We start from the raw sequence: 142,327 nt of genomic DNA on the forward strand, positions 1-142,327 counted from the left end.
CGAGTGGTTGCATTTTCCATCAAGTCAGGACAACATGGAGGACTGTAGTTCAGTTATACAAGGGGAACACCAGAAGAGGCCAGTGCGGCGCTCCATGACGTCGCAAACGTCGATCGGTTTGAAGAAGATGCGCTCCCTGGTCGCGGCAACTAAGACGTTGCGGCGGAAGTGCAGCAGGCTGAAAGAAATGAACAGTAATTTGCATTCACAGCTAGAGAAGCTAAAGAAAGATTTTTTCGAGATGAAAGCCCTCGCCGAGGCGAATGGCGCTCTAACGCTGCAGGTACGCAGTTACGTCAGTGGACGAATGTTATATTAATCCTTTTATATTCGCACTTAATTTTAAATGACTCTGAACATAATAACAATTTAGGAGTAAGTCAATTCTATCAACATCACCCGTACTACGAGAGGACGTCCGGTGAGCGAAGGAATTCTCGAAACTATAAGAGATTGTAAAGGTGGCGATGCTACCCTTAAGTTCTCGCGCATCGGCTAGCAGTGACGTCATACTTTGACGGCCTCAGGTAATGTCTAAGACTGCTGTGTTAGTAGATGCAAGGTCTGAAGTAGCAAGTTTCAAAGAAATGTTCTCAGCCAATGCGGCCAAGTACACAAGGAGCGACGCAACATAAAGCGACGTGCACGTGTCGAAGATTGTTCGCCAAACTCAGAACATTAAACCTAGTCTTAATTTTTTCTGTTCTAATAGTCGTATGATCGGAACAGGAACGATAGAGAATTATCAGGTACTCATTTATCAGTCTATTAACTTAGTGTCCCTATACTTTTTTGTAAGAAACGTCAGAAAGGGGAGGATGGAAGCTTGCAGTAAAAAACCTGTGAACAGGGGTTGTTCCCATTCTTTAATCGCTGTTTACACACACACAAACACTGAAAATAATCATGAACCAACTCGCTTAATCAGTAGTTTTAGCAAAGTTGTTTCGAGGCGGCGTTTCGACAAGCAGGCTTGTTTTCTGAAAGACTGAAATACAATTATAGCCTTAAGGATGACAAGTCCGCTGTCATGATGTCTGCTCGAGAGAAACTCTGTTTATAGATTTTCTTCTTCATATAAATTTACGTGACATTTTAGTGTACGCCGATGCTGGCAATCTTTCTGGTCATACGAAGGTGTAGGCCTGACATAAGGACACGGAATAAAAGAAGGTTGGTGGGTAAGCGCGCACATGAGCAAGTGTTTAAGATACGAAGGTCGGTGTGTACCCCCTTGCGTGATTGGCGCACCCCGAGTTTATTCCTTTATCCTGCGAACAACGAGTTCAAATTTCTGTCGTCGCAAACAATTAGGGACATTGGACTGACAACTGGAAAGACAGTAATTTGCAAGCTGTGTTGTGTTGGTGCTATGGGCCGATCGGTTTATGCTCGTACAGGAAGCCACGCTTGACGCACATGTGATGTCTGCCTTATAAACTTGAGCGAGCAGCATTGCATTCAAAAAGGAAGGAATGGTTTGGAAAGTGTAAGTGAACAGTTTCCGCTAGTCCGTATGTGTGAGTCGGTGGCCGGTTACTGAACATGACGCAAGTCTGAAGTTGCGCAATTCATTAATGTAGCATAGCTGCAATTGAATGTCCACGTGGTGACATGAAACATCTATTATTGTCTTAAGAGTAAACGCATATCTTTTCTCGCGATTATGAATTGTTGAATAAGGAATGATGCCAAATGCAAGGTTTCGACAATCAGGTGCACTATTCTTTGTCAGGACAGCAACAGCCTCCTTTAGTAGCGTGTGTGTGAACGTTTGCTCACTCTCCCACAACATCTAAACTTGTCTTGACAAGGGCAAGTCCAGTACGTAAATGTCGAATTGTTGGATGCGCCGGCATTCCCTGCTCTACGATGTTTCAGCGGGTCAAGCTTCCATTCTCCCCTGCACTTCCGCTTTCTTCCAGTATGTTATCTTGCGCGTGATTTACGCATTTCAACTGCCCTTTCATCATCAGGAAATGCTGGACGAGAACGACAAGAAGGCTGAATTTTTGAAGGAGCAATTGCAATGCCTGCGTGAGAAAAATCACCGTTGGAAAGAGGTGACCATCAGGCAGGCCATAATGTGGCAAGCTAAATCACCCTGCGGGTACGAAATGTTGCGGAGGTCTGGGTGCCTCACCCTTCCAAGTCGCATGACACTGAAGCGTTACATTGGCTACTGTACTGGAGCAGTTGTTTCGTCGCTAATGAAGCAAAGGCTGCACACGGAAAGCACACACTTGTCCGAACGGGTACGTTACTTCGATCAGAATTATTTACAATATGCACGCGAATAACGAAGGAAGCAGCGCACGCGGCAGTGTTTGACTGATCAAAATACATGCTAGTATAGCCGAATGAAAAGTGATTTAAAGTGAATAAACAGGGACCAGACCTGTGGCAAGGATTACTCGAACGTAAGATGTATTGTTTAAGAGTATACGGCAGTGCGCTATGTTTGCTCTAAACCCTAATCATTTCTGTTAAATTATGGGTCATGTACGGAACAACAAAGAAGGTTATTTATATAATTAACTGTCTCCGCCGATATATAACGCATGTCTGTTAACAGTGAATTCCCCCCCCCCCCATTTTTTTTGTTAGGAAAAAATGGGCTCTTTGATTGTGGATGAAATGTCTTTAAAGCAAGCACTGACGTACGAAAAAAAAGGAGACAAAGTCCATGGCCTAGTCGAAATGGGAGGCCTAGAAAAAGAAGTGGGCATTCAGAACGAGCTGGCCACACACCTTCTCGCCTTTGTATTTGTAGGCTTATCAACGCACTACACGTAAGTGAATCATCACTTTGTCTATCACTATACGTTTCGCTGTGACTGAAAGACTAACCCCACCTATAGATATAAAAAGAAAACGTTGTCTTTAATTAACCAATGATGTGCTATTCCGCGACCAGGGCTGAAAGTCTGGGGAGGGGCAGGGGGAGTCGTCTTCTATTTTTTAAGGAGGGCTCCCCCCCCCCTTTCCCCCGGCAAGTCAACTTTAGCATTGTGCACTTATTTGACAAGCACTCGAGATGAGCAATTGGCTCTCCTCCTCTCTCCAACGGAGTGAGATTTTAAGCCCAGCTGACACCGACGCTACAGAATACTGCTAATTTTTATCTTTTTCAGGCTACCCGTGGGATATTATTTCACGCAGTCAGTAAAAGGAGACCACCTGCATCAACTAACACTTGAAGTAATTAAGTCCATCGAAGAAGCAGGATTCCAAGTGGTCCGACTTGTAGCTGACAACCACGCTTCGAACAAAAAGATGTTCACCATGTTAGGGAATGGTCGTATGATGCCAGTTGTGCCGTAAGTTGCTAAGTATATATTTTTGCTCTCAGCTCGCATTAAGCTGTGCGCAATGCCTAGTGTAAATATTTTTTTATATGTATTCGCAGTGTGCCCTCAATGTATGCATGGATCGAATCCCAGCTGCGGCTGCTGCTTTTCCGATGGAGGCGGAAATGTTGTAGGCCCGCGTTCTCAGATTTGGGTGCACGTTAAAGAACCCCAGGTGGTCGAAATTTCCGGAGCCCTCCACTACGGCGTCTCTCAAAATCATATGGTGGTTTTGGGACGTTAAACCCCACATATCTATCAATCAATGTATGCACGCGCATGCATGCCGTGTTTGAGTGAAAAAAAAAACAAAAGACTTGGTCGCACAAAAAAAAAAGCCTGTATCAGCATCAGAGCCCCCCCCCCCCCTTCTTTTTTTTTAATCAGCGCTGCCATATAAGAAAGCCGTGTCCATAACAAGATTGCTATCAACAGTACAATCGCTGTAAATAGCCCGTCTTTACAAATCAATTGACGTTACGCGTTTGCGTAATGTATGCGCACCTGCATGCGACTGTATGAATGGGTGAGTATACTTAAAGTTTCGGAAGATTTAAGGTGTAGGTAATCTCAATAAAACACACACACAGACCTGCAGGATCATGGCATGAGTGGAGAAATTTTATAATAAGGTAATAATTAACAACGCACACGTCCTTCGAATGGCTAACATTTACATTACTTTGGTAAAAAACAGAAAACCGTATATGCAACTAATTATTCACACCGCAAACGCCGCCTTTCTCCAATTTATTTATTCATTTTTTTTTGTTGTTGTTGCAGACATCCAATGGATATGAATCGGAGGCTCTTCCTTTCTTTTGACCACTGCCACATCCTGAAAAATCTCCGCAACCAGATGTTGTCCACCAAACGCGTTCTGTTCAACAATGGGCATTACTACAGCCCCACGTATTTGAGAAAGTTGCTGGACATAACAGAAAAACAGTCGTCGTTCAAGCTTGTTCGGAACCTTACGCAGAAGCACGTTTACCCGACGAACTTCGAGAAATTAAGCGTGAAGAGGGCCGTTGAAGTGTTCTCTCCACAGGCATGTATAAGAAAAGGTGTAAACCCATTTAGCGTTAGTGTCACACACTCCCAGATTCTCTGTATTCCTTGTAGACATCACAATGCGTGACGCACACAGGTCATGCAGGAAATGCCTTTTCGTTAGCTGTAAATTATGTATGCTTCCTGCAACCTGTATTACACAAAAAAATACATCTAATTGAGCTAGAATCATGCTCGCAGTTTTCTATCAGTAGTGACGTTTATACTTCTCAAATTCTTTGGCGCGCTCGGGCAAACTTTTATGCGCTAATATTACGCCACAACTCATTTTACATCATATTACGTCAAGTGAATGTTCATGCAGAAGCAGAAAAAATTTTGCAGCTTTTCGTTCAAATGAAGCAGTACAAAAACTGCCTTTTAATAGTAATTCACCGCAAACGATACGTGAATATTCATGTTAGTTTCTGGTTTATTTGTTTGTAGAACCCAAACGGAAGCAAATGGTGAAAATGTAATTCAATACGTATATAACTGCTAACATATTTATCAGTATGGTCACATAAAAACATGCACATGAGCTGCTGCTACTGCTGCTGCTAACAGCGCATGGTTATCTGAACATACAATTTCCCTTTCTTAACGAATGTACCTGCGCGTATTGCTTACCACACAATAATTACGTATCATTAGAGCTTCTATAAATATATGTTCACTAACACAAACTCACTTAAAAGTGCACGTTATTGATGACTGCAGTGCCACTTGTAACTCGTCTCACTTGCTGTATACGAACGTCCAAGCTTAGAAACCTCTCTCTAAATAATTCCGATCATTTTTAATATGTCGCGTCTCCTTGGTTTCTAGGTGACATCGGCCTTACGATACCTCTTACAATACGGCCGCAGATTTGGCATTTTCGGGTTTGAAGACTGCCTGCCAACCATCGAGCTGATGGAAATGATATTTAAATGGTTCACCATACACAACATAAGAAATACAACCTTCCACGTAGTAAGCCGGGACCAAAACAGGATGCCGTTCAGTTCCCCAGATGATGACAGGTACATTCCATTTATCCCGCTAGGTTTCATATTTTCTACAATAAACTGCTTTATTTTCAGGTTGATATGGCTGGAGCAGGAATTTCTGCCCTTTTTCGCAGCATGGAAAGCCGCGGCACCACATAAGAGGGCATTCATATCTCTTGAAACATACGAAGCTCTCCAACTGACCACAATGTCCACAGTACAGTGCACACAATTTCTCATCCGTTCAGGTTTCCTATACGTGTTGACTGCCAAATTCTCCAGTGACCCTGTCGAAGCACTTTTTTCCACCATCAGACAGCTTCAAGGAAGCAACGATCAGACAGACGCCCGTGCTGCGCTTTCATCACTGCAGAAAGTCCTCGTGATGGGAATGATGCACTCATCACCAAGCGGCAGTACAGAGCAAACAACGTCTCCTCTTGGATCGCCCAGTGCAAGGCAGGCGTCGTGCTCCACAGCAGTAAAGCAAGCCGGACAACCTCTGGAAATGCACTCGCTAGTAAACCAGAATCAAGGGTCGTCAGGCGAGTGCGCGGCATCGACATCTGCTACTATAACCCAGACGATGCGGCCACATCTAGAAGCCCTGCAGACTTGCCGTGGTGCGCTTTTCATATCTCGTTGATTCCGTGTAATGGAATGATTTACATTATTTAAAAATTATTACACACCGTCCAACAATTCCCCACTATACGATATTATGCATATATTATAAACTCTGCGCTGCTTACTGTGTTACATGCAAGCCGCGTGAGGCAGCGTTTGCGTCAGTGCACGATGTAGATGAAAACATGCTTCTCAATCAGTTATACTGTGTATGTATGTAACGATAAGTCCATGGTACAAGCAGGTACTATGGCTTACATTTAAAAATATAACATGCTTTCACCAGGCGCCCACACAACTCGACTAACCGACGTCCCTTTCCCGCAATCGGGGAAGAAATTTTCGGCGGTTTTGAATCGCTGTCATAACTGGCACACAGATGATGGCATGGCTCGTTTGCGTTCGCCTTACTCTCTTGAGATGCTGTCCCTTCCTAATCCCGTCGTCTTTCTCTTGCTTCTTCTCCTAGATTTTTTTTTATTTTTAAACGTTTCTCCCTCAGTTTTTTTTATGTTGTTGTTTATACTATTCTCCGGACTTCTTCCCTCCTGTCGTGACAAGCTATAAATCGACGCGGAAAATGTGTAAATATTATTATACCTTGAAAAAGACGGGGCTCTCCCGACGCAAACGTCGGCTGAATGAACAGTTATCTTGATGATATGTGGGGTTTAACGTTCCAAAACCACCATATTATTATGAGAGACACCGTAGTGAAGGGCTCCAGAAATTTCGACCACCTGGGGTTCTTTAACGTGCGCCCAAATCTGAGAACGCGGGCCTACGGCATTTTCACCTCCATCGAAAGTGCAGCCGCCGAAGCCGGGATTCGGTCCCGCGACCTGCGGGTCAGCAGCCGAGTACCTTAGCCACTAGACCACCGCGGTGGGGCAACAGTTGTTATCTGAAAGCGCATTAACATCCATATATATATATATATATATATATATATATATATATATATATATATATATATATATATATATATATATATATATATATATATATATATATATATATATATATATATATATATATATATATATATATATATATTTCTCATATTTTGTATACGGACACGTGTCGGTTTAATCATGCATGCTTATCTATATACTGATAAAATTCTTGCACACTTTTCATTTCTACCTTCCCACAGGTGCCCCACAGCCAGGCATAAGGGCCAGCACGCTTGGCCTTATAGCGGGCTTCCTGGTGAAAGCAGCTGAGGATTGCATTACTTGCGACGACTGCATCGGCAAAATCAAGGCTCCCAGCTCATCTGGACCAGCTACTGCTGTGATATTTAATTTAGACAGGGGAGGGCTTTCATACCCAACGATCTCATTTCTTTCCTTTGTGAGCACTCTAGAAAGGGCCGCGGAAGCATTTGCGCCATTGGCCATTTCCAAAAAGAGGCCGATGGCACTTTTTGTGCAAACTGTGCTACCTGCAGTGGCCTTGAACCCTCTTTTCAGCCATAAAGGCGCTACTAGCGAGCACCGAGAAGCCATGGCGCGGCTAGTGTTGCAAAAATTTAGCCGTCCTTTCTTCTCAAACTACGTGCGGGACAAAACAGCCAAAGAAGGAAAGAGAAAGAGAATAGCCGAAAAGCCAAAATCTCGCAAGATTTTAAAAGTTTAGTTGCATGCCTCCATTGTATCATGTACGCGCCCAGAACCTTGCTAGCACATTTTATTGAACTATGACCCAAATGCACGCAGCTCTGTACGCGTACATATGTTTTTCTTTATTGCAGACACAAGCCGTCACTGTGTGCCAGCAAGTAGGATATTCTTCGAAAGTGCAGAAACTTTGTTTGAAACATCAGCTTTAACTGGCATATTGTGGCACGCATAAGTAAAGCGACAAATGTGTTTTGTTTCATTTTGAAGTGCTGTAACATTGCTCGAATCACACGCATACACTCGCCAAATTCTTTTAGCAGAAACCTTGATATCACTTTGAGGGATCTGCTTTTCATTGACAAACGAGTATAATGGCACATTTTCAGCATGTGTACGCGCCCCAACTGCGGGTGTCGCCCTTGGGCGCTATCAATCAAACATAACCACTAGTACAACAAAGGCGGTACTATTCCGCCCTAAAAATAAGTCTGTTAATGAAAACATACATTTCAAGTATGGCGATACTATTATTGAGTTAGTAAATTGTATAAAAATTCTTGGAGTTACATTTTCGAGCAATATGCTTTGAAACGATCGCATTTACAGTGTGCTGGGTCAGTTATCTCGCGTAGAGGGCACGGTGTACAGTGGCAAAACTGTTCTACTATACAAGGTAAAATTCTTACTTTATAAATGACTGTTCTGTTGGCATCTTGCTTATTGTTTCTTGGTATGAAGGACTACGACTAACACGCGCTTACAAAAACTGTACCTGATGCAAAAGACGTATATTAGAATAATTTTTTACTGGTCGTATGATGCTCGCAGAAGTGAATTGTTTCAACAGGCTGGAATACCACCCCTACATCGTCTCTACGATTTTAAGTTAGCATTGGTGGTCAGGCGTCAATTTCAAGAAAGTCGACATTATTTGTACGACCTCTCGAAACTGCAGCCAAATAATTTGTTCGAAACATGACATAAAGAAACATGGAAAATAAAAACTTCGAGAACAAACTACTCCACAGATAGGTTGTTCTACACAGTTTCTACGTTAATTGATAAATATGTGAAAGCTGGCATAGATTTCTTACTCTGTACCCGAACTCAATTGCACGATATACACATGTATAGTTTTCAAGATTTCTTTGCAGTTGCTACATTGTTATCATGGTTGCTATTTTTATTTTTAGAATTTGAACTTGATATTTTTGTAATTGTTGCTTAGATAACATTGCTAACTGTTTGCCAGTGCTGTCGTGCTAAAGGCGTCTGTGGGCCTATGTCAAGCTGCCTCTTTCGAAGAGCAGCTTTTACCTGCCGCTGTCCTTCATCAAACTATTGATGAAAAATAAAACATTATTATTATTATTATTATTATTATTATTATTATTATTATTATTATTATTATTATTATTATTATTATTATTATTATTATTATTAACTATGCTCGACAAGATGATGATAATGATGACGATAAAAACTTTATTGGGGTCGCAATGTGTTGCCCTCGATAGGCACATCACTGCCTTTACCATATCGTCTCATCGCACGGACATATAAAATCATAGAAACGCGCATCGGCCAGCGCTCCCCGTTCCAGCAGACAAACTCCCGTAGCGAAATTTGACGCACAATTTTTGTTGTGTAGGTCACAGTAAGAGTTAAAGCTTCAATTCCTGTGTCTCTCCTTGATATGCGTCCGTGGGCGTATGTGCATTATTCTCTTCTATCAATTGACTACAAGTGTAACACCTGTCCAGGGCGAGTGTCCAAGGTAAGTGCTCAACAGGGGCACTGCGTTTCACCTGACGCGTCCTAAACAACCTAAAATCAGTTTGATATTCTATTACCAATGAGTACATTATTAGTCAAAAGCTTTATGAATACTAAATTGAAGTTTTTTTAGGCTGGAATGGCAAAAACAACCATGCAGCAAGACATTTCTACGCAAATATACAGCTTTAGAAGTCAATCAACCAGTATAGCCTAACTACTAAAATGTAACACATAGCACACGTTAGCCTTTTCAGCAAAAAACAATCACACGTATAGGCAGTTTGTCACAGAAGCAGACGCATGGTATCAGTCCGTCGCCCTCCTGCCGGCCGCACAGTAGCAGACGAACAGGTTATAGGTAGCGCCACCTACGGCGAGCGATTGAACGAGAGCGGGGACACGCGCTCCCATAGGAACCCCGCTATCTGAACAGGTCAGGAGTGTAGTAGGTCATGGTCGTCACATTCACTTCTGGTCGTCTGGCTGATTTGGCGCGCAATCTGTATGGCAATATGAGCCCGTGCGTGCATTAGTGTTGCTTCGACATCAAGCGCTAAACTAATTTACAAACTTGTTTACAAGATCACAGACTGTGGTGCGCGCCTCGAAACGAGAATGGCGCCCGTCGTAAAGCCCACCCGATTCGCCCACGCCGAAGGCCACACCGACGTCTGCTACGGTCTAACTGGCAGGTAACGTCTCGGAAAAGGCACAGGCGTGTGCTTCGAAATACGCACGTTGAAGCGTTTCGTCTGATTGATGCAGGCATTTAGTGACGTGCGGTTCGGACGGGGAGGTCAGGACGTGGGAGGGCTTTCAGGACGACGAGCCGAAGTCTTACTCCGTCGGAGAGTCCGCCCTGGCGGTCGCCTGTGGTGTAAGTTACGCTTTGGGAACTGCCGCCGGAGTAGGCTGCGCAGAATTCTTCCGCCACTTCGTTCCCACTGACTGGCTGAAGTCGTGGTGCCCAATGCCACTCAAGCAGAAATGCCGGTAGTTTGGCCATGCAGTCAGCCAATGGGGATGAAGTGCCGGAAGCACGCCTTTGTTCTTCGGCAAAGCTTGCCGGCTGGTGGCACCATAGACGGCTGCTACATTTTAACTAAGCAGTGCATGGCATGACGGGTTCTCACTCTCTCTCTGCATTCGACAGGGAGGCTCGTTTTTCGTCGCCATCGACGATTACACCGTCAAAGCGTTCGAGGCCTCGACCGGGCAGCAGACCAGCGTGGTTGCTCAATTCCCTTCCGATGTTTACGCAGTTGCGTGCAGCAGCGACGGAAAGACTCTGGTCGCAGGTTCCGGGTAATGCCCCTATACTTTCGGTTCTTCCATTGCCGCTGTTTCTTTGAATACTTGTGTCATTTCTATGCATTACTGAATAGTACTTGTGCTCTGTGTTATGCAGAAACTAATACTCCAACTATACATGTCATCTGGTGTAATAGTCTCTATGTATAAGATCCTCAGGGAGCTATAGGCCACAGATGACATCTTGTAAGTTTTTACTACGTCAAAAATGATGCGGGCGGTTAGCTGTGATATACTTTTGTACGTTAGGTGACATATATCCCAGAATGTTTATATTTTCGCCGATTTGAAAATTACCATGGAGAAATCGAAAGCAAAACTATTGAGTATGCACGAAGTGGCTATGTGATTGTCATAGGCTTTTGCACAGGAGAGGACCCCCCCCCCCCCCCTCTTCCCCGCTTGTCACCTAAAAAGGGGCTGGGGGGGTGCAAAAGCTGCCCCATACATTGACTTAAGCACGCCTATGACTATTGTGTAAACTACCACATGCGTAAAATTACGATAGTAAATGCCAAAACATTTCATGTTGGCCTGTGCTTTAGTTAAAAATTTCTTTGTGCAAATTCAAATTTTTGTGCTGTCATATTCGAACTCGGCAAGTCTTTTCGTTGTAGCATTTGGACAACTAAATCGACAGAAATGTCCTGCAACGCACAACCCTAAATATAATTTGAGTATAAAGCCGGCTAACACGTTAATCATACAGAAATTGGACATTATCACACTTGAAAAACGCTCAGCCGCCAAAAGGTTTAGACAGCGGAATGGTGATTTACTTGCGTTTTGTCTCCGTTGCTAGTCACGACGGTACGCCTGTTGTATTATTTGTTACAGGGATTTCACTTTGAAGGTCGTGGAAGTTTCATCTGGAAACTTCCAATCACTGGTGGGCCACAAGGCGCCAGTGATTTGGTGCTGTATAGACCCTCAAGCCGAATTTGTCGTGAGTGGCCTTCTGTTAATTTCTGCTCCTCTCCACTTCTGTTCCTCTTGCACAGTAGTGTGAAATGATGAGAAATGTTGCTATTTGGTGAAACATTGTAGTTAGCTGCAGTTCATTTGACAGAAGCTCAGCACGAACTTGAGAGAGAAAACATGAACGATGACGCACAAGAATGGAAACAATGGTGGGTGAGTTCTAAATAATGTTGTGTCTAACAAAAAATAATGAGCCCTTAAAGTTTCCCTTTCGTTCATTTATAGCAAAGGTCTCATTCTGGAAGAACGCCTTCAGGTAGTATGTGAGAGGTTATGGGTCATGCGAGCTAGTAAAAAGATCACACGCTTCGGGATGCCAGCAGGCATTAAAAAAATAAAAAGGTTGCAGCATATCCACGGAGTCAATGAAGATGAGTGGGCGAAGATACATTGGTGAACCGTGCATCCCACTTGCAGCCGTTTCAATGTTTCGAGGAGCCTGTCCCAGTATACTTCTGCGGCAGAAAGCGTGACGAACGCGTGCGGTTTGCCCAGCTGGCGAATCGTGGCAAAGATTTTCTTGCAGCATTCTCGCCAGTGTTGCACCGTGTTGGGTATGCCCCACGTGAAGGCCAGGTCTCGGTTGAGCACTTTGTTCATGAACTCCCGCCCGCCGCTCTCGAGTTGCTGCCGTGTGAAGCAGCTGGTGGTGGATGGATAAATGGATGGATGAATGGATGGATGGATATGGCTGTACCCTTTAGATCGGGCGGTGGCTAGCGCCACCAAGCCGTAATACTTAATGAACCAAAAACTAGATTTATTTTTCTTCCCTTAAATAGTTACGTTGAGGATTCGTACTTTGCAGTGAAGGGTTTAATTTTCACTCGTGCCTTGACTTTAGCCACCAATCAGATAACCTCCTTCTAGTTAAGTCTACCCGCTTAAAGTCTATTTTGCCCTCCCTGTCCCTAAACCCCAGTGCTTTGAAAAACTCTGCGCCATCATCCAGAACTATAGGGTGAAGCCCTTTACAAAACATTATCAAGTGTTCGGCAGTTTCTTCTTCCTCTCCACACGCACTGCATACAGTGTCTACCCCTTCGTATTTGGCCCGATATGTCTTGGTTCGCAATACTCCCGTCCTGGCCTCAAACAGTAGAGAACTACCCCGAGTATTATCATAGATCCTTTCCTTGGCAATTTCCTGCTTAAAAGTTATCTCTAGTGCGGACTTCTTAATCATGCCAATTCTCCACATATCGGTCTCAGCTTCCTTCACCTTCTTCTTAGCCGATAATTCTTTTTGGTTTGGCCCCCTGCTGTTTTCCAAGTATTTACCAGTCAATTTTCTGGTTCGCTTCCTCCATTTTGTATCGACATTCTTCATGTACAAGTAACTGAATACCTTCCTAGCCCAACGCTTCTCCCCCATTTCTCTCCATCGCTTCTCAAATTTTATCTTGCTGCTAGCTTCCCTGCCCTCAAATGATGTCCATCTCATATCACCTTGTACTCCCTGATTCGGTGTATTCCCGTAAGCTCCTAAGGAAAGCCTACCTATTCCACGTTGCTTAATTCTAATCTTGCTTGAACTTCTGATCTCATGCATAAGACCGCATTGCCGAACGTCAGACCAGGAATCATGACCCCTTTCCGTATTCCTCTCACAACATCATACCTATTGTAATTCCAGAGTGCCCTGTTTTTCATTACCGCTGCATTCCTGTTACCTTTAGTCGACACGTATATTTCGTGTTTTCTTAGGTACTCGGCCCCATTGCTTATCCATACGCCCAGATATTTGTATTTATCTGTTATCTCTAGCGTGACCTCCTGTATTCTAAGCTCACTACCTTCGTTGTCATTGAAAATCATGACTGCTGATTTTTCCTTACTGAATCTAAAATCTAACCTATCTCCCTCATTACCGCAGATGTCCATCAATCTCTGCAAATGTTCCTTGTTGTTGGCCATTAGCACTATATCATCTGCGTACATTAATGCTGGTAGTGCCTGATCAATAAGTTTTCCTTGTTTGACTAAAGAGAGGTTGAAGCCCAGTCCACTTGCCTCCAATTTTGCCTCTAATCCTTGTAGGTACATCATGAATAATAAGGGTGACAGGGGGCACCCCTGCCTAAGCCCCCGTTTTACCTCTGCAGGCTTGGATACCTGTTTTTCCCACTTTATAACTACCTTGTTACCTTTATAGATACTCTTTAAAAGATTAGTGACTACATGTTCCACGCCTAGTGTGTCCAGTATTCCCCACAATTCCTCTTGAACCACGCTATCGTACGCTCCCTTGATATCCAAAAATGCTAGCCACAGGGGCCTGTGTTCCTTTTCTGCTATTTCGATGCACTGCGTCAGTCAGAACAGATTGTCTTCCAACCTCCTGTGTTTCCGAAACCCATTCTGCAGTTCGCCCAGCACCCCCTCATCCTCTATCCACGCCTGCAGTCTTTCCTTTATAATCTGCATCGCCAGCCTGTAGACCACTGATGTCACTGTTATTGGACGGTAGTTGTTTATGTCAGCTTTGTCCCCCTTTCCTTTATAAATCATGCTCATCCTGCTAAGTTTACATTCATCGGGAACTTCTCCATCGATTATTATTTTGCTCACTGCCTCTCTCAAAGCCTGCTTATACTTCGGACCTAATGTCTTTATCAGCATAATTGGAATGCCATCTGGGCCTGTTGATGTACTACTAGGAACCCTTTTTTCAGCCCTTTCCCACTCTTGTTGTGAAAATGGAGCCATTGCACCACTTGATTCATCCTTGTCTATTGTGGTGCATAAAGCACTTCTTTGTTGAAATTTTTCTGCCATCCGTGTTCTTATATATTCAATAGCTCTCGTCCCCTTCTAGTCTAGCACCTTGAGCTGTAGTTATAAACCTCTGTTGTAGGCTTGTGTCATTTCTTAGGGAGTTTAGATGGTTCCGAAATTTTGCAGCTGTCTTTCTATCCTTTTTATGTACTTCTGCCAGCCACTGAGCCCCCTTTCTTCTAATCTTTTCATTGATCAGAAGGGATGCTTCCCTTCTACAGTTTAGAAAGATGTCTCATTTTCTTTCAACATCATCTGTCAGTTCACCCAACTGCTTAGCATGTCTGTGTTCCCTAGAGGCTTCCTGATGTTTTGCTATGACTCTCTTAACTTCCTCATCCCACCAACTTTTGGGTTTGTGTCTTCTTTTCGGGGGTGACTTGTCACGTGCCTTAGCAAGCTCTAGCTCAAACAGTCTAATTAGATTCGTGTATGTCCACACTGTATTATTATCTTCAGTGATTGCTTTCTCAATTTGTTTAGTGGCTATTTCAATTTGCCTTTCTGAATAAAAATTTTCCTGTAGTTGCTCATCTGGTCTCTTTCCCACGTTCACTGCTCTTCCAAAACTTAGCTTGATGCGTTTGTGATCACTACCCAGACTTCTGGAGCCATCTTCATCTATGTGCATTCCCCTGAGCTTATCATACATCCTATGTGACATCAGTGCGTAATCTATCGTCGACTGTAGCCTTCGTACCTCCCATGTTTCTTGCCCTTCACACTTCTCGGTACTGTTGCAAATGATCAAATCAAGCCTTTCACACATATCCATGATCATTTTGCCTGTCGGGTCGGTATACCCATCTATATCTTCTATGTGCGCATTCATATCTCCTAGTATGATTATCTCGCACTCTCCTCCTAACTCCTGAATGTCATTTCATATACACTCTACCATTGCCTGGTTTTCCTTTCTGGCCTTTGCTCTCGTCCACAAGTACACGAAACCAAGGAGTGTTATTTGCCCTGCCACTTTCCCTTTCAGCCATAAATGCTCCTTGCACTCCTGCTTAACCCTTTGCCAGTCTGTACTTTTATGAATGAATGCTCCAATACCACCCCCCTTTTTGCTGCCTTCTGTTCTATTACAATATTCCCACGCGTAATCCGGATTGTTAGGAGGTTGTTCCATGTCCCTGAGATGTGTTTCTACAAAACCGTATACCATCGGCCTCTTCTTTCTTAGCTGTTCTTCTATCTCTTCCCACTTCAGCCTGTTCCTACCACCCTGCATGTTAATATACCCTATGTCTGAATTGGCTCGGCGCTCGTGGCTACGTCTATTTCTGCCCCGGACTCTACCTATCTTAGACACTGGTGCCACTTTTGAATCGTATTTGTCCATACCACCTGTCAAAAAGAATCTCCCTGGTTGTTTTCCTCGTTACTAGCTATCCTGCACCCCAAAGGGCCCGCTTGTCCCCCAAGAAAGCTACTGCGCGTCTTGCAAGTCGCCAACCCACCTCATCACCTAGCCGCCCATCGAAGTGAATTCTGTCTCCTTGAAAACCACCCCACCTAAGCACTTCTTTGTTTATTTCCACCACCTCAAAGCCTTTCTCTTGACTCATCCGCCATATCTGTTGGTTTGCGTTGACAACCGCTCTGTGCAGGTTGCTATCACGCACCGGTACCTCCGGTATCGTGCATATCACTACCTGTACCTGAGGAGAAGTGGCGTGCACGTCATCGACGCATTTCGCCAGTGTGGTTGCTAGTCCTGCTGTATCTTCATTTGAGACATCGTTAAAACCGCCTGAAGTTATCATGAGGTTTCGTCTATCAGCTGTAGTTTTGAGTTTTACGCTCACTTGCCTCTTGTCACCTCTTACCCTCTCTTTGATGGCTTCTGTGTATCGATTTAAATTCGAGTCGCCGGCGATTATCACATGCTGTGACTTTTCAGCTGGAGCGTCCTGCACCTGGGGGTTTCTTGCACCTGTGACGCCGGCTGCTTTGTCCCCTCCCAGCCCCACCACTACTTCGCTGAAGCTGGGCTTTGCGACAATTGAACCGGCTGAACCTGTTTTTTCCAAACTTGCTTGCTCTTTCTTCTCCGCTGTTCTGGTTGCCAATTCCCTACTGTTCTCTCCGTAGGCCGCTCCTCTGTTCACCTTGGCTAGTGCTTCCTCGGCGGACTTCAGCCTTTCTCCCATAGCCCTCGTTTTCTCTTGCCCTGTCCCCAACGCAGTCTCGAGCTCGGTGAATCTCATCATCAGGTCACTCTGGGTAACCATCATTTTCTCCATTTTTTCCTCGAACTCACATTGCCTACACTTTGCGTCAGCCTCTTCTCCTTCCGCTTCTACACTTGGGTCCACTTTCAAACCAACCTCACATCCTTAACACTTTACAGTCTTTTTAACCATGTCTTTCCGACACCAATTGTCCCTATGACTTGTCTCACTCGATAATTACAAAACTCAAACCCTGCCCTACGAAAAAGAGTAAGTCTAAGCTCTACTACAAAAGTTTGCGTGTTCAATGTACGTGCACCTCCCCCACGAGGTGGCTAAAGAAAAAAAATATTCAAACACACACGCACTAACTAATAAATACTTGGTGACTGGCCCCCAAAAAAGCCGTACCATAAAATAAGTACTATGAAGATTTCAACTGCTGCCCTATAATTATAAAGACAAGCTCAAAACATGCAAAACAACTTATCTGCGCAGTCGATCGGGAGCGCTAAAAAAACACGTCTATCCACCGTGACAGTCCGAACCGAACCGAGCGAGCGAGCGTTGAGCAAGCGAGCGAGCATTGCAGCATCATCTAGTGAGCACTCTGAGTATTAGGGTTGGCTACAATGGACAGTGACGAACAAGCCCACACCCTAAGGAGCTTTGCCCCTAAAAAAAAAAGAGCGTTCCACATTCACCGTTGTAGCTCCTGGTGGTGCTGATTGGCACTTCTACGCTTGAGTCCATATATATCTAGGCTTGTGTGAGTAGTGAACTTGTGTGATTAGTAAATTTTAGGTTCGAAACAAATTCGAAGTAAATAGTGATTTGGGTAGAATAATTTTGAATCCAATTCAAATAGTATATGTATCGTATATTATGAATAAAAAGGAGCACATTTGTCATGACCAAACTAACCTTCACAATATTTAAAAAAAATTGAAACAAAGACTTTGCATAGGCTTTTTTTTTGCATCAAAGGAAGTGGCAACAACTTTGAATAGTAGCAGGATTAGCCTTTCGGTACAGTCCTAGTGATAGACAGTAAAATATGATACGTTTCAGAACTTGCTATACTTGGAGCATATAGGTTGGTATAACGAGCTTTTAAACTGAAAATAAAAACAACAGGAAAACGGAATGGATTTTAGGGTAATTTTTTAAAACCTTGAAGTGGGGTTTTGCTGCAGTGCCTATTTCTTGAATACATGTTTTGACCGCTTAGGATCACTTCGCTGCGGTGAAACCACTTGTACATTCAGGCTAATGCATTTAAATAAGTGTTTTCCGGCTTAGCACCCCTACACTGCAGTGAAACCACCTTTACAAAGCGTTTCATGTGGATTAATATGTGCCTATTCGTTAGTTTCGAATAAGTAGAAACGTCCAATAAATGAAGTTGGATTCGAAGCGAATTTCAACACTACATTATTCTTCGAATATTTGAAGCATTCGAATATTCCCACAAGCCTATATATACCCCTCAAAGTGAAAAACGGGCGGGGGGGGTGAACGTTCTTGCAGCTCAAATTGGACACAGTATTCAAAAGCCACGGGTTCAGTCCGTGCTAGCGGCAAGTAAACCTTTCATCCATTTTCTTTCTTTACATTTACATTAGAAGTACTACTACTATCATCCACCTCCGTAAAAGGCCGAGCAACGATCCCCCCACCCCCTACGGTAAACGATAATTTAGCCAGATTTGGAGGGGGAGTGTTTTCACGGTGCCAGACCGAGGTTCGAAATGGGTGCGTGAGTGCCGCTAAAGATTAAAAAACGCCCATTCATGTTGATAATGAAATGCTTCATTTATTCACCGTTGTCATTCTCCTTCGTCACTGTCAAACTCGTCAAATTATTCCTTGGAGCCGGACGCAAAAATTAAATCCGTGCACTTGGCCTGCCGAAGCCTGCGGTCTTCTCATGGTAGATTGCTGACAAGGGGGAGCCTGGCGTGCAGTGCACCACCCTCTGATCTAGGCATTAGATGTTTGCCGCACCTGGTGTGCCAAAATGGCTGCCCATGCCTGGGATATGAAGGATAAGACATATTGCCGGGGGGGGGGGGGGGGGTTAGGGGGGGGGGGGGGTATATTGCTTGAGGGGAGGAGGTTTTTTCAGCATTTTACTGTAGTTTTTTTTTACAAGAGATTGCCTTTCTATATATGTTATAGACTTACGCCGCTTTTAACTGTTCAGTTTCTAGCAGCTTATGCTGGGTAAAGCGCAGCCATCATTGTTTTAGTGCTGCAAAAGCTGATTCAACTAAAGTGCTTCTCTTCTAGTTGTTCGCACTTGTGTTCTCCGGCTGTGCAGGCTTCTTCGAGCTGTGATGGCAGTGTTAAAGTCTGGAAGGTGTCGGACCAGAGTTGTGTCAAGACGTGGCATGGCATCCTACCGAAGAGCAACGATTTTCGGTATATACATTATGAAGTTGTCAACTTCATACAGTGAGGGAAACACCATAGGCTATGCAGCGCAACATAAATGGCTTATATGTCACTGTAAGCATCACATGGCGGTCTACTGTGCTGCCTTCCTTGCGGTTTGATACAGTCACACATCACAGTAGCAAACGCAGGCATAACATTATTATGCATGATTAATTCAACCCCACCACAGTGGTTTAGCTGTGGTTGCAAAGAAAATTATGCGCAGTAAATTAGGTATATAGCAAGCTTTGATAACCAAAGGTGGTACTATCACGCTGCCTGTATTTTGCTTTTGTTTACTTTCAAGTGAAGGTGTGACGACAACGGACTAAAAAGGGAAAGCCGTACACACACAGTGTCTGTGATTATCTCTTTTGCCCGTCGTCATCGTCAAGCCTATACTTCAAAGTATGCTAAACTGCCGTGGCCACTCTGTCATCCTTATTTCTTTTGCTGTTGAATTTCGCTGAGTCATCTCTGTTATCTTGTGTGAAGTCAGATGTGCTTGCTGCATTGGGAACTTTAATCGCCATTGTGATCACATAAGTAGCAAAATGAATTTATCACTAGTATAGGGGTGCATTCTCCAGCTGTAGGGGAAAACGTTTACAGCTTCTGTCGTATGCATGTGTAATGGTTTCAACAAATGCTGAGCATCATGGCAATAGCTTTCAGGTCAAACGTGGCTTTATTATAATGATGTTAGATTAGCAGCTGATTCTCAAACAGTGTGACTTGGGTGGAATCTTGCACATGTCTGTCTCTGTTCGATTCTCAAAAGCTTTATTTTGACTAATGCGCTTGGTCAGCTGTCACAGTCAAACAGCTGGCTTCCGGTTGGGCACTTCAGCCAAAACTGATCGAATTCCAAACATGCGTGAAACTGTGCCGTTGATTCGTAAATCCCCAACATTCGCAATGAGCAAATTTCTTTCACCTCATTCTGTGCATATCTTAAGGTACCCAAGTGTTATGCTAAAGCTGTATGGAATGTCTTTATATGTGCAGGACCTCCAAGGTGCTTGGCCGTCTGGCCTGGTCCCCTTCAGGAGACAAGGTGGTGCTCTTTAGTTTCAGTTTTTTAGTTTTCAGTTTTAGTTTATTCATTCATTCAAAATACAAAATTTGTAGAATGTAGTATGCAGACGAGGGTCCCAAAGTCAAGCGACACCAGTGGGACCCTCAGTGTTGCTATGATTGCCTTTAAGTAAGAGGTATAAGAATGCCTAATGTAAATGCCTATTTTCTCCATTGATATGCACACAATACGTTGAAACTAGGGATGCTCAACACTGCACAAAAGAAAGATTTTTTTATGGAAGTTTTTTCAGCAACACAAGAAAGAACACTGCAAGTGGGCTTTGACCCAAGCCAAACGTTGCTTTTTGTGTGATCCAGATTCATAAAGATTGTTGATGAAGTGTGCGAAATAGAGGCATATTTTGCCTCCTTACGGCGTGATCTATCATAGGATACTGCTGCCGCCATGAAGTCTTTTGCGTCTAGCTGTGCTTTCAGAAGAAAGGCGAGTGAGGTGTCAAATCTGCTTTTCGTTGACCTCTGTTCTCCTTTTAATAGAAGAAAAATTGCTGCCTTTATCAACTGGCATTGACCAAAGATGTTTTGTAGAGAACTTGTACATATTAGAAAGCATATTGTGCATATTGGCGCTATATTAGAAGATACCCAACTTGTAAACACGTGAACTGCGTGGAACAATTGTTGCGCAGAACACAAATGAAGCGGTAACGGTATGCATTTGAGCTGCCTTATCTCTCTGTGTGTACAGGATTCTGGATAAAAAGGCTTCTGGTGAATGTGATGTAGGCATATAATGCTTCTCATAGCAATATACCTATCGGGCTGCAAACACTTGGGCTGTTATTTTTCCAGACTTCTTTCGATCTCGACGTTTAGGCGTTCCGTCTTCACCAAGACTGTTTGTCCCAGTGTGGTAACTGGTGCGTGTCTGGTCGCGTGCAGTTGGCCCTGCCCGTAAAGTCGGCGGTGCAGCTGGTCCCACGAAGTTCCTGGGACAAGGTGGACGTGCTGGTGCACGATTCAGTTGAAGAGGTGAGTGTGGGCTGCTGCTGTTGAACTTGTGAGCTACCTGAACACGCGTACGGACAACTCCTCGTGGCACCGTTTTGTCTCGCATTGCAAGCTGGCCAACTTATTGCGTAGCAATTGCATTTGCTATTTGTTTACATTCGTTATTGTTAGTAATGAATAAACACTTTGTTTATTGCTGACAACTAGGGAGTGAAACACTAAAAAAAATAAAGCGACAATAATTCAAGGAACAGTGTGAAAAGAATGCACAGAGGACATGCGTATGCTAACTCAACAAAGTCAATGTATGTGCAACCAAGAACCCAACTATTTATACTTTTGTTGCTGGTAAGTTGTTTTAAGACACCGCGAGACCAGAATATGGATACGAACTCAAATCGTGTGGGAGAAGCATTGGTGCTGTTAGAAGGGGGACTTGGGGTGGGGGGGGTCCCTGCTCTTCGGCCCCCCTCCTCTGCAAATGAACAAATTTCTTTCTACCGCTCTGATGAGTATCACACAGGCACTGTTCACGTCACCATGCAATAACAAAGTTGCATCGGAAATGCGCAGAATGCCAGATACAGGTAGTAGAGGCAAAGGTTTGGTTCGTAGGCTCTAGCGAGGAATGGTGCACGAAAAACAATGACAGGTACGGCGAGGGATGACGGAGCAATTCACTTTCGCGACTGTGCAATTACGCAGGAGTTATCGATTGTGGCGTTCAGCGGATGTGGCAAGCTGCTGGCAGCTGCCACCAGCAAAGGACAGCTGATGGTGTGGAACTGGAGTGCGCACCAGCTGATGCACACGTGAGCAACTCTCTCGTATTTCACAACTAGCGGACTGCCTCCACTCCTACGGTTCTTCGTCGTTGTTTTCCTTTGACATGCATAGCAACTCTACTGCATGCATCACAATGGAATAAAATTTATTCTATTTGCCATGTCGAATCTCAATCTTTTTTTGTGAGCATCTGCATACATTTTTGTGTGCATTTTATATTTTTTACTGCAAGTTGAAGGTGTCACCTTGTGACAGCTGAACGTGCTGTACATCTAAAAAAATTGTTTTTGTCAGGCATTATCTCTTGTATTACTTAATGTCTGTTTATAATTCATGGTGTGCTATAGTTTGTTTTTTTTCGATCTATCCCACTTACCTGCCATATACCAGAGAATGTTCATAATTGTGTCTTTTGTTCATTTCATTCTCTCTGTTATTATTCCCCATTAGTTGCAATAGCTGCCTCTATGTAGTACCCTCTCGGCCTTTAGGGGTATTTTAATAATAATAATAATAATAATAATAATAATAATAATAATAAGTGGCAAATGTTAAGCAAATTAACATTGTTTCATGATTTGAGAGTAGTGTGCAAATATTTACATAATTTTGAATGTTTGCAAAAACATTTCCGTTTGTTGGTCTTCAATATCTTTCATCATCTATTGTGGCTGTTGTGTTGCACTTCTACGAAAAAGGACGCAGGTTCGATTCCCAGCTGTGGTGGCCGTGTTTCAATGAGAGGGGCTTGCTTAAATGGCTGTGAATTCAAATTTAGGCGAGCTTAAAGAACCCCAGGTGGGGGTCAGAAGTGTTGCGTAGCCTCCAACTACTCTGTGCCTCATAATTCTATTTTAGTTTTGGTATGTTAAGCCACATGATCTAATTTCAATCTAATCTCACGATAGAACTCTTCTGATGATAATATGCAAAGGGGGTGGTTGGTAGCAATCAGCGAGTTCTTTCAACCAGTTTTCCTGTCATTGGCTGTCAAATGCAAGGTTGATGAAAAACTTGCTGTGATCTAAAGACGGCTCATCACTTATTGCTCCTTTCTCCTCGGTGTCCACCACTGCTTGTTTGCTGCATGCAGAAGTAAATAATTGTCAGGGTGTATCAATCACTTCAAATGAGCTCATACGATACCCAGTGCCTGATTTCAAAAAACAGTGTGTTGTGAGGGTTTCTGCTGTGGTGCTTGAAATTTTCACTCGCTCTCCAGATAACCCAAGGACACATTTTCACAGCCAGCATGGAGGTCATGTGTCGATTCTAATGCAGGGTATCCTGCGGTGAGAACATCTGCAGCCTGAGCTGGAACCCATGTCGGAAAGAGCTTGTTTACTGCAACGTCCAGGTGAGCCTCTCGTTCCTTGAAGCCGCGCTGTGCTTTCTTTGTGCAATTCTGCGCTGTCGTCACAGCTGTCGTCAGAGCCGAGCCGTACCAAAGAACACGCATGTAGGGGTTTTACTTTAGCAAACGCTTGCTGTAAGGCCAGAGTGTATCATAGAAGAGACGAGTGTTAAGGATATCTGATTAAGGGAAATCAAGAAAAAATTAGCATGGGCATAAGAGGTGAGAGGGCAAGTTAACTGCCGGTCATTAAGGGTAACAGGCTGTGTTCCAAAAAAAGGCAGGTGGACCAGCGGCAGGCAGAAAGTTAGGCGGGCAAATGAGATTCAGAAGTTTTGCGGGGATCACGAGGCCGCACCAAGCACAAAACCAGGTCGTTCGGCGAAACGGGAAACGCTTTCACTCTGCAGTTGGTGTAGTCAGTCTGATGGCGATCAAGGTGCTGCTTCTCATGAGGCTGATCTGTAAGGAGTAAGTGTCCAATGTCTCTGAAGCAAGACGCATTTTAAGCTACCACCTTTGAGGCACTCCTGAAAGGACTTCCCATTTTTTTCTCGCACTGACAGCTGACGGTTTCTGACCTATTCTCACATCGTTTACCTCATATCACTTGAATCTCGTGTGCTTACCGCCAAGATATTGCCAGAGCAGTGAGCCATCAGTTTCCTTAGCATACCAGGGGTTACCAATATTGGTTGAAGGAGTGCTGTGCCGGTGTTATCTATGGTAACGTACCTTGTTCCTGCCCTGCAGGGCCAGTTGGGTCTCGTCGAGGGCATCGAGGTTGGCACCAACAAAGAGCAGCTGGCATCTCCAGCAGTCAGGGTGAGTGTGCTGGCAGTCAGTGCAGCGGCCATATTTGTTCACTCTTCAAAGCAAAGCTTTCTTTCTTAACCTCTTTAGGTTTTTGATTACAGCGGATACGGCCTTTGTCTAGCCAAATGGGTCCCACTTAATCAACGACACACTAAAGATAAAAAGCGATGCTTCTCGCGTTAGCATAAGACAGTTTCGCTATTCCGAAAGCACCACTCTTACTGAGAGGAAGCGCTTAGTAAGCGAGGATACACAAGAAAGGAAATGCAGGTGGCACCGTCATCCTAAAGCACCAGCTTGTGGTGTCGTAAGTTTAGTGGTGTCTGCCGGGACCTGCATAGTTGAGTGTTGCCCAAAATCGTTCACATTGTGTTCTGAGGAACACAAAGCCTTAACATAACAGGTTTCAGGAAATTTCTTTGAGCCACTGTTACGAGAAAAGACATTGAAATCTGTGGCATCGTACCGAGGTTTGCATGCTGAAGTTGTGGTGTGAAATTCAAAAGTGAGACTTCGACTTTTGATTCCTCTTTTATTAATTAACGTATCACAAAATAATCATGATAGTGGGGATGTGTGAATAGTTGTAAACGTTATGCTCCAAGCGAATTTGAAGCGAGTAGTGATTTGGTCTAACAATTTGAATTGAATAGTTCAAATAGTATATACTACATATTATAAAGATAAATGTATTTGTCATGAACCAATCAACTTGCAAAATATATATATTTTTCATTTGGACATGTGCGACATGTCCGACACAACAACAAGACATGTGCGACACACAACAAGACATGTGAGAGTGTCATTTATTTCTTGGTTCAAAGTGAAATGGAAGCAACTCTGGGTAGTGGCAGGATTTAAACTTCAATAGGATGCAAGTGATAACCAGTAGAATATGTTTTAAAATTTGTCATACTTACAGCATATGAGCCCACGTAACAAGCTTTTCAACATGAAAAATGATTAATCGATGTGAGGGTAATATGTTCATTTAACCCTGAAGTGATGCTTCGTGGCAGTGCGGATTTTTTTGGACAGGCCTTTTCGTGGCATAAAGCTCCTACGCTACAGTGAAACTACTTTCACAGGGACGTTACATGCAGTCTAATATGCACCTATTTGTTCGCTTGAAGTACCTCGAAATTTCAAATAGTTTAAATTTTGTCAGATTTGAAATTATTCGGCCAACTCACCATTTGCATTGGCTTTGATTCGAGCCTCATCTTTTAGTATTTGCACATACCCAGTCGATAGCATGCCTTGTTACAGGAAGCGAGTGAAAGAGTCCCAGGAAAATAATACGCATCGCGCAGATCTGAGCATTGAAAAAGTCGCGAAGGAGCTTCTCTGTGTGTGTCTGAATTCCAATAAAACACAGTGGATCTGCAGCAGTTGCTTTCTGTCCAGAGTATTTGTAGTCTTTTCTTACATAGAACTCTCATTGATCACTACTAGGAATATTGTATGTGAAGGAGTTACACAAGCACACCATTGGCACCGACCACCCCTGCAATCGGCACCACAGCTGAGCTGCAATGTGCACTGCTTGTTAATTTCACTCGGCTGCACTTCGGGGGCTGTTTCACTGCTGTATTGCTCCTCAAGGAGACTCGAATGCTCTTGGTGTGAAAAACACTGGCACGAACAAAACTCCAGTAGTGTATGGAATACTAGTATCACTGGTACTCCTGGAAAAGAACTTGTCAAGTCATTTAGTAATACACTTCTGCACTTGTCGCACTCTTTCGTGGGCATTTTGTTCCGTCTGGTCTTCAGTTAATGAAAAGTTGCTGGAACAAGGTCAGTGGAACCTACATGGCACCAGAAAAGCAATTTTTTAGGACAGTGAGCACATGATGTCACACAAGCTGAAATGATAATGCTCGTCTCTTTCCAGGCCCTGCCAGAAGACCAAGGGGACGGTGAGGATGATGGCATTGGTGAGTGCCACCTGTGTGCAAGCCAAGCTGTGCTGTTTCATTGATGAGAATGCTTACATGTCGTGTGTGCTTCTTACTAGTCTTGCTGTGTTATTTCTTTAGCAAGAAAGGAATAGGAATGAAAGCAGGAGATGGGAACAAGAAGTGGTGAGAGGTCATAGATAGGTGAGGCAACGACACAGAATAGAGTGCACTGTTGGGTGCGGAATAGATGGATCTAACAAAAAAAAATGGCATAGGGAGGAAAAAGAATCGCAGCATATCCTCAAAGTGAATTCTGACGAGTGGGCGATGCTCCGGGGGATCATTAACCCCTGTACATTGCCCACTCGATCATGCAAAGATGTGACATGTGCGTACAGTACATACAAAGTGGTTTATTAATCACAATGGCCACATAGTGTTGAGATGTCCAAATGGAAAGTTCATATGGATATCCATACGGGTATCCATAGCCAAATAAAGTCCACATTCATGTGGATATCCATATATTTACCTTATCTATCCATATAGATATGGATATCCACATGGATGTGGATACCATATGGACATCTATCGTAAAAGAACTTGTTTGGCTAGTTGGTAGAACATTTAAAAAAAACTAATTTGAGCACAAACACACGGCACATTCATGTGCGTGTGCATGAATGTGGCAAGGGTTTGTGCCCAAGTTAGTTTTTGAAATATAGACGTCAAAATGAATATCCATATGGATAACTATATGTATATGGATATTCATTAGGGTGTCCATATAGATATCAATGTGCATATGGGTATCCGTAGCGTGTAACACCGCGGACGCTGATGGCTCGACCCTAAGCAGCTTCGCCCCCTAAAAAAAAAAAAAGACTACGAACAAGAGGTATTGGCCTTCTACCGCCCCTTTTTGTCCATGTTCTACACCTTTTTTTTGTGAAATGATATGTAATAAGAACTGCTGGTACAAACAAGGCATGACAGCGCAGATGTTGTGCTGTGCTTTGAAGATTTTTTCTCTTGGAAAATGTTTTGCAGTATGATTAATGCAGCAATGCTGATCCTCTGAAAAGATTACATTGAAAGAAAAAAAAGTGCCTCTAGACTGGATGAAACAAGGAGCTCATAGACATTGCTGCGTCTTGTTCTTGCTTGTCGGTTAGTACTGCATTCTTTCTAATGTGAAACATTCTATGGGGAGTAACATGTACTTTCTTAATTAGTGTTTGGGTCAGCACTAACATTCAGCCATTCCTTTATTAAAGCTAGAATTCGTAGAAAAGGTGAAAATCAAGATGAAGTATTATATGCGAGAACATTAGCTAACTTGGAAAAAAGAAAGCTTTATAGTTGTAAAGCCTACCATATTTACACGCATGAAAAGGGGTGTTCAAAGCATATACTCCAAGTAGGAGTATGATGTGTTGCTGCAATGTTCGCTAGTGGGACCTGTCAGACTATGCAGCTTTCACTGGGGAGCAGTGCAGAAAATATTTTTGTGTGATTATCAAGCAATATTTTCTGATAAGCTCTGTACTTCTGGGACTCTAGACCTGGGTCAGATCAAAGCGACCTACGAGCCACTCATCTTTGGAGACTCGGACGCCGAGGGGGAAGACGCACCTGCGGTGCCTAGTGCAAGGGCAGCTACGCCTGTACAGCCAGAGTACCGACCACGGCTAGTGCAGGATGCCTTCCAGCCGAGCTCCACACCTGTCCACCTCCAACACCGTTTCATGGTATGGCTCGCCTTGAGCCCGTGTGCCAAGTGTTCAATATACTCAAAGGTGTTTGAGGAATATCAGGTTACTGGGTGCCGATATCTGCATTGGATGCAATGTGTAATTGTAAACCAATCGCCCTGAACTCGTCTCTTGACCCCACGGCTTTTATTTACAACGTAGCTGCTTTAGTCTGTCCTGTGCAGTCGTTATCATCGTAATAGTAATAGTAGTATTAGTAGTATTAGGTAGTCATCATGCAGGTCACGTGACTTGAGTGGGAAGTAATTAAATAAATAAATAAATAAAATGAAAATGGTGACGCTCTATACTATCACTCACATGCTTGCAGCTTCGCTGTTTAACGATTTTCACGGTTTGGAAATTTTTTTTCTCCCAATTTACTCTTTACCTCCTAAAAAGGTGTTAAAGGAGTAAAATGCACACAAAATATGTTGTTAACGAATGCTGTTACTGCCTTGGTTGAAGACAGGTATTCTTGTCGAGCCTCAATCTCTAGTGACATTCCTTGTTTGACAATTTTTTCATTGCTTAATTTTTTATCTTCCCCCTGAACTTCTGTCTTTATTTATTTTTTTTTTATTTAATAATATTGTCAACCCTCGCTTGAGGGTCATAACAGGGAGGGAGTACAATATGAGTACAAACAGAACACCTAAAAAAACCACTAAGCAATAAACACAAGAAAACAGAATGGGCAGTACTTCAACCATTACCAAAATATGCATCAATTTCTCTGTCAAAAGTTTGTACATCGGTACTATTAATAACATGTTGGGGTAAAGAATTCCATTGTTCTATAGCATCCGGGAACCCCCTTGTTTGTATCACAAACCTTACTGACACATTTACGTGTTTGTTCAGTTTTTTGGTTGAAAAATAGTACATTTAGAAAGTAAAAGACAGCAGAAAAAACAATGCAAAGCGGAATGTAGTGCTGTCTCTCTCATCTTTAGACCAGAACTGTAATACTGGTACCTTGGAGAAATGTGCAACAGTAGCTGGAACAGGGTTACTTTTGTGTTCGTGGTAACTCTAGGTGTAACACCATTACCACCACCAATGTGCTTGTGACTGTTTGTCAGTCTTGATGATGAGGTTGTGTGGTTTCCAGGTGTGGAACTCCGTGGGCATGGTCTGGGCACACAACACCGCCGAGGAGAGCAGCATCGACGTGGAGTTCCACGACACCTCAGTGCACCACACCCTACACCGCGGCAACCCCCTGGGCCACACCATGGCAGCACTCAGCGACCAGGCCCTCGTGCTGGCTGGTCCCCAGCAGCTGGAGTGTTTTCACCTGACATCGTGGGACAGCAACAAGGAATGGGCTGTCGAAACGCTCTCTGATGGCATCCAGGCGAGTCACACAATCAGGAACAGCCGGTTGCGTATGTGTGTTGCTTGCCTAAAGGAGCTCTGACACAATTTTGCACTTTTTTTTTCTTGTTGGAGTAGGTAGCTTATGATCCACTTATCACAGCTGAAAACCATGTTTGCGCGAGTGCACGATGGTTATTTACTCAGAGACGTCTTTATAGTGCGCAGTCTCGGTTTAGGTTTCAAAAATCACCGATCTTGGCAGGAGCAGTTCCGGGGGCAAGGTGACCTTGCAAAACTCTAATGTCGGTGCCGCGCTTGAGACCGTGCGCTGCGGTGCACTGACAGTCAGCACAGGTGAAGCCCCCGGCACGGAAGAGGAATTCGCAAGTAGCGCAAGCGCAGTGTGCGTGCCAGCAACCAGCCCACACAAACTCGTGGCGTAGGTTTGTTTACATTGCCCCTGCATTGACGTCGGTGTCGCAAGGGGCTCCGCATTTCGTTCAGTCGCACGGCGTGCTCTTTAAAATTGATTTTAAATATGTTTTAGGCTATATTTGCCCTCGATATCTCGTAGATGTTGTGTATATTTCCACATAAATATATCTCGCTCGTTATCTTGCCTTTGAAATTTTGTGACAGTGCTCCTTTAAACAGTGCAAGGTTGCAGTGCCACTGTCGGGTATGAGTGAGGTGGAAAAGTCACATCTCCTGTACTTTCCATAAAGTGGGCCACTCTTTGATGCTTGGGATGCTAAACCCTACATATCAACTACTCTTTCATGTATAACAGTTGAAATATGGTGCAACAATGTGATGACCGTGCTCAAATGGTATTGTTAAATCGGGAAGTTCATAACATCGAGAAAGGAAACTTCTAGCTCTTTGAAATCTGAAATTGTAACATCGTGGGACTCGAAAGCTACCGCAGCATTTCACTTGTCGCTAGCACTCGTTTACGCGTTGTAGGGGGTTCGTCCTATGTACGGCTGAAGCAGAAGCCTAGCTAATGTTCCAGCCGCACACAGTCGCACCATGCATCAATGATGTCTTCTATCCGTAGCTTGCCTCATTGCAGCTACAAGGGTTCAGGCGAATAAGGCAACAGGCTAGGTCAACAAAACAACACTTTATTGTTATACGTTAGCAATAGCGCGCAAATGTCACGAGGACATAGTACAGAAACAAGAGTAGACGCTTACTCCTTGGTCGTTGAGGTCCTCGGCTCACAGGGGGTTGCAGGTTCGACCTCCTTCGTTCTTGGCCGGTGTCAGAGAGAGTGTGCGGCCGTCCGCACGCTAGTTTTGTTCACTGACCTGGTTTTCCTCTCCCTGACGTTGTGGGGTCTCGAAATGGCGGAGCGCCACGCCAAGCTGACACCCCCACAACATGAATAATACCCCTGTCACACGGGCACCCGCGAAGACCGTTTAACTCCCTCGTCCTTACGACAACGAAGATGCGGTTTGTGTCACACGGCCACCCTTACCCAAACGAAGGTAAACGGAGCGTTTTGCAAAGGACGTTCAACGATCTCCCTTCGCAGCGAAACGAGGTACTCTCGTCCCCAGCAGTCTAGAGGTCAGAGAAAAATTTCGAGCACTAAGTGGCCGCAGTGAAAGAATAATACATTTTGGCAATCTTAAACGTTCTTTCGTTGTAGTACTCATTCACAACGCGTGTTTGTTTACATATATTTACGCCCACCAGAGTTCACTTACTCTCAACACCGATGCTCTACACTCCGTGCCTCGAACGTGGTGCCTCGCGAGTCGGGCCGGCCGGCGCCATTGAAAAATATCTCGTCCATGCGTGTGGTTGTGGTCGTCGCTTTGTCACTCATGGCTGAAGAACACAAAATGTGCGCTCACGAGGCAAGGAAACGCCCACCAGAGTTCACTTACTCTCAACACCGATGCTCTACACTCCGTGCCTCGAACGTGGTGCCTCGCGAGTCGGGCCGGCCGGCGCCATTGAAAAATATCTCGTCCATGCGTGTGGTTGTGGTCGTCGCTTTGTCACTCATGGCTGAAGAACACAAAATGTGCGCTCACGAGGCAAGGAAGCACAAGAACTTTCGTACACAAACATGAACACAGGCAACAAAACAACTAAAAGCACAATGTGGCCAGCGTCACTAGCAGCATCGCTATATTTAGCGAATTCGTTTTTATTTGAAGATATCTTTATGGTTTGTTAGCCTCTTACCTCCTTAATAGTGTTTTTTTTAGTAAAAACCCCAGAACGAGGATTCACGAAAAAATCGATAGAGATGAAATTAGAATACTTTTCCGAAAATCAAACAGCGCCAGCTGAGCTCCCTCGTGCCAACTGTTACAACCTTTTCATTGCCATGTGACACTGCCACAACTCCTTCTCCGTCGAACCACCTAGGGGAGATTTACGTTGACGGTGTTCAACGGAGTTTAGTGGTGGCAGTGTAACAAGGGTATAATACCTTTTCTCACTGAGGGAGGGGAAACCCGTTCCGCGCGCCGAGAAAAGGGGAATCGCGAGTGCTGGCCGCAGGGGTGTTCCATCCCCTCGCAAGAAGCTTCATTGACTCTCGAAGGGACAGTGATGTGCCCGCAACCAGGCTGTTGTGCTGCCGTAAAAGGGAAAGGGAGGCTAGGCGCATGTGCTCCCCACAGCGTGTGAAATGTATGCAAGGGCAGCCCAGGCGTAGAGCCTCCCACGTCGGTAGGACATGAAGTCTCCCCCGTCCAGTCGATGCAAACTATGTAGATGGTTACATGAAGTCAAGACAGTGTGCCAATATGCAAAAACAGAGAGGACGAATGCAGTGAGTGTGTGAGCGGGCAGAGCACGTGAATTTGCGAGGAGACTATCAGTGTTATTTGTTGCGTATACCAACAGATAACGAAAGTTGCCAACATGTTCTTTTGGGGGCATTTACTGGGACAAGAAACCACCACCTCCCCTTAACATCATTTGGTACATAAAAGCGCAGTTGACTGCTAAGTCCATTGCTCTGTGCACGGGTGTGTGGTGCAGCCTTTCCAAAATAAAGCCAGGGTTGTGACTTGGATTGCTAGATGTTGTAATGCAATAAAGTTGTAGCTCATGCCTGAAGGAAGCCCCCCACCTGTGTCAAAATTAGAAAGGAATCGCTGCATTTGTTGACTCATTTATTTTCGATGAAACTTTAAAACGGGTTTTATGCCATGATAGCTTTGTCGATTCAAGCTGATAATAACTTTGATCCCCATGGAAGCCTGCGAGGGAACGAAAATGTGTTAATGAGACCGGGAAATTTGTAAAATTGGGTTTTGTTGTATTGAATTTTCAGCTCTTCAGCTGTTTATCAAAATTCACAAAGTATTGTTGTGCGCCGTGAACGAGAATGATCGTGAGCGGCCCCAGCTCTGAGTAAAGCCGCACATTGTGCAGGCAGTGGCAGTGGGCGGCGACTGGCTGGCCGCGTGCTGTAGCTCCGGGATGGTGCGTACGTGGACGTTTGGCGGCTTGCAGAAAGCCGTGTGGCGTGCACCGGGACCGGTGGTTGCGCTCGTTGCGAGCGGTCGCTCTCTCGCCCTGATCTACCACCAAGGAGCAGGTGAGTTTCGTTGATGTCACATGACCACATATTTGACTGCATTCGTTGAAGAAAAATGCCGAGATCAAAACTAAGTGTTTTTTATTTAGATAACTGGCCTGGTTTTATTTCACCTGCTTAACATCGTACGAAAGCATTTTAATCTTTACGTGCTTGGCATGTCAATTTCTGCTTGTCAACAACAAATAAATCTATCTACCCAGATGTGCATGAAAATATGCATATATTTTCTTGATTATATATATAGTTGTCAAAGCCCATCAAAATCCATGGACTTTTTTTGTCTCGATCTGTGTCAGTTTTTGTGAAAATCTATGGTCCACATCCTCTTGTTGGGAATGTGCAATGGGTGCAGTCGTGCGATCTTAATTGATGCGCGGTGACGGACATTCGTATCGGTAACGCCGTGCAGGTGTCACAGCCGAGCGCCAGGCACTGGCCGTGGTTCAGTACGACGTGGGGGCTGGCGTCCTTGGACCTCCCGTCCCGGTGCCCTTGGCCGAGAGGCAGCGGCTTGCTTGGGCAGGGTGGGTGTACACAATTTCGGTTCCTGAGATCCCCACGACACGGCTGATAGTTTTTATAGTGGAGCTGATAAGATCGAATTTGCTTTGCCGCATGCCGTCAGTGGAAAATTGTCGTGATCATGAACTGGCGCGCTCTCTCTTCGTCCTCTTTTTTTTTATTTTCTGCTTCACTCCCAGAACACGTGCGCAGGTTTTGTCTGCCTGGGTGGAACAGCAACTACGGTGCTCTGCTGCTGACCAGAAGGTCGCGGTTAAACTGCAGCCGCAGCAGTCGCATTACGATTGAGGCGAAACGGTAGAGGCCCGTGTACTGTGCGATGTCGGTGCACGTTAAGGGGCACCAGACGGTCGAGATTTCCGGAGCCCTCCGCTAGGGCGTCTCTCATAAACATATGGGGGGTTTCGAGATCTAGCACCTTACATGTGCAGACTTCTCCGGTGCCGTATTCAATAACTCTGATGGGCGAGACAAGCACAGAAAGAGAGAAATTTGCGGCAAAGGAAAGATCTTGGCCATGTGCGCCTTGAACCCGCGCACCTGTGATCCGAAGATGGGCGTCGTAGCCGGTCTGATATCCAGGCATGCTGCATTGCATAGCATTGTATGGTGTGGTATAGCAAGGGATGGGAAAGGAAACTGTGGCTGAAGAGCAAGAAGGAGGAGGGTACAAAGTAAAGCATTGGCATAGAAGTAAAGAGAAAGTGAGAAATAGAGTGTTGTGAGGGTGAGGAAGAGGGTATAGAGTAAAGCATAGTGTAAAAAAAAAGAAAAGAAAGACAAATAGAGAAAAGGAACGATAAGAAAGAAAGTCAAAGATAGAGAAAAATAGAGAATAAGAGGTAGGAAGAAGTATAGACGAAAGAAAAAAAAATTAAACAGTGAAAAATAGAAATACCCTCAAACCTCGGTATAACAAACCCGGATATAACGAAATATCAGTTATAACGAAGTAAACTAAGAGTTGTCTTGCAATAGATAGTGTTCTGGATTTATCTTTATCGCAAATTTTTAGATGTAAGGAAGCTATTTTTGTGTAAGGTGCAACTTCGTTATAATGAGGTGTGAGTGTAGAGGGAGAGAGACAAATAGAAATAGACACAGAAAGAAAAACAAAGCAAGCACATCCATGTATAGTGTGGTACAGCTAGCTGTGATGAGGAAGGTGAGAAGGAAGAAGTCAAGCCAAGCCAAGACCAGTTAGGAGCACATCAATTCTGCTGTGACCAAGCCTTGTGCAAGCTGCATTGATTTTGAAGACATTTAGTTGTGCAATATTCCCGTCAGCCATTTAGACAGAGCCTAATGAGAGAAAGCTTCTTTCAATATTATTAATAATAATAATAAAACATCCTACTCATAAGAAATAAGAAGTCAGTTTGCAATACTTGAATGAGGGAGGGAATATTATTTTGCGGGCAAGGGTAGCCCGATGGAGCCTTACATTGAGAACTGTACACTCAAAGCTTAAGAGGAACGGAGAACTGAAAGACATGATGAAGTACATTAAACTTGCTTTGGCATTGCTTTATGTAGGAGTTATGCTGTTGCAACTGAAAAGAAAATGCGAGGTTCAAGACAATGTCATCTCCACCTTGCTCAGAATATGCATTGTGGTACCTAAAATGTCCAACACTTAGAGTGAGCAAACGCAAACAGCGCTTTCAAAAGCCTGTGCACATTTCAGCCTGCATGGCTCCGTTTTACAAGAGAGCAGTTCGCAAGAAAAGAAATTTACAAAGCTTTAACTTCGCAAAGCTTTAACTAGAACCAAAACTTCATGAAATTGATGACACAGTTGCTTTTTTTTTGGTGAAATCACGTAAGCAAATGCTTATTGTAATGCAACGAAGCATTTCACAAAAGCACTAATGGCATGGCGGAGCCTTTTGTAGTACTTGTTACCGGTCTGTGTGGTAGATGCTTACCAGAACACACAAGCGCGGTTAGTTCAGCACCTTGTCTTTTGTTCACTCAGTGCGCTGTGTCTAATGCTGCTTGTTCTTGGTTAAAAATGTATCAACCAGCCTAGTTACGACCACTCCTGGCAGTTTTCAGTTTATTTTGTAAGTTCCCAAAATCAATGCAACCGGATGTCATTGCACTTGTTTGATTCAGTGAAACGGTAAAGCCCCGCGTACTGTCTGATGTTAATGGATGTTAAAGAACACTGCACGGTCTTCATTTCCAGAACCTTCTGCTACGGCATGCCTCTCATATCATGGTTTTGGTACGTAAAGCCCCACAAGTGATTATTATTGCGCAGGTACACCGACGAAGGCTCACTTGCGTATGTGGACTCCGATGGTGTCGTCTCCATACTGGGCTCCTCGTATGGCTGGACTCCCATTTGCAACACCCGGGACAATGTACGTACCTCGAGCTGTTATGCCTGTCTGCTCGTCACTGAAGTACAAGCCTCTACGGTCAACATCTGTGTTGACCGAGGCTCGCATGCAGTTGGCTGTTGAATTGATACCACTGAAGCACACATGTGCCCCATGGTGTTGATGCAAAGTTCATTCTACGTTCGCTTGTATAAAATAAAAAAATTTTTAAATGCGGCTTGTCACTGGAGCCGTTTTGCCAAGTCGTCCTGTAATATTCAAGGCAGCGAGAAGACAAGACTGCTTGTGGAAACAGCTTGGGACACACCTCGTGTTCAAGGATTTTTCGCACTGTTTGCATGTGTCTATTGAATGTATTACAGATATCTCAAACCTCGATACAACTAACCCGGATGTCACGTAATGCTGGTTATAACGAAGTAAATGAAAAATAGTTTTGCAATAGATATAGTGTTAGGAATAAACCTTTATAACCAATTTTTGGATATAACAATCTTTGTTTTGTGTAAGATGCAACTTTGTTATACTCAAACCTCGTTATAACGAAGTTGCATCCTACACAAAAATAAGTTTTTTATATTAGAAAATTTGTTATCAAGTTTTATTCTTAACACTATATTCATTACAAGACTATTTATCACTTATTTTATTATACCCTATATTTCATTATATCCAAATTCGTTATATCGAGGTCTGAGTGTTAACAAGGCTTGCCTGTGTACGACATCTGGTACACCAAAGAGACCACTTCTGTTTTCTTCCATCTATAGGGTTTTTCATCATCATGTCTGGTTTTGCAGGTGAAGAATCAGTCGGATCACTACTTTGTGCTCGGTGTTAGCGAGACACGCCAGCAAGTTCGGTAGGTTCTCAGCAATGTCCTTGCACACGGAGGGCACCTCAGTGGCGTGCATCCTTACTCGCAGGGCCTTGCTGTGCAAGGGTTCCCGCTACCCGGCCACTTTGCCGCGGCCTGTCATGGTCATGTTGGACTTCAGTTTGCCTTACCTGGGGACGGAGTCCGAGAAGGGGCAAATGGAGGTGCAACCCCCTTTCCTTTTATTGCCTCAACATTTACACTGCACTGCACTGTAACTAGAAGAATAAGGATGGGGTGGATCACATTCGGCAAGCATTCTCAAATCATGAATGGTAATCTGCCACTAACCCTCAAGAGGAAGGTATATAACAGCTGCATCTGGCCAGTACTTACCTATGGAGCAGAAACCTGCAGTCTTACATAGAGGGTTCAACTTAAATTGAGGACAACACAGCAAGCGTTGGAAAAGAAAATGATAAAAGTAACCTTAACAGACAAGAAGAGAGCAGAGTGGGTCGGGGAACAAACAGGGGTTGAAGATATCATGAAATCAAGAAAAAGAAATAGACATGGGCCGGACATGTAGGCAGGATAATTGGTGGTCATGAAGGGTAACTGGCTGGATTCCCAGAGAAGGCAAACGCACGAAGGGGAGACAGAAAGTTAGGTGGGCCGATGAGATTAAAAAGTTTGCGGGTATAACGTGGCAACGGAAAGCACAAGACCGGGTTGATTGACGGATCATGGGCGGGGCCTTTGCCCGGCAGTGGGCATAATCAGGCTAATGATGATGATGATGTTCCGGGGGTTGCCACCTATTCGACGACCGCTCTCCATCACACGGCAAACGATTTGGAAAATGTGTTCAGAGAAAACGCGTGCAAGTCAACTGTAAGACTACTGGCACCGTAACAGGAGTTTCAATTTGTTGCTTTTGATTCCTGTGCAGTAGCAGTGAGACTTAATTTTGTAGTTATAATTAAGTCCCGTATAAACAAGGTTTGTTATATTGAGGTCACAAATACATCATGCTTTATGGACTTCGAGTCATAAAAACTGAAATGCATCGCTATATTGATAACTTTATTTATTCAGGTTTGTTGCATTGAGGTTTAACTGTATGTAGCAATTCTCCCACAACGTAACACTAAGATTGATTGATTGAGCGATTGGTTGATTGAACTCACTGTGGTGGTCTAGTTATGGTGCTTGGCTGCCTACCCACAAGTCATGAGATTAAACCTCAGCCGCGGCGACTGCATTTCAATAGAAGTGAAATGCTAGAAGCTCGTGTGTTCGAAAGAACCTCGTGTGGTCAAAATTCTCATATCTCACAAGAATATGGTTCTGGGATGTAAAACCCTTACAATTATAATTATTGTTTAGGCATGTGCGAATTCGAAGGCTTGAAGCGAATTCAAAGTGAATAGTGATTTGGTTTGAATAATTTATAATCAATTTTGAAGGTTCTAAGCGAGTTTGAAGCGACTAATGATTTGGTTTGAATAATTTATAATCAATTTTGAAGGTTCTAAGCGAGTTTGAAGCGACTAATGATTTGGTTTGAAATAATTTTTAATCAAGATCGATTAGTATATGTCAGTTACAAAGAAAAATGAGTATATTTGTCATGTACTTAGTAACCTGCATGATATTTCTTTAAAAATTGACACAAGGCCTGTGCAAATGTCATTATTCTGTAAATTGTAAAGAACTCTGAATAGTAGCAGGACATGACTTTTGGTAGAATGCTAGTGATAACGTGTAAAATATGTTACACTTTCAAATTTACTATACTTAGAGCATATAGGCGGGCATGACAAGCTCTTAAAATTAAAAAAAGAAAAAGAAGAATCGATGCAAGGGTAGCGTGTTCGTTGAACCGTGACGTTGACCCTCAATGATCAGATCGGGCTCATCCAGAGAGCAGGGCAGACAGCGAAAGACAGTGGAGCCCTGAACTAAGGACCGTGACCATGAGCAAAGCTCCTTTGGGGAAAACCGTAGAAAATTTCTTTGCCTGTTTACATTAAGTTTGTCATCATCATCATCAAGTGGGGATTCACGGCAAAGTGGATTTCCGCCGGAAAGGTGTATTCAGGATGTTGCACTCCTCTACTGCAGCGAAACCACCTTTACAGGGGTTACATGCAGTTTATTTGTTAATTTTGAATATTTCGAAATTTCCATTAATTTAAATTCGAATCGAAGCGAATTCGAATACGCCAGTAATCATTCGTATATTCAAAATGCATGAGTGATTGCGCAAGCCTGTTATTGTTGTTTCATTGATTGAAGAGGACATTCCCGCTGTAAGTTGCTGCAGCTAGGCTTTCTCGTCGACAGGAGGAGCTGTGGCGTGCCTGGCGCCTGGAGGAGGCCCTGAAAAGAGTGGGCGAGGAGGGACAGCAGCTGGTTGATGTCAGCAATCGGAGGCAGCTGCTCCTGCTCAAGCTGTTTGCGGTGCGCATCATACTCTTATTGGCATTTGCTGATCTGCCAAGCACTTTAGCTTGGCGAATTCAGCTCCGTTTGTTTGGCGGTGCTTTTGTACTGTAGCTTCAACTAATGTTATGCCGTGTTCTTGTTTTGTGTAATATGTGCTGCCTTTCGTGCCACTTCATTGTAATGCAGGTAATAATAGAAGGCATCAGTACGCTAGAAACTTCGTGTAAATTTCATAATAAGCTACTCTCAAGAAGCATTTGAACATGCTCAAAAAGTGCCAACAACTGCTAAAGTAAACAGATCTTGATGAAGATGCCTGTAAAGGATTTTTATAAATGAGAGCATCTTATGAAACATCAGAATGTCTTGGAAGTATCCTATGAAACAAATAGTCGTATTACTGTTTTTACAGTAGACTCCAAGTAAACGGAAATCTGTTAAGCGAAACTACTTCCTAAACGGAACCATTGCCTCTGCAATACTTGACTTCGGGCATGTATACTGCACCCATGTTCATCTCTCAGTGAACGGAACTCCTGTTAAATGGAATATACTTTCCCAATTCTTAAAGGTTCCGTTTACCGAGAGCCTACTGTATATCAGTGCCACGAAACATTAATTCTTTCCGTTATTCATCCAAAAACTGGTGTTCTTTGAAATTTTTCTTCAAAAACGTTTCACTTACCGCATGCAGCTGGCAGCCAAGGCAGAGCGAGAGGTGCGAGCGCTGGATGTGGCACGTCTCATGGACTCTGAGCAGCTGATCCAGGGAGCAGTGGAGTACGCCTCCAAGAGCCGACGGCTTGTGCTGGCACAGCGCGTCGAGCGTCTTCTACTCGAACAGGACTCTCCGTCGCAAAGTGCCCCTGTGGCTCGGTAAGTCGAGAGCAGTCTGTTGTTACATACGACCGCGACTTGGATTGCAGCAGTGTGGATCCCGCTCTTGATGTGAGCCAGAGCATGCGTGTCTGAGCTAAACATGCAGTTGCTTGCCAGAGCAGTTGGAGGCTGGAGGAGTGAAGACGTTAGCCCGTCTTCTGTTCCAAACAGACGAGGTGCGGGAGTTGCATGATTTAACGACAATCACTCTCTGAGGCCAAAGTGAGCACGCCTTAGCGCACTCCAAGTCTGAGCGTTGTGCTTCGAAAGAGCGAGCTTAACATATTCAGAGAGTTCGATTTTGACCAGCGGAATTTTACGTGGGTAGCTGCAAAAACTCTGTAGTGCTTTGTTATTTGGATGTACCGTATAAGTTGTCAGGTGGGAGGGTGCCGCCTACTGCCCTACGTGGATTGACGCTCTAAAAACTGTTGCCACTGCACACATGGGCCGCCGTCCCTATCGTGGATAGAGGTCCTCGCAGAGTAACAAAGTTTAAACGCTGTAACAAGACGACTAGTAGGTACAGAACGTGTGCACTCTTATGCTGTCAGTGCACCTGTTTTGTGTTTTCTCCAGTCCTCGTCTTGTTCCTGCGCCAAAAAATTTACTCTGTGATACCAACGAGGCTTAAAGACTATCGTTTTGCAGTCTATAAGGCTTCACTGCACGGTCTAGTGGTTGTGGTGCTTGAATGCTGACCCGAAGGATGCGAGATCCAACATCGGTCGCCGCAGCTGCGTTTCGGTCTATGGAGGCGAACTGCTAGAGGCCGACGTGCTTAGGTGCGCATAAGAAACCCCCGGTGGTTGAAATTTGTGGAGCCCTTCACTACGGTGTGTCCCATTATCATATAGTTTCAGGACATAAAACCCCGAGAGTTTTTGTAATTATTTTTCAATTATTTACTCCAAAGTACCAGCGAGGCTTAACATCTGTGTTTGTGCAGTCTATAAGACTCTTTCTACAGTGATATTAGTCTAAAAACTGGCACACAAATGCATTCTCCTAGCAGCAGCTTTCGTAACTGAGAAATCACTATACCTGACTTGACTCTCTGTATGTACCACGTGTAAATTTAGTGTTGCACTCGCGTTATTAACTACTTCTATGACACGCATAAGTTGAATTTGTCTGCGCTTTAATGGTACAAAAGAGATCACTGACGAGATCAGTCTGCAAAAGAGATTTTCATTTTGTGATGCAATCTTTATTTTCTGTTGAGTGATGCACTTCACTTTTTTCTCTCTTTCACTTGTTAAGGTTTGTTACGTTAACTTCGAAGTGGCCGAAATTAGGGTAATAACTTGTAAGTTCTTTAAAATGCCATCCACTTTGCTTTTCTTAGAATAGAAAAGTGTCGTCAGAAGTTCTGTAATTCTTGGTCAGATCTCAGCATATGACGAATGAACACAGTTCACGTTTGGAAACATATTGTTGGCACAAACCAGACAGGTGTGCCGGTCCATCCCACCTATGGGCAAGCGTAGGCCTGACCCACCATCACATGCGGTACTGAAGCGCAAGCCGTTGCATCTATCCTGGAAGCGGCCAGCTGACTGCGCGAGTATAGATGGTGAGTTGGCCGCCTGAATGCCGAGGTTGCACTTTTTTCAATATAACTCTGCGAGTATAATGCAAGGCCAGTCTGTTTTTCTGTACGTTTTAAAGGGCCCCTCACTAAGGCACTGCAAACGGAGGGTACACACGGAGTCCACTCAGAATGTAGACAGCTCTCAACGATCATGTGTGCGAAGTATGGAATGGCTGCGTTGCATGAAAACTGGCAAAAGTTTGTGCGAAAGGTCGCAAACCTTTTCGAAAGAGGCATTATCTGAAAGAGAGCGAAAGTAACACAAATGCAGGCCCATAGGCATCTGCAAGGTTCTTGATTAGGAGGAGCAAATATCTATGGCAGACCCCCCCCCCCCTGTGCGTGTGGGAATGCCTATTTGCATGCCTGTGTAACGCCAGCTCCTACGTAATTTTCTTGCAGTGTCATGGAACGTGGCACATCAGTTCGATTCTGCATACAATGTAGAGGGTACAGGACAATGCCCTACAGATGTGCCGCGTTAGAGCTGCTTGAAGCAGAGGACAACGACAGAAAAGGACTAAGTGTCGACTTGCAAGCAACGCATTATTCTGTGCAAAGAGAGTTTAAGTCGGTATTAGTTCATCCACCATAGTCTTGTGTATCGAGTTGCTTCTCATTTCCTCGAACATATATCAGCCAGCCCAAATAAGCACTTTAGTGCATAGTAATGTATAAAGAAATAGAGGGGGGGTGGGGCTTTGGTCACATGAACAGGACACGCTGTTTCGCCTCTGACAGCGAATAAAAGCGTGGGAAAAGCTACCCGCTAGACGAGAGAAAGGAAGAGTGTATCTACTTCAGTACTATACTTGGTTACAGCACGGAAAAAAAAAAAAGAAAACAGATGTAAGCTTTGTCCGCAGATTTGCGTTGTGCCTGCCCTTCACCTGTGAAATACAGTTCTGCTAGCTGGTTTCAGCTCGAACTGTATGTACTCTTTCTTGGTTAATGTGAATACTGCGCATATTAAAAATGAAAGGATTGTTCTCACTACCTAAAACCTTATGTTAAAGTGAGCAGCAATGACAAAATCCCTGACAGAACTGACCAAGATGTTCCAGTTTCTGACCTATAACCAGCAACAGAAGTGCATCTGTATGCACAAGTCATATGACTGCCTATCGAACAAATCTGAAAACACCTGAGGAGCGCTTGACGTCGTGAAAAGGAGCATGTCAGAGGTACAGTGACGGATGTCGGCGGCACCGTCATTTTTTGTCATGTTGTGGCCGACTTTTGTGAACCTCACATTTCTGAGGCACGGTGATAGGGGCACTTTGACTTCTTGCTCTCCCCAATAACGATTCAGTGTAAAAGAGTTATTTGAGTAAAACAATCCCTAGATCACCAGCACATAACCAAAATTCACACTACAGGGAAGGTTGAAGGGCCCTTAAGGTTGCAGTTGGGGCTCGTTGATATGTCTTCATCAAGTAATGTGCTGTTAGGTAAGACACGGATCGAGAAAAAACAAAAAAAAAACAAAAGGCAACTCCTCACGAATCACCCTGTGCCATCTCATTTTTTCTTTCTCTCTGCCCATACCATACCTGGCAGTGCATAACATGATGAAAGACCCCTTTAGGGTTTCCCACCTCACTAAGTTGCTGTACCGGTTCTTTCCTCAGTAGCGTCTTTGCCTTCCGATGAGCATCGCACCGCACCAGAACCACCCGTGACCAGAGGGAACCCGTTCAAGGTGACCAAGGTGAGCCACCAGTTATACGCATCAGTTATTCTCACATTGCATTGTTGCTGCAAGGGCGGTACACTCTGTTGGCGCTGCAAATGTTGTAGCGTCAGTGCCTCTCAGCTATGCAGGCACTACGTCAGATGTTCCAATTTGTATATGTGCGGGGAACTCCTAGTGGACAGGTGAAAGCGATAGGCGGGGGGGGGGCACTTGCACAGAGAGGAGGAATGTGATTAACGCGATGCGTGGAATGAAGCCATGTGGACTTTTGTGCCATCTGGTATGCAGCCTCTAATGTGGCCTCTAATGCGGCCTCTTAAGCTATGTGGCAAAGAATGGTCAAACAAGTGTCACAAAATTTAATCTCAGCAGCATGTAAATAAGATGTGTGCTCTGCAGCTTCATTCAAGCTGTTTCTGTATTTGCTTTTTAGTGTGAATATCTGAAAAAAGCGTGCTCGTATGCATATGTCGTAGAAGTTAGCTTTTACGGCCATAACATTGGAAAGGAGAAACATTTCTGCTGTCCCCAACCAGAATGCCTTAAAGCTTGCAGTAGTTCACTTCGCCTTCATCTCTTTTTCTTTTTGAAAGCTCGGAAATCAAGTCTGAAATGGCATTACCGTATAGTGCCGCCACTGCTGGTGCGTCACTGGCTGTCGTTAGTTGGGCTAACTGCATTTAACGAAGACTACAGGTTTTCCCACTCACTTTAATCTAAGTGCCAGCTTAAATAATCTGCTTGCCATTGAAATAATCTGAGCGCCGAGCTATTTAATCCATGTGCCAAACATTTAATCCAAGCGCCAACATATTTAATTCAAGCGCCAACTCAATGAGGCTGTGTGCAAGTAAGTTTAATCCAAGTGCCACCATGTTTAATCCAATTCCCAATGACTTTAATTCAGGTGCCAGTCAGTTTAATCTATGCACCGAAAACACATAGTTGGCCACTTTATATAGTATAAATGTCAGAATAATGTAAACATGAAGTCACAGGAAGAACTTTTCCCTCGCATATACATGCTAGCGCTTATGAAATGAAGAGCGAAGTGCTTTTTCCCACCAACATTTTGGTGTCATAGCTTCAAAATAAAAAGTAAACAGTGCATATTAATTGCATTTACAGGTACTAAATGTATTTACTCATAGTCCATGTTAGTCTTTCATCGCTACTGCATTATTCCAACTAACCATGTACACCATCGCATGTGCATAGATTTGTGTCGTCTGCTCAGCAGACTGAATTTGGCTACTTATCCGCAGAGGCATTTGCAGCCTTCTGCCCAGGCCGGTGAGAACAATGGTGACCGACAGATGATATTCATTCGTTCTTGAAATCAGAAATAACCATTTAAAACTGAACTTGCATTTATTTGGGTTCATGTAGAATGAAGTTTTTTATAAAAGCATCAACGGAGATACTCCTGTTTTCACGTAAAAGACGACGCTAGTGTTGCTGAAGTGTGCTTAAAACCCGCGTTCATCGTATACACATAACTTTGTTGATGATGATAAAATAAACATTTATGTTCCGAAACAGTGTTCCCGAGCTTGAATGAAAAGATAACAGCTAATACGAATGTAAAATATGACTTCCGTTTCCTACATCAGGATCATGAGTTTACGTCTTATGTGCACTGCAGGACGAAAACCTCTTCGAATTATCTCTAACTCGCTCTGCCCTGAAAGGGCTTCCTATTTCATTGAAGACATACTTGCTTTTGACGCATCACTGCCAACAGCCATGTTTTCCATATCTTGCTATGCATTCCGGCACTCCGATAACCATATTCTGTCTTTCACATTACATGACCTGGCCCGGTCAGGTAATGCTATACAAATCCAGTTATGAACTTTGTTGATGAACACAAAATATTCGATAACATGCTCCTGCTTTTTCTTTCATTGCCACTGAAATGACTCCACCCGGGCCAAGCACTGATCTACAAACTTGTACACAGCAAAATATAGGCGCTCCAAACAAGGCCTAAGCGAACCACAACAGTAATTTTTTTTTTAATACTAGCGGCGAATTACAATAATAATGATTTTTTCTACCTTCCGAGTATTGTCTTTTATAATATAGGCACTGCATTTCAACTGAACTGTCATTTTTACGTCCCACATTCTGCTTTTTGTGCATGAATTAAACTGACTGGCACTTGAATTAAAGTCATTGGCAATTGGATTAAACACTGTGGCATTTGGTTTACATTCACTGGCACGTGGCCTCATTGAGTTGGCGCTAGGATTAAACATGTTGGCACTAGGATTAAATATTTGGCACATGAATTAAATAGCTCGGCACTCAGATTATTTAAATGGCATGCAGATTGTTTAAGCTGGCACTTGGATTAAAGTGAGCGAGAAAACCTGTAGTTTTAAAATTATAAAAAAGCTCTATGGCAAATTGCACAGTCAGCTCCGCCACCACGCAGTAGTGTCATGTCGTGAAGCGCGCTACAGACTTGAAGGGGCTCTTGTCACTGGACATAGCATTAACATGCCTTAAAAAACCAGCTTTTTAAATATTTTTTATTCTTCTAGAGGAGGAGGGGGGGATTGGGGGGTGGACAACCTAAAAATGGCTTTGCAGACCCCCATTTGAGAACCACTGGATTACATTGAGTAAGTATGGAGATACTGTTCGAACGTCTTCTTGTTTTACAGTCTCAGGAGAACCCAGTGGTGGACGGTGCCACTAATTGCGTGAAGCCGCGAGGAGATGCGGGCGTTGGTCGTCGGCAGATGACGCTGCAGTTTGGGGCTGCCCGCAGCGAAACTACCCCCGCACCCACCAAGTCTGGCGTGCAGCTGTACGTGGAATCGATTCGAGCAACTCTGCTCGAGGAGGAGCCGCATCTCGCAGAGGACCAGCTCGTTAGCCGGGCAGTGGCCCGGTTCAGGACTTTGTCTCAAGAAGAGCGAGCGGTGAGCCTTGACCCTTTCGGCTCTGGAATTTATTCATCACACCTACAATTTTTTTCAATGTAATATTCTGCTTCTTAACACGATAAGTAAGTGTCATTCATTGAAAAAATATGCGTGGTTGGCTTAAAGTTTGGAACCATGTCCTCAAATGAGGACATCAGGGCCCAATGGGTGCAGTGGAGGCAGAAATGATTCTTAGTGTCACGGTTTATTTTCATCAGAAACACCACTGAAATCAGTCGACGGCTTTTCAAAAGCTTTCCTGCACCATAATGTTTCTTTACACGCCTGTTCCTCATCCGGCTCATCTGACGCTTCCCGCGTTTCTAGGACGCAGTCATCGCTCCCAGCCTTTTGTTTGTTTGCTTGTTTGTTTCCCTGGCCTCATGGCTCACATCCACTCAGAGGGATTGGCCAAGAAAGCGTAGTGTATTTTTCTGTGAGCATTATATTATGTGTAAAAACGAATTTGTGTTATAATATGACTAATGTAAGAAAAACTACATCATATGACTAATGTAAGGAAAACCACATAAAAAGACAGCAAAAAAAAGTGGAAAAGTCAATTTCAGAAATTCTGAGATTTCAGGTGTTGTGACTACCACTCAGCTGCGTTTACTTCACCTCATCATTTAGATTAAAGAAATTTTTTTTTAAATACCAAACAATAATTATTCAAAAATGAAGTCATCGTCTTCTTCATCTTCACTATACCTGATGTCTGATAGGTTGCCATTGTCCAACTGAGGGAACATTTCATCCGCGTATTCGAGCGGCACTAATAGGAGCCTACGGGCTCTCGTCACAGAGTAGAAGAACTGAGGTGTCATTCCAGCACCTAAAAAGTAGACAAAAACAGCTGCACGGCCACGAGGCGCCACACAATCACCAGCGAAACGTGGCAACCACCGAGCCCTCGTGTACTCAAATGATGACAGATGCTCTTGTGCCCGCGATCGCTAAAATACACATTTTCCGAGAATGTCTGCAGTGATTATATCTTCTATATAGAGTTAAAATAATTCTGTTAAATTTTTATTGCGACATCAACAGCGGCTTACGAGCAAAAAAAATATCATAATGCACACCTAATTGGCCCAGCGTTTACTTCCTCGTCCTCAATCTTTTTTATTCGTCGCTGCTGCTCTGATGAACCTGACAACGCGAGAACTGATGTCAATGCCATTGGGGATGCTTTGCGGCTTATACAACTTAGATTTCAGTTTCTCTTTTTTTTAATGGCGTCAGAAACACCTTTTTTGGTCCTGTCCTCGCTTGAGGATACCAGTGCCCAAAGGGTTAAGTTGATTACTGCAGATTGACTCTGTACACCTGAGAGTTCAGCAGAATCTGATTTATGCGTATGTGGACAGGGTCGTCCACATCTAAAGTGACCACCTCATTATTATTCAAGACCTCGTGTAGCTGATGCTTGTTACACAATTTGAAAAGCTATTATTCCACTTATTGACACCACATGGCAGATGTTTTTCTTGTGAAGTAGAAAAAATGCTCTAGATTTAGTCAATTGAGTGCTATCAGGTGTTCTCCTTAAATGTGGCCAACCCTGCACAGTGCCGAATGACTGACACCCGACACTAAGACTTTTGATGCGACAACTGGCATGTCGCAGAAATAATCGCAACATGTTAATACCAATCTGGCCTCTAAAGGTAATGTAGGCTCCGGTTTAAGCTAGTCGAAATTACGCCAATGTGACGCTAACTGAAGACTGTGGAAATTAAAGTATGTGCATTACTTAGCCCTAAAATGTCAAGTTTCTATCCGTTAGCTCGGGACATTTCACCATGTCGGAATAGAAGCACTGCTACTGCGTACACGGGAACGAGCACATTTCGCTTATTGGGAAGAAAAGAAAGGATGGGCAGTAATATAGGCTGGCTTGCTGAATCGGGTCACTTCAGCAGAGTTGACCTGCCATGCCAAAGCCATGCCATGACAAGATATCCTGTCAAAACATTGCCTCCAGCAGCAATCCTGTTCAAGATTTACTGACAGTTGGAGGCAGCAACCATCGTAAAAGCAGCGGTCTCTATTAGGCTTGTGCGAATGTGATTTTGTTCGAATTATTTTGAATTGAATTTTATTAGTATATATATCACATATCATGGAGAAAAACGAAGATATTTGTCGGGCCCTAACTAACCTGCACAATATCTGTTAAGAATTGAAACAAGGCCTGTGCAAATGCCATTTTTTTTTTTGTTCGTCTTAAAGGAAGTGGAAACAAAAATATTCGCAGGCGTTAAACGGTAGCAGGATTTTATTTTCGGTAGAACGCAAGTGATAACGTGTGAAATACATCAAGTTTTAAAATACAATACTCAGAGCATATAAGTTGGTATAACAAGCTCTTGACCCAATGACGAGTCGATGCGAGGGTAATGCGTTCACTAAACCCTAAAGTAAGGCTTTCTGGCAGTGGGTATTCTTTTTGGATAGATGTTTTCACGGGTTAGCATGCCTCTACTGCTGTGAAGCCACCTTTACAGAAGGGTAAATACATAGTTTTGCAATATAATAAAAAACAATAAAGATAGTATTGCAACCTAATGTTAGAAATAAAACTTCATAACAAATTTTCGGATGTAACATTCAACTTTGTTATAATTGAGGGTCAAGTGTATATTTATCTGCTCATTTCGAATACTTCGAAATTTTCAATAATTTAAATCAAAGTAAATTCAAATATTGTAATATTTGTTTGAATATTCGAAGTATTTGCACAAGCTTAGTCTCTGATGTTTTGTTAGTAGCACTCACACAGAGCAGACAGACAATAAAGTGAAAGATAGAACTTTTTATTCAAAAGTAAGAATTAGGCAAAAAAAAAAAAAGGAAAGCAAACGGAAGCCCAACTTCTGGAAGATTCGAGGCTAGTAACTCGCATATTCTCCGGGTACACCTGCAGTAAATTAGCAATTAAGTTACTTTCTGGGTCGATAAAACAAATGAGCACTGAACCCATTGGTTTCAGCCAGAAATCCAAGGCATTTCACATGAGCGAAAGTTTGAAGAGTTAAGGCTTGCTTGAAGAGTTAAGGCTTGCAATGACTAGTGTGCTTTTTAGCGATTGCTAGATTCCCTTTAAAGCCCAGTGTTGTGTGGTGCTGGAATTAATGCTCGAATTTTCTGTAAGGACTAGTCGTTTCAGAACTGACTAAGCAGGAAAAAAGAAAAGACTGTTTTCAATTATGTAACCAAGATTAGCATGTTTGAAGAAACTTTCTTCTCAAGCATTAATTTTGTGTGAGCGAAACTGCTCACGCACAAAAAAATCTAGTTAGCCGTCACGTCACACATGACAACACTTGTTAACAATTTTGTCGGCCGTCTTTGAGGTTGCATCTGTCGTCGAGCTTGCCGATTCGCATCTTAACAAAACATGCCGTCACAAGTTGAAGCACATGAAATTTTCGTTTTTCAACGAGAATGTTGCGGAATTTGGTGCAAGTTGTCGCGGTGGCATGCGCAGGAATGGAACGGCCGGGCCAAGCGGCGGTCTCCAAGTCCCGCGCAAGCCTCCAAGAGACAGCGACCGGCTTCGTGAGTGCGCCCTGGTGTTGGCCCAGTGTCAGCTGGGCAGCGCGTACTCGTCCACCTTGTCCATAAAGCTGCAGACTATGGCAGACTCCACCTGTAAAAAGCAACGATTAAACAGTGACTCGCTTGTATGCACATGATGCGAGTTTGTTTCCACTAGTGATGATCGGGTCGACTTACTCCGAGAATGTACTCGCAGGTGCGGGGTTCAAGTAAGTAGAGGGATACGCTGTCGACGTTGCCCTTCGCCTGGCGGCACCTGCGATTGGTTCGAGTATGCATCTCAACAGCCCAGGCCCAACTTATAGTCGTCTCATAACGCAATCGCATCACTCATCAGCCTCACCATGCTCACTGCAGGGCAAAGGCCTCTCCCATGATGCCCCCATATGAATACACCGCAATTATATGGCCACATTAACCTCTGTTACGACTAACCTCAGATACCATAATACATAGTTATGTTCAATTAGAATGAAAGCTTAAATGCAGTTATCCCACTAACTGCGGTTGACTGCCTTGGTTAACTAATATGACAAAATGGCGACGCCCATGTCAACGGTCCTATGTAATGTGGCTCTACTGGAGGCCCAAACGTCCCCCTAAATGTGCATGAAGTTATGTGTCTCTGACAAAGATCATGACATCTATAGTTGCAGACACCCATGGTTGCAATTAGTCTTAACTTATGTCAGAACACTTGATACAATACGCTCGACATTTGGAAACTGTGCATGCATACAGGAAGTATTTATTTTAAACAAAATACATTTTGCTTGCCAGTGTATTTATGAAAAGCAGGTAAATATGTATAGTATTTTTATTCGTGAACTTGAGTGTAATGTGACGTCTTTCACAGCCAATCTCCTGTGCAACAGGCATGCCAGTTAGCCGAGGTTTGTCGTATCCGAGGCTGTAGTGCCCATGTAACTGGTGTATTACACAAGCACATTCAATTACCATTTTGCCATTAGATTGAGTTGTACATCACCTGCTGCCCTACGTGACAAGAATGAAACATCCCACGGTATAGTGTGAAGTTTTACTGATACTACGTCTTCCCCATAGGAGCATTGCATTTCTATATGGTCAATGCAGTCCTGTTTTCACCAGACACCACGTAATAGAATTGCCGATGAAGTGAACGTAAAATGGACCATAGCATGAGATGCATCAACAGATAGCAAGGTCATTAACTATACACTGATATATACAGCAGTTCCTCGCTCCCAGTAGAGATGCATTGTATCGAGCTCCAGCTGCAGATAACTGCCGAAAGGGTTAAAACTTACTTCAAGAGAACTTCCACTGTGCGAGGCTTCTGCGTAAGGTCACAGGTGTCCCCGGATCCGTAAAAGTGTGTCAGGTACCTGCAGCAGAGAGTGGCGTGTGGTACTCTGTGCTCTTCACAAGTTGCCAGTCAGTAGAGAAAAGCTGCTGCGAACCCAGCGTTTGAAAGATCTACTGCATTGCAATGACAAGTCTTGAATACGAAGCAATAAAATACCAGTAAGTTACTATTTGAGCTGATCAACACTGCAGCCAAACAGTCTCGCTCATGCAGTCGGCATTGTTTCCGAAGGCAGGGTCTCTGGCCGTCCGTCTCATGGCGGCAGTCTGACGAGACTTCCAAATTCGTACCCGACCAAGGTTGTTCTAACAGCTGAAACAGCCCTGCAAACGACCACAGTAGACGCTTCGTACAGTCGCCAACCAAAAACACAAAAGGTGCCCAATTCAGCCTTGCTCACTGTGACGTGTCACGAAACTCCATTGTCTTGCGATTTTTAGCTGCCGAGTGTGCTCTTCATCTGCGTTGTTTCCTCGCCAGAAGAGCTCTTGTCGAACCCAAGAGTTTACTGCAAACAACTACCTATCTAACCTGGGCGTGCGGCCGGGCTTTCGCTCGGGGTGCTTGTCGAGCCATGTGACGTGTGCCTTGTGGTCCCAGGTGCCCAGCAGGATGCTGATCCGCTCCTTGCCTTTCTCTTCGTGGAACTGGCTCACACGCTTGCCGTAGCAAAATTCGTACTTCCACCAGCCTGCGCCCTGTCACGGAAAGGTTTTTACCGGAGGAAGAACCAAAGTTCAATCTCTGGCGGCACACGTCAACTCAATCAGTCAGATTTATTAATACATAACACAATTACAGGACATAAAGTATAAAGACAAGGGTCCCATGGTATGAGACTGCAACGGGAGAGTGCTAGACAAACAATACCTTGGCTTTTGAAAAGGCGCCTGCACCGTGCTTTCTGGCAGCTAAAATGATTGGTACATCAATCTCTAGAGGCAAGAGATTGAAAATAGCTCCAAGACTGAGACCAAGAATAAAATACAGGCGCCAACTGACGAGCTTATTGATCGGAAGAATGTACATGCATCTGCTTTATGCTTTCACGCGAAACCTATAAATAACTGTCAGTAAATGCGCCTCCAAAGGCACTCCATATTCTATTGAAACAAAGATAATGTAATAATATGTTGATTTGTATGTTTCATAGTAATTACTATAAAATTTTAGTTAGCCAACCGTTTATCCAGAAGTCATTCGTATTTATCTTTACATAAGTAGAATCCAATCTCAAACTAGAAATGTAATGTCATTCCCATTTATATTCATTTTGAGCAAAGAGAAACTACACTTCCACACGGCCTGTGAAAACTGACATGTTGAATGACTTGTCAAACATGGTGGTGCTTACACCGTAGTGATCATATTCAAAAGTACACTGCAAAATGAAGTTAAATGAACGAACGAACTTTATTTAAAGTAAGTCTGGAAGTTTCAGGTGAGGCGGAGGAAGAAGCGATCGACCTCTGTTTGGTCTCGCCTTCTGTCTACCGTGATGACGATGGCTCGAAGTTCTTAGACACACGCTTTATAAAGAACCTTTGATTTGTCTAAACCTTGATGAAACTAGCCCTCTGTTAACTACTAGTCCACATATCGTATTTACTCGATTCTACCGCGCCCTCGATACTAACGCGCACCCGATTTCCACCACGAAAAAAAAAAAAAAAAAAAACGTAAGACATCGATTGCAACGCGCACCCATTTTTTTTCGCTGGCCCGCACGATCACACCACTCGAAAAAACGATTCCTTTCGGGATTGTCTTCCATTTAAATATGAGGTACGGGCGAAGCTTGTGCCCATCTGACGTGTAACAGAGCATTGCCGTCACTGTAGTTTTACCGTGGACCGATGTCAGCACGGGAACTTGCTTCGCCCCCTTCTCGACAGTTGTGGTGCCAGGCATGTCGAAGTAAAGAGGCGTCTGATCGGCATTCCAGATTTGCCCAAGCAGGTAGCCGTTGTTGCGCCGCAAGTTTAGGACGAACCTCTGAAAACTGTAAAGCTTGTCATCGTACTTCTCCGCAAAAGTTTTCGCATATGCATGTTCCCCTTCGGAGGGAAGAGCCTTTCCTCTTCATATAGTTAATTAGCCAGCACCTGCTCGCTTTAAACTGGCTCCGCATTAGACTTTTTTCTAAGACTAATTGCATAGCCCACACTTGGAGCAGTTCTGTCGTCACGGGCCGCTGTGCCGCTCGCTCCTCAAGCACATACTCGCGGAGCAGCTCTTTAATTTGCGGAAACCGACCCTGCTGTGGTTCACTGAAGCCTTTGCGTGAAGCTTTGCTGTCGACAATCTTCTGCTTTTGTTCCCGCCAGTCCCGCACGCACGTTTCGGGAACGACCGCGCTGCGGCCCGATTTCCGTCCGTTTCTGCACACGCGATGACTTTTCTTTTAAAAGCGGCATCGTGGTGAACTCGAGTTTTTGGAGTCGGCCCTTTCACGTCGTCGATGCTAATGCACTACTAGATGACGAACTCCTCAGCACACGTACGAAGTGCCGCACATGGTAAACACATAGGCAGAAATAGCCGACGCACCATGCCGACCACCTTCCTCCGTGATGCCGACGCACGTAGGGGGCGGCCATTTTGGATTTGCGATGGCAATAGATTGACCGTAATTTTTTTGTTCGTACTCGATTCTAACGCGCGTGCAATTTATGAACTCGCTTAACCGGAAAAAAGGTGCGCGTTAGATTCGAGTAATTACGGTAACTAGCAATAATAATTTGTGTACACAAACTTATACAAAGCGCATCAGACGTTTAAAAATGTAATGGAGCACTGTACATTGAGGGCCGCCTCCACCCTCAAAAACCAATTTTTTTTTTCATCCATTAGCAAAGATTCAGTGGCGCTCTCGGACGAACATCTGGAGGCGCCATCACGTTGCACAGATATTTTTTGTATGCGTTGTAAGACTTTGTTGACATGTACCCGGAAATCTTTTTTTAGCTGTCAACGAAGACCGACTGTAGTACCAGCCAGAATTTGAATACCGTCTACGGGGTGACCGGAGGAAATTGCGGCAGACATTGAACATTATTATTGTTCAGTACATTATTCACATTTTCCAGCAGAGGGATTTCTGAAATCGTGTTCAGAGTTGTTTTTTATATAGAACTGGCACTCCTACTGTTGTTGGTGTCCAAATTTATTCAACGAAGAATGTTCTCAGGAGCCTTGATCTCTCAGCTGGTGCAGGAAGTCCTGCACCAGCCGAGAGATCTTCTCGGAAGTTGGTGGTGGCATAATACAAGCAGGGTACCATAAAAGCAGACACTGCAAAGACAGACTACAGCGTGTCCCATATCATCATGTCCAAAAACGGTTTTCTGAGCCAGGTGGCATCAACCAGCAGCAAACCAGGAATTTATCAAATCCCTATGACATAATCTGGAATAGGAACAGGATAAGATCCCCCCAGAATACATTGTGGCTACTTTGAGAAATTTTCAGCAGTGTCTTCAAATTCATGTCGAAATACAAGGTGGACATTTTGGAACTAAAATTTGATGTCCTTATACGAGACTGAATGACATGTCAAACAAAGGAAGGTGTCCCTCATTTTAATTTGTTGAGAAGCTATGACTGTTTTCAAGAGCATAGTTGTTAATGCCCACACTTCGTTAGTAGTGAACAAAAGCTATCATCATCATAAATGCATTAACTCGGCCAACGAACGCTCTCTTTGCACTGCTCTTCATTTTCTGCCTGACTACCCGAACGCGTGTGCCAATTCGTCCGATGTGGGATGCAATAAATTGACTGGGCAAAATGAACATGTACCGGAGGAGAAAAAGAATGATAAGGAGGACAGTATAAAGATAGGTATAAAGACAAGAGAAATACACAGAGGGAAACACAAAAAGCGATAGAAAAAGGCAGAGAGACAATCGGAGGGAGAACACAAGCATACCATGGCCACGTGTACCTAGTATACAGAGGAAGTGGGAAAGGAAAGCGAGAGTGAGGTATTGGGAGAGTAGGGAAGATATTGAAGTACAGCAGAGTACAGTATATCAAAGAGTTGGAAACGGGAGTGAGGGCAAGGAGGACGGGAGCGTCGCCAAACCAGCTGACTTCCTCAGTCTTCGCACCGCTAGCGCATAACCGCCCCAACTTTTATTTCGTGCAATGGTATTTCTTGCCCGACCTGTAGTTTTCCCGAGTCATCGCAAAAGGGCGAGCCGTGCAAAATCCACTCACCCCCGTGAGGCAGTAGCTGCCTGCAAGGAAGTCCTGCACCAGCTGAGAGATCTTCTCGGAAGTTGGTGGCGGCTGCGGTGGCGACGGCTCGGGAGGAATCGGCTGCTGCTGCACCTGTTCTGTCCACATGCCCCTGGGCTTTCGGGGGGCACCGTCCTGGGCCACACACTGAATCGGATTCTCTGGCGATGTATCTGGACTGTGCAGGGCAGCACCAAGTTTGGGCTTAGAGGGAGGCTATAGCAAAACACTTGATTAGCATAGATTGACTAGCCATTATTTTATCATTGATTTTCACCATGATGGGCTCATTACTTAAGACAGGGCGAGCTGTGTATTAGTAGAAGGTTAAAGTGTTGTTTTTTTTTTAGTTTCATGCCAGAAACTCCATGCCCAACACTACGTGTGACATCACAGGTTCCACTTTTTTTGTTATATATATTTTAGATCACCCTGGCTGAATAACATTTTCTAAAACTAGCTATGTAATACACTTGCTATGTTCTGTTAATTAATTATCCCAATGGTAAGTTCACCCTGTCTTAAGTAACCTTATGCTCTGATATTATATATATCCAATATACCTCATAACTTGAATCCAAACCATCGATTTCGCACCAGTTTTACTTTCCAGAAGACTTTTCAGCATTTTTTTTTTCCAAAGAGCTAGAAATCATTGCTTAGCTGGAAGTGTTCAGAAGAGAAATGAGAGTGACGCGAGGTGCCCGAGCCACTAAAAAGCATTCGTTCACTTCAGTAAGTCTTTTTTCAGTTGCAATGCCTCCATAGTCGGGCAATCTAGACCCATGCAAAAAGCTGCGCTCTGCAAACAATCGGCACTGGCTCGACACACCTGTAGTCCGGATGGGCACAGATGTACGGTGTCAGCACCACAGCCTGGTACTCGCACGTCGAGAGCTCGTCGATGCTGAGCACTTCGTTGCGGGCCTCCTGGCTGCACACGTAGAGCACACGAGTCGTGCGTTGCGCTCGCTCGCCCAGCTCGCAAGCTGTGCCTCCCGTCATGTTGACTGCAAAGTACGGGAGCTCCAGGCCCCCTTCCAACCGAATGCGGGGAGGTCGCTGCACAAGGTTGTGGTGCTATAATGAGCGGTGCGCTTGGACTGTGCATCTGCCGTACGGCATAGCAGGCGTGTGCGCTGTGTGTCCACTACCATGCGAGATATAAACTCTCGCTATGGGGACACTTCTCGGCTTCTTGTGATGCACATTCGACCACATCAAGTGAACAAGCGCGGGTCAGCTCTCTTTTTGTGCATTCATGTTTTTTTCCTACGCTGGTGAAACTTTCTTGCAGATCAAGCAACAATGGCAGCAACTAGCCCCGGCAATGGATATTCGCTCTAGCATTGCACCTATCCCCAGTCGTTGGGTGTGAGCCCACCTGGAGCCGCCGCTGGTGCAGATCTTGGTGGCAGTAGCAAATACTCAAATGAGAATCTTGGAGACTGAAGTGGAGAAGGGTTCCGTGTGAACAGCAGTAACAACATAAGCCAGTCGGGCCTTTCGCTGCCATCTACTACCATCTGGTGATGGCAGCGGATACCTATCAGCAGGACGATGCAACTTAAAAACAATTTTTTGTACCTACAGCAAATGAAGTGGTTTACAGCAATGTTGGTGTTTGCCACACATATTTCTCATGACCATAAAACAAGGTATGTGGTTTTATCTTTACTTTCCAGCATGCTATAGTCCGAGTAGCGCCTTTTTGTCTTGGAAGAGGCGTTGCTCCTTGGTCAGGCAACTGCCATAACCGGACCAACGGTTGTGAGGTGTTGTTACTTCACTTGGTCAACCGTGTTTCGCAGGGTCCCCACCTAAGTGTATCTATCTTGCACTGTGGTCTTGATGCATTATTTTAAAGCCCCTCTAACAACCCTTTAACCCTGTTTTAACGGTTACTTACCCGGCTTCGCGTCGATAAGTAGGTCGAATCTGAAATGGAGCATTGGTGTCAGACATGGTCATCGCTTGTTGTCACAATCTGCAATTACCATCGGCTTCCAGCTTTTTGGAATCGTACTTGCCAAGGAAGTACTCCTGAAGGACAACCTAGAACAAAAGAGGTGCACAAGCATAGAGTAGCAAAAGCTAAAACTGGTACAAGAGTGCTTTCAGCATGTCATACATTGGTGGGCTAATTGTGTATTCATAAATTTTGTTAGCATGAGCACAGTCCTTTAATACCGTTCTGGTCACGAAACTTCTCCGTCACTCTATGGGAGAGCTTGATATGGTGCCAAGAGCGGCCGCTACGCGGCGCAAGCCGTCCTAGGGGGGGCCATCGCCCCGCTGCGCCCGGCGGAACGCACTGGCCACGGCGGCATCCCAAAGGCGTTGTGTGGTGGCAGCTCGCGGTTTCTGCATCAGCGAAACGCGAACTTCATGTGCCAGTGCACCGTGCTCAAGGTGGACGGCATGAAAATTCGAATGAACAATGCCTAAGACGTGCTGTGTGACGGGCTGCAGCTCCGGATACCGAAGCAACAAAGAAAAGGCGTCGCTCTTCTGTTTCCCAAGTAGCGCCGAACTCCGAGAGAAATAGAAGCGAGCTATACCACGGTTGGAAGCTGGCGCTTTCAGCTTCGAAAGTAAGAACGTTCGGGTGTGCGAAAAGCATTTTGATGCTAGCGACGTTGTGAGAACCGATGAGCACATTGTGAACGGGGTGGTCGTGTCGCTTCAGCGAGAGAGACCGAGGCTTTGCACGAACGCTGTTCCAAGAATTTTTGACGGGCTCCCGGCGTACCTGACAAAGCCGAAACCGCGTTCACGGCCTGCGACTCAGAGGCAACCAGCGAAGAGGCGGCACGCCTTTCTTCTCCAAAGTGTTGTTCTCAGTGTATTTTGTGTAAATAAATGTTTTCCAACTTTCTCCCCATTACATGCACCATATGTGAATCTCCCATTCATAAGTACACACCTGACTACTAGGCGGCGTATCATTAGCACCAAATTTAAGATTTATTGCATGCCTTAAATCATAACCGCCCTTCCCCCCCTTCCACCGAAAAAATAAAAACCAATGTGTAATGAGGTACCTCGGTAGTGACAGAGGCGGCCAAGCGGCTAGCACTGGCATCAAAAAGAACTTCCAGATTAGGCTGCTGTACTTCCGTTCCCGGAGAAATCATGGGTTGTCGGCCGGTAAATAATAATGCCCTAAACAGTAAACACAAGGAAACATCAAGCGGCGGGTGTCCCGTGTAAACTGCGTGAAAAGAAATGATCAATCAAATGTTGGGCACGTTTAGAGCGGTCGCGAAAGCCCTCGGCATCGAAAGTCCCCGCGTCAAAAAAGCGATCGGAGGTCACAAACGTGTGTCCAAAACAACTGCGCATTTGGGTATAAACTCAATTGAAAGGTCTGGAATAAAACTTCTGGCTCAACCATTCAGTTCATTTGAATACTTGGGTAGTAGCACGCGAGAGGCGAGCCGGATATAAACGAATGTGATTGCTCCTGTACTACCCAGTCGTGTTTCATTTCGTTCACCTTCCTCCCCCTATTAGCGGCCCTACCAGAATATAAAGCTCACCTAACGCACAAACATAATCGCCCTTTGGCCGGGCGCAAATACAAACATGTTGTCGAGCAGATCAAGCAGTAGCTGCTCGCATCAAGAGCATGGAGCATAAGCATCGTCTTTCAACACTTGCGAGCTATAGCTCGCAAGTACTGCTTTGAGGCATCGTAAGTATGCATATAATTGGGCTATGAGACAATTATTGACACAATGCATTATCGCGCGGTGTGAGAACACTTTTAATGCGTTGCTGTTTATAAGGTGGGCCGCACTTCCAAGTAAACTACGCGTGCGTTCCAAAGTAAACAGCTCTCATTCGTCGTCGACACTGGATGCCGTTTCAACTTATTTATCTGGTGGCATTGATGCGTTCAGAGACGTTTAAAACAAGGTAACAGGAAGAACAGCACGCACATAATCGCGCCGAAACGTCGGGCGCAGTGTGCATACAAGCCCAGCAGTGGCGGCGGCTTGTGGCCCCCATACGACGGGTGGCGCCTCTAGCGACAGATTTTGTCCCTATATCAACCTTCGGGCGGAGTTTCGTGACCAGAAAAGCATTGAAGGACTCTGGCATGAGCAAGACAAAGTAAAAAAAGCAATGGCATGCACCTTTGTTGTAGGGTGAGAGACTCATTTCGTGGACCAGTCACAAGCGTCTACAGGAGTACTTTCTTTAGTTTATTTTTATTCCTTGAGTCATCTTGTTTGTGCAGAGAAACTTATGCATGTACTTGTGAAATAGCATGCAAGATTTAGACATACCTTGTTGTCAATGCTTTCCTCATGGTACTGCCGAACGCTCTTGCCATGGCACAGCTCATAGGTCCAGTATTGCTCAAGCTAAAAAAAAAAAAAACAGTTTATGGTCAATGCGCAGGGCACAAACACGAACTTGAGATGAACGAGGCCAAGTCACACATGCACCCTAAACTTGATTTAGTGTCTCTCAAAGAATCAATCTGGTCGCACGTTCAAATTGTAAACTGACGCTCCGCTAATGTTGTCAAAACCTGCCCAGCGTCTAAACGCGCGGGCTTGCACGAAAGGAACTATTCAGGTAACCAGCAGCGTCGTGAAAAACGCGTCGGGCGTCTGAACTCGCTTGCACGCCAGTGATTATTCTCTTTCGCCTGAAGGCCCCATGCGCCATCGGCGTAGCTGTTACAGCATCGGACTTCGGTAAGAGAGGCCCTCAGCTAAAATTCAACCATCAGAGCAGTTATGTGGCGTTTGCGCTGCGCAGCGTCACCCGTGCGCAGGTGTGCGTTTGTGACGTCTCATGATGTTAGATTATGGGTTCGCTGTACTGGCGGGTGAGGGAAACAGGTGAATGTGGGCGTAGCTGACGAAATACGAAACGAATCGGCAGCGTGCACCTGTACGTTATCTCACTTACGCGGTAGGAGCAGAACAGCCGGGAAAAGAGCGGCTTCAGCAGCGCAAGAGGCGTCGGCCCCGCGTACGGAGCAGCAGCTTCAGCGTCCTGCGCAACAAAAAAATGTCAGTAATACGGCGGTACAAAAGGAAGAGCCGCGGGCACCTCTCGCGATACTGGATTGGCGGGTAGCAGGCACTTGTAGCGCTCCTTTTCGGCGGAGACCATCCACAGCGTTTCGAGCTGGAACAGCAACGACCGTGGGGAAACATCATCTCGAGCGTACCGCTAAATCTTTCAATCTCTCGACCGTCCTTACCTCGACGGGTGCCAGTTTCTTGTCGGGCGATGCACCTGGCCAGTTTATGCTGAACAGGACCGAGTCGTCGGCGATGTTGCCGCGAACCGAACACGGCAGCAGGGCCAGGCTAGCTGCTCCGTAAAGGAGCGTAAGCCAGACTGTCATGTTTCTCGAAAGCCGTAGCAATGTTTATTGTTTCGTAGGGAGCAATCTGTGGACGCGAATCGGCTGCTACATTTCATGTTACACGTAACATATCTTCGCCGCCTCAGCTGCGTTTACGTTGACCCACCAGCTGAAGCGGCGCTCGCGACACCTTCTGGTGGTTTCGTGTTTCGCTATTGCTGGCTATGTAGTTTCGTAAACAGGGTGTAGTTTCGTACAGCGTAGCCTCAAAGATTGCTAGTTATTAGCGTTGCGCGCCGCAGCGATGTGATACAGCGATCATGGAGCAATGAACCGCGCTCAGCGGTTTCTCAGCAAAGCAACCTTTTCAACTCTTTTCTAATTCATCAAATGCGGGTTGAGCGAACCTGTGGGGCTGTAATTTGTCAGCTTAGTTTACCTGTACAAAAGTCGAGTTGAGATGTGTCAGCTTGACAAGGGCAACACATCCTAGGAGGCGTTGAGAAGGGATTCACTAGCGCTTCTAGAAGCGTGCACTAGCTAGACTACGCGAGAAATTCTTCACAAAACTGGCACTCATGTTTGGCGCGCGGTAAGAAATCATCCCGTCCCACATACGATGCACAGCTAGGTGAATGTGGAAGGACCATCGCTGTCGCCTTGTCGCAAACTGCTGTCCGAGTCCAACTCGACCCCCTCTTGAAGAGTTCCTGTGAAGATGTCTCCGCAATACAAGCGCAACAAAACATTTTTTATGACGCCTCGCTAGCGGCACTAAACTTTGTAGACGCTGGCTGCGCCGAAGCAACGCAAGCATGCCATTTTCTTGGCGCTTGCGTTCACAATGCTAGACTTGTAGTTTCGGTTTCGCTTCCAAAAGCAGAATTGTCACGTGATTCATACCAGTGATAATTGAATTACCTCCATTATGTGCAACATCTGTATTTAAATGCGCCAAGAAGCCATGTATGTGCAGTGACTAACCGAGCTAGAGAAAAGTGCGATAGACTTAAAACGTGCCGCAAATGAGTGCAGCACTAGTGCACTCTTTTTCTACTTTTATTGCGCTCTAAAGGAGTGCTCCTCGGATGAGCTTTTCTTTCTTTGCTTTGCTTTTGCCTTCTTTTATTATCCTGTTAGAATGGAGCGTGCGTGACAGCACAGGGCTGCAGCAAGTACAGGCTATTGAGCTCGCACCTTGCGATGAACTGTGAAGACTGGGCGAGCTCTTTGCAATCCTAGCGGACATGTCTTCGTCCGTATGTCTACGCTCGCCGTGGACATAGAAAGTGTACGAGTCACGAAGTAACCCAGGGTTTTTATGTGCGCGCTCTTCGAGTCAACCCCGTTCCTCGTCCGTTACTGCTGACGTGTGTGCGTGCGTGTGTTCACCGCTGGAACAACGCTGGCTGGCATCCGTAGTGCTGTCGGGCACCGTCCGCACACCGGTGACATGCGTTGATGTGCCACACCGTCGATTCGTCGGCTGATGCTTCGGCTTGCAGCGTACCCGCCTGCCGCCACTCCAGCAGGTAACCGCCTCCCACCTCGGGGTCAATCACGACTCGCGGGAGACACGACGGGTGCACTACGTAGAAGCTATCACAACAAAACCACAGTAGCTCACACACGCGCGGACACGCCGAATGATGGAAAAAACGGGCGTCAATAGTGTCGTTCTGTTGCAGAGATTGGAAGGGGGGGGTAGCGCCGTTCGTATCACTACTACCGTGCCGATTACGCCGGCAACTTGACAGATCGCACCTGTTTCTCTAGAGACGACGTTTCGTCTTACACATTGGTTTTCCATACACACAGTGGTGGTCTTACGATTCTCTCCTGCGCCGTGAATAGTGTCCGATTTTGCAAGCCGCGACTGTTGGGATGCAGAACAGAACCCCTTGTTGGTGATGCTGAGGGTTGTGCTGCAGTAGTAGTACTCGGCCCAAGTCGAGCTTCACGTCTTACGCGTGTTCCCAGATGGAGGATCCGTTGAGCGGTGTACCACGCTTGGTGCGAGCGCCGGCCCTCAAGCGCGGACGTGCGGATGCGACGCCACTCTCCGAGCGGGTAAGTTTTTGCTTCCATCCGAGCTCGGAGCCACCTGTTGATTTCACGCCATGCGCGCAGCCGCTGTCGTTGCGGCGACCGCGCGGTGTTCAAAGAAAGACGCACGTCCGTCACTGGCCCCAGTTTTTTTTTTTTGCGTACTTGCATCCGAAAGTTGTCGTCGCCGCGTCCCTTGTCGGTGCAGTGCGAGCTGTCGGTTTCAAAACCCCGGCGCACGGACACACCAGGCACGTCTGAAAAGGCGTGGTGGCGGAATGAGAATGTAGCGGTACTACACCAACGCGAATGGCCTTGTTGACGGCAGCGCTGCAAGGTTGTGGGGGGGTGCTTCTTTTGCAAGAGCGAGGAGTCGGGCGCGCGTTGGCGTGCTTGTGTGGGCGGCGGCTAGCGCGCGCCAAGCATGCGTACCGAGCCGAGATTGCCCGCCACCCCCGAAGAACCATCCTCAGCCGAATCTGCACCCCTTCTGCAGGTCAAGCTAGAGCGGGTGCTGGGACTGACTGTCACGAGCAGCGCGGCGCTTGACTGCGACCCAAGTTCGGGACTGGTCGCCTACCCAGCCGGGTGAGTGATCGCACTGGCACACCTCTGCCGGTTCGTTTTCGCTTCTTGTCGCGTTGTGTTCGGACGCCCCTGTCATGTTCGCGGTGCGTTGAATGTTCAATTCGCGGCGGTACGTTGACGTCTCCCGCCTGGTTTCGGAACCGACCGTCCGCAGATCCACTTTCGATCTCAATCGAGACCCCACCTTTTACTTTCGATCTCGATCGGGACCGATCGGAATGTTATTGCTCAACTGCGATTGACTCACATCCGCGTGGTGGAACCGTTGAAAGGTGGTCTATGTGGCTGGTGTATTCGAAATTAGTCTCTTGCATAGTTTGCATTTGCACTGAATGCATAAAGCTAATGCAAGTCTAGTAAAAAAAAAAAAAAAAAGGAAGTCCCAACTTTGTGGTTTACAAGAATTGGAATAGCAGCTTGGTGCGCAGGCATTCGAGTACGTCATATTTGATGTCCTAATTTAAGACATCACGAGGACGTCTTTCTGGTTTACAAGGAATGGAATAGCTGCTTGGTGCACAGGCATTCGAGTACGTCATAGTTGATGTCCTAATTTAAGACATCACGAGGATGTCGATAGCTGTGTATTCCATCTTTAATAGCACGCGTGATTCAAAGCAAATGCGCTGTTATTTCAGGAACATGTGTATGACTGTTACTGGGGTTTCCAAGCAGGCTCTGGCATCATTCCAAGAGTTATACTGGTCGGTTTAGTACGTTGCATTTGGTTCATTACTTTTGTTAGCAGTACCACACATTTCTGAAATCAAATTCAGTTGTTAGTAGTGCACGTCTTGTCCTCTTTAGTCCCCATGTTTTCAGCACTATGGCTTCATTAAATGAACCTAACATTATGCTTTAGTGCTACAGCCTATGATGGTATAACCTGTCAAGTTTGCAAACCATCTTATACTGTAGTAGTGTCACACGGCACATTTGGTAAGATTTTCAACGTAGTACGGGAAGTGCACTTGTGCGGAAAATTTGAAAGTCCTAGGTTGTTAAGTTTCGTCACCTCTGGCAGCGCGAATGAAACAGGCGCTAGCAATGTGGACATTTCACCCAGCATGACAAAGGAAAAAAGCACTAGCAGTATTTGTGAAATAGTGGCGTGGATGACATGTTCTTTTGTCGCACAGCTCAGTAGCTTGGCAAAAACAACAAAAGCCCTTGTACATGGGCTTTCAAATGACAGATTTGATCTAGTTGGTAGTGTCTCATTGTAGAGAAAGTTGGGCAGTATCCTTCTCATGTGTTTGTGTCTCCACACTTAATTTTCGTACTATGATGATGATGGAACTTTTCAAAGGCACTCCTAATATGAGCTAATACCTATGCTAATTATCAATGTGAAAATTCTTATCTTCTTTCTGATTTAATTCACATAAAAAAGGTTCATTTAATTAAATTGTACATTAGCCTGATGCTCACAGATCTGGGAAATCGAGCGAGTATATGCTCTTTTCACTTATTATGTATTTTGGGGTGGAAGTGTAAATACAGGTCATCGACATTCATGCTATTTTATGTTCATTACTAAAGGGCTGCATGGAGGATGTTTCACATATTGTACACTTGACTTACAGAAAGGCAAAGCAATACTGTTCAGTAGTGCAGAGCATAACAAAACAGTAAGTTTGAAGTACTGTCTGGCAAGACAAACAAGCTTAGTCTGGTATGATCAAGAATGTGGGTGCAGTCCCTACCTGTAGGGGTCGCATTTTGATTGAACAGGAATGTAAAAACACTTGTAGCGGCGAGAGAAGAGGAGACGTATGATGACGTCGAAGGCGGCCGATGGGGCCGTGCCGATCTCGCCACTTTATTGCAGGCCTGAAGCGGAGCCACGTCGGCTACCAGCGTCCAAACCGCCAGGCCAGAAGCTCGTTCTCCTTCTCGCGCAGCTCGAGCTCGCGCCAGCTGCGCGAGAGACGCGGCGCGGTGATGGAAAAAATGATGATGATGATGATGGTACTACAGGACTCCCCCCCTAGCGCTTAGCGCGATTTGAACGCATATGAAAAAAAGAAAGAGGGCGACAAATGCTATGTACATGAACTGCAGTCCATAAAGTGTTCCTTTGGCAAGTCCAGTTTGTCAACGTGTAAGGGCCATCAGTAGGCAGTGTGTCTCTGGTGGGCGACTCTGGGAGTTGCGCAGAGGACGAAGGAGGAAGTGCCGGGTCACTGTGGTAGCCGACAAGCGGGTCTCACGGTGACCTGGTCGGACAGGCCGAGAGTGGACCGTGTGTCGCGAGGTCATGACAGGATGGTGGGTGACAATGTTGGCGCTGGGTGCAGAGGACACTATACTACCGCCTGTCGAGATTAGAGGTCCCGACAGGGCCCCATGATGGTGGTGGTGGTGGTGGTGATGGTGGTCATGCGCCAGTATCTGCGGCTGGGTGAACGTCGGTATCTGCACCAGGGATTGGTGCTGGTCTGTCTGGAACGCACCCAGTGTGGGCTGGGCCAGCATGGTCTGCGTGGGCAGCATGGCCTGCAGCTGTTGCAGCGTCAGTGGCTGTCCCGGGACTATGGCAAACGAGGGGGGTGACATCATGCGTGGCGGTGCCAGAAAGATGTTGGGCCTTGGCCCCTGGTTCTGTGGGATGACAAGCGTTGGGGTGCCAGGCGGTCCTGGATGTTCCCCATGGGGCCTGGGCCCCGTCTGAGGTCCCAGGGTCAGGCCCGTAGCATGGGGTGGCTGCAGAGCCAGCTGGACCCTCTGTATCTGTCCCAGAGAGCTCTGGGTCTGCCCCGATGCGCCTTGTATCAGAATCGGGCTGTGGCCCAGGCCCGGAATGTACTGGTTCAGCAGGAAAGTGCCCTGCGCAGGTCCAACCGGAAACATGCCCGGCTGCGCTGCCGCGGGGTTCCCGGTGAGCAGCGGACTCCCCGTGTTGAGCCCCATCGCGGCTCCGCGCTGCACCGTGGTCGCAGGCTGCGGCGCCAATACAGGCGTGGGCCGCGGTGTGGCCTTGTGCTGGGCCGCCCGGGGAGACTGGGACCGGGTGGTCGCCGCTGCCGAAGGCGTGGTCATGTTCGCGCTGCCGCTCGACAGCTTGGGCAGGATCTGTGGCTGTTTCGGCTGGATGACCCGGGGGGCACCAGAGGTGCGAGGACTGGGGCTGGCCGAAACCACCTGTGCGACGCCGGGTCTCGTCGCAGGTGCCTGCTGCGGCGCCACGGGCAGAGGGGCGACGGTGGCAGTTGCTGTGGTGGTTGCCGGTGTCAACGCCGACGATGAGGGCAGGCTCTGGCTCCGCGCAGGCACGGCGCTGGGGCCCGTCGTAGACCACGAAACAGAGACAGGGGCGGGGAGCGGGGACGCCGAGTGTGGTCTGCTGCTGGCCGGGTAGGTGCGAGTGGAATGTGTCGAGGCACCCGGCAGGCCATTGCTGGCACCAGTGGCAGGTGGCGGAGCGGCAGGGGGCACCGTCGAGGAGCTGACCAGCAGCTGCGGCGAGGAGGAGGCCGAGACGTCTGAGCTGGTGGTCGCGGAAACGGCGAGGGCCACGGTGTCGCGTGCCGTCGCTTTCCTCTCGGAGGGAAGGTCAGTCGCAGTGGGGAAGTCTTCTACCTCGCGGTCGTGATCAGGTGCAGGAGTGGATGTTTCTGCGACCGGATCAGGTGTAGAAGTAGTCGAAGCTGGGGTACCGAGGTAGCGGTCAATGGAGGGCTGCGGACCGGTTCGTACCTTGCTCTGCGACGCCGGGGAAACCTGCCTGGTGCGGGTAAACGGAAGCGGACGGTATGTGTTGCCGCTGCGGGCGAGCACCGCAGTGCAGAGGGCATCGTAAGGCTGCGGGCTGGTGCTTGAAGTGGCAGCGAGATGGCGCAACTCTACCGGTAGGGCATCGAGAAGAATGGCGTGCATCAGCAGCTGGTCCGTGACGCCATTCACCGCAAGAACGGCGTCGAGTTGCATAAACCATACCTTTGGGTAGGTCGATTGGAACGGCGGCACTGGCGGGCAGAGTTGCGGGAACATGGCAGCAACCCGTTCGGCGAAGGGCGTGTTCTCCGGGTCACCAATGTAGCGGCGAGAGAAGAGGAGACGTGAGATGACGTCGAAGGCGGCCGATGGGGCCGTGCCGATCTCTCCACTTTATTGCAGGCCTGAAGCGGAGCCACGTCGGCTACCAGCGTCCAAACCGCCAGGCCAGAAGCTCGTTCTCCTTCTCGCGCAGCTCGAGCTCGCGCCAGCTGCGCGAGAGACGCGGCGCGGTGATGGAAAAAATGATGATGATGATGATGGTACTACACACTAATGGGCATAGATGTAGTTTCAAGTGCAATAGTCTCCATTGGTCCCAAATCAGCCTGGTGTTACCCACTTCAACGCAGCTCATAGTCATGTCCTAGTTTTGGCATGCAAAGTTCCTGAATTTGATAAATAAGATTTAGAAGTGATATGTATATAGGAATTAAACAAAGAATCAAGACACGTGTTTCATTCCTTGATTACCATTGGGGGAGAAAGATAACTATATTAGAAACGTTGCACTTCAGTAGTGGCGCACTGTTGTAATGGATGGTCGGCCGCTGCCTAAAGTGTTGATTCAGTGAAGGACGTAGCAGCCGGAGACATCAAGTTTAGCTTCTGCGGAAATAATGAGAGACGGTAAAGCAGAATGATAGTGATGGTATTTAAAATAAATCAAGCTTGTTTGTAAGCAGTGCGTTGAAACCTTGTTGCAAGGCAAGTAACCCCACAAATGTAAAATGTAGGACATTGTAGTGGGTGACAATTTTAACGCGATAGCGTTAGAGAGCTAGTGTCGCAGAAATTCCACCGTTGGCGTCGGCACCGTTGGTTGTGGGCGAGAAATCGAGAAAGAAAAAATTCAAATAAAGAATAAAATTTTCGTTACCATTGAGGATCGAACCAGGGCTGTTCGCGTGGCAAGCACGTGTCTTACCACAAAGCCATGATGTTACTTGCAGCTGCTTTGAAAAAAAACACTACATAAATAGTATGTAATGGAAGGAGTCTTCTTAATGCATTTTGTTCGACAGGTGTCACGTCGAAAACGAGCTCATTCGGCGATTTGTAGGCGTATTTGGGAGGCCATAAAACTACGCCAAAAAAGGCCGGGATAGTGCAGCCATCGCTGCTAAAAACACACAGCAACTTTCAAACAGCTCTAGAAATGGACAACTATGTCCATCTATTGGAAGACATATCATGCCTCTCCAGAGGTGTTGATCAAGCAAATAGCAAACGCTAGATACTGTGCCGCCATCTGTGAGGCATTGCGAGAATCTTTATGGCCTCCGAAATAGCGAGCGTGCGGTGTGTATCTTGGAGGCCATGAGACTCTTGCTTTAGATCAAAACTCTGTGTGTACCATTAGCTCGTGCACGCTGGTACAATCTAATGTGTGTGTGCGTATGTGTGTGTAACAAAACATATTAATAAGTACGCACTTGCGGTTGATGGACGCACTAGGGGAGGGGCCAGATTTTTCTATCGCGTTCAACTCTTAGAGACGAAGCTTAAGTGTCCCCCAATTTTTTGTTTCTTATGTATGATTTGAAAGAAATAGACATTGAATATGAAGTCTCGTCAAGAAGCTTTTCATGAAATGGTCTTTAGCTGCTGAGCATTTGAAAAAAAAAAAAGAAAAAAAAGAAGTATTTGGGCAGTATTTCTGCCGCACAACTAGTGTAATGGTCGTCTACCTTATGCACTTTTTTTTATTATCACCATGGTCGTGGCACTTCCCAGTCACTAACGGCTTGTGCGCTGTTGGCATGACGTAGCATGCTCAATAGGAAGGTGGGGCGAGCCGGGTTTTTAAGAAAGGAAACGTGAGGAAGCCAGGTGACAGTTACAGCTGTGTGGCATAAATACTCTATTTCTTCTTAGAGCATCGTATTTAGTGTCTAGTGCCTGCCATTCCAAGTTCCATGGTTATGGAATAAGGACAGCCTGCCAAAATGTGCATAGAGACAATGGTCGGTGCGTCTTCTCACGGTGAACAGTGGTGGCAGCGAATGCTACACAGTGATGTGCTGGCGGAACAACTCAGGGCTGTCCAGAGGGCCCGTGCGGCGGCAGAGGGGCTTGGCCTCTCTGTCCCGATGTGGGAGCAGCCAGCATCAGTCCTGGACTGATCCTCAGGACCTTAATAATGTTCCTCATACCACATCATACCAAGAGGCACACTTCTTGCACTGCCTGTTGTAAAGTCCCACTCGCGCCTTTTTTTTTTATTCTTTGAGTGTAATAACATTCAACATTGTCATGTAATCCTAATGTACCCGTTAACTTAGATTGACATTTGAATGGTTTTGGAGTGAGTGATCCAGAACCTGCTGTGTCTCGTTTCTTTGACATCTACACTTTGTTTAAACGTGTGCTCATCGTCTCCAGTTTGCGCAGTGGGGTTTTTTTTTTGGCATGCCTCCAGTTACGTTTGAGTAGTGCTGTCAAACGTCTGCAGTGTTACAGGTACCTTGTAAACGTGATGATTTTTTTTCACTTTCTGCGTGTTGCCGTATGTTATGCCCTGATGTAACCGTGCTTATTATCTAGTGACCTCCTTAGCATTCCCTGATGAAACCCAGTCTTGGTGTGCTTTCATTTCTCAGGTCTTGTTAATCCGTGTTGACGTCTTGTTGAATCCTTGGTCAAATAGTTTTTTTTCCCTCTTTTCGTTCTTGAGAGTAGTTGTTTTTAACATTAGAAAGGTTGCTGATACTGTAAGGTCTAGTCAAGGGGTCTAGTATGTAACATAAAAAAGGGTCTAAATGATCCATCATTTACGGCAAGAAACATAGGCAACTTTGAAAACTTAACTGTTTTCAAATATTGCAAAGACTTTGCTTCGGCAATAACGGTTATGACAGACATGTTGGCACTGCACTCGGTTCGTCAAGGAGCTGTTCGTTTTCCAACGACTGCATGGCTACATCTATACAGGTGTGTGCTGGTTTTGTACAACACGCGGAAGAACCGGCAGCAGCATATCTTGAATGCATCCAAGAAAACCATCACGTGCCTGGCCTTCTCCTGGGATGGCAAGTACCTGGCCACTGGAGAGGTAAGGGGCCTTGACCTTGTGAGCGTTTTTGCCGTAAATGTACGGTGACAGTTTTCGGTCTCGCAGTGCCTTCGCGGTACGGGTATGTTTCTGACCCTCCGTTTAAATTTTGTGCCGAAACGACCATGCAGACTTACTGAGAGGGGCTGACTTACAACAAGCATGGGGAATGATTGTGGTATCTTTTCGCGAAGACGAACAGAACTGATTTCTAGCGTCTGCACATTGCGCGGTCTGCAGCAACGCCGATGGCCGATGAGCAGTGTCCTTTCGTAGTTTCGGTTTGTCCACGTGATTGCAACGGAGGTGCACAAAGCTTGATTTTTATCTTTATCAGTTCTCCCTTGCAAGAGAGGTTCAAGTTGATTTTGCATCTTTATTGGCACTTCTCTTAACTTGTTTATCGTCAACACTAACGAGTTTTTTTCTTCGCCTTGATTGTTAAGTTTACTCTGCTCAGGCAGACAAGACGTGTGTTTGCCTACATAACTCATTGCTCCAAGATAATGGAGACTTGTGTTCTGTGTGCAGACGGTAATAAAGCGCTGCACGTATACCCCTGTTTCAGTGGATATCACACTCTGAACTACAAGTGGTCGTTTTGCAGTCCTGAGCAATGCTTACACCAAGAAACTGTTCGTTTTTTTTTTTTTCACAAATTTTTACCAACCTTACACACGTTTTGTATATTCATTAACTGCAATAAATGATGTGACCATCTGCAAAAGTTTATCTGAAAAAAAATTTGACACTCGGAGGGTTAAGCTGGCTCGCTCGTTCTTTTGACGGCTGACCATTGTCCTTGCAGTGTGGGCATCAGCCGCACGTACGCATCTGGGATGTCGCCGAGAAGACCCAGGTCGCCGAGTTTCCGGGTCACAAGTTCGGCGTCACCTGCGTGGTATGTCATGCCAAGTTATCCCAGCATTGTCGATATGGCTCAAAAAGAATCGTGCATCTATTTTTGCCTAAAAGGAAAGCATACAAGTGTCTGTGTCTTTAGTCACAAGGCTAGTAGGTGGCATACGGCAAAGTAGGCTCACTAATTTATTGACATGGCAGAAAAGCTCACCAATATATGTCACATAGACATAAATGTTGAACAAACTGAAAAATGTCATGGGTGTATTAATGAAGGAACCAACTATGCAAGGGTTGAATGGGGAAACTCCTGTTTGCTGTAATGTCTAGAAACGGGCAAGGAAGACGGCCAGGGAATGTGTTAGTGTTTGCCGAAATGATCTCCATATCTAGGCATAGTTCACATTTTTGTTTGAAATCTTGTCTCCTGTGCAGGCATTCTCACCTAATCTCAAATATGTGGTGTCGGTGGGCACCCAGCATGACATGGTTGTCAACGTGTGGGACTGGCGCAGCAACACCAAGCTGGCCTCCAACAAAGTGTCGGCCAAGGTAAGGGGGGGTGGGGTGGCGGTTCACATCGCTATACATGCCTAGACAGAGCCTCTCTTTCCAAATACCTGTTGCAGTAGTGTAGCAGCTGTGGAGTTGCACTCGCATGCATAAGGGCTCAATTTTTAGCCAATGTGGCTACTGCTGTGGGGGCCAAACACAATGGTGCACCTATAGGTGCATGTCAAAGTGCCCGAAGCAGGCAGAATTAATACGGAGTCCTAGATATCGAGGCTGAAAAGTGAAACAAGCAAAAGTTGCAAAACTCCCTGCATTGCCGCTCGAGGGAGTTATTTTTCTGGCTGCGAGGTTCTCTTGTAATGGCATTGGGCTTCATATTTTGTGCTTGTGATAATATAGCCCTAGCTGTATACTAACAGCTGAGGTTATAGTGTCAATGACTGGGCTGCCGCCCTGTTTATTCTCTCCCCTGATCCTTTTCTCTTGTCCACCTAATTAAACAAAACATCAAGTAATAGTGTTCAATACTTTTTAAGCCTCCACCACAGCATACCTTATAATATTTGATATCTTGCTTTCGGTGTGTAAAACTTAAGAGCACGAAAACAATATTTTCTTCTCCCTCTGCAGGTCAAGGCGGTGTCCTTCTCCTCTGGTGGGCACTACTTTGTCACCGTGGGCAACCGCCACGTCAAGTTCTGGTACCTGGAATACTCCCGGGGAACTAAGGTAATTTACATTTGATCTGCGGGCTGTTTTTATCGTGCCGTTCTGCTGTTGGAAAACTGTGGCCGTCCTTGTAACGCACCGGTTGAAAGCTCCTGCGCGTGCCAGGAGATGTTCTGTGCCAGCAGTTTCTTAACCCTACATTCCTCGCAGTACAAGCCCGAGCCTGTGCCACTCATGGGTCGATCGGCCATTCTCGGGGACCAACGCAACAACTACTTTTGTGGTGTTGCGTGTGGCCGGGGCGACTGCCAGGGAAGCACCTTTGCCATAACCCGGTCGGGCCTGCTGTGCGAGTTCAATAGCCGCCGCCTGCTCGACAAATGGGTGGAACTCAGGGTGAGCGCTCCCTTACTTTAGCTTGCTGTCAACTAGTGACACACATTGGAACGTGCTACTATCGATGAGGATTCGAACACAAACAGTGCGTGGAGTGTATGCCTGAAGCATCATTGTCAAGATACAACAGTGTGCCTTAGAAGCGTGGTGGTTGGGGCTTTACTAATCTTGGGCTTACTCCTCGTTGCATTGCTCATTTTTTTTTTGTCGCATGGTTTTTCTGTCTGCCATATATGATATCGCGTTCTGCACGATAAACTAAGTTGGAAGTTAGCGCTCATCTTCTTGTCCTTTTGTCGTTGTTCTGAGCTCGCGCTATGCCATTTACCACACATCACTACAAGCAAGCACGCATTTTTTGTTTTCCTGCTGGATATCAGGCTGCTTGAACTGCCATCATATTTTGCTCCTGTTAGATCGCTATGGCTAAAAAATAGAAGCAATGCTATTGCAGTGGAGCAGGTGTTCGGGCATCCATCCAGCAAGTGAAACCCAATATGTATGACCTACTCTGGTAAAGACTGGCCGACTGCATGCTATGCACTCTCGGTTGTACTTTGTGCACACGCTCCTCAGTTCAAATCTCAATTTTTGGTATAGTATACACGACAACTTTCAGCTAGCAATCAATTCGTAAATGATGTTCGAAATGGTATTGTTGCCATTGTAAGTAGCAGTGAAGTAGGCAATGAGAATTGGGCTAGAGGAACTGTGAGCTGTCATTGTGTACGAAATTTTGTTGTTGCTTTTTTTTTCGTGCTCCCACTATGCAGAGTACCTGTGCAAACTGTATCACCGTGGGTCGGGACTGCCTATTCGTGGGTTGTGCGGACGGTGTAGTGCGCTGCTTCAGTCCGTCGACGCTACACTTCCTGGCAACGTTGCCACGGCCACACCCGCTGGGTCTGGACCTGGCCCTCGCGACGGGTGTTGGTGGTGCACCCCCCGTAGTAGTGGGCGGAGCTTCAACACCACCCCGTCACCCCCACACAGTCGCTGTGTGCTTCGACGAGGTGCACCGGCGACTGACATGTGTCTACAACGACCACAGTCTGTTCGTTTGGGATGTTGGCGACTTGAAGCGCATCGGGAAGTGTCACTCGTACCTTTTCCACAGTGCTTGCATCTGGGGCATTGAGGTCAGTGGATGAAATTGTTCACGGGAAGATTACTCAATGCTGTTTGTTGGCTTTCAGTTGAAGTTTTTAAATATCCAATGTTCTAGTTTCTATTCTGATGGTGTCGGGCATGGAAGTTTGCAGCTTGGAGCAATGTGTGAATTCTGAATGCTGCACAGTAGAGATGGGATTACAGTCAAGCTTTACTTTATATCGTTGGAGGCTTGTTTTGTAACGACTTTTTATTGCTCTGTCAATTTAAACCTGCATGAGGGTCACCAAAGGGCACTCGAAGAGCTCTATTTTAGAATGTTAACGTCTGATAACTGAACAAGGAGGATTTGACGACCTCAGAGTTTCATGCAGTAGTCTGTATCTTGTGGACCACTCTTCATAGGTTTCGCTGTCCAGTTGCAGTTTGTTGCTTAATGTGTAAATGTTTGGTTGCTCAGATACCCGTAACATGTCACCTAAAATATTTGTTAATAGATTGGAAAAGCTAAGGCTGGGGCTTGTTGGTTACACGTAGCTTTACGTCTGTTTCCGTACCTCCTTTTGCGTTTTTAATGCGTATCAGTATCATGTTCCATTCTATAGTCAATGATATGTTACCTCATTCTAACTTGCTTTTGAGTTCTATTACGTTGTCTTGGCTTAGCATGGTGGTACTTGATTTTGTGTGTTGCATAGGCTTTTCGAGAGTCACTGGTGAAAATTTGATTGATGATGCTGCACAGAACTACCCGGCCAATGGAGATCTGCTGCCGGCAGGCACATTTCTTACCTGTTCGAGTGACGACACGATCCGAGTGTGGAATCTGGAACGAGGGACAGCTGGTAGTCGCAACATCTACTGTCCCGTAAGTACCGTCGTTACCTCGTACCTCTTAGATGACGTTCCTCAAATTTATGTGCCTTCATCCAGGAGCTTCTCAGTATCCTGTACATGGACCCGAACCTGACCTTCATTTGTGATGCCGATGTCCAAGGTAAGAGTGTAGCAGTCCAAGGAGCAGTTCGAACGACCTTTTTACAGGATTCGAACAGCGAGCTTTTTTTTTTCTTTACCTTGGCTACTTACTGCATGCCTTTGATGGACGGCTTTGGGATGAAACCAGGATGTGAGCAGTTACATTATGCAGGTGGCAGCAGTGACAAGGTGGACACAACGTATGACGGCAAGAACGGTGTGCGCTGCCTCTGCATCAGTCCAAACGGGAAGCAGCTAGCCTCGGGTGACCGAACGGGCAACATTCGGTACGTTGGGTGTGTTTTTCTGTGTGAACATTAACATTTAGCTCCCACACGGTATTATGGATAGTAAGGTGACAGTTTAGTCGGTCCTGTTGTGCTGTTTATATACCGTTGCTAAGGAAAATTCACCGGTCTCTGCATCGCAGCAGGTGCTGTTAGGCTTGCCTAATGTTCCTACATTTTTCCCTTTAGATCTAAGTGCTGACAACTGCCACCATGTTCCTCATAACTCAGAAAACTTACAAAGCCGCCTACATCTAACTGCATTAGCCATGTGGCTTTCATCTGACTATATGCGAACTCTACACGCCTTTCTCGTCCCACTAGATTACCATCATTAGTGACTGGCGACACACTTCACTAGATGCTGGAAATGCGTTAGGAAGGACATGCCTACTGTAAATGAGTGTTAACCAATGTGATTCGTCAGCGGCACCTCAATGGTTGTCTTGTTGGCACTTAACAAGGAAGAAGAAAGAAATCTAGGGACTTTAGTCTCGCTTAGGCAGTAGTCGCTTAGGCAGTAGTCGCTTAGGAAGTAGTCAACTCAATATGATGGAGCTTTGTGTACCCCAGGCACTCTGACAACATGAGATTTGGCATATTAGGGGCTTTTAGCTTGTACGCATACTTCTTTACGTTACCATGTTATCGTATACCTCATATAATCTGCGCATGTGCATGGCTTTACGGAATGTAAACCTTTACGTAACGTAAACTACCCACTGGATAGGCTTTAAGCTTTACGTTTTCCCCCTTATCTCTCAAATCCACCTTTGTTTATAGGAATTCTCGGTATGCACCCTGCATAGACTCGAGCCATCTAGTTAAAATAAGCCAAAGTGCGAGCGCCAATAGTGATTACAATGTTTCAGCCGGATTACCAAAGCTAGAATTGCCTAGAACATAGACTCTGTAGTTGTGCGAGCCCCCAACAAAGTAGATCGCTGTCGCCATCTAGCGGGGCCATAGTGAACCAGGTAATCACAAAACTGTTATTGCAGAAACATCATGCATTGTATGTCTGGTGCAAAAACCGCGCGGCGGGGTTATTACAAATGAGTTACCTTTTTATTAATTTTCACCTCAAAAACATTACGCGTAAGTCAACGTGTTCATGACTGTGGTTGCACGAAATGTCTCAAGATGTTGACACTATCGTTGCAGTAACCTGGTATTTTTCACTTTTTTGCGCATACGAGGATACTATACAAGATAAAAAGACGTCTTGTGGTTTTGCCGCAATGGTGATTCAATTCTATGTAAGTTAAATGGAGTTAGCATCACGATCTATTGTTTGCAAAAATGTAAAGGTACACGCATTTACATACGTGTGTGAGCATTAACGTATGAGGATCTAAAACAGTAAACACAAAGACAGTAAACACAAATCGGTATCCGGTAACACGTTAACGTAAGGAAGTGTACGTACAAGCTAAAAGTCTCTATTAACTTCAGGTCCGAAAGTATGATGAATTGTCGGTGAATGTGTCAAATTTACACAACTTAATTTCAAAGTACTCGATATTCTATCGCAAGATAGAGAAGGTGGTAATATGTTTATTTGTTAAAAAAAAAGGAAAATATACAACCACTTTGTTTGTGGCACGAAGTCGCAAGGAAATTAATACGGATTTGTCGGAAAGAAAAGCTTCTTAGTTGCCGAAAAATTCATCCTGGTCCGGGGATCGAACCCGGAACCAACACCTTTCCGAGGCGGTCGCTCCACCAATTGAGCTAACCATGAAGCTAGCAAATGGATGAAGCTAGCAAATGGCAGCGCAAGAGTGAATTCGTGCCAAAAGTGGGTGGTTGTCTCGCAGGGTGAATTTGTGCCACAAACTCTTAAATCTTCTGCCACCTAGCTGGTCTCTGCAGAACTCATTTGCATTACATATTTATTTATGCTTTTTTAGTAATTAATATCAATCAAAATATAATTTAATACCTATTTATTCTAAAGGCGTTCATGTTCTATTTTTGTATAAAAATAATCAACTCTCAGGCTTGAAACGCATGGGCGATTGGTTATGACATATATGCATTCCGAGCAAACAGAAAGAGAGAGAGAAAGGGAGAGAAAAGATGTGGCAGTCAAAGCGGGGCACGCTGGACAGCTCGTCGAGCACAGCAGTGTCTTCAGCAGAGTCATACACTGCAGCTACGCTTAAACCTCAATATAACAAACCCAGATATAAATAAATACCGGTTATAAGAAAGTAAATGAAAAATAGTCTTGCAATAGCTATAGTGTTGGTAACAATCCTTTATAATGAATTTTCGTATATAAGAAACTTATTTTAGAGAAAGATTCAACTTTGTTATAGTGAGGTTTCAGTGTATACACAGTACAGTGTAGTTAGATGAGCGACTCGGGAAGCGTGCACGTAAGTGCACACCCCATTTCAAACCGATTGAAGTGGTGCACAGTGCATGACAAACCTCTAGATTTGATAAGTACTGTTGTACACATCGCCACTGAATGGGTTGTATCTTCTTCTGGTGAAAGTTATGATGCTCTGTCTGAAAATTCATTTAGCTCATAGAACATAATTTCAGGGAATTCAACATTATATCCCAAGAAAGAAAATGAGATAATACGGTGCTTCATGTGAGTTTCAGTAATAAATTGTAATGAGCTTGCAATTAGGTATCTTAATGTATTCCACAATCAATCAAGTTTGATTCTTGCATGAAAATAATTACTGTATGTTTAGCTCAAAATGGATGCCCTTATTGTTTTTGACTGTACTATTCGTTTCAAGCTAAGAAAAAAAATTATATTTTTGACGTTGAGAGCGGCACGTCATACCACTGTCGAACATGCCGGTGTCTTCAGAAAAGTGATCCTCTGCTGCGATACGCAGTTTAAAAAAGTTAAATGAGTGTTTGTTGTCCACTCAGGAAGCCTTTACAATGTGCGCACTGTTTCACAAGCCATTTGAAGAAACACACCGTGTATGACATGCCTCTGAAGTTGGTGCGTACAACACACCGACGTTGAAAGGGATGTCTTTGCATTCGCATGTCTGTTGGCTTAGCAGCACATTTGTGTGGCATAAATCGGCGCACCCACTAATGTGTGTACTGTTAGCTAGAAATTCATTGCTCAGGTTCAAACCCATAACTACTGCTACTTAGCAGCATGGTGCCAGCTACACCGTGAATGTAGTAGACTCACAATGATTTAAACTCTGATAATTCATACTTTTCGTTAACTAAAAAAAAATCGAATTTTTTGATTGGCCCTCTATTCTTTCAATGTATTTAAAAGCCTCTTAATTCAAACTACATCATTTGGTTGATTCATACTTTTTTTCAGGTCCATACCAGAAAATATCTGTTTCTTCCCCACTACTATTTAAAAATTTGTATTGGTATGCTTATATCATCCTAACAGTCTAAAAATGAAAAATAAGCACCTAAGGCCTTCAAGGAAAAAAGGCTTTGCAAGTAGTAAACAACTTTATTATTTGAACAACTTTATTACCGAACAAATGTTTGAAACAAAACAAAGTACAAGCATGGTGCTTTGTTTCAAACATTTTGAAACGAAGCACCATGCGTGTGCTTCTCAACTGATGTAGAGAGCTTTGTGCTGAAGGCACATACCTATAGCAATAAAACAGTTGGCGATTCACGATTTCTCTGAAAGGTCTGATCAGCAGTAAATGGCCAATAAATTGTGGACTTTACACCTCTGCTTTCTGTTTACTGCGTGCAATTAGGGCTTAAAAACACCTAAAATTTTTAAATGTGATGAAATCAATGCCTGATCTTAATGTGTGGTGCCACCTGACCCAGAGTCATCTATCTGAGAACTTCTGACAATTCAAACTTCTTGATAATTCAAACAAAATTCAGAAACCCCTTCGTGTTTGAATTAACAAGAGTCGACGTACGTCATAGTTTTGATAGAAGTGTATTCTGTCATCAACTCTCGATTGGGCTGTTGCCATGGATACGAACTTGGTTTTGTATTTTATTGTAACAGGCAGCCTAAAAAAAGGTGCATAATATAATTGTGGGGACGGGCTACTGTTTGTGGGTACGTGAATAGACATATTAGGCCTTACATATGTTCAACTCGAACACCAGGCCACTGCCGACGACACATTCCAAACTCGTTTGGTAAGCGCGTGTCAATACATGGTACAATCCCTTCAATATTTGCAGAATGATAGCCTATACGTTCCCAATTTGCTTTGTATGCTCAGGACGGTAGAAAAGACATTCTTGGTAGATTTTTAATGCACCCATGACAATAGCCAATGCATTCCATATGTGCAGGCCGCCAATACGTTATACTTTTCCAATATGTGAAATATGCACGTAATGATGGATGATAAATATTTAATACGTTAAATATTCACAGGCCGATAGCTGAAATCTATCTGATACAATATACGCTGGATAAGAGGAGGTACATTTGTGATACGTCAGATATGCGTATATGCATTCCCAATTTGCGAGATATGACTGTACATTTCTGATATGTTAAGTATGTGCAGGAAAATAAACGGCACATTTCCTACATCTCCCACATGTGCCGTACAATGCACAATTTCTTCAGTATTGTCAGGGCAACAGATGACGTGTTGTTTATACATCCACCACGCGCAGCATTCACCAGCTGCAGAGGACAGGTGCCCAGGAGGTCTGCAAGATCGAGGCGCACGACTCGGAAGTGCTCTGCCTCGAGTACTCGGGGCCTGCGGAAGAGAGTGGCAGGCTGCTGGCCTCGGGCAGCCGCGACCGCTTTGTGCATCTCTTCGACGTGGAACAGGAGTATGCCTTCCAGCAGACCCTGGATGACCACTCTTCCTCCATCACAGCCGTGCGATTCGTGCGGGACTCTCCGCCGGGCACACTGCAGATGATCTCCTGCGGTGCCGACAAGTCGATAGTGTTCCGTAAGGCGCAACAGGTACGTGCGTCTCATGGGTGCCCTTTGGTTTGGGTGGCCAAAACTTGGGAACCTGATATTCTTTGAATAGTCTGAATATTTTTCATTGACAACCATTGATTAAAATTGCCAACTATGCATGGTCAAGTATAAAATTCAAGCGAAACTGCAATAAATTTTACTTCAGCGACCGTGTAAACATGAAAAACACAGTCACTTCAATGCGGAGTGCACCAGTTCTCTCGGAAAGTAGAGTTCTTGTCTAAACCACTGTCGTTTGTGATTACTGATTAGTCGTTAGAAAGTAATGGAACTGTTTATTGGCTTCTAGTGCTCTATTTGTATTTTTAACAAGCAAATATTTGTAACATGTGCTGTAAGTGCATAATATTAGTACTAACATTGTCTATATACAGAATGTGAGGGCCCTTTTGTACATTTTACATTTGACTGTGGATGTTATTTATTCAGTATTTGATTCGTGCGTGACACTGCTTGATCAATTCACGTTCGGTTTGGTCTTGGAATGTCGTGTTGACACTAGTCTTGTTATAAAATGTTCTAGGTGATTGACCATACAAAAGCGGAATCTGAGTAAACGAAACAACTTGAATGGGATTACTGCTTAACCTGAGCAACAACCTTTTAGTTCGTAGGTTTTGCAATAGGTGAATGTAAAAAAAAAAGTCGTTAATCATTACCAAAATTCTTTTTACTATCCACGAACGAGATCACGGAATATCTCAACAATTTTTCCCCTAAGAAGAACAATTTGAAATATATTCTAGCTTCACCTGCTTTCTATCAAAAAATGCCATATTTAATAAACAGTACACCCAGTAACATTCAAGGTTGCTGGATCAGTCTCAGCTGTTTTTTACAGTATTTTCGCCCCACGTATTTTCGTCCCACGTCCCACGCTGCTTCGCTCAGTTAACGAAACTCCTGTTAACCAGAACAGATCTTTCCAGTCTCTTGAGGCTCTGCTCAAAGAGATTGTACCGTAGTGCATCTGAAAAGTGTCCTCCCTAATTGCCCTACTAATGCAGGGACAAGGCCCGCCGGTGTTTTCGCGGAAACACCATGTGGTGGGCAAAAGCACGCTTTACGACATGGAGGTGGATAGTTCGCAAGAGCACGTACTGGCCGCCTGCCAGGACAGGCAGGTTCGAGTCTACGCGCTGGCCTCGGGAAAGAACACGCGCTGCTTCCGTGGTAGTCCAGCCGAGGAGGGCACGCTGATCAAGGTACATTGCTGCTTCTTTCGTGCAGTCGATGTTTGGAACAGAGAAAATTAGGGTCTTCTGTTACTGAAGTGACTTGGAAGGCCTAAGCATAAGGCTGGGTTTTGAGAGTGTGCCGTGCTATCTATCAGCTGTGCTGTCATTCTGCGAAGTATTGCATGAATCGCAGCACTTGTGGGGTCCCGAAATGAGCCACCCTCTCGGAACACACGGACACAGCAGAGGTGGTTGAACCTAACGATACAATACATTTGTTGAACTAATTTTTTATCGACGATATCGTCAGATGCATTATATACTTAACTAGTGACATGCTAAACATAGCTTTATACAACATTCCTTTTAAAATGCTTCTTTTTTTTTCTGTTGTTTATATTTAATTCTCCTGCTTTTTATATGTAATATTGATCGTTTTTTCTGTTTCTCTGTTTTATTTATGTTGTATGATCCTGCAATTATAGACAAACCAGTTAATGAGAATTTTCATTCTTGGGCATTAAAAGTAAATAGTGAAAGAGAGAGTAAAACTTGTTTCATGTTGAATGTTGGTTAAGTCACCGTGTTGGCGCACATTTCCTGGTACCAGTGCTTACTGGTAAGGCCATGTTAAACAACGGTTCTCGCGGCAGGTGGCTTTGGATCCGACAGGCACATACCTGGCGACTAGCTGCACGGACAAAACATTGGCACTGTACGAGTACAGCACGGGCGAGTGCCTGGCCTCCATGCTGGGCCACTCGGAGCTGGTGACCGGGCTGAGGTTCAGTCACGACGGCCGGCACCTCATCTCGGTGTCGGGTGACAGGTGCGTCTGCTTGTCGTCTCCGCTTTGTCTCTGGCTCGAGGCGGCTAGACCTGACGAGGTGGCCACTGCCTATTTCTTCGCAGTTGCATCTTCGTCTGGCGGCTGCCCCCAGAAGTGAGCCAGGTGATTTCTAGCAACCAGGCCGGTGTACCCTTGCCCACCACTTGGCAGGATGCAAGGTACGTGCCAAAGGAAAAAATTTCCACTCTCGGACTCGGGGCATAGCTTGCATTCGTGTGGCCCCGGTCATGCCTGTACTGCTTTACTATAGTAACAATTAATTGCCACTCTGCATTTAAAAAGTGTCGTTCTTGATGCACATTTCACGCTTTTCTCTGTTGAGCTAGTAGGCCTTCATATGCAAATTCTTTTAACAAAAGTACAGTGAACACGGGAACATTGTTAGTTCTTACAAAGAAATGCAGCAAAGCAACACTTCCCTGGCAGTGTAAGGCACACGGCTTGAGCAACGTTCTGCATTGCCTGTCAACCTACTCTACATAAATATGCTCTACTCTGAAGTTAAAAACATAAGTGTTTTAAGGGTGTGCAGGTATTTGAAACCGTTGGAATAGGAATTTAAATTGTTGTATTTGATTGATGTCGTTAATTGAAACTGTCACTAGCCCTATCTGTGAATTTGACTGTGATTTTGGATTTTCAAATCAATTGTGCATGGCCAGATGTATAAATTGGTGCCATTCAGGGACAACTTCTATCTTAACAGCTGTAATAAAATAAGGTTCTAAAAGTTGCGTGTGGAATCGTGCTTAGCACTCGGAGAGCCAGACTTTTTCTGTGAAGCAGTGTACAGTGCACAGGGATCGGAATACGATAATTCAGGGCTAAGCACATACTTTAATTTCCATGTGCAGTTGACGTCATATTGGACTGGTTTCAACCGAAACACTTTTATCGGAGCTAAAATTACCCTGACAGCCAGATTCGTTGTAACACTGGGGTTATTTTGAACAATTGGGAATACCAGTAGTCATACTAAAGTCCTTGATGTTGTGTTTAAATCTGCCGGCACTGTATGCTCTCACTTCCCCCCAGAGCTCCAGTTAGACTATATATTAGGTCACTGTATTTCGTTTGTGTTTTAGTGAACAGTGATTCATAATATGCTTGACACAGCGGCAAAAAAAGCTGGTAATGACTGCAGGAAAGGAACAATACATCTGAGCACCTCCCGCTCTTTCTCGTGCAGCGCTGCCCTGGAGGCCGAGCGAGACCCGTGAGTGCAGACCGCCGCTGTAGCGCGTAACTTGTGGGCACGGCTGCTCTTCGGACGCTAACTTCCTGGCACTTCCCGCTCGGTTGTTGGCTTCCCGGAGACGAGTGCCGCATTCCGCATGATGTCATAAACCGTTGGCGCCGTGTCTGGTGTCGATTATACGATCTTGCGAAGCAGAGACGCCTGCCTTGCATGCTCGATCCACAGTGTGCATAGTAATGTTCACTAACAGTAACTCATTTTGCGCTTCTTGTAGCGTTTCTGCGCATCTCTCGTGTCTTGCTACTGGCAGCCTCACGAACACTCGGCTTGACAAGTTTCCTTTCTTTTTTTATCGATACTGGAATTGGACGATGCAATTTCTGTGGGGAATTACAGCAACTTGGAAACACACATCTTTTTTTAATATGTCCGCTCACAAAGAGTAGTAAGCTTACTGCAAGGGAAAAATCTGTAAAACACCCTATAAATTATGCAATATCATTCTTAGCATTGCAATTGAGCGAGAGATGTAATTGTGGCTTTATAAAACTTTATTGTAAGTGCGTTCCGGTCACCAATAGTTTGAGGCAAAGCAGAAATTTCTACACACCTGCATTCACGTAGTTACTGTGCTTAACAGGTAATCGTTAATGCAGAATTTTGAGGAACATAATCCAGCCAAAATTTTGCCTCTCGTTTGTTTGGACACGACACTTAGCATTGCACAGACTCCAGTGAGCCCAAACGGCAGTTCGGTGAAGCAAAAGGGAGAGGCAAGTGAGTTGGTACTGGTACATTACGGCGTAGGCGTGAGTAAGCGCTTGTGGTGTACACTTTCTTGTCCTTGTATTTTACATAATACATTCAAACCGTAATGGTAGTTTCGGGTTTTAGTCCATGTTCAATGCAATGAAGTCACACGTTCAGCACTATACTTGGTAATTGATAAATTTCATCATGCCAAGGTTTGTATTTTTCAGCTGTACAACTTACCTGAGGGCTTTTGGTAACAGCACTGGCTGGTAGCAATATAGTCGGTAAACATTTGTAAAAAACAAAACAAAATTAACTTCTGCTAGAAGGTTTTGAAGTGTAGAGAAGAGGCTGCGTGTGATGAACAGGTCATTGGTACAGTCTTGACGTAGTACCAGTGGCTGCTGTAAAATGGCACTAGGTAGGCTGTTGGCAAAAGCCATTGCGAATATAGGTAACAGTGCTGTATACAAATAGAGGCTTGAGTGAAAAAAAATATAGAAAGAGATACCTTATACTATTAAACTTGCTTATAACGAACCTCTATATAACGAATTCCTCAAAGTGCTTTTATACTCGTCGTTACTTCATCAAAGCACATGTACTTGCAAACTCTATGTAACAAAGAAACAGCCGGAGACATCCTTCATATAATAAATTTTTGCCATGGCCAATCTAGGAATTTCGCCCTGGATTTTGTCATTTTGGCATGAGCATGCATCAGGTTGCTTAGCCTTTTGCAATAGACCTACGCATACACTGTTTGCAAACAACTTTTTTGTTGCACTTCACTCATCTTCGACGGATGATGGCGCCATCTTATGCAAGCTGCCCTCGCACCGCCTGCGCACTCCATATGAATGTTTTGCGGCTTTCCTTTGTCGCAATCATTTAACAGCAATAATGGTATCTGGTGTGATCTTGAGGGGCGTCCAGAAGCATGTGCTATGACACACTTTGCCAACTTCGTGACAACCTTGCAAGATGACCGCATCACCGCCATTGACATTGCAGCAAGCTACCATCAAAGGGTCAAAACAAACCATTGATAACAAGATTAGCGCCGAATATACCGCCGCCGCCTCGCTGTCCACATGAGAAGTGACTGTAGAAAAGGTAGCCTGTACCTAGTGTTCTTTAAAGTACGCCCTGATAACAAGCATGAAAAGGGAATCGCGACTGAAGCGAGAAGCAGGGGTGTTGTTATATTTTCCTAAATCATCATGCTGTTTTCTGGATGACAAACAATGTTCACTGGTTTTCCAGAAACCTGTGACGCAATGGCCACGAATTTCTCTTCGTGGCAGCAAATTCTGTTGTGGTTGCTTGAAAATCGTGTGCGTGTGGTTGGTCTCTAATGTTTCGTGTTTGCAGGACGTGACCGTTGGTTGGCACGGGCAGTTTCATGACCTTCGCTAGCTGTGTGCTTGTCAGCTATGATGTGTCTACACTCGCACCGTTCGTGAACACTGTGGCGTACGGATAATTAAAAAACATCGGGGGACGTGCCATGCACAGATCGAAAGAAAGTCAAAACTGCGTGCGGCAGTGGGCAAGGGGGAATGGGGTAGCGAGCCAAGGTGGCCATTAGAAGTTGGCATGATAAAAAACGGGAAAGATCCAGCGGGCTAGGATGCGCCATGTGTCGCTTTTGCGAGACTGCAGCGGATGAATGTAGATGGGGAGTATATTAAGTGGGAGAAAAAAATTCAAATTATGAAAAAAATCCAAATTATGACGACTGAGTTGTGAGATGTATTTTATTGTGAGAGTGTATTCATTAAGGGAGTAAATACGGAATTGAAAGATTCTTGAGTGCTGTAGACGCTAAGGCTGGTTGGGACAAACGGCTAAGTTGACCATATGTTGCTGCTCCACTTAAAGGGCAAATGCCAATGAACATAATCCCCCTCAGATTGATCAAAAGAACTAGAAAAATGAAGCTCTAACTTTTATTTTGTGTTGTAGTAATTCGTCAATCATTTCATGAATACTGAAAATGGAGACTTTCAAAGAGTATTTTATCAATGTTTCCAGTTGGAGACTTTCAAAGAGTATTTTATCAATGTTTCCAGTTAGTGTCTTTTTGAAAGTACATGAAATATTCTACAATGTCATGTTTCTAACTGTCTCATTTTGGTGCATTACATATACCATCTGAATATCTTGGGCAACTGGACAGAATTTAACATCGCTGAGCAGTCTTTTTGAGCTTTTGGAAAATAATGGCTTGTTTGCAGCTTTAACTTGCACCACAAAAGCGGCAATTACTGTCATGACATGGCAACCGCTTAGATAGCCAGAGACTGACTCGGGCTAATTTTGGTTCCTTCTTGACTTGTCAGCAATATAGGCCACTGTCCACGATCACCTCGGCAATCTCAAAAAACGAAGACAGCAGTTTTCAGGGCTCGCAGCAGACGTTCAGTGCCTTTTGTTCAGATATGCACGAAGGTTACTATAGCGGTGCCGGGAGTGTTTTTTCATCGTTATATTACGAGGAATAACGCTGTTGATAGGGTTGATCAAGAGGTTCACGGCATTGTACTGCGGGCATTTAGGTGTCCCTCGGTGTCTTGGTTGCTCTGTACTGCGAAATACTCTTCCAGTCCTGGCTTTAGTAATGCTTGTAGCAACATCCTCTGTAGGCAGCTATGACCAGCTCCTCACAGTCTTCTCAAAGCAAGTCTGGCTCTGAAGGACAGGTATCCTAGCAAAAGCAGGCTGGTGGCATTGATGTTGATACACAAGCAAAGATTGAATGCTGCTATCACAATCATGCTAATGGTCCAGGTGGATAGCACGGATTTCAAGCTATCTAGAACACCAGTGCCAGTATTTCGTTCACATTATTTTGAGGATTGAAAAAATGAGCTCGCAAGTACAGAAATCTAGAAATGCATGTTATTGCTCAAAATTTTAATTTTGCTAGTTCCAATTACTTGCAAGGAGAGTTTGCTACAGCTAGCTACAATATGCCGAGCCACTGTGCTTTGAAGTAATGTCGCTTTCTGGCACCGTTTCTGGCTCGTCTTAACGCATGGCACTTAATCTGAGGCTTGTGGTTTTATTCATGTCACCAAGCAATCCTGCACAAAATGACAGGGGCAGGCATTTTGGCTCGATTGAATAATGTACTCATAAGCTGAAGTTAAGAAAGACTGTGGCATCAGCAGTAAAATTGAATTTCTTCTAGTAGAGCTCTGCAACAAATGGGGAATCGGCTCAATTACCATATGTGTGTAACCTGTCCCTGTGTACGTCTGGTCATAGATAAACAAACAACAACGAAATAAAGATCCCTGCATGTTTTTGTGAAGGAGCCTTTCTTGCGTTACTGTGAAGCAGTGGCACGAGACTAAATTTCGCAGCTAAACTTGCATGTAAGCACTCTTCGAATTTAGCTTTGCAGTTGCTGTATACTTCGTGCATGTTATATGCTAGAGAATGTTAGTGTAGGGTAATCAAATGTCAACTTGAGCAGTTATGTCCTCATTTTAAAAACAACTATTGTGTTATAATTTCTATATACCCTCATAATTTCTAATATCTATTTAATACTAATAATATCTATATACACAGTCCCATAGAATGCTGCACAACACTTTGTATGCTCAGGAGGTGGTGACTTTAGAAAATAACCCTTAGCTTCTACGGAACAGAATTATTTGGTACAGTACAACAGCCCACCATTGCACCTCCTTTGGGACTCTAAAAAGTGCCTCCATTTTTCTTACATATTCTCGCAAAGAAATGAATGTTTGGGAACTTTGAACAGTGAATTGTCAGATCAAACTCAAATCAACAAATGTGGACTATTCACATTGTGCACTCGAACCTCATTATAACGGAGTTGCATCGAATACAATATTAAGTTCGTTACATCGGAAAAATTTTTATATAAGGGTATTCCTAGCATTCTGTAGATTGCAAGGATATTCTTCATTTATTTTGTTGTAACCGATACTTCGTTATTTCGAGGTACGAGTGTACTTGAAATTTCAAGTGCTTAGATATTCCTGGCGACTGGGGAGCCCATCTGTTGTTTATTTGGTTCTTAGATGGTGTTCTTGTGAGGCATTCGAGGCTCTCTGCGTGCAGGCGGTCGTCCTCTGTGGCCGTGGCACGACCGTTGGTGTCTGGCAGCCCTCAGGAGGAGTCGTCTCCCGAGTACCGATTCTCGCTGGGGCCCCTGCCCTCGTGGGCCAAGAAACAGGTGCCGCCAATGATTTTCTTGTCGTCTTCTTTCTGTGCTCTATTTCGAAAATGTACTGTATCTGCATAGGTATTGAGCAGCTGAGATTGCAGTAGAACTTCTGTCACAATAAACCATGGTTAACAGGTGCGACAGCTACATCACTGCAAAAAGGCGAAAAAATGCCATCACAAGCACCTTGTTGTCAACTGCTGCTTTACTGCAAACATGCGGCTGATATAAACACCGCAGTTTGAACTTTCAGGTGGAAAAAATACACAAGTAACGTTGTCACAAGCTTACGCCAACAACACATGCATGTGACTGAAATCTGGCGTGAACAGTTTTGTCTTGTTTAAAAGCTCGTTCACATTGAAGGCGGGGCGGCCAAACCGGCGAGGCGGCAACGCAGGAAACGGGAAAAACCTCCTCTCCAGATGGCGAAAGCGGGAGAAAAGCCAGGCGGCAAGGCTGATTGCTCTCGGAGCAATTTTTTGCCGCCTGCCGAGGCTCGACGCTTTGCCGCAGCCAATCGGAACGCCACGCAGCGGAGGTGCGGTGGTGGCCCGGGTGTACAAATGGGAGAAGCACTGACACTTCATAGCGACACGTGCGCACAATCGCGAGATGCCCGCATCTTCTGCCGCGTGGCCAGACGAAGAAGGCATGCGGTCTGAACAGGTTCACGCATTCGCCACCTCGCCACTTCAGAAATCGGGCTTCGCCACGTCGCCTTCGGTGTGAATAAGCCTTAAAGGTATAGAGCTTGTAATAGTCCATTTATGTGCACACACATATATATATATATATATATATATATATATATATATATATATATGAAATATATCACCTGTATCACGTGTACATTGATCTCTGTACTTACGTAGAATGTCAATACCATAAAAGATAGCCATTGTCTAGCTGTTCCACTGGTTGGTCATCAAGATATTTCATCTGCCTTATATTTCACTACTGCTCGGTGCCAAGCAAAATGTTTGCTTATTATGAACTATATACAAGAGAATGATGATGCAGGCAAGGAATTGCAATGATGCTGTGCTCTCACTAATAAAAAAACGTTTCTTTTATGTGGAATAATACTGTCACATTTTTAGAAAATTGAAAAATTGGCATTAATTTAGCAGTACATTTGAGAGAAATGAACGAATATTACTTTTAATTTCTTAAACACTTCTCTACGAAGCAATAGTTGTGTATCCTTGATAGCCAGTACTAGCTTGTATGTGCCAGCAGAACTAATAACATTTTCCAACTATGGCGGGCTTTATGCAAGCTCGCCCACTTTTTGACAGTCTACCTTCTGATGGAAACGCATTAAACTAAATGATAGCTAGCTTAGGCTAGACAAAAGTAGCCAATTCATGGCTACTTTTGTCTAAACGATGTTGGCCAATGTAGGTTACCCGCTGTCATAACTGGAACTTCGTCGTGCAGTCACCATCCAGTCGTGCTCCTGCGCATACATTGGCATCAGCCCGGGTTTGTTCTCCTGCAAGAACTTGCTATGACCTGTTTGATTGGAGACACGTGATGATGATGGTGATGAGGCTGATGATGATGCGAATGTTGCAGATGATGGAGCAGCAGCAGCCAGCCATTAGCAAGCCGCCTTCTGTAGCGCCACCACCTGTTCCGCAGCCGCGAGGTCGCTGGGCCCAGCGCTTCGACGCCGCTCGCGCAATCTTTGAGAACGGCAAAGAGGTATCGGCCGACTTGCTATTACCTGCCTGCCAGTAACTTCAAAGCCTTAACGCTAATTTACTGGCGGCCCGCCAACACCTAACTTTGGACAACCTGTTAGTGATGCACTAAAGGTAGAGCTAGGTTAGTTATAGAACATCGAACAGTTCAGAGTAGTCCGGTGTGGAAGGACCAAATCTACAACAAATGAACAAAATGGAGACGCACTAGCATACCTTCTATTTCCTAAGAGGAGGTCTGACCTAAAAACAGTGCTTTTGCTCAACCTGCGCGTGACACTTTTCTTTTCTGGCAACATCTACTGTATTAGTTGTGTATACCTTGGAATAACTTTTAAAAAGTCATCTTTATCCACTCACTTATTCTGTTGCCTCAGATAAATTTTGTTTCAATAAGAGTCTGGTTCTCCTAAAAGCTGTTCTGAAAACTTCGAAAATATAGCTATAAAACTCGTTATATAAATATACAAAAACATTTCACGCTGCGTGATGGTCCGAAGCATGGGTAGGTGAAGGCCGACAATGTAGCATAAACAGGCCTCAATAAAGCCTTCATTGAGCCATTATCATTCATCGTGAACCGACAACTGTAGTCGACTTAGACAAAAATGCACTGAAACCTCGATATAACGAACCCTGATATAAAGAAACACTGTATATAACAAAGTAAATGAAGAATAGCCTTGCAGTAGATATAGTGTTATATACCTTTATAACGAATTTACAGATATAACAAACTTATTTTTTTTATGTGATATGCAACTTCGTTATAATAAGGTTTGAGCCTATACCGAGTCCTGACTGTGCCTGCATTTGTGTTTTGGTTTTTAGTTTCACAACTTAGGTAGTGTGCGTTGTACATTTCTTTGCACTCTTTGGCATTTGCTTTCTACCCTTCATAGATGTTAGAATAATGTGCTTATTCTCTTTCTTCTCTTCATGCTGCAGTGCTTTGCAGTAGCATGGGTGCTTTGCGGATGCTTGGGTGCTACTCCGGCTCTCCTGGCAGACTTCTTAGCATGTTTGTCCTTTTATTCTTCTCTCATATTTCTCTCCTTCTCTGTTTGAGGCTGAATAACGGCTCCACGATGTTGAGAGGAGCTGCCGATGCATGCCTAGGTTTGTAGTCTACAAGGAAACCGCGGCATAAAGTATGCATGGTATATACATACTTTTTAGGCGAGGACATTTGCAAGGTGCTATGTACCGTCTGAAGTAGCAACGGCGTGTACTTGTCATTCCACCGAATGCAGTGACCGGGTGTTAGTGGGACAATGAAACTTCTAGGCAGAACAGGTTGTAGTACAGTCGAGCCCACATATAACGGCCCCACTTAAAACGAACTTTCGCTTAAAACGAACAATATCGTGTGACCATGAAAATATACATTGGTTCAATGGCACAACATCGCACTTACAACAAACGTCTCCGAGCGCCGCTGATCGGTTACAGCGGAGTTAGTGGTCTGCCGACTTCCCGGAAAACTACTTTCGACCACCGATCAGGCATCGGCGAGGTGCCCATACAGGGGCCCAAACGCCGACCCTGCCTCCGCGACCTTCTAGTTGCCGCTCTTCCTGACCCGTAGAGGAAGGAAAGCTGTTTCCTTCCTCCATGCCCTGACTGCTTTTTGTTACGCACCCCTCCGTCCTTTGTCCCCCATACTACTCTGAGCACCTCGCATCGCCAGACGAGGCCCGTGTTTTCACACTGCCACCAATCTTTCGAAGACCGGTCGGCCATCTACCCTGTTTTTGATTGCTAGTACTGTCGTTGGCGTCGCCGGCCTGGAGTGACCAGACCATTTGCCAACATCGTCGACCACCGACTGTATCCGATAGTCTGCGTCTAGTGCACTCGCGTACGCTACCCCACCGACTCTGATAAATCGCGATTCGTTTTGTGTTGAGGACTTGTTCCCGCTCACTTCGCACTCGGCTCAGCAGCCTTTTGCGCGAGTTCAGAAGCGCGAGAACGGCTTTTAATTAGCGCAGAACGAATCGCGAAATATCGAAGTCCGTGAGGCCACACAAATCCGCCAGTGCGACGAAACGATTTTTTGACCACGGCCGCCTACTCTTCGAACGCCGCTGCGTGCACCGATCCAGGCGGCCGTGTTTTGACTTCTGCGCGCGTAGGCACTCTTTCCAAGTTTTTTTTTTTACGGGCGAGTTTCGCGGACCTTTCAAGCAAGCTACCCAACCTGCCTCCTTCCCGTGTGTTTTGGTTTTTAAGGTTGCCGTTTTGCCGCATCCTCCCCTTTCTTTATCACAACTCCTTGCCCTTCTTTCGTAAGTCTGCTCTCCTCTCTTGATCACAACCCCTTTGTCCACGGAGGAAGGAAATGCCTTTGCCTTTCTCCGCCGCTCCGCAACGCCCGCCACGCTGGCTGGAATTAGTTTCGTTTTCTGACTGGAAACGGACCCAGACCTGTTCCACGCCTTCTGGCATGTGTGTCATGTGTGCGCGTTTTGCTCGCTCTTGGTGTGCGTGTGTGGTCATGATGGCCGCCGGGAGACTAGCACGCTTTTTCCTGCCGCTCAACAAAATGTCGGAAGTGTGACCACTTGGCTTGAGTGTAATCCCTGCGTTAGGTGCCACGTTGTGGAGCGCTTGCTCATAGCTGTTGACCACCTGGCAGCCAACTTGCCACTTCAGACGGTCCGGTATTCAGCTTTGGAGATGGTGAATATTTTGTGGGCTGTGGTGACGGCTACATGCGCGCGAAACTGTTTTCGTGAGGCCGACTTCATCCACGTCGGGCCCGATGCCGAGCCTGAAGCTTCTGAACAGGACCATTGCGGTGGCGATTTGTGGCAGCTTATCGTCGACTACGACCTGGGAGAGCGGGAGGGACATCTGTTGCGATAGTTTAATTACGGCTGATGATGATGCCCACACTGTGAAACTGTGCACAGATTGGGGCATTGTGAATGAAGTACGTGACGAGAGCGATTTGAAAGAATGGGATTGCAAGAACGACAAAACTTCGGAGCCAATGCCTCATGCAGCTTATGCCACGGGCCTGGGCGAACAACCACCCTGCCGTTTTAAATGAACTCGAGACCGCCCTTATCGCTTCTGCTCTTCGAAACACGTGCATCACGGACTTTTTGGGGCAAGAAAATTTTATGTTTTCACTCAACTTGTTTAAAAGCTGTGTTTCATTTACTACGAACTTCTAGATGCAGCAAACGGATGCCGCGTCACGCTCAGGTTCGTTATAAGCGGGCTCAACTGTATCTTCGATTCCTATAGCAATTGGCACTTCACTGGGAAGTCCAGTGACAGGCGAGCGCCCTTCTGACCAATTGTTGGGCGCGCATGAAACTGGCGCTTTTCTCCCACTGCTAGTGAACTACATTTGCCACACAGCTCATCATTGCAATTTTCTTTTAAGGTATCAGTTGCGATAGCGACGGGAGATCAGAATCTTTTCTGTCTCGAAATACATTCCCCCACTGGTGACTGCCGTCAGTGGGTCAATTGGCGTGTGCGGTTTGTACTTCAGCTGGTCATTTGCATCTTGCAACCGAGTCTTGATTTGACCTTGCCTAAAGAGTGCTACGCCGTGAAGGCAACCCGCTATTGGTGATGGGTGCTTCCCTCTTCCTTTTGTAGACAAGCTCTTTGGCTTCATTACAGTAATAATTCGTCTTCTCACGTGACTGAGCATGCTGTGCAAGTTACGTGGTACTTCTAGGGCGATAATCTCAGGTTATTACTCTTGCACATATGTCTACATGCTGCTTTTGCAGGATTTCATGTGACTTAGCACGAAGCATGTTGACGTATATGTACGGGCAACAGGCACTGTGTAGAAACCGCAAGCTTGGCATGGCACCAGGAGTGCCTTTGGCCAATGCGCCTGATGAGAAGTTACATCAAATCTTGGAAAAGCGATTGCGGCCTTAGAACAGGTTTGTTCGATTCGATGGCACCGCCTGGTCCAGTTTCACAACGCGCTGCACCTCACTACCCATCTCGGTGACAAAGCAATGTCATCCTTGGCACTGCGCTATTTGTTTCAAATGATGCTAGGCTGGCTCAAGAATTTGCCGATTCTTGTCGATTTGTGCTAGCTTTGTGCAAGGTTCTGTCAGTACGTAGGAGAGACCCCACCTGATGACTAAAGTCATGGAGCTTATTGCATTCTCGACTAAACAATTGATCGTGCTCATATACTATGCAATGGTCTCCGACAGAGAAACTACTGAAACAGCCTATTTTATGCAAGCATTTATGCGGGCTTGTGCGTGTCTGCCTTTGAAGTAAACATTCCATTGCTTTCTAAAGTTATACCTGGCTGTAGGCACCATCAGAACACCAGCTATGTGCATCTGCTGTGTCTATGCACCTTGGGGTACGTATACGTACAGGAAACTGATTCATGTGCAGTTCACAACTGCCCAAAGTTACGTGGTTGGAGCGCATATAAGCGGATAAGGCATGCAGCGTACAATTGGCAACTCTCCGTTACTACATAGTGTTGCATTGTGACTGCACCGCTAACCTCGAGCTGCACAACTTGTCAACTTCATGTGCACCACAGTGAACAAGTTCAGAGCAGTGCAATGTGTAGTGCCGCTGTGACGGCAGCGGGGCGGCAAGATGCCGACGAGGACCCGTGTGAGACACAGCGGTGCTGGACGCGACGGGTGCCATTCCTGCACGGCCCCTCTGCTCCGTGTTCGCGACACCACGGAAGCATAAGAGAAAGTACCAGAACTCCAAAGCCCAAAACACAACTCGGCCGACCAGTGGCCATTTATTCACACAACATACGGTAGACACGCATACACACGGCATCGGTACATGTCAGTCACGTGTGCCAGTCAGCAACATCTATAGATAACACACAGCACTACGCGATACACAGTGCACATCCTACTCACGGATGGCGCCACAACACCACACAATGTAGTCATATGTACCCAGTGATTCTCTGAGAATATCGCCCTGGTACTACTTTGCACCTGCTCGCCTGTTCTTCTCAACATCTTGGAGCCGCTTACACCTGTGAGCAAAGTTACGCAGACAGTGGTTAGTCTGGCAAACAGTATGGCCACCTAGTTGCACAGCCTTATGAGGGGCAAGTGCATTGTAGGACCCAAATGCAGACTGTAGACAAATTAAGGGCTGTGTGTAGATTTTGGAGTGATTCTGTTCGTGGAACCCACGGTCTGTGCACTTTCGCTTGCAAGTGTATTATGGGCGTGGAAGTGTTGTAAAGGCTTGTTGAAGTTGTGAATTTTGTGTGCATGTACTGACGATGAGAAGGTGTTGGTACCTACTTCCTACTTCACGATGGAACCGACCATTTCTAGCATTCAGTACTCTTTGAAAAACAAAAGCAGCATGAGAAACATAGTGCTGTGGAGCCCAGATAGGTCGAATTTTAAATGCCAAAAAAGTAGCGTAGCTTTGCGTTAAGGCTGTGTTCACATACTGGTAGCACTTTTATAAAAATATTTTTTTCAAATATTTTTACAGTTTCAAATTTCTTAGAATATATAGTTCATGAAAATGGCATCAGTATATATAAAAATAATTTGTTTAGTAGGCTTTGAGTTCTTAAAGGCTATGAAAGGTTAGACAGTGTTTCTGCCCTGCTTGCATACTGACCGATTACCAAGGAGGCTGGGTCGTTTTCATACAACTTGGGTGTTGTTTTTAATATGCACACATTTAAGCACCGCAAGGAGCTTATTCACAGTGTGTTTGAACCGATAAATGCCAGGCGATATATACTTAGGTGAACCATATTTCAAGCTGCATGGACCATAGCCTCACACTAAAAGAGGCAAAGCAAAAAAATATCAATAACAAGATTTTTTTCATAATTAGAAAACCCAACCTAAATTGATAAGTTCGCTGTAAACTTTACACTGCCCACTCTGGACTGCAGTCCTCAGTTTTAAGTTACATACGTAGATGGACAAGAAAATTGTTTCAAACAAAAACAAAAAAAGTTGGACTCTGGTCACACAAAACAGGGTAAATTTGAGACCATTGGGAGGGGCCTTCGTACTGTAGCAGAGATAGAAACAAGATGATGATGATGATATAGTGTAGCAAACTGGACCAAGTCTGGCTAAACTCTCTGCCTTCACTTCTCTTCTTCTCTCTTTTTCTATCTGGCTTTGTAACGAAATCATCTATTTGTGTAATTTCTCTTGATACAACTGCCTGCAGTTCTTAAAGAAGCATGATCAATTGTTGTGTTGGTAGTATCATTAAGCTGCAATGTATTCTCCTGGTGATGCCATGAGTATGTAAACGTTAGTGAAATCTATTTAATACTAGTCCTTTAAGCTCTCCCAGGTATTTTCTTAGGGCCTAATACTGTGATAAAGGTGGTTCTATACAGGGACATCCTTTGATTCTTCGTTCTGACTCATTTTCAAAGTATAAAGAGATTGACGATCTCGACGTGCGAGCTTTCATGTATACTCAAGTGCTCGCTTCTTGCATGTGGTCTTCTGGAGACTCGTTTGATTGATTGGTTGATTGCGGTCGAGAGCAGCTCCCGTGTGGAGGTGCCCGGGAAGGGGACTCAAGCAGTGCAGCGAGCGGCAGTGTACGTATGGAAGACGGCGATGCCGAGGACGAGCATTCTGACACGGAGGGAAGCGGTGGTGTCCTCTACCCCGTGCCTCAAGACGGAAACGGTGCCGAGCCCGTTGGCAGTTTCAGGGTCACAGAGGCCGACCTGCCCCGCCGTCGTCCGCACCGACGTGTATACAACAGTACCCCAGGTTTGTAGAGCAGTCTTGATCGATGACCTCCGGTACATTCTGTTTGCTTGCACCAGATTAGGCCCCGGCAGTCCCCAAAGTGTCTCTGGCTAGGCTTTTCAATTGGTAACTCCTGTTGTACAGTGAGAGCTGTTATTTGCCTGGTGTGCGACTGATAGCTGTGCTGCGAATTGCGTCTATGACATGAGAGGGGGGATTCGCACACTTTCGTCTGCTACGTACGCCAGGTGCCATGCAGAAATTGCCGCCTTGGTAAAACTTGACAACAGAGCAATTCAGTTGGTTATACGCTGTTCGAACAACTGTGGGTCTCTGCCTTTGACGTTCGTTTTAGAGGCGCAACGCTTCGTTTCTTGAACTTCAGCCGCTGGTCTCTGCGTAGAGTGCTGGGCTGTGGTGAAGTACTGCTCTGTGCCTCGGTGTACTTCGTCTGCCCATGAAAAGAATGCTGTTATATTTTTGCCTATGTCTGTTACCACCATTTAGTTCTAATTGAACTAAAATGAGAAGCACTACCACATCTATCGGAAATACACAAGAAGTGCTTTATGTCATAAAAATAGGTAAGTGTTATTGGTCGGCGCACTTATGCATATTCTCTCTGGGCTGTGATTGTGGGCGAAACGTAGATTTTTTCTTGGGTTGTAACTGAGCATTCTTCATTACAGCCTATGAACGTTCTGACTGCGATGCTTATCGCTCTTTGTGGAAATGCTGGCTTCACGCTGCAGTCGTTGCCTTGCAGATCTGCAAAGCGAAGCCAACAGTGAGGACGAAGACTCAAGCAGCACGGCTGAGCTGCGGCCGCTGTCGATGTGCGTGAGCACCGAAAACCTGGACAAGCTGGGCCAGCGGGAGCACTTCATGCGCGCCAACTACGAGAGTCTCGAGCAGCCTGTGACGCCCCCGTCCCTGGCATCGGCGGGTCCCAGTCCCGGCACTCGCTCGAGCCTGTCCGCTCGCCACCACCGACCGGAGCCTTCCTCGCTGGGCTCGGGCAGCAGCCGGAGGCGGGAGGAGATGGCGCAAGCCTTGAACCAGGCACGCCAGAAGCTGAACGCCCTGGGCTGGTGTAGCAGCAAGAGTAGCGGCGACCTGCTGTCGGCCAACCCCGAGGAGAACCTCATTCGCCGCACGGCCTCCATGACCGACATCTCAGCCAGGCGTCGGCTCACATACTCTTCGGGTATGCGAGCTTCGGGTATCAGAGGCACCCCTTACAGCTTTTACTTTGTACACAATTCAGTTAGTTTGAATTCAATGCGATTGCCATCTTTATTATTAAACACAATGTTAATTAGAACTAATAGACAAGAAAGCCAAGGAAAGTATGGGGGATGTTTGTGGGAATTGTGATGTAAATATGAAAAAAGTGGATGAAAGGATAACTTGCTTCTGGCGGGGACGGAACCTGTGGCCTTCAAATAATGCATCGCTGAGCTCGTAGAGTTTGTAAAGCGTAGGACACGTTATTTTTCCCCACCCCCTTTTCTTGAGGAGGGGGAGAGGCCCTACAGCAGACCTCAAAAAGTTTAACAGTTTCTTTACTTTGCTCCATAGATAGTACATTCACCAAGGCACCTTTAACTAATTGCACATTTTCACTGAGGTTGTTCATTGTCCATCAAAACAGCACAATTTTATTTACTGTACCAGTATTATATATGTATCATGTACTTATTCAGTATGTATTCTGCATTATGTACGTGTTATGTACGAAGTGTTCAATTTTTTCTGTGTTATTCCTTTGCGGTGTTTGATACATGTGTATTTTCTTGCTCAATAATGTTATTTTTAGAGCCCCACTTACACATTGCCCGACAGGCCTCAAAGGAATTTCAAATAAAAAAGCAGAGATCTGTACCATTGCAATTCTGCCGCGGATGCAGTGAGATTTGAGCAAGCAACCATGAGAATGTGATAGTCAAACTTTGTTCTGGTGATATCCAGGTGACTCGGTTGGGCTGTGGTCCCAGCAGCAGCAGCAACAACAACAGCCTCAGCAGCCACAACAGCAGCAGCAGCAGCATCATTCACTGACACCAATGCAAGGCATGCTGCGCAGTGCCAGCCTTGGGGCCCTGCACATGGCCGGCAGGCGGGCAGCTCCTGTGCAGATGTCTGACGACTCCTCTTCTTCCTCGGATAATGAGTCGGCAGTCAAGGGTCCCACCCAGGTACGAGTTCACGTGGCATTGCTTGGTGAAGTGTTTGCCATTAGAGTTAATAAGGACGCAGCATTCAATGACAGTGCACATCCCTTTGTAACACGGCATCATTTTGGAAATGCGACTGTCTCTCACTATTTTTGCGCACTGTTTTCAAGGAAGAAACCGTGGGCATTGTGCTAATAGTAACTTGAGCATATTTGTTGCCTGATGTTGCTTTAATTCACTTCTAGTCGAAATATTTTGCTGCGCACCACCTCTCCGGGGAAAGCAATGCTATGTTTAACGTGGGGCAGTTCGAATGGAGTTTAAATTTTTTTTCTTTTTATATGAATTCTCGCTGCCAGCAGGTAACTAACACACATAATTTGAGTGGGTCATTGAAATCAGTTTATGAAAAAATATAGCATGACTTGCTGCACAGTGATGGGGTAATTATTTTTATTGTAGTTTCTTTCAATTGCTGTAAAATTTGCTGTAATTTATTCTAACACCTCCACTTGCTTTCAATTTGTTGTTTGAAACCTTGGCAACGTATTACATCTGTTTCACACAGTTATAGACAGTCAGTCATAATGCATGTCGCAAAGAAATATAGGCATAGTGCTCATGAATTGAAACGCTGCACCAGAACGACTGCTTTGAGCGATTGCTTAGAGCAGTGACATTGCGACGCTATGAATCTCGCTACTAAGGGTAATGTTGGCGCCGATGCAAGTGTTCGAGTCAAAATCATGTCAATGTGAAGCAAACTGATGATGGTGGAGATGAAAGCATCTGCATTACTCCATCCTAAATTGTCGAGTTTCAATCCACGAGCGACGTACGCACACAGCCTTGCCTTGCATCGCACCGACAATTTGGTCTGGCGCTATGAGTAATCTTCAAGCACCAAATGCTGTAGTGACTCGTTTATTCCATCCCAGTACCATGTACAGTACTCACAGTTTGAAATAGGGCAATGGGGCTACATAATGAGCACAATCTCATTTTTACCATTTTCAGTGCGAGTTCTGGCACGCGATTTCGACTCGAACGCATGGAGCAGAGCTAGTGTTTGCCTTTAGAGACCTGATTTGTCGCAACATGACATGGTTATCTCAAGCAATTGCGCTCGAAAGTTGTTCCCTTTGTCCACATCTTTTCCGTCTCATGTTCTGGTGCTCTATGGCCTTTACATGGCCCTTGCGCCAGTAAACACCATATAAGTCGATCCTGGATATATCAAACTGTGATCCTGGATATATGATTATACTGTGAGCTAATAGTTATGTTAGCGCTTGTAATGATTTCCAAGGCCTGAAATGCTATAATTTAGGCTTTTAATACGCATATTTTGTATTTGGAATCATTGATATGTTGGAGCTATTTTGCGATCCCCTTCAAGTTTGATATATCCAGGATCGACCATCATCATCATTGTTATACTAAAAATGTTGATCCGCGAGTACTGTACATGCTTGTGGTGGAATAGTTTTCACTACAATGCTGCTGCCATTAAAAACCTTTCAACATTGACTTTCAAACTGCTATATGCATAGCACACATTTTGCCCAATGACTGCGTAAGTGCTACATCGTTTAATGATTCATGTAGTCATTATCATTTCTATTGTATTTTCTGTATTGTTATGTTTGGTAACTGTATCTGCCTTGTCACATATGCCCTTGAGCCGTGAGGGTAATTGAATAGATATATATACAACACATGTATACTTCATATGAATCTGAGACAGGACAATCTGTTTTGAATACAGTGCCAGTAAAAATTTCACCCTCCTTTCTTTTTTCATTCAGCAAGCCTTATTCGAATCTCTCGTTCGACATCTTTATAGTCCTGGAAATAAGTGTCGCTGAAAGAAAAGGAAAAATTTTCACATTTGAACAAAACATTTGATTGAACATTTGACATGGGCAGTGCTTGTCTGTGTTACCTCTCTTCGTCCATGCGTTCTTTGTTGTTTCTTTTGTGATTTTATTGTGCCCTGATGTGCCAACTCTTTTGAAATTTCATATAAATCAGTCTGTAAAAGAAACTTGTATGGTACCCCAAGTTTTTCAACTTTTGAAAGCTAACTTTTTAAGAAGCACAGTGCTTGATGGGCTGCCATCAGTGGAATTGATGTATGCATGTACGTGTGCAGGTTGTGACCCCGAGCAGCGGACGAGAATGGGGCGGAAGGGGCCACGAGGGCCCACGCGCCCTGGTGGAGCCCATGCTCCACGGGGGTCGCGGAGGTGGAGCATCCACGCCGGGCACGCCGCGGCCCCTTCCCCCGAATCCGGCCGTAGCACCTCTCACTCGGGAGCTCTGTGATCGCGTTGCTCAGGAGCTGGCACGCATCACTTCTTATGCCATCCACGTCTTTCAGAGGGTGAGTGCGTGTTTCAGAGGCTGTGAGTGACAATGATACCTGTGGTGTAGCAGGTGAAGGGAAAGCATGGAGCTGCTGGCTACTCCAGGCCTTTACTTTTCTGACTACTCAATTGCAGGCATGAACACGAAGAAAATCGTGATTGGGATACTTTAGGCTTTTCCTAGGCTACTTCCTTGTAGGCATGAATATAAAGGAAAGAATGGAGTATATGGATACTTTAGGCTTTTCCCAGGCTACTTCCTTGTAGGCCTGAACATGAAGGAAAGAGTAGAGTATTGGGATACTCCATGCCTTGCCCAGGCTACTCCATTTTAGGCATAAATATGAAGGAATGGAGTATTGGGATATGCCAGGCTTTTCTCAGGCTACTCTAGTGTAGGCATGAATTGAACTCATGACTAGCGTCTTTTCCAGGCAGTCGCTTTACTGTCTGAGCTTAGCAATGAGCTAGCACGCTGCTTCACAAGGCAAATTAATGGAAAACTTGAGGCATGTGCATACTGCATGTGACAATTCACTTCGTGTGGAAGCTCACAAAATGAATGTGCCTCAGGGAGAAGGTGTTAGTTCTGTGTTAACATCTTCAAATGCTCCCTCTTTTAAGGATTTTATTGAGAAGTGTGTGGGGGCTTCTTCTGTCGCTTCGTGTGTCATTTGACGTATGACAATTCTTTTTTCTTTCATAAGCATATCTTAACCCTTATGGGCTTTTTCAAAATGATTTGCCATATTTTAATTACATTGCGGGGCACTATACATTGCATTCAATATGGGCTTGGAACACTTGCTCAAGCAACAATATGTGTTATACCTCTGTCACTAGGGCACTTTAGAAAGGCCATCCAAGTTGATGACCTTCAAAATGCCAAAACTCTTACAACTCAGTGGAGTTCTGGTGAAGCTACCCAGCAGTTTTCAAAGGCCTTTGGGCGGTTCAAGCATTTTTTCTCTAGAATTGTGTGGCACTACAGATCTTTCTTTCTGTTTTCGTGTGCCAAAACTTGATATAAATCCACTTAACCACTTAAAGGCACGTATATGGTTTTACTTTTATTTAAACATAGTATTGATAAGCTCTTTATATACATCGTTATATAACTGTGTTTAATTTTTCAACTGTTGAGCAGTGCAACTATGGCAACGTTCGCACTGTTTGATCACTTGAAAGGCCTTCGGAATACCCATGTGACACAGGTATTAAAGCAAAAGCTGTCATCAAACACGAAAGTTGACTGGCATCAACACGAGCGATGTGAAAAATCATCACATCATGGACGTCGCCATACGACATAACAGATTGCCAAAATTTGTCTCATTAAGCGATGTCATGTGATGATGTGATCACATGACGCCATTGTTCGGTCACAGGTGTACCGATCACAGAGGCTGTGCAAAGCCAGGTTGTGTGCAGAAAGCTTGCAATGCCACTAATCCCGGAGCTAGTGCTGAACGATGTTTGGTGCTGAAATCTTTCGGCGGGTGGCGGGTCAGCATCTATATATATCGACTGAGAAGGAAAACATGACTTTCGTCTTCGAGTAATCCCAGGTGAATGCATTAGCTGTAACTTCTATTCTGTCCGTGCAGGTGACCATGGATGTGGACCTGTCCCCAGCGGACCGGTCAGCCATGACTAACACCCTGGCCCACGGGGTGCTGCAAGCCCAGCAGAACCTTCGGCCAGCGGCACCCCCGCCTTTACTGGCACCGCCAGGAGCAGCACCCCTGTGGTCGGCACCGCCAGCCGAACCACCAGTCTTCCAGCAGTTTCCAGCTGCACGCCGTTTTGCCGCTGCCGAACCGGCACCTCCTGCCGTAAGTACCGTTTGGCTTCAAGTTACAGCACGGAAAAAAGAAAGCACCAAAATTATAAAATCCGAGGAACCAGTAATCTGCTTGAAAAGAAAGAATTGATGGGCATGTTGGCGATTCGTATTGAAAAGGCAGGCTGAAAGTACAAGTGCGCTTATTCTGTACCACAGAATACAGAATTCCATTCGGAAAAGCAATTGCACAGCACTTTTCATTGGTCACATCAAAGGATGTCGGGACTCTTTATGTGCGTAATGACACGGAGCATATGAAATGGTATTCTGTAGTACGGTATAGGCCTAAATGACAACTCTACGTATACTGTTTATTCATTTTTATGGATACTGAGCTAAGAGCATCAATGTCATGGTAATCTAATTGGCTAGGTAGTATACTCGAGATGAGAAGCATCGTTACATACTTGGCTTATAATTGATCACATAGCTTTGTAGTGATGCACGACAGAGAAATGCAATATCAGCGGAATAGGATATAAAACTGGGCTGCAGTTGAGCCTTTATACAATTGTTATAACAATGTAAATGAGGAATAGTATTGCCATTAAAACTGTGCCACAGATGTAAATTTGTAACTAATCATCACATGTAACGAAGCCACTTCTCCCGTGTAATAATGAGGATTGACTGTGGTTGGCGTAATAAAAAACAGTGCAACAATGGAGACAAAAAAAGACGTAAATAATAACACGACACCTGTGTTGTGTCAGAGTCCTTATTGGCAATCAGCGTTAATGCTTGCATTGTCGTGGCATACAGTGTAGTTTTATTAACAGCGCAAGTTACCTTTCGCAAAGGAAACGTCAACAGTTACGTCCTCGCATCACGCAGCAGCCACCGCCTCCTGTAGCAGCGCCCATGGGCGGTCCCCTCAATCAGTCGAGCTCGGACCTCAACGCACTGCTACAGCAGTACTCTGAGCAGCTCATGAAGATGGTCAAGGAGCAGATGGCCAAAGGCGACAGCAAGCCCAGTGATTCCGCGTGACTCTACTTTTTTTAGATGCACGAGCCATTTTTATTATTTTATTTTATTATTTTATTATACTTGCTGCCAATAAAGTGGTCTTTCAGGTGGTGACGTGCTCGACGATACCCTGGTGGATGAGCTTTTCGCACTGCGAGCGCTCCAGGAAGTGGGTGGTGTCGCGTGCCAGCACGATGCGCGTGCCATCCTCTGTCTCGAAGTCGCCGTAGTCCTTCAGGCACCGCACCTGCACGTAGAGCGACTTGGGCGGACTCCGGTAGCGGCTGAGGTCCAGCCCCACGCTGGACATGTAGTCGGCGAGCAGGCCGTTGTAGCGGCGCAGCCACTGTTGCTGCACGAGACAGCGCGTGTTGCCGAGGGGTCAGTTCCCTTCACGTAAAACTTGGTCATCAGTCTTTTTTTTTTTTTTTTTTTTTTTTTTTTTTTTTTTTTTTTTTTTACAGCGAAGCTGTATATGGCGAAGGGAAATTGAAAATCTTTAGGTCTATGCGCATAAAAAGTCCTATACTCGGTTACAACAAAAAAAAAAAAAGAAACGGCAGATCCACCCAAATAAACGCCACATGCTTGCCATTCGGCTAGCTGGTTTCTGCTTGAATGATTTATCTATAAGTACTTTTCCTTGGCTGATGTAAGTAGTACACATGTTAAGAATTAAAGGTTCGCTGTTACTGCCTAAAACATTGCGTTTCACTGAGCAGCAGTCAGAATCCCAGTAGAAGTTTACCAAGGCAATCGGGTTGTCCACCTAAAACCAGAAATGTGACAGAAATGTGGGCTTGTGTGCCCAAGTCCGCTATCTGAAACACTCAAGGAGCTATTGATGTTGTGAGAGTCCGCATATTCTCAGCGAGACTGGAGTAAACCGAATTTTTTTTTTCTTAGGCTGTGACTGAGTATGCGCTACAGAAATCTGGCAAGCCCCACCACTCTTCCGCTCAAAACAAATGAACACGTAGGCAGCAAACCCAATTATTATTTCTGGACAAACACCACGGTTGTACGTTTCTGTCTTGCTGGTTTACCATCTGTACAAAGTGCCTAAGTAGGGCACTTTTAAAAATTAACTTTTTTTTAGAGGTGATGCAAACGCCACCATTGTTTTTTCTTTAAAAGTGTTATAAGCAATTACAACATCTCCCGCTAAAGGGAACAATGTGTGGATGCGAAGCAGTGGGGGGATGGTGACCGGCACCCATAGAAGCTCATCTATGTCGCCTTAAGGAGGTGCACCAACATTCAGAACCTCTACCTGACTAACGCTGCCGGTGGCCATCACTTGATGCCAGTGACCATTACTATAGCACTGCTAAACAGCCGGTGCATCGATGCCCATGCCAGAGACATACAATGTGATCGCCTGCTAACCAAAGCAGATGCGCTGTTTCACAGAAACGTGGAACGTTGCAAGACCGACGATCAACGGCTACAGAGTGATTGTGTGTGCCGGAAAGTGTGTCGTTGCCTTAGCTGCCGACTCAGGAGAGTGGTAGCATAGGAGAGAGAGAGAAAGAGGGGACGCACATGCGCTGTGGATGCCACGAGAGGGGGGAGAGGGAGGAGACGTGCATGTACAGTGGGGGGTGGATGCTGTGGCAATGAAGGAGGGAGCAACGCATCCCGCGGCTTAAAATGCTCTGCATCTACAAATCTACACACCAGTTTACTTAAATTCAAGACAAAAATGACACCAATGACCAGAAATACTCTTAAAGTGTGAGAGAACCTGTGACAAATGATACAACATAGTGTAGAACCATTCAGGAAAAGACCCTGATCACTGCAAAAGAGCGGTGCTCTATAATGAATACTTTCAGAAACTAGAAAAGCGTTCTGCAAGGGTATGACCGATAGCAGCAGCACACTAAAAGAAAGAGAAAGTTCGTGCTATGGTGCAACTTTTCAAACAGACAGAAAAAAGCCAATCAAAGAATAAAAGAAAATATATTTTCGAAAGAAATAGCCCGAAACTAGTAAACTTTACATTTGTGAGCTCGAACAAGTGAAACGTAAAGGTACATCGTTGTCGCTGCTGGTGAAAAATGAGATTGTATTGGTATGTCAGTGGCGCTGAAAGGGTTAGGTGTGTGTAATGTCTTATGGGAACCTTGTCGCAACACCTATTGTGCATTGTAAATAGACGAGCACTCTGGGAATAACCTTGCCCCCTGCTAGACTTCGAAAAACCATAGGCATTCCAGTGCATACAGTGAACAACTACTCTGCTACAACTACTCACACTCTAGCTACCGCTGTCTGGCGTAGCTCTCATATCTGAACATGCATTGCAGGGAAAAAGCCAAAACCGACGTAGCTGCCAAGTACTTTGAATTTTCGTACAGGTCATGAACTTACCCCTGTTTTGTGAAAAATAAGTTTCTTCTACCAAAAAAACATTGTTTGTTAGTCTTTAACCAGCTGTTGAAAGGGTTCTTTGAGCAAGTTTCAGGCAAGCTCTTGAATATGGCGAAACTTGCCAACAGGAAAGCTGCTGTGTTTGTGAAACAGTGCATGTGATCTTCAGTGTCTGGTTTGTTACATTTGTCATTTCTGCTGTGCTGCATTCAATGGCATATTGTTAACTATGGGCATGCATATTCCAGAAAAAGTAAGCTTGACAATATTTAAAAAGCTTGAACTTGAATATGAAGCAAAATTTAGGGGTTCCCTTTTCTTTTATTGCAGATTTCGTCAAATCGAGTTCGCTTCTAAACATCATCTAACAGTGCGTGCATTTAGTACAATGTAATGTTCACTGAAAATTATGGGAATAACAGTAAACTATGCAATTTCATGTACTGAACCAAATAAACAACATGAAGCATGTGGCAATGGTAGTGGTAAATGCACGCAAGTCCACGTGTCTACATATGTACGCCTCCATTTTGTCATGAACTGCAAGTAATTGATAATGAACCAAATAGCTTGACACTCTATTTTTGCGAATTGCTTTACTAGTTTGGGGTATAGACTACCACGTCAGATGGGACCATCTCTGCCGAGATTCAATCCTTGCGGATGAAACTGAAACATTATACTCCAAACTATTATGAGTGTGAAAGTGAACACGGATCCCTGCCTGAAAGTTCAAGGACGTACTATCGAAAGTAATTTGAGACTACTACAAAAGGCACAGAGTAAATCAGGTCCCTAATTCATAGAACCTGCACGTTGCTCTTTCTTTTGTCCAAGTTCTCTTTTAAAAAAATACTGTAAATTTGATGGCACATATACTAGCCACAATCAGTGATAGACAATCTAAGTAGGAGCTATGCAAATTTCTGTCCTACAAACATTGTATGGCCTGTTTTCTGTCTTGTTGTGTTCAGCTAGAACATCAATGAATACCATTTTATAATATTCATCCAGTTTCATTTGTTTTCAATTGATTCCTATGGCCTGGCTAAGACAGGATTAATACCGCACCTAAGTTCTGTTACAACACCAGTTTACACCAGGCCCGTTTTTTGTGCCAGAAAGGGGAGGTCGGTGCCACAAAGAGCACATGACTGTTTAATGCTCTTGTAAGTAAAGTCGCAGGTAGAGGTGACTATTTAGTGACTAAATGACACAACAGTAATACCGACACTGTATGTAACTTTTGCAAACTGCAGAAGAGGTAACTAATGCAGTACTGCTCCACGTTACTTGATAAACGTTTTTCAAGTGCATCTGGCAGCACTCATTAGAAGCGACAATAAGCAGAAGCAGGGGACACAGGGGGGATATTGTTCAAACACAACATTCATCAAAAACAGTAGTTTCATGAGCTAGAATCCTTTAGGGCCACGGACAAATGCTGCCTGAATATTTCACGCAGCGAAAGCACCTTTAAACTTCGCCAGAGGCACCGACCTCTTAGACGTACTTGTAATATGTTTACAGTATTGGTTATGTGTATACTTTCTCTATTATACTTATCAAGAGAAGCACGCTAGCAGTGCCGCCAGGCAAGTTTCCCCAGTATTCATGAAATGTTGTCACATTTCGTATCTTTCGCGTAGTTAAGTCTGGAAAGTACAAAGCTCCCGCCCCCCTCCCCAACCCTGAAAAAAGTTTCTGGCTACGACAACTGGAGGAACCCGGGTGCTTTGCTCGGGATTGGACGCTTTGCTCGAGATTGGACGCATTACTCGTCCGACTAACGCTCCGGCAATCCGTCGGCTGGAAAGTTCAACAAGAATAAAGTGCGAGCACCTCTTGTTCGGACATGTTCTCCCTGAGATCGGCGGAGAGCGCGGTGCCGAAACCCCAGCGCATCTCGCGGGCCACCATCAGCCGCTGGTACAGGTAGGCGAGCAGGCAGCGCCGTATCTGACTGAGCGCTACGTGCCGAGCGTGCACCGTGGTGTGCCGATTCTCCATGTGCGTCTCCACGTCGTTCTGGTTCTCCGTAAAGAGCGCCTGCATGTCGGCCAAGCAGTCTCGCAGAGCATCTTCCTGCGCACAAGTGACAAGCCGTCGCTAACGGCCTCTGCGGCTTCGAGGGGGCTTCACGCGCCACACTTCCAAACTTACCTTGAGCGGAGGAAGCCAACCGCGCGAGCGCTTCAGCTCCTTCACGAGCTCGAGCGCTTTTTCGACGAACAACACCATGCTCGTTCACGAGTTCACCTGTGCTGGCCGATGCGTGCGCGCGAATCAAAACAGCAAAAGCAGCGCGAAACTCGACTTTCGCGCTTTTTGCTGATGATGATGCCTAAAGTAGTAATTTCAAAGGCCCTGCATTTAGTGATGCAAATAATAAATACATCATTACCTTCATGACAACAAATAAATTAAGTCAATGCTTTATTGAAACTACCAATACATTTAAAAGTGTTATAAAAATGACAAGCAGTTATAAGTGTAACAACAAATATTATGTGTGACGCTCAAAGCATGAAAACGAAAGCAAAGTACAGCAAAACAAACACACCACCTTTGTACGATTGCCGTTGCCGCGGGTGTTTTAAAGACGTTGGAAATGCGCTAACGCTTGCCAACTTTCCCAGAAACTTAGCCGCAACATGGCGCAGCGGTGCGCCGCTCCGGTTAAATTAAACCCTTCACTGCAAAGTACCAGTCCTCAACTTCACTATTTAAAGGGAAAAAAAGATAAAACTGATAATCAGTTCACTGAGTATTACGGCTAGGTGACGCTAGCCGCCGCCCAATTTAAAGGGTACAGCCACATTCATCCATCTACCCATCCATTCATCCAGTAGCCATTTTTGAGGTTTTTACGTAGCAGACGACCCATGCTTGCCACTACTGTGTTTGTGTGGTGTTCACCGATCCTCCGTGTTCTCTTGTGTTGCATTTACTGTGGAGTCGGAAATTTCCTCGGCTTGTGAGTATGGGCTCACATATGCGACCGGGGCAGCAGCACGTTGTTGCTACGTTCGTTACGTAACCAACGCAACCAATCCGTTCGCTCTGCCGCGTTACGGCCAGCTACCGCGGCTGCGAAAGGTGCTGCTCCGTGACTACGCAAAGTCGTTGTCAGACCACGTGCTCAACGGATGCATCACAAAATTGGCGACACCCCTAGTTGCTATCCGACGACTACTTCACGAAGGATGTTTGCTCTTATCCAAGTGTACTACACGTACCGTGCGGATATCATCGCCTCTCTGGTTCGCAGGACCGACTTCGTGACGCGGGAGTTGTTCAGGGGCTACAGATAATCGGGGGATTGATTACGTCACCAGCGGTTTTGTGAACCAACTCAGAATAACCTCTGGTGAAGTTGGCCTTCGTCGCTGCAAAGGTAGGCTGTACGTAATAAACAGCATGTCTGTGACGACGGTTTCTGCTAGCTCTCCGTGAAGTTAGCCATAGGCCAATTAATAAATCGCTGATGTGGCGCCCAGCCCGCCGCACGCACTTGATACTGCCAAGTCACCGATATGTTCCTCGTTTTTTTCGCGCCTGAGGTCATGTTCGCGGTACCTAATCGCGTAAAAAGTTGAAAGCTGTCTTGTACGCCGCGCACATGCATTCAAGGGAGAGCCGCTGCGGCCGTGGTGACTGATTAAGGCTGACAAAAAAGTTCTGTGCGCACACTACCAACGCCTCCTCTAGAAAGATGCCTGAGGAATGGCTCGCGCTCCCAGCGGAGTTGGCCTGCCTTCAGTTTTAAACAAGCTCCGCGCGAAGGCGCTCGCGACCGACCCTATCATCGGCTTGGTAGCGCTAGCCACCGCCCGATCTAAAGGGTACAGCCATATCCATCCATCCATCCATCCATCATCATGGCGGCGGGCGGTACCAGCTATAAGCGTTTTTCATCTGCGGCCCAAAAGGCCGCGTCAGTCGAGAGTTGTTCGAGACCTGCAACTGTGCACCACTATTTCGGAGGCTATGCAAAGTGTCGCGTTGTTGCACCGTCCGCCACAAGTGACGCTAGCGACCGAGAACATTTCAATATGAAGGAGGGAAAGAGTGTGACAGCTGTTTTTCTTCTCATGCGGCAGGCATCTTTCTAGAGGAGGCGTTGACACTACACGTGCATAGCTGATACCTGTGTCACACGGGCGCGCAAAAAGTCTTTTAAGTAAGCGGTCTTTTACGAAGTTGAAAGACTTTTAACAAAGAGGTGTTTGCGGCGCAGACACACGGCAGCAACGATCTCCTTTTAGTGTTTTCGTTCGAAGACGCTAGCGAAAGCGTGGCGCTAGCAGTTAAAAGAGAAGCAATTGAAATTAAACGATGTATCACGATGTACAAATTAAAGACTTGTTGCACTGCTCGTTTCTTCAAATAAATTTAAGAATAAGAGATGAAGAAACACCAATGTGAAAGTTTTTGCACTAGATAAGGAAGCATTCCCATAACTAGCGAAGTGCACAAGTCCGTCTGGCACCACTGTGCTTTTATTTACCGTATTTGTTTTTCGCTGCTCTCGACTGCTCTCGACACGTAATGGGCGACCGTACGGGAGAAAAAGCGAGGATCGCAAGCCTCACGGCCTGCCTTCTCGCTCTGGAAAGCGAGGCAGACGCTGCAAAAGCCGCCAAGGAGAGGATAAAGCAGCGCAAGACCGCGCGTCACCACGTGATATTGCCGATGCGTTGTAGCTGTTTACGAGAGTAGAAAAGGAAATAACCATTAAAAGAGTTCATTACACCTACTGCAGGATATGAAATTTGTTTTTACAAGAGTTTTGGTGACAGAAAAATAAGCATTCGCTCTTTTTTTCCCACCACTCGAAAATTGCTGGCACCCACTGGTTTCGAGGCTACTCATTCGGAGCCGTAAAAGAGATCGACGAACGCCGTTTACGAAAAAGACCGCTTCTGAAAAGGAGTTCACTCTGTGCCGTGTGTCTGCTGTCAGGAACTCCTTTTCGGAAAAAGACCGCTTACTTAAAAGACTTTTAAGTGCCCGTGTGACAGGGGTATGACTTCGTTTTGGAGCAGTGCGCCCCGCAAACGCCGATTCGTCCAGGTCTTCGCGACGAATTCTGCTCAGCCATAGCGCTCTGCGCCTTGACGGCACCTCCGTTGTTTTCGCACACCTTTATAATTTGACTTCCGTTACTAAATAAAAGCCTACCCTTTCAAGATTTTCGTGGTTCAGCTTGCCGTTTGTGCGGTTGGAGCAACCGTATACCTCGCTGTTGATGATCGTTGATTCCATATGTAACTGCACCAGTCACAATCTGCTGCTGCCAAGTCACTCACAGAAATCCATGCAGCACGCAGTAGTAGAGAAAACATGCAACGCCGAAGCACTGTAAAAGCAATACGCAAGCACGCGGAAGGCCAGGGAACACTACATAACACTCATCACGTACGCACAGCAAACACATGTGACAAGCATGGGTTGTCTGCTGTGCCAAATCGTGGCTGAGGTTTCGGGCATACTTAACCAAAACAAAATCAGGAAAAAAAAAAACTAAGCCTATCTTCTACCGTCGTGTATAGCCATGTGGGCTTCTGGCGTGGCCTGCACTTGAAAGTGCCGGTTCGAAGAATTTTGTCTGAAAGAAGCTGAAGTTGTGCCTGCTTTTTGCTTCTTTCTTGTCTATATGTATAATGTCGCGCTCATGAGTTCACTTATACGGCTCGACCGTGGCACTGGTCACGAAGTCAGTAGCCATGCTGCAGTTTCGTTTAGCGGCAAAGCCTAAGCACGCTGTTATTGCGAGTTACTCAAATTCCGTTAGAGGCAGAAGGACAGTTAAGGAGCGGGTGAAAGGCGATAAAATTTACAATAGGGACATGCGCTGGGCTACATATATGAGTCAAGCGAGGGGAAAACTCGCAGCGAAAGGTTATCGATGCAATATCGTGGTAAATGCACGAGGGCTGAATAATGCCTCTAACAACCCATAAAACACAAAAGAACATAATTTGCGTCCAGAAAACGTCTTGAACGGCTAGTGCTAATGGACGTCTTGATCAAGACATTTTATAGCCGTGTACGGCCAACTGACCGTCGGATAGCTATTGCCATCTAAAAGACTTTTTGAAAGACAAGGTTTAGGTGTTTTCGTATTTCTTTAGAAATGCAAAACAAGTCACTATAAGATATTAAAAAGGTGTCAACATGGGCTTGTTGGTTGTAGACATGAACACAGAAAGGCCAAAGTGTTACTGCATGCTACTCGAAAAACAAAGTTACTTTATTCTATATCCTAGGGGAGATAAAAGTATTGCTGTTTACGCAGGCTGTGCTGATTTCAAATGTGTAACCAGTTTTCCAGTTCTAACCAGTTCTAGATCACTAAAGAGGAGAGAGAAGAGGGAGCGAGCATACGTTAGCAGACGCTCCCTACGTCGGCGTTGCGACGCGGCCTCTGTTGGAGAGAGGGAAGGAGAGTTGCGCATGCGTCGTGTGAATGCCGATGCCACAGGCCACGTTTGCCACAGGGCATAGACCCAAGCAAGAGATGCACCGCATCTAAAAGGGTAGTTCCCGCAGACATACCACAGTAGGTGATCTCTTCTTCAGAAGCGTCTGGAAAAAGCATTCGTCGGTCTCTTCCGTGGCCGTAAAAGAGTGTACAGACTCGAAAACATAGCTCTAGCGATCCTGAATCGGTGCGAAAAATTGGTATACATGTCGATTCTGTCACCTAGGCTCATTGTACAAACAAATTTTACGTCTCGAAGAACTCATACATAGAAGCCCTTTAAACACATAAAGTGGTTCTAAGAGAGAAAGGAAGAGAAAAGTGAGGCCCGTAACTCTCTGAATCACGGTGCGACGCCTCAACAGTAGCTCACAAGGGATGGGGGTGGGGAGGGATTAAAAGAATAGGATTAAATGTATATATAGAGAGAAATATCGAGGGCCTAGGAGAGATCATATCGAGGGCCTAGGAGAGATCGGAAAGATGGAAACACGGTCACAGCAGTCAGAGGACGGGGCACCACTTGCGAGAGCTCTTGTCGGCGTCAGGAAATAGCGTAGGGCAAGTCCAGTGGGTCAGAGCTGCGCTGTCGTTGGAGATCGGCGTCGGGAGATGACGTAGGGACAGCCCAGTCGGCCAGAGCTACGCTGACGTCGGAGATCGCGAGGGCACAACTGGTCGGCACGATATCCAGCGAGCGAGTCTTCCTTTTAAAGCTTATTTCTTTGAGTATTATCATAAGCAGGTATTTAGGGGCAGGAATACATGGCGACGCTCAGGGCGTCGCACGCACGGTCACAAAAAGCACGGCATCGCAACGTGTATGGACGACGCCAGCGACCGCAGAGTCCTGGATGCACAGATTGAAAAAGCAGATGCAGTAATTGGGGAGAGACATTGAATTGCATATGTTGGTGCACGTATTTTGTTTCGACTGGTTCTGTTTTGAAAATTAGTGCCTCGCCCACACTTGCGCATTCAGACGAAAGCAGTGAAAAGATATGGTCAGTAGCATGTGTCTGCAAAGGAACGCCTCTTCATTAATAGTATTTCAACTTTGTCAAAGGCCGCTTACATGAAAAAGTTTTGGCTACTCATTTGGCAGGAGTATAGAACATTTTATAACAAGAAAAATTGCAATGTGCGAATCCTTAAAATGCTGAGAGCGTACTGATTGCGTACTTTAGGTTCATAATAGCTATATGAAGGATCTCAGGTTTTATATGATATAATTTCATTATTTTCATGTCAAGGAAGCACGCTAAAGAACCCCAGGTGGTCTGAATTTCCGGACCCCTCAACTACGGCGTCTCTCATAATCATATGGTGGATTTGGGGCGTTAAACCCCACATATCAATCAATACATGTTAAGGGATACTTGGTGAAAATTTCATCCCAATCTTGTCCTCAGAAGTATCAAGAACATGATGTCCTATCTGAAGAAGTTGCCCACACTTTCACCTTCAAAAAATGCATTTGAAATGTAAAAACTAAAGCTAATTCATGTGGCAAAAATTATCATCATCAGCCTTACTACGTCCACTGCAGAGAAAAGCTATAATTTTGGTCGTTCCGCTCGTTAAGTGCCGTAGTAGTTGGCGATATCGACGACGTTAGCGCGTGACCGTTCGGTGTCATAGAAGAAGAAGAAGAACGGCCATCCGCACAATGGAAGACGGCGACTGGCAGTCATCAAAAGAAAATACTCAGCCGTTGAACGAGGACCGCCACATGTCATCGCAACAAGCAGCGCGGGCCCCCCAATGCCAAGAGGAGGACCTCAAGCAGAAACGGCGGGAGTTTGAAGAAGAGCTTCGGACCTCGTCCGGTGTCGCCCTGTTGGACGTGTACCACCGCTATCTGTTGTGGGTGGAGCAGCACCATTTTACGTCTAGCGTCAACGTGCCTCAGCTGCTTGAACAGGCCATTGTGCAGTTCAAGACAAATACTGAACTGTTCAACGACGAACGCTACGTCGGCATCTGTATGCGCCATGCTGTGCTGTCAGCAGAGCCCGTCGCAACGTTTCAAGCCATGTTCCAGTCTGGAATTGGCGAGCAGCATGCAGAATTCTACGCTGCTTGGGCTCAGCAGCTTGAAGCATCTGGCGATACTTGCGGCGCATCACGTGTTCTCAAGGGAGGCATCGATCGCCGGGCTGCGCCCACCAGCCAGCTTGAAAGGGCACTGAGGCAGTTGGAAGCACGCGTCAGCCGCCAGATCATTGACGACGTGCAGCAGCAGTGCCAGGAAGCAGCGTTAGTTGGTGGACCAAAACAAAATCTGCCATCTGTTCTGTCGCCATGGCGTCCACAGAAGCAAGACACCGCCCCTGTGACCTTATCGGTACCTGTCGCCAGGCTGGCCGAGCAGCGTGGCCTGGCAACAGTGACAGCTGGCTCTGTGGATGGAAGCCAAGGCCACACAAACGTGCGCGTGCAGGCTGACGAGAACGCTCCAGGAGGTGGTGACGCCCTTCTCATTCATCCTGTGGCTACACAAGACTTTGCGCCTGCCACACAGCTGACCATGGAAAACACCCGCACAGCTGGACAGTGCTCGGGAGTTACAATGAAGCAGCAGCTACCGCCAGCGCCTCTACAGCCAGGCTTCAAGGTCCCGGAAGAGCAAGGTGGCCTTCCCCCGCCGTGCACTTCTACCCTAGTCCCTGGCTGTCGACAAGGTCTCAGCGAGCGTAAGAAGTCTGAAGAGATGTACGATGATTTCGGCTGGGACCAGTGGCAAGTTCCACTTTGTCGTCCCGACCCGGCAGGCCTGCCGGTGCGACCAATGTATGACAAGGCGAGTGTGTACAGGGGCACCACAGAGTTCCAGTTTGAGGAAATCCGCATGGCCAACATTCGGGCACTTGAACGGGAGATGCTGGAGCGGCAGCTGGAGGCAGAACGGTATCAAGAGGTGCAGGCACTCAAGCGGCAGTTGAGGCAAATGCGCAAGGAGCTGGACCTGTTGCACAGCCTGCTGGCGCAAAAGAGGAGTGGCAGTAATGACCATGCCGCGGTGACCAGCAAGATTGTGCAATTGGAACAGAGCATTCTGGTTGCTGAGCAGTCCATCCTGATTCAGCCTACATCAAGCAGCGGAATGGAGGAGGGGGTCCGCGGACAACGCGACGAAGTGGACATGCCATAGTGGGCAGCGCACAAAAGGAAACACACAAGAGAAGGAATCAGGACAAGCGCTGGTCTAACAACTGAAAGTTTTATTTGAAAGAAAGCATATATATACATGTGTACACAGGAAATCAAGTGCTACGCAAGATTACTTCCGATCAATGAAACCAATCTCCTGTTCAGATAAAGAAACAGATGGCTGGCTAACGCAAATGCCAACACTCTTCGCCATGTGGTAAGCCTCAGCAATCTCACGTGTCCTTTGATTATGATGGCGGTCGATGATTGCGGTTTGCTCAAAAGAAGGAATACAACCGCAATCGCGGCAATGGCTGGCGAGGTGAGACAGAACCCCACCCTTTAAAGAATTTTCATGCTCCCGTAGCCTAATATTAATACATCTACCGGTCTGTCCTATGCAGACACTCCCGCACGAGCAAGGAATTTTATAGACTACCCCGGTCGAACATGCGGTATACTTCTTAACGTGCTTGATTGAACAAGTGTTATCAACCGCCCTCGTAATTCCCTTAACGCGTCTATGAATCTTGCCACATAAGCTACCCAATTTATTCCCACTTGAAAAAACAACGTCAACCCCATACTGCCCCCCAACTTTCTTTAATCTATGTGAAATGGAATGTACATAGGGAATCACTGCAAAACGCTTTTGCTCGCGTTGAGAGGTTGCTGGTTGGTTGGTGGGCTGCGCGTTACTATTTACTTTCTTTAGCAAACGCTCGGAAGCAGAAACGAGAAAGGCGGTGGGAAAACCCGCTGTCTTAAGCCGATCACACTGATTACGAAAGCTTTCCTCTGTGGCATGGAAACAAGATTTTGCGACAGCTGCGTGAAGGCATGAAGTGACTATACCATTTTTTACCAGTTTAGAATGAGCAGATTTAAAGTTTAGGAGGGGTTTAGCCGACCTGGGAGCGTATAACCAACAGACATGCGCATCCTGGAATCGCAATGTTAGGTCAAGGAACTGAAGCTCATTCTTTTCATTGGGAACTTCACACGTAAACTGAAGACCCTGCCCCCTTTCCCTAAATGCCTTGAGAATGTTCACCTTATCATGTAAGCTACTAACACTATCCAAAAAAACCAAGTAATCATCCACATACCTAAATATACGAGTCCCCCAACCCTCAAAATCTCTTTCTAGATCGCGATCAATTCTACTCAACAATATGTCACTTAGGACCGGGGCAACTCTGGAACCTATGCATACACCTGAGGCCTGAACAAACAAATCCCCTTGCCAAGAAACAAAAGTAGAATCAAGATAAAAACGAAGAAGTTCAAGGAAACTTTGAACAGAAATACCACATTTGTCAACAAACCGCGTTTCTTCATTTAGTTCAGTGATAGTTTCCTTAACACATAGTAACAGAAAATTATGCGGCAGTGAGTAGAACAGGTCCTGAACATCGACACTGAAGGCAGACTTTTTTTCCCAAAGGTTCTGATTACCCAAGAAATCAACAACCTGGACATGCCAACTGGCACTCTGAGTGCTCACCGGGTGAGCGGGGCTGGAAGTGCTGAGAGCAACCAGAGTGGTGGAAGCCTGAGCCCAGCTGACGTGTCCAAAGTTGTACGCAGCCTCTGCAGCCGCACTTTAGGCCAGCCACACCTGAGCCTGCAAGATTCCACAGATTGCACCCTCCAAGCTGCACCAAAAAACACTGTTGATGAACTGCAAACTGAGACTGCTGTTGAAGACGCTGCTGTCGTGGTAGGTGTTCCAGCAGCCTCTTGCGAGGCGTTCTTGGAGCCCACCGAGACTGAAGTGCTTGCCTGTGGTGCCCATCTGCCACCAATAGGTGATGCTCCTGGGATGGGTGGCAACGATGAGAACAGGCTGCAAGTGGATTGTAGCACACCAGGGGCTTCAGTGAAGACGAAGTCACTTCAGCGTGGAGTGCCCTTCGCCGAACTGCTCATGTATAATGATAAGGCTTTGGAGGACGCTGAGCACGACATTAGAGTCGAACGCTTAGATGATGAGGATACCTTGACTTACGCAAGATCCAAAAGCTTCCTCCGCAAGTTGACCTCCACACCCTGTGTAACTGACCACACATTGCCCGTGCTGGGTGAGTACTTCACGGTGGGTGGTTTGACCGCCCTTGTCCAGGAGCTTGACATCGGGGATCCGTCGGCGTCCTCAAGACCCGCTGCAAAGCTGCCCTCTGCAGGGCCCCTTGTACAGCCACCTCAACAAGTTGAGCAACAGCAGCCCAGCCGTACTGGTGTACCAGTGCCTCCTGGTGCAGCGGCCCGCAACCGTGCTGCACCCCGTGCCTTGCGCCGATTCTCCGTTGCGGTTGCTGGGGGCTTAAGCCCCATCAATGAGTGCAGCAAAGAAGACAAATCGAGCAGCAACAGTGGAGGCAGCACTAGTTCAAGCAGCTCCTCGACCCAGCATATGGCATCTGTGACCACACTGAGTACCACAGCCCGGCCCCCCTCTGGTCGCAGCTGCACCCTGCCTGCCATCAAGGAGGAGACTGATAAGTACTGTGGCGTCTTGGCAGCACAAGCAGCAGCTGCGCCAGAACGGTCCCAGGAACATGATGAAGGTCTCGAGCAAGCAGCAAGTGCCCTGGCTTGTGGAAACCCGTTTTCAGAGGAGCTGCGGAACAAGATCTTGGCAACGTGGCAGCTACAGAAAAGCGACCAAGGAAAGCTGTTCGAGTCTGCTGGTAATCTCCCTGCTCTCAAGGAAGGTGCCCAGATCACTCTGGGGGACCACGAAGTGAAGGTGCTTCGCCACTTGGCATCAGGTGCCTATGCGCCGGTCTATCTGGCTCAGATGGGGAACGCTGAGGAGACCTGCTTGGATGATGAAGAAAGCTTTGATGCACCTTCTCAGGTGAAGGTTGTGCTGAAGGTAGACGACAGCAGAAGTAGTGCCTACTGGGAGTCTTACATATGTTGTGAACTACATCGGCGCCTCAGTGAAAGCTCAGAAACACTTACAAAGTGTGTAGTAGATTTGCAGCTGGCCTGCTTTTTCAGCAATGGTGCTATCACAGTGTTCCCCTACAGCCCCTATGGAAACCTGTTAGATCTGCTGAACTGGTTCAAAGAGCATTGCCGCAGCTCTGTACCCGAGTGTTTGGTGCTCTACTTTGCTCTCGAGCTCATCACCATTCTGCAACAAGTGAACTTGTGTGGCATCATCCACGCTGACATAAAACCTGAGAATATTCTCATTGTAGATTTTCCGAGCAAGACAGGCTTCCTGGACACTCTTTCTGAGCAGGGCCCCAGCTGCCTGCAGTTAAAGGAATTTGGACGTGCAATTGACATGAGCCAGTTGCCGCCTGGCTCAGCATTCACTCATGTGGTGACCACAGAAGGGTTTGTCTGCCCTGAGATGCGCGACAGTCGCCAGTGGACATTTCAGACTGACTGGTTCGGCCTGTTGGGCTGCCTGCACGTGCTCCTCTTCGGGCACTACATGGAAGTGGAGAAGAGTTCTGACGACACTTGGCGTATCCGGAACAAGTTCAAGAGGTACTGGCAGCAGGATCTGTGGAACAGACTCTTCTCGACTCTCCTGAACATTCCCAGCTGCTCAGAGATGCCAGACCTGACGCCTTTTGGGTTGGAGATCCAGAGCCTGTTGCGCAACAAGTCACGGGCACGCAATGTGGTCGTGGAAGCACTTCGGGCGAAAAACTTTTAATTTTCTGATTCAACCTGCAAGCCAACCTCACCCCAAGGAGTGTTTAATTTACGATGACTTGCATTGGCTGTAACGCCTGATATGTTTACGTGTTAAAAATGAATAAATGCAATGTATTGTTCGGCAGTTGACCGAGTCTATTGGCAGGTGGTGTGTGTGTGTGTGATGATCGCATGTTGACAGTTTGGATTTTTCGTCTAAGTGTAGGGTTAATATTTGTGTGTTGTGGTACCTTTGGCATGGAACGTATGTCGTGAGTGGTCTTCTGGTTGTCTGACGTGGCTGTGTTGGAACACTTGAGCACCGGTAAATTGGTCAAAACGACCGTGACCTGCGTTCAGCGTGTCGGTTAGGTTTTAACATGGAGGTCTGTAAGGTTCAGAAGGCAGACAATGTAGGCTGAGGCAAAAATGGAAATTATGGTCACCTAGAGTGAACTCGTTATGAGAGTTGCAGAGATAGAAAATGTTATGGCAACAGAGCAAAATAAGAGATAAACTATGAGAAAAAGTCAAGAGGTTACTGACACGGAATTTTTTACTTTTTTTTTCGTATCAAATCATAGGCCCAGCCTGCAAGAGCGTATAATGAACCGGCCCGAAAAAAATGAATTACAGCATGCCTTTGAAAGCTAGTTTCGTTTATTGTACCCTGACGTCACGACATGGTAGGAGCAGTGGCATCAGGTGGTAATATGTGCACGTGCAAGTTTTCGTTACGTATCCCCATCCGCGCGTAGATTCTTACTACTAAGTGGTTCTTTAAGAGAGAAAGGAAGAGAAAAGTGAGCCCCGTAACTGTCTGCTTCAGCGAGCGACACCTCAACAGTAGCTCACAAGAGATGGGGGGAGAAGGGATTAAAAGGGTAGGAATAAAGGTGTAGAAAAGAGAAAGAGTCGTGAGGTGGTAAGCCAGAGAGAGCGACGACAAATCGAGGGGATAGGAGAGATAGGAAAGATGGAAACATGATCACAGGAGTCCGAGGACGGGGCACCACTTGCGAGAGCTCTTGTCAGAGTCGGTAGATGGCGTAGAGCAAGTCCAGTCGGTCAGAGCTACACTGTCGTCGAAGTTCGTCGGCGTCAGGAGATGACGTAGGGCGAGCCCAGTCGGCCAGAGCTGCGCTGACGCCGGATATCGCGAGGGCACAACCGGTTCGGCACGGAATCCAGCAAGCGAGTTTTCTAGATTCTTCGGTCGTCTGCTTAGTCTATACTGCGCGCCGCACGTGTGACAACTGTCGCGGCCGAGGAGCACTACGTTGGGATGGCATCGCTTTTAAGGCGCGAATTTTTCGTCGACGATCCGAAGTCGATCAACATCTGGATGCGGTGCGTGTTCGCATCCGGAGTAAAGTGCAGGCAACAGAGTAAACTCCGCTTGGCTGGCGTCCAGTCTCGGTCACGGCGCACGAAGTCGACCCACGCTTGCCTCAGCGTCGAATCGGACGGGAATCGGTGAAATTTGCACCTACCGTCTCCCGTTTCACTGGCGCATTGCAAGACTTCACAGCTAGACTTCACATCGTCATGTCATACCAGCTAGCCCAGACCGCCACACTTCTAAGTTAACCACTAAACCATAGAACGACACTTGTCAACATCTTAACAGCGAGCCATTTATATACATCATGTATACCGCTGCCGGTCTTCAGAGCTTGGCAATTTCAGCGCGTTTTCGTCATCAGTAGTGAGATGGCACGACGAGCGCGCGTTGTGCGCGCGCGCGCTTTGAAGGTCGTTGTGCCGCGACACCCCCCCCCCACCCCCACCCCCCGCCACGCGTCGATGTGCTCTCGTGCCTCCACATAGCGTGGCCAAAGTGCGTATAGATGTTATCTAGCGTGGTGGCTTGTTCGGGCGCGCGCTCACCTCTTGTGCTTCCCCCGCATGCTTGCTTTGAAGTTGCAGAGAGCGCTAACGCCACTTCGCTCGCTGCCACGGCCGCGTTTGAAAGGAGCGCGCTGGTCACACACGAAGAAGAGAAAAATCACAGCATACCCACGGAGTGAACGATGATGAGTGGGGCGAAGCGTGCGTCCGTCCATCTGTTTGTGTGTCCGTCCGTCCGTGCATGCGTCCGATCGCGTTTCAGAATGCATGCAGACGGCGCGCGGGTAACACCAACGATACGCGAGCCAATGAAGTCGCGTCTTTAACGCGCCCGCCGCTCTGCTTCGTCCATGCCCCGCCAATTAACGATCCTCCACGTACGCCGGCTATCCAGGAGACTTGAGAGACACTCGTTCTCCGCACATTCAGGCAAAGCGCGCGCAGCAGCCAACCGGAGAGTGGTGGCACTTCAGGGCAGAGTAACGCCATCTTGGAAATGAGATGAAAAAGGGTCATTCATTTCTTTTGCCTTCTTATCTTTCTCGTCCCTTCTTCTCTCGATTACGCGTGACAAGGTTAGACTAAGAGGAGTTTCGCTCTAAAATTGTGACGGTTGTTCGTCCAGGTGTATACTTGTGCGATAGTTTCTTACGTCTTTCTCTCTGTTTGAGCAGCATGCTCTAAGTGTCGAGCTGTGACAGTTGTTTGTTCGCACTCGCCCCGTGTGTGCTCCTTTCCTGCGTGCTCTCTGCTTGAAGTGTGCGTTGCATGTTTCGAGCTGCTTCTGATTCTTCGCACGAAATTGTAATTTGTTATACAGCAGAATTCATTCCTTCGCCCCAACAATGCAAAATGAATGCTAAACTACCTCGGCGAGGACAGGTTTCATTTTCGTGTTATACCGATTCCTAAAAGGGGGATCAACCACGTTTTTAAGGGCGAAACTTCTTAAGCCGGGGGTCGTGCGTACGCGACGTTTGTAGTAGTAGTCGTCGTCGTATTAGTACGTAGCCACCTCTCGTTTAGTCATTGGAATGTCCGCTGGATGGCGGTACTTCCATATGATGAATATATGATAAAAAAGATGCGAGATGGTGGTACTTGGAGTGTTCACTAGATGAACGGACGGATGGACGCACGCACGGACGGACAGACAGACAAGCAGACGAACGAATGAACGGACGCGCGAATGGACAGACAGACGGACAAACAGATGCACGGACGGATTGACGCATGGACAGACGCACGGATGGACGCAAGGGTTAACGGACGGGCGCACGAACGCTCGGACGGGCGGATGGGAGCGCGGACAGACTTACGGACGCTTCGTTCCACTCCCCACCATTCACCACTCCGTGGATATGGTGTGATTTTTTTTAAAACTATATCTTTCTGTCTTGTTCTTTGTCTTTTCCATCTGTTTCTTTTGTCTGTTTCTTCAGTCCCCTTCTTTCTCCATCTATTTATTCCTCTGCCCTTGCATCATTTTCTTTATTTCTTCACTCTGTTTCTCTTTTGTCACATCTCGTGCATGAGGCGCCTGTGTTTAGATTCAGGTACACGTTAAAGAACCCCAGGTGGTCTAAATTTCTGGAGCCCTCCACTACGGCGTCTCTCATAATCGTATGATGGTTTTGGGGCCTTTAAACCCTCACAATTATTATTATTTCGTCACACCTGTTTTTTTTTCTCTCGGTACTCGTTATCTTGCCCAACAGAGTTGATGCATTCCACGCCGGACAGATCGGCGCATGTGTTTTCGGTGCGAGGCAGAAGATGATGAGTATCATTTAAAGAGCACGTGCAGGTTCGTGCTGACAACTCAGCTCAGTTTAGGAACTCTCTTTTGAAACTACCAGGTTAGCCAATCCCCCAGTGTAGGTGTACGTGTGTCACAGTTTAAAGGGACTAGTACTATTAATCATTCTGCTAAACAGCTGTGCTGCTCAAACAACTACCCCAGCACGTGACAGCACGTAGAATGAAGAAGAGGAAGTGGAAGATCTACATTGATTATGTCATCCTAGTAAAATGATCTTTGGTCATTGGGAGGTCATGAAGAATAGTGTAAGCTAACATTAGGATCCATCATAATTAGCGCTTCATTATAACTGCATATGTAACCTCTATTAGCTTCTAAAAATAATAATAAATCCTGACTGTATGATCCACCCGACTATTGCCCGATTCCCCCCTTGAGTGGGTATTGATTTATATGTGGGGTTTAACGTCCCAAAACCACCATATGATTATGAGAGACGCCGTAGTGGAGGGTTCCGGTGATTTCGACCACCTCGGGTTCTTTAACGTGCGCCCAAATCTGAGCACACGGGCCTACAACATTTCCGCCTCCATCGGTAATGCAGCCGCCGCAGCCGGGATTCGATCCCGCGACCTGCGGGTCAGCAGCCGAGTACCTTAGCCACTAGACCACCGCGGCGGGGCCCTTGAGTGGGTAGGTGCCAATCATACAAGGTGCATGATCATCATCACAATTTTGAGCGGTGGGAAGCAGCGGTGAAGCATTCGCCATGTCTGACGGCGATGACGACGAGGCGCTGCCGCAGGTTCTGCAGGTCGCCTGGGAGAGCGCCCTGTTAGCCGTGCGCGTCGCGATCGTACTTCTCGCGCTCACTTTCGGCGCGTGGTTCTACAGCCGGGTGACCAGCAAGCGATGCAAGTGCCCCACGCGACTCGAGGGCAAGACGGCACTGGTGACCGGTGGCAGCGCGGGCATCGGCTACGAGACGGCCAAGGCACTCGCGACTCGGGGCGCGCGAGTCATCTTCACCTGCCGCAACATGGAGGTGGGCATTGGCCAGAGGTGTCTGAGGGGCATCGACCACATGTACGCACACTCCTTGCCTTGCGTCTCGGGTAACAACGGCGATAGTGTCTTCACTGGGTCTCTACCCAATGAGCGAGTTGTCTACCTTATTCTGTCTTGTTTTCAGACGAGATCAAAGGCGGCGTTAAAGGGAAAGGAAGAGGGGGAGGGGTCAACTCTCCTGCGCCTAGTATCTTGTGAACCTAAACATGTGGGTACAAAAAAAGAGCAAATTATTGATGTTTGCTCATGATGAACCAAAAGCGTCACCAGAATCTTTTTTTTTTGGGGGGGGGGGGGTTCGCTTACTTTCTTTGTATATGTCTGTGCGTGCACTCATATGTGTGCGTGTATGCAAAATCACAAAATTTCGCAAAGGGAGGGGAGTCAAACAACCTCAACCCACACTCTAGCTATTATCACCCAACACCAAGTCGCTCAAGCCACCGCTCCGAAATCGCTGTTCCAATGAATGATTGCATTAATTAATCAATTAATGCACCGGCGTGTGCTCGGGAGGAGGGCAGTCCCTTCTCTTGTTAACTAAGAGGGGCGTAGAGTTAACTCTGCCCCCTCTCCCCTTCGACCCGCCTGCTCACGTCTATGAATGCATTAAATCAATGTATACCTCATTGAGCTCATTGTCACGTACAAATTATGCCCAAACTATGCGCAATATGCGATGCCGTGTGCACACGCGCGCGCATGCAGGTGGGCCAAAAGGCGCTCGCCTCCATGATCGAGGCGAGCGGCGGCGGCGACATCGTACTCAAGCAGCTCGACCTCTCCTCGCTGGGCTCAGTGCGGCGGCTGGCGTACGACATCCTGGACAGCGAGCCGCGGCTCGACTTGCTCGTCAACAATGCCGGTCGCATGGCGCCCCCTCGTCGCACGCTGACCGACGACGACCTCGAGACGACCATACAGAGCAACCACCTGGGACACGCCCTGCTCACCGGTCTGCTGCTCGACCTACTCAAGCGCTCGGCGCCGTCTCGCATCGTCGTAGTCTCGTCCATTCTGCACGGGTGGGCGCGGCTGGACCTGGACGACCCGTTCCTGGAGCACCACTACTCGGACTCCCGGGCGTACTGCCTCTCGAAGCTGTACAACGTGTACTTCGCCCGCGAGCTGGCAGACAAGCTGCGCGGCGAGCGGGTCACCGTCAACGCGCTCCACCCGGGTCTCGTCAAGTCGCGCTTCTTCCGCGAGCGTCCCACCACGTTGTTCGGCAAGTTCCTACGTTACGTGGTGGTGCCCTTGTTCGGAAAGGTGCGCCCACCGATTCCCCTCTTCTTGAAGTTTCTCGATTCGATTCCACATCCGAATCGAATCGGATGTCGAATGCTTAGCTTCAGAATGCTAAACAGCCGTTTAATATAAAATGTATGCTCCCATCCTAGTTATACCACAAAGGTCTCGCATCCCCTTAAGCATTTGCCTATGACGACTATATACAAAACAAAAGCCATCTTCTTTTCGGCTCAATTGAATTTATCGATCACCCCAGCCCCTCCTCTGATCCCTCCTTGCACCCAACGTTGATACGCAGTGGCTCCAGGATCGGCCAGACTTATACACCAAGCGCCGATGTCACTTGATGACGTCACCACGTGTGATTACACGTTATGTGGCATGGTGACGTCACAAAGTTTAATGACCTATGATGTCGTTATCTCGTCTTAGGGTGACGCCATTTTTTATGGTTTTTGCATCACTCGTGTTGACGCCGACGCCGCCGACGGTCACCTTTTGTGTTTGACGAGCCATCGAACGCTTTCGCTTTCATACAAGTACGGATTGAGCATTAAGTTAGATGGCGTCAGCTGCTGCTCTAGGTAAGCTTTCATGTTTGATTGCCGTGCCATATGACCGAGGGAATAACAAATCATCGCCTATACTTTTGCAAACAAATTTGAGCTTATTCGGGAGTAGTCGGCATTTACAAATATTCGTGAACTATTCGAAAGGCATTCGTATTTCCGAATAGTGACTGCTTGATTCGAAGGCTGAATCTAATTTATCGCTGTTTTCGATTCGACGTCCGGCATTTAAAGAAACTTCGCACACCACTGTATTTATGAGTGGATGGAGCACCAGGTGACACTCTTCTTCCTCTTTCAAGCTTTTCCGGTCGAGGATCTACTTCCGGTTAACCGGATATACAGAAGATGTGTTTTAAAAATCGAACTAGTGTGAAATTTGTGGTTCTGGTTCAAGTTATATTTTATACATATGTTATCGGAAAGTTAACCTAATTAAGATGCGACCCAATTAAGTCTCGGTGTAATTAAGGAAAACTAATTGAATGATTTCACTGAAAAAGCAGACGATTTTTTTGCGAGTAGCTTATTATCCCTGTCTATATATGCTACCACAGGTAGCATATAGTAATTTATGGTACCCCGGCCAATGTTCGCGCCGAGGAAGCACGTTTCAAGGTGCCCTAGAGTAGATCTCTGGAGTAGGCTGGATCGTTGTGACACCTGCCAGAGAAGATTATAACTGCGTGCTTGTTTCTGTATGTGGCTTCTGAGATTCGCTTCGGTAACGCGCGAAACAGCTCAAGTATTCGCCAGGGCGCACGAAACTTTGCTACCAGACACTTAAATCAAAGATCACCTCCAGATTTTAAATACGAAAATTCTCATGCTCGAGTCAATGCCTTCTAGACTAGTTGCCCCTCGCACGAGAAAAAAAAAACAGCTGCCACACCCTTTCCCTTAATCTTTTTCGATTAGTGTCGGTCGCTAGCGCCACCCGTGGTGGACGGTGCAACAACTCGACATTTTGCATAGTCTCCGAAATAGTCGTGTATAGTTGCAGATCTCGAATAACTCTCGACTTACGAGCCCTTGCGGGCCACAAATTAAAAAAAAAAAACACCGTGATGATAGTGTCGGTCGCGAGCGCCACCTTGCGGCGCTATCTCAAAACATAAGTCAGGCTGACACCGCTGCAGGGACGCGAGCCATTCGTCAGGCCTCTTAATAAATAAGGCAATGGTCGAGCTCAATCCGGTGTGCAGCGTGGCCAGCCTTACAGCGCATGCGCGCCCCTCCCGCTCTCCTTTCTTACACTTTTCCTCTCTCTCATCTGGGCAACCCTCCCCGCGGCGCTAACCCCCCCATCGCACATGATGATCCGTCACACCGGTGAGTCACTGCGTGTTTAGCACCTAACTCCCCACGTTTTCTCATCTACACTTATAGTTCCCTTTAGCGGGGGATGGTGTAATTTTTTTCAAGATGCGAATACTTTCTCTTTTATTATTATTTTACGTGCACGCAGTCGCCCATGGAGGGTGCGCAGACCAGCATCCACCTGTGCCTGGCACCGGAGTTGGCGCACACAACGGGGCGCTACTTCAAGGAGTGCCGCGAGGTGAGGCCGGCTGAGCATGCGCTGAACCCGGTGCTCCAGCGACAGGCCTGGGAGATCACCGAACAGGCGCTCAACGTGCGCCTCTGCGATTGAACGGCGGCTCGGCCACGTCGTCATCCGCCTGGACGACGTTACGGAATTACAAAATTCGTCGCTCTCAATTATGTGACTTTGAGTCATGCTCAGTGTGATTAGCTTGCTCCAAACGAACGAGCTTCCGATTAACTGCCCCAATATGTAGCCCCGGATAACGTCACATTTCCTTATTATGGTCTATACTGAGGCGCTTACTAACAAATAAGGCCACTGTTCAGAGCCTAAACATAGACAAGTCCCGCTACGTCAAAGCTATCCGCAGCTATAGAACTACCCGCCACAAATACTCTCAGTACCCTTGCCCCTTAATGATTTCGCACAGATGCCTTCAAATTCTCGTTCTTCCCGCTTGCGATCAGATAATGGAATAACCTGTCCCCCTCCCTTACCAGTAGCACGTCCTTAGCCACTTTCTCAAAACTAGTAGAAAGCGACTTGATAACCTCGCAAACATAATATGGTGCTGTGCGATCTTTCTTGTTATTTAAGTAAAGTGTGAATACGATTGTACTTTGGCAAATGTGCTTATATGTTTTCTTTTTTCGTTGTTGTTTTGTTAATTTTTTCTTATTACTTTTTCCCTTTCCATTGACTGTACTTAATCACCGCTTTAGATTGCCCACCTGTTATAATGCCTCTGGGATTGACAGTATAAATAAATAAATAAATAAATAAATAAATAAATAAATAAATAAATAAATACTAACATACCATGGAGTCCTCTTTATCATTTAGGTGGCTAATGCGTTCGTGCACTTAGCGAGCGTCATAATGGGCCCCAAAACCGTACCCCGAGGTCGAAATTTAGCCGTGGTGTTCTAATGATGCACGAGTCTTCAACAAACGCTTCGCCGCGAGCATTTTTCGCAGCAAGGCCGTAATAGCGGAGTTACGCGCGTTTGATCATCCAAAAGTGGCTCTCGCTTCCCTCTGGCCTTCGACATACGCCTCCTCCTATAGAGTCCACTGCTCCTCGTCACTTCGAGAAGGCATAGCAGCGAGTGGGCTTGCCGGCGAACATACAAACACGTTCTTTTACAGCAAAAGCTGTTATGAGATCACAACAAGGGTCGCGCGAGCGGCGCCGTAGATGTCCGCCGCCGCCCGTAACCGCTATCGCACGAAATATCATCTTCATCATCAGCCTGACTACGTCCACTGCAGGACAAAGGCCTCTCCCATGTTCCGCCAGTTAACCCGGTACTGTGCTTGCTGCTGCCAATTCATACCCGCAAATTTCTTAATCTCATCTGCCCACCTAACCTTCTGTCTCCCCCTAACCCGCTTCCCTTCTCTGGGAATCCAGTTAGTTACCCTTAATGACCAGCGGTTATCCTGTCTACGCGCTACATGCCCGGCCCATGTCCATTTCCTCTTCTTTATTTCAACTATGATATCCTTAACCCCCGTTTGTCCCCTAATCCACTCTGCTCTCTTCTCGTCTCTTAAGGTTACACCTACCATTTGTCTTTCCATTGCTCGAAATATAAAGCAAGGACAAAGCGAGATTCGAGCCCGGGTCCTCTGCGAGCCAACCCAGTATTCTACCGCAGAGCTACGCCGGTGCTTGAAACTCTGCTGTAAGCTTGCCTTATAGACAGGCTTGATGTCGGGAAAAGAGAAGCGTCTTAGAACTACAAAGCAACAACCAGGCGTCACACAATGCGAATTGCGGAACGAGTGCTCCAATGCTCCAATCCGTTCCAAAGTTTGTTCTTGATCGCACATTAACTGTGGCGCATACCCACTTCAGGCACAATACTTCATCGTCGTCATCCATTGCATAAAAAAATTGAACAAAATTTCCTGTGTGTAGCGGATGCGCTTATCCGAAGAATGACGAAGAATGGCATAGTGAATGCCGGCCTACTAAAAGCATAATTATTTATGACGTAGCGGGTACCCAACAACTGTGCTTATAGCAGTTACCCAAAGAGTACTTAGAAAAGGGTTTGAAAGGCCGCTCTTCTAGCTTTCGCTTGCTGCGCGTTCAACCCAGGCCCCGCTTTTTTTTTTTTTCTAGTTGACATAACCGAACGTGAACGGTGGCGTCGCGGTCCACGCCGGTGACACCGAAAGGCCCGGAGAATACAAGGGATCGTTTCTAGGAATTAGTAGCGCGCCCACTGCTCATAGCGTATTCCCGCGTTTGGCGTTATTGATCGTGTAGGTATTCTAATTTTTATGCGCGTATTTGAAATCTATAGGGTTCCTGTAGTGTTACCGACGTTGTCATTCGGCAAGCCATGTTTGATATCATGCGTTGTCTTCAGGTTGGCCGGTCAGTCTTTATTTAGGACCTTTATTAACAGTCCTGAAAGACGCGAGTAGCACGCTGTGGGTTCCTCGCGCGCGTGCCTGACCACCGCATTACGGCTACGAGACTACCTGAATGCCTGACTTAGCACACTTGATGATCCTGCCGCCCGGTTCTTGGCCGATCCCCCTTTGTGGGCGAGTGCCAGCAAAGCTGAAGGTTCATCATCATCATCATCGGGAGCTCTCTAGATGACATGAAGCTACTGCCGGTTGTTGGTGCTTCTGATGCCGGAGCACCACTTGGCCTGGTCGGTTTGAACGCAGCCCAGCAGCGAAGTGCGGCGTCGCCAGAGCGTGTGCTCCAAATTCGCTACCTCCCCGCAGCGGGGGTGCCATCTGCTAGTGTAGGTGTCCGGATCGATTTCGTTAGATTAAAACGCTGTAAGAGTCTAGGTGTCATTATCTCTGCTGCGAGTTATTTTCTGCAAGGGGTGTGGGAGTGGTGTAGACCTCATTGCTGGACCAGTGTTCAGCACACCACATACAATGGGAGCTAACAGCTTTTCAGGAACGGCTGAAGCTATGCAAATAAGATAACCACGCAAAAAATCAAACGTCAATAGACACATCAGAAAAGGACGATTTCTTTCACATTTAATTCTCAGCAATGGAGAGACCACTCGTACCAAAACAATGAAATCTTAGAATGAGGACTAAACGCATATACACTAAATCTAGTGATATAGTGGTAGTAATAGTAATGTGATTTCCGATAACCTAAACTGTACTACACACAGGAGATCATGATGAAAATGGTGATGATGATGATAGCCTCTATGTATGTAACACACACACACACACACACACACACACACACACACACACACATATATATATATATATATATATATATATATATATATATATATATATATATATATATATATATATATATATAAAATGAAAAATTGCCCAAGGAACGAATAATCTACAAGTAAAAGTGAAACAATGCACAGACTGGCCCGGAGTCTTCACCTTTTTTATTGTCCGAATGCCCATACGCTATATACCGAGTGCTGTGTGAATTTAACCAGATTGTAGCCAAGGGTCGTGTATAGGAACGTTGAACCTGAAGAGGGTCGAAACAAAATCTTCACTTTTCACTGCTTTACTCACCACCAGTCACGCACCATCACTCCTAAGATATGTTTCAGGAAGCGTTGTTTAAAATATATCATTTTACCGCATAGAGGCACATTTGTGTCTCTGTTAATAAACTTGAGCGCCTTGATCAAATTTTTCAGGGATTCTGATACCACTGCTAAGCCAAACATAGTGTTTTAGGTAGTAATGACGAACCTTTAACCCATAATTATTCGTAGTACCGACAGGAGACAAGTAGTGGGACTTGCCCATTTATGCGGCCCATACCCGTTTATGATGGACTGTGACGACGACATGGCACGCCAAAAAGCCGACATCTTAAGGCGCTTCGCCTCTAATATATGTACTGCTGCAATTAAATGGTCAATGACTCGATTCCCGAAACTTGACTTCGCCGAACTAAGAGCCTCAATTCGAGGAAGCGCCGCGCACAGGGTTCTCGGGAACACGCCTACACGAAGTTACCACGTCCGGTTACGCACTAAGCGCGGGATCGGCGCAGTTGTCTCTCGACAAGGCTTGGACGCGTCCACCGATTCACGGGAACCGGCGAAGTGCGTTGTCGCCGGACGTTCATTGTGGGGTCACCATCCGTCCGTCTTCGTAGCGTCCGGACACCGCACGTGAAGTAACTGCACGTGACATAACATCACTCCTGTTGTACACATTGGTGCATAGAAAGGGTCCGACGACATGACTGTTTTGTCCAGACGGTACAGTGTATACAACGAGTGTGTACACCGACACTGGATCAAAACGCCACTGGCGGCAACGTTGGGAAGGACAGCTCGCTGATAGTCCACAGGCGGCCTGCGTCCCTCTCGTCCTCGGGGCAGCGAATGGCAGGCCACTGAGCGCGGCATTCGGACAGGTACCAGCCGCTGCATGGGTCCGGCGACAACACCGCATGCACGGTAGTCTGGCAAGCCTCGCGCGCGTTCTGCAATACATAGTTATAATAAATTAGCCCCCCACCCATTCTCAATATAAAAAGAACAAGCTCGAGCTTCGCGTTTCAACGAACTGGACGCGACCGGGGAAAGGGAGTTCAACTCGACTCGAGCCAGATGTTCTACTCGATGCGACAGCGTGAAGCCAGAACACCACCCTACGCGACAAATAAGTGAAAATCGACCCGACCAGGTCGAGTCAGAAGTTGAACTCTACTCATTGCAAGTGGGTCAAACCAGATGTTCGCTCGACTTCACCGGGTTAAGCTCAGAAGTCCAAATCGACTAGACCGGGTCGAGTCACAAGTTCAACTCGACCCAACTGGGTCAAAGCACATGTTCGCTAGACTTCGCCAAATTAAGCTCAGAAGTCCAAATAGATTACACCGGGTCGAGTCATAAGTTCAACTCGACACAACTAAGTTAAGCCAGATGTTTGCTAGACACTGCTGGATTAAGCTCAGAAGTCCAAATAGACTACACCGGGTCGAAGTCTAACTCGACTCAGCTGAGTCAAGCCAGACGTTCACTGGACTCTGCCGGGTTAAGCTCAGAAGTCTAAATAGACTACACCAGGTCAAAGTTTAACTCGACTCAGCTGGGTCAAGCCAGATGTTCACTAGACTGCCCGGTCAAGCTAGAGCATCACCCGATGCGACTGAGTCAAGCCAGAAATTCAACTCGACGCGATCTGGTCGAGCCTGAACTCTGAAGTTAAGCTGGCCCAGCCTGACCATATTTATTAGATGCCCATGTACTCTCTTATCACATTCTCACTCGCACCACATGCGGGGTGGGAAGCTGCACAATGTCGTGCTAATGTCCCTGTTTTTCCTGTACCGTTTGTCTTTCCAAGCGAATCACGAGAGCCAAACCAACCCTCGAAATTGTATCGTCTCGACGCTCTAACAATCGCTAATCTAAACCCGCTAACAAATTTTATCCTGTCAAGCCGACTCGTCCTGCATTTGTGGGGTTTGTGGAAACACAGCTGTTGAAATTGCAAGTTCGAAATTTCGTTTTTAGGCTTAGTTTGGTGTTTTATAAGATAATCAACCCTCCGATGACAATGGTTACGGCGAGCACGCAGCTGCCGGACGTCGAATGTGTACTAGTGAGTGAAGCGTCCGTTTGTCATTTGTAACGTATATGTATCACCGTATCATATTCTAGAAGGGTGCCTTGAAGCGCGCCGCTTGGTGCACGTGTAAAGGCACACCATTCATTCGTGATTCACCACTTGTTCTAAAACACATTCGTGAATCCGAAATGACGTTCACGCAAGGCGCACATGATTAAAACAAGAGTATTTCAACATCCTTCAGTTGGCATAACTGTTAAATACATTTAGAATAACGGTTTATACGAACGCTTCAGGTTGAGAAATAAATCAACGATTATATACGATCTCGTAAAACAAAAGGTTGCCGCAAAGAAGTAAAACAATGTGTGCGCGATAACCTGTACACCATGTGTATGCGGCATGCACCATGCAGTACGGTCCACTGTTAAAGGCAACACTGAAATGAACACCATATGTATTGCTGTCTTTCTAACAACATAAGCTCCACGGTGTGGGAGTCGAGGTTAGCCCACCGCCTTTGCGTGGGCTTTGCCGCCTTTTTCTCCCTTATCATGTCCCGACATGACTCCCCTGCTCCGTGGTCTGCCGCGCTGGGAGAGTGGGGAGTGACGTTTAACCCATCTCACAAGATAGCGGATGTCGACTGTGGCGCCCTGCGTGGTCTCTCGGGACGTTTCGCGCGCGCGCGTCGGCAGTGAGAGAGAACCTCTCCGGGGACCACATAGGGTAAGCACGCAGTTCCCTTCCAGCAGCTCGCTTTGTTTGAGGCTTGTTTGGACTTCGCCAACAGCGCCTTGTGCCCGCGGCGAACGCTTACCTTTTGTACCGGTCTGTACATGGCATGCAGCCGATCGATGTGTAGCCTTTGTAGCCTCGCGTATGCGGCATGCTCGTTTCGATGAGTATAGCCGAGCGTGCAGCATGCAACAGTGCACTGCACACGCACCAATCTGTGCGTATAGTCTTGCGTTTGCGACATGCAACGGTGTACGCGACATGCCTGCGTTCATGAGCATGCGGCATGTGCCGTATCCATGTACGTATACGCACCTTGATTCCGAACAAAGTGGACAGCAAGCCGAACCAAGGTTGTCCCACACGCGTTAGGCCTCGGGAAACGCGCGTGTTCACCACTCCTGGATGTACCGCGCATGCGCTAACACCTGCGGGGAATATGTCGCTGCTTTATAACCATAACACAACATTCAAAAACTATAACGGCGGGAACTTTATGCTTTACAACATAGGCTTAGCCAAGGAGTGGGCGGTTGGAGGAGTGGGGTTCAACCCCCCCCCCACATTTGCCATTTTGCTTACATATACATTGTACACGCACACATGCAAATGCTCGCACAAACAAACAAAGTATGGTTGACCCCCCTCCTCGAAAAAAAGACTACGCTAATGCTTTACGCCGTAAGCCTCTGCAAACCAAATCTCCATCATCCATTTAGCTTCTCTCTACTGGAGGAATGGGTGGCCAAATAAGGAATTTGATTAAAGGAGTGCGGGGCATTCAATGTGCAGGTAACTTTCTGAGCGTCCTAACGTTGCACTCCGCCATCACGCACCAGAAAACGCTTTTGAGCCTTTATATTTAGATGAGCGCACACCGCCGGCTATAGAGCGCGCTCGAGCTCCTTAACTGAACGCGCCCAATGTCTCATTTACATTGGCATGACAGGAGATAATGGCCAACGCCGGTGATCATTTCGTTGTGCTCGCAGTATGCGCAATAATACGATAGGCTTTGCTAAATCCTGTACAGCCAAGGGTGCTGGGCCTGTGCTCCAGACAAGGTGACTTCATAGCTTCAGAAAGCGCATGAAACACAAACCACGAAAGAACACAGCACTGCGTTGTTGCGTGTTCTTTAGCGCTTTCAAAACCTTTGAATCAGAACCAACTATAGCCGAATCTCAGCGCCGGATAACGTGAATCCGTTCGGGCATTATTGTGGACAACATCGAACCAGGATTTAATTTGCCTGGTGGCACCCACGACAAGCGAGTTCTTTCAGCGAGACAGAGAACAAATGTGTTGCGTTTTGACTATGCTTGCACTTGGGTGAGGACAGGGGGGAGGGGGAGGCGAGCAGGCGGAAATATTGAGAAGCTTCAGCCCCCTCCCCTTTACACAGCTCGGTTCACAGCCGTCGCTGTGGGCCGAGCGGGCTTATCGGTTTGTGGCTATAAACGTAACTATAGTGTACTAGAACCCCATATTCTAGTACACTATAACGTAACCGAAGGATAATAAAGGGTGGCGCTAAGGAATTTTCCTCGCGTTCAAAGCTACATAACCACCGAGTTTTTTTTTTCTTTTTTTTTTTCGAGGGCGAGTGGGCTTTACACATATCACTGCACGCCCTCTCCTATCCTCGTTTTCCTTCCTCCACATTTCAAACGAACGAAGGGATTATACCGGTGTTCTTCAGGCGTCGCGCCAGCTCGGCGGAGAAGAGCAGCATGGCCCTCTTGGAGTTGCAGTACGCGCGGCTCGGCGACCATGTACTGCTGCGAAGGCCTTGCACGTCGGCCCAGTCGATGCGTGCCAGCTGCTGCACCACCGACGTCAGATTGATGACGCGAGAGGGCGCGCATTCCCGTAGCGTTGCTGTGTTAGGTTAAAGAACAAACAAAAGTTAACACACATACTGCGTGCTACTTCAGGCGATCAAGGAGCATTCCTTAAAGGTAACTGGGAAGTACTGGCTTTTTTGTTGTCTTTTTTATACTTTAGTACTCCGTAGATTACACGAAGATATCTGTAGCGGAAAAGGAGGAGGGGTCGCTGGGATTCATGTACAGGGGACAATGGGCAAGTTCCGTAAAGAGAGGGGGCGGCAAGTGTGCTGGAAGGTGAAGTGCTGACGCGTCCTGTTCCGACTATGCTTTATTTTGGGGGAGGAGGGTAAACACTTTTTAAAGGAAGATCAGATATGAAAGAATCGGCGATTCAATGCGTATCACAGCTGGAGAGGGCCTATTTATCAACTTCACAAGTATGGGCAGCGTAACATTTTGAAAGGAAAAAAAAAGATAAGGGAAGAACGTGCTATTTACATTACGGCATAGACACTCAATGCGCAAAACCTCAGCCGTGTCTAGAGAACTATTTATCACTTATAGTTCACTTCTTTTTCTGAGATGGTAATTTACCATTATTCACTTCTTTTGTTTCTCTGGTTTCGGTGGCAATGTGAAACCAAGTAGAGTGCAGAACGCTTTCGAAAACTGGGGGGATGGGGAGGGGGTCAATACTGAAAAGAAGAAGAACCTGACAAGCAGAAAACTTGGGGCGGCTGGACACTACAGTGGTGCGGAGACTGACGAACAAGCCAAGCTGGTGGCATTCCCCTCCTTTTTTCCCTCCTCCTCGCTTCGATTTCCTAACCATTCCGGACTATATTATGTAGATCATTTATATGTTTAAATATCCCTCCCTATTCCTCACCGCCTGTCCCACTTTCTTGCTGTACTTCTACAGTGGCTATGGTATGCTTCATTTCTTGCTTTCTTCTTTTTCATATTTCTCTCTCTCTCTCTTTCTGCCTCTATTCTCGCTCTTTTCCTTGCTTTGATTCTCTCTTTATCTCTCGCTTCCTCTTTCAGTCTCGCTCTCTGTTTCCTCTATCACTCCATTGCGTATGTTTCCACATCTTGCTGCCCGAAGTGTCAAGAGAGACAGAGAGAAAGAAGAGAAAAATTAAGATAATTAGAGAAAATAAACACATAAAACGATAGACAGAGAACAATGAACGAACGAAAGAAAGAAGTGAAAAGAGATAGAAAGGAAGATAAAAAACAGAGAAAGAGGCAGAAATAAATAGAAATGTACTGAAATAAAGAGACACGAACAAAGCATCAAGAATGAGTGAGTGATACAGAAAGGGAAAAAAGAGAAGCAACGAAGCAGAGAGAAAGAACGAAAGGCAACAAAGAAAAATAAGGATGTAAATTAGAAATATAAAGGCGAAGGACATACTCAAGAGAAGTGAAACAAGAAACAAAAAAGAAAGGAGGAAAGAGCGAAAAGAAAGAAAGAAGGAAAGAACGAATGAAAAGAAAGAAAAGAAGGATGCATAGTTACGATGAACTGCTTCCTTTTTGTTTTTGTTTTTTTACTAGTAATCGGGAGCGAACCAGTCCAAATGCGCACCCTATACTGAATAAGATGGCGTTCGCCTTCCGGTCCCCTTCGAAAAAAATGCGCAAATACATGGCGTCACCTTTTTTATCAGCGACTTCGGGTGAGCGTAAACTTGGAAAGAACTCACGCAGCAGCAGCCTCGTCAGCAAGTAGTGGCCCAGGTAGTTCGTGGCCCACGTCAGCTCGTGTCCGTCGGCGGTCAGTCGACGGCCGTCGGTGGGCGCCGAGGCGCCCGCGTTGTTGACCAGCGCGTGGACGCGGCCCTGCGTGAGAGGCAACAGGCGCTCGACGAAGGCGCGCACCGAGTCCGGGCTGGACGTGTCGAGCGGCAGCCAGGCGATGTTCGTGCTGCGCGTCTCGGAGGCCAGCTGCTCGACCGCGTGCCGCGCACGCTCCTCGCTGCGGCAACCCAGCACGACCCGCGCGCCGCGCAGCGCCAGCTCGCGGGCCGTCTCGTAACCGATGCCTGCGTCACGTGAGTATCCACTCAATGGTACTCAAGCTCGTTCACGCACCAGGGGCGGCGCCTGTGCTTTTTTTCTTTTTACACTTGGGGGGAGATGGGGGAGGGAAAGGAACCCACGACAAGTTAGTTCGTCCAGGGATGTAGGAAGGCAAGATAGATCTAGGAGAGTATACTAATAGCTTTTCCACTCTTTGTAGAAAATAATCAGAGCAAGAACTGTGAGTGCATTACACGTACTCATTGCAATAACACACTCACTGCAGGAGTATAATTATAGTAAGGCATGTAGATGAGTGTATTACACACCCCTTTAAGGAGAGCAACAAAACTCGCACGATCACTTATACAGCTTTTATTCTTAGTCAGACATTTTCCCCAAATGACCCGAAGGCGCTGCAGCAGAGGGCTTACAACCTTGAAAAAAAAAAGTAAACAATTTTTATTGACATTTCGCTCTAGTTCACAGGACGGTTGACTTCATTGAGCGATAATTTTAAAAAATAAGTAGAATTTACACACCTGCTCATCTTGTTCCGATATTCCGTAATATTGAACTTGTGCTCTATCAACCAGGATATACGATTTGGACGTTCTAAGTACTTTCCCATGCCTTGTCCAGTTACATTTTATAATATCGTAATGAACTCGTCGGTATACCTTATCACATTTGTACGTTCACTAGCCCCCCATAGGTACTCCCGTTTTCTTCACGTCCCAATCACTCCCTCACTCACTCACTTACTACTCACTCACCGGCCTCCAGTCTCAGTTCTCTTTAATCCGGACATGTACAGTGCTCAACTTGCACGTCTATAACGACGACATCTGTAGACGCAAATACGCCACATCTGAGGATGCGCGGCGCCAGTGATGTGCCTGTCTTGCAGTTTCCACCCATCTTTATCTCCCCGGCCGCGATGACATGACTGCTTTAGCCGTCGAAGCGCTGTCAACATTATAGAACCGAACGAAAAGAAAAAAAAAAACCTCACCAATTGCCCGGATAGGCGCCTTTTAAACTCTGAACTTATTCTCGCTTCGCGAGTGCATATCACAGCGAGAACGATTCACCTCGTTCTTTTTTTTTGCTTGCTTTTTTTGTTATTTCGCAAAATCGTTCAGAGTGCTTTCGGTGGCCAAAGCCGGTTGTTGCATCCGCGGTGATAAACAGGGATCAGTATTGCAAGGCAGGGTACATCGCTAGCGCCCGGACGCATGCTCAGATGTGGCGTATTTGCGACTCCAGATGTCGCCCGTGCTGTTCCGCGCGCGACGCAGCTCCGTCGCTACAGACATGTGAGTTGAGCCCTGTACGTGCCTATACCGGATCAAACAAGAACTCTAACGCATTTAAATGAGCGCGCGCGCTGACGTAGGCGGCGTGCAGCACGCGCAGGCGCCACCACCCCGAGCCGCCGTCGACGACACGAGACCGCGCCATGAAGAAGCACGACTCTCACCGGTGTTGGCTCCCGTGACGACCACCGTCTTTCCGTCCAAGTCAGCCGTGCACCTACATTGTCTCGTGGACAGCCGGTTGTAGGCGAACAGGGCGAGCAAGAGAGCGGCAGGCGTGGCTGCTAAACACGCCAACCACAACATCGTTTTTGGCGAAGAGCAGCAGACACGGGTAACACCCGCAGCCACCGCCGCTACGAAACGCCGGCCTGTTCTAGATTTGGATGAGAGAGAGGAACATGTTGGGAGAGAAGGTCACTACTACCGCTTCCCTGCAGCTGTTGTAGAGCGGCTTCAGAGGCCCCGAAGTGGGCCCCACAGCGTCCTTCTCGACTAGCGAGCGCGAGGATTGCTACGTACGCACCACCTTATCTCGATCAGACATGCAGCGGCACTCGGCGGCGATCTCGCGTAATCGAAACATGTTGCACGCGGCGTACTACGTGGCTTCGCGTCGCGCGTCCTTCGAAACGTACAAGCATGGGCAATTGGGGTGGTCGTGCGCTATGTTCGATCGCGCCCTACGACAATATGGCTAAAGCGAAGATCACAACGCAAAAAAAAAAAAAAAAAAAAAAAACGATTTGGGACGATGTCACAACGGAAATATTGTACACATCGCAAGAAATAGGTGTAATAACCTGCCACTCCCAGCCTCTCCACGCCGCCTCGAAATTTTTTTTAGTTTGTATGGATTAATACGCATACTTGGAAAATTAGCGCTAGCATGGTGGAGACTCAAGACGAGCGCTGTATGTATATTCGCGCTCATATACGTATACACACACATACTTGAACGCACATAGGAGGCAGTCAACTCCTCCTCTACTAGAGAAAACTTGAAAAGTGCAAACGACGAAGACAAGTACACCAGGACTTGCGCTTAAACTCGCAAGTGACGTTTAATTGAAATGAAAAAAATAATGCACCCGCACATCAATGTCGTACATATTGTACACACCATCTCACAACAGATTACATTCCTCAATTTTGTAACATGAAAATTCAAATCTCAACCTTCATTCAAATGCGTTTAAAGAGAAGCCACTTCATTTTCTCGCAACGCCAAAGATGCAACGCCACTCAAATGACCATCTCAAACATGACATCAGAATGCATCACCCTGATTATGCGTCTTTTTTTTTTTCAAAGTGGTGCATCACGGTGGGGTATGAGGTGGTCACTGGATGACAGGTTGTCAGTACACGAGTGTGCACGTATTAACTATGAAGCATTTTTTTTTTGTACTGCAAGCACTTTGAGTATCTATCTATCTATCTATCTATCTATCTATCTATCTATCTATCTATCTATCTATCTATCTATCTATCTATCTATCTATCTATCTATCTATCTATCTATCTATCTATCTATCTATCTATCTATCTATCTATCTATCTATCTCAGGGTGATCTCGTGATCACTCCCTTGGGGTTAACTAAAATTAGCATAAGGCGGTTTGACGAATCGATGGTCGTGACATGAATGATGTCACAATTCTGTCGCTTACGTCGCCAAACCCTTTTCGCCAGACATGTGGCACATGCCCGCGGACGGTTATGTGCCACAGGTATGCGGGTATTGGTCAAGTGATTGACATTTTACTCAGGAACAGCGAGAACAGAAATGGCTTAGCATTAAGGAAAAGCTGACAATGGCAGCGTTGACCAGACGAATGCAAATAATAAACGTCAGGGTCCTGGAAAGAATCGAGCCCTAGCATTCTGCGTGGCTATCAAGTATACTAGTACAGAGCCAAGCCAGGTTCAGGAGCTACTTTTCAAAGAGACCCCGCTCTTCGTGAAACTTCAATTGTGGCTATCATGTGCTGGCTATCCAATTTTATAAGCATTACATATGTGCTCCTATGGTACAGCCGTCACGTCAGCTTAATGTCAATTGTAGTTAGGCGCCATCGGCTGACGTTGATTCATGTAGCAGTGTCCAGGGCTACCATCCTCGCGAGCACCAGCTCTTTATATCAGCTTACTGCTCCTGGTGTTGTTAATATCCATGTTGCTGCAGTGTAGGCATCGTTACGCAACAGTAAACAACCGGTTTAATAAAACGTATGCAGCTCTTTAACGTATGTCGTGGCGTGCATTTATATATATATATATATATATATATATATATATATATATATATATATATATATATATATATATATATATATATATATATATATATATATATATGCACGCCAAGTTTTGGTCACAGTGACGAAGGATGGCCCACCAGCCGAAACGTATGGGATTAATAAAAGTGTTTCCTCGTACGTTGTCTTTTCTCGCTTCCGTTTTTACTACGGAGCCAGTGCGCTTCCTTCCTCGCTGCGTCTATATATATATATATATATATATATATATATATATATATATATATATATATATATATATATATATATATATATATATATATATATATATATATATATATATATATATATATATATCTTTAGTACCACTTTGTCGCGTTTCGCTCAAGGAAAAAATTACAACACAGTAACCTTTCATGTGGATGCTTTGCAATGGCATCGTTTATCAAGGTACGTGGGACCTGTCGAATTTTTTTCATTTTAAAATAAAATTTGGTCGCGAGTTCTGAGCTGTGGTCTGTCGCCTCTGTCTTCGTATGCCCATGTCTCTCTTGCGCTGTTTTAAAGACGATAGTCTTTCTTGCGGACCTTCGACGCAAAAATTTTGGTCTGTCTGTCCATTTGTCTGTTTTTACACTCTTAACGATACCGGGTGCTCTAAACGGCATCAGCCGATACCCCAAACGGCCGACCCCATCCGTAGCGCTCACCAATGTTGCTTAAAATTCAGCGTTCATACGTGCGATTGTCAATTGAAAAGCAATTATTGCGCATATCTGAGGCGCCATAACAACACGTATATATCCTGTATGCGTGTCTTTTACTAGAAAAGGCATACATAAGTAATTATAACGACCGTAGCGTTTATCACGCTTCGCTGACCATGCTACGGTTGCACGAAAAGGCAAGTGTTTCCATCGCTTTGCTAAGACGACAAGGTGGTGGCACCTACCCGTCGCCTTGCGTTCTACGCATTATCACCTCTGAGACGGGCGCGCACGCCCGT

At 45.9% G+C, this 142,327-nt stretch overlaps 7 protein-coding genes across 11 annotated transcripts; 4 read left to right on the plus strand and 3 right to left on the minus strand.

The window, feature by feature from the left end:
- The first annotated feature begins 9,859 nt into the window (after positions 1 to 9,859).
- Positions 9,860 to 49,623, plus strand: LOC142765685 (WD repeat and HMG-box DNA-binding protein 1-like). 2 transcript variants are annotated; one of them, XM_075867126.1, is made up of 24 exons: positions 9,860 to 10,118; positions 10,192 to 10,303; positions 10,580 to 10,731; positions 11,575 to 11,683; positions 19,000 to 19,100; positions 20,124 to 20,172; positions 21,099 to 21,188; positions 21,873 to 21,979; positions 23,235 to 23,310; positions 24,061 to 24,132; positions 26,024 to 26,066; positions 27,594 to 27,781; positions 28,899 to 29,148; positions 32,520 to 32,681; positions 33,094 to 33,208; positions 35,473 to 35,575; positions 36,355 to 36,416; positions 36,481 to 36,595; positions 38,721 to 38,837; positions 39,517 to 39,698; positions 41,153 to 41,277; positions 42,927 to 43,006; positions 45,664 to 45,924; positions 49,421 to 49,623. In XM_075867126.1, the coding sequence occupies exons 1-24, from the start codon at positions 10,042 to 10,044 to the stop codon at positions 49,493 to 49,495; spliced, it is 2,823 nt and encodes a 940-aa protein (XP_075723241.1). In that variant the 5' UTR covers positions 9,860 to 10,041; the 3' UTR covers positions 49,496 to 49,623. The 2 variants fall into 2 exon arrangements, with proteins under 2 accessions (XP_075723241.1, XP_075723242.1); XM_075867127.1 differs by having other exon boundaries at positions 42,930 to 43,006.
- On the minus strand, positions 48,731 to 61,197 carry LOC142765686 (endoplasmic reticulum lectin 1-like). Its single transcript, XM_075867128.1, has 12 exons — positions 60,309 to 61,197; positions 60,155 to 60,232; positions 60,011 to 60,097; positions 59,377 to 59,454; positions 57,079 to 57,136; positions 56,991 to 57,019; positions 55,914 to 56,143; positions 55,061 to 55,259; positions 51,371 to 51,537; positions 50,781 to 50,858; positions 49,669 to 49,747; positions 48,731 to 49,582 (listed from the first exon to the last, which is right to left on the minus strand). Exons 1-12 carry the CDS (start codon positions 60,453 to 60,455, stop codon positions 49,520 to 49,522), a joined length of 1,293 nt encoding a protein of 430 aa, XP_075723243.1. The 5' UTR covers positions 60,456 to 61,197; the 3' UTR covers positions 48,731 to 49,519.
- Positions 61,198 to 61,356: 159 nt separating this feature from the next.
- LOC142765684 (mitogen-activated protein kinase-binding protein 1-like) lies at positions 61,357 to 103,967 on the plus strand. 4 transcript variants are annotated; one of them, XM_075867122.1, is made up of 25 exons: positions 61,357 to 61,948; positions 62,397 to 62,486; positions 62,959 to 63,050; positions 69,981 to 70,101; positions 70,910 to 71,002; positions 71,398 to 71,514; positions 72,106 to 72,204; positions 72,355 to 72,540; positions 73,314 to 73,679; positions 74,396 to 74,518; positions 74,584 to 74,647; positions 74,801 to 74,915; positions 79,536 to 79,839; positions 80,868 to 81,065; positions 81,692 to 81,867; positions 81,951 to 82,046; positions 83,078 to 83,104; positions 87,941 to 88,055; positions 89,628 to 89,756; positions 96,282 to 96,513; positions 97,259 to 97,699; positions 98,464 to 98,690; positions 100,825 to 101,055; positions 102,646 to 102,873; positions 103,719 to 103,967. In XM_075867122.1, the coding sequence occupies exons 2-25, from the start codon at positions 62,397 to 62,399 to the stop codon at positions 103,872 to 103,874; spliced, it is 4,026 nt and encodes a 1,341-aa protein (XP_075723237.1). In that variant the 5' UTR covers positions 61,357 to 61,948; the 3' UTR covers positions 103,875 to 103,967. The 4 variants fall into 4 exon arrangements, with proteins under 4 accessions (XP_075723237.1, XP_075723238.1, XP_075723240.1 ...); XM_075867123.1 differs by having other exon boundaries at positions 103,722 to 103,967; XM_075867125.1 differs by lacking the exon at positions 89,628 to 89,756.
- LOC119168279 (Partner of Sld Five 1) lies at positions 103,881 to 108,551 on the minus strand. The gene is made up of 3 exons (XM_037419682.2): positions 108,393 to 108,551; positions 108,072 to 108,314; positions 103,881 to 104,205 (listed from the first exon to the last, which is right to left on the minus strand). The coding sequence occupies exons 1-3, from the start codon at positions 108,468 to 108,470 to the stop codon at positions 103,957 to 103,959; spliced, it is 570 nt and encodes a 189-aa protein (XP_037275579.2). The 5' UTR covers positions 108,471 to 108,551; the 3' UTR covers positions 103,881 to 103,956.
- A 5,775-nt stretch (positions 108,552 to 114,326) lies between these two features.
- Positions 114,327 to 116,028, plus strand: LOC142765057 (mitotic checkpoint serine/threonine-protein kinase BUB1 beta-like). Its single transcript, XM_075865624.1, has one exon. The coding sequence runs from the start codon at positions 114,386 to 114,388 to the stop codon at positions 115,868 to 115,870; it is 1,485 nt and encodes a 494-aa protein (XP_075721739.1). The 5' UTR covers positions 114,327 to 114,385; the 3' UTR covers positions 115,871 to 116,028.
- Positions 116,029 to 123,897: 7,869 nt separating this feature from the next.
- On the plus strand, positions 123,898 to 128,305 carry LOC119168278 (retinol dehydrogenase 14). Its single transcript, XM_037419681.2, has 3 exons — positions 123,898 to 124,190; positions 124,922 to 125,482; positions 127,502 to 128,305. The coding sequence occupies exons 1-3, from the start codon at positions 123,915 to 123,917 to the stop codon at positions 127,685 to 127,687; spliced, it is 1,023 nt and encodes a 340-aa protein (XP_037275578.2). The 5' UTR covers positions 123,898 to 123,914; the 3' UTR covers positions 127,688 to 128,305.
- Positions 128,306 to 130,967: 2,662 nt separating this feature from the next.
- LOC142765687 (retinol dehydrogenase 12-like) lies at positions 130,968 to 139,604 on the minus strand. Its single transcript, XM_075867129.1, has 5 exons — positions 139,226 to 139,604; positions 137,427 to 137,765; positions 135,572 to 135,763; positions 134,198 to 134,310; positions 130,968 to 132,053 (listed from the first exon to the last, which is right to left on the minus strand). The coding sequence occupies exons 1-5, from the start codon at positions 139,365 to 139,367 to the stop codon at positions 131,865 to 131,867; spliced, it is 975 nt and encodes a 324-aa protein (XP_075723244.1). The 5' UTR covers positions 139,368 to 139,604; the 3' UTR covers positions 130,968 to 131,864.
- Positions 139,605 to 142,327: the final 2,723 nt, after the last annotated feature.

This window comes from Rhipicephalus microplus, chromosome 6, assembly GCF_043290135.1.
Source record: "Rhipicephalus microplus isolate Deutch F79 chromosome 6, USDA_Rmic, whole genome shotgun sequence".
Lineage (NCBI taxonomy): Eukaryota > Metazoa > Arthropoda > Arachnida > Ixodida > Ixodidae > Rhipicephalus > Rhipicephalus microplus.

Bases quoted from the DNA above. Each gene is read 5' to 3' on its own strand.
- LOC142765685 (XM_075867126.1), top strand. From the start codon at position 10,042: ATGGCGCCCGTCGTAAAGCCCACCCGATTCGCCCACGCCGAAGGCCAC. The intron at 10,304-10,579 runs GTAAGTTACGCT...TGCATTCGACAG, and splicing joins CCCTGGCGGTCGCCTGTGGT to GGAGGCTCGTTTTTCGTCGC. The intron at 45,925-49,420 runs GTGAGCCTTGAC...TGGCATGCGCAG, and splicing joins TGTCTCAAGAAGAGCGAGCG to GAATGGAACGGCCGGGCCAA.
- LOC142765686 (XM_075867128.1), bottom strand. From the start codon at position 60,455: ATGACAGTCTGGCTTACGCTCCTTTACGGAGCAGCTAGCCTGGCCCTG. The intron at 60,098-60,154 runs GTGCCCGCGGCT...TTTGTTGCGCAG, and splicing joins CCAATCCAGTATCGCGAGAG to GACGCTGAAGCTGCTGCTCC. The intron at 51,538-55,060 runs GTGAGTGGATTT...TTTCCGTGACAG, and splicing joins GCAGCTACTGCCTCACGGGG to GGCGCAGGCTGGTGGAAGTA.
- LOC142765684 (XM_075867122.1), top strand. From the start codon at position 62,397: ATGGAGGATCCGTTGAGCGGTGTACCACGCTTGGTGCGAGCGCCGGCC. The intron at 70,102-70,909 runs GTAAGGGGCCTT...TTGTCCTTGCAG, and splicing joins AGTACCTGGCCACTGGAGAG to TGTGGGCATCAGCCGCACGT. The intron at 81,868-81,950 runs GTGCGTCTGCTT...ATTTCTTCGCAG, and splicing joins ATCTCGGTGTCGGGTGACAG to TTGCATCTTCGTCTGGCGGC.
- LOC119168279 (XM_037419682.2), bottom strand. From the start codon at position 108,470: ATGGTGTTGTTCGTCGAAAAAGCGCTCGAGCTCGTGAAGGAGCTGAAG. The intron at 108,315-108,392 runs GTAAGTTTGGAA...ACTTGTGCGCAG, and splicing joins GTTGGCTTCCTCCGCTCAAG to GAAGATGCTCTGCGAGACTG. The intron at 104,206-108,071 runs GTGCTCGCACTT...TGTCTCGTGCAG, and splicing joins AGAACATGTCCGAACAAGAG to CAACAGTGGCTGCGCCGCTA.
- LOC142765057 (XM_075865624.1), top strand. From the start codon at position 114,386: ATGGAAGACGGCGACTGGCAGTCATCAAAAGAAAATACTCAGCCGTTG.
- LOC119168278 (XM_037419681.2), top strand. From the start codon at position 123,915: ATGTCTGACGGCGATGACGACGAGGCGCTGCCGCAGGTTCTGCAGGTC. The intron at 124,191-124,921 runs GTGGGCATTGGC...GCGCGCATGCAG, and splicing joins TCACCTGCCGCAACATGGAG to GTGGGCCAAAAGGCGCTCGC. The intron at 125,483-127,501 runs GTGCGCCCACCG...ACGTGCACGCAG, and splicing joins TGGTGCCCTTGTTCGGAAAG to TCGCCCATGGAGGGTGCGCA.
- LOC142765687 (XM_075867129.1), bottom strand. From the start codon at position 139,367: ATGTTGTGGTTGGCGTGTTTAGCAGCCACGCCTGCCGCTCTCTTGCTC. The intron at 137,766-139,225 runs GTGAGAGTCGTG...CACGTGACGCAG, and splicing joins CGTCACGGGAGCCAACACCG to GCATCGGTTACGAGACGGCC. The intron at 134,311-135,571 runs GTATAATCCCTT...TATTCCCCGCAG, and splicing joins GCGACGCCTGAAGAACACCG to GTGTTAGCGCATGCGCGGTA.